The sequence below is a fragment of the Dendronephthya gigantea genome, unplaced genomic scaffold (genome assembly GCF_004324835.1).
Source record: "Dendronephthya gigantea isolate DGI-Jeju-01 unplaced genomic scaffold, DenGig_1.0 000033F, whole genome shotgun sequence".
Taxonomy (NCBI): domain Eukaryota; kingdom Metazoa; phylum Cnidaria; class Anthozoa; order Malacalcyonacea; family Nephtheidae; genus Dendronephthya; species Dendronephthya gigantea.
The window spans coordinates 2,176,202-2,300,566 of record NW_021163043.1 but is presented as its reverse complement, the minus strand read 5'-3'; the positions used below and the strand labels follow the sequence as shown (position 1 = coordinate 2,300,566).

Below are 124,365 nucleotides of genomic sequence, written 5' to 3'. Positions count from 1 at the left end.
GGATAGAGAAAAGCCGGAATCTTACGGCTGGAAGTTTGTAACTAAATTAGTTACTCAATTTCCGCGCGAAATACAAATATGGCAATTTGGCATGGCTATATTTCCGTATTTTACCAATTAAAGTTGTCAAAGATCTTTTCCGTCAGTTCACTCAATTGCTTTCAAAGAAGATGCTCGAAATTTTGTCAACGGTTATCAGTATGGTAACCGGTGCTCTAATTGGTTTTGGAAAGGCGATCGCCCTTTTTGTGCACTGAAATCCATTCATCCCGTTTCCAGTCCAACGGTCACACTCCATGTCGGATTACTTTATTGTATAATGCATTAAGCTTGCCTCCTCCGCAGGCATCTCTTATGTATTTATAATAGGCATTTATAATTGGCTTTGGTTAGCTTTGTCGGGGAGCGAGAAAAAAAATTGCTGATCTCTCCCACTTTTTCCTCGCCTTCCCCGACACAGCTAACCCAAGCGAAATATAAATGCCTAATATTAATACATAAGATATGCTTGCGGAGGAGGCTAGCATTAAGCACAGTAGAGACTTCTTCTGCTATCTTTCGTTAAGCAATAGGAGGTATAATATCGGGTCCTGTAGCCTTGTTGGGATTTAGCTCTCGTAATGAACCCAAAACGTCAGAACATGTAATCTCTCTAAAGCTGAATAAATTATCGTACCATTTATCTTGAATTTTACTACGCTACTAGTTGTGTGTAGGGTATTGAGCGTTGCATTTCAATACATGAAATCGGTGCTGTTATCAGAAAAATCCATAACTTATCTACTCGTTCACATATATCAAAGAAGAAGATGGCAGCAGCAATTGAAAATGTAAACATGTCTTAATATGTACCTCTCCAATACCGAATCTCTCTGATATGAACATATCAAGTCAAGTCCGGAATTGCAAAGTTAACTCATCCCCTGCTAATGATGTGATTTATTGCAAGTGCGTGAAGAGATAAACAATTGTGATATCAACAGCCCGTGTAACTCAGGTATATTTACTAGTCAAGGCCCTGTAAAGGAGTTTGTGTGCATTTCATGCAAAACAGGTTATCTCAATTGTTTTAGGGTAAAATGACCATGGCGGTCATAACCGCCATAGCTCTAAATCCTGAATTATCAAAGCTACAGTCTTTCTGAATTGCTTATATGGTTCAGAATGGTTGCTTTTAGGGGTGGTCACTGGAGGGTGAAATTATCATCAGTTTTATATTTTACAAGCAAATTATGTTTACCATTCCAGGTCAACTGCTAATTAGGCATAAAATTACTGATTCACCCGGAAAAGTCTAATTTTTTCTATTTTCTAAAAATGTTCGCCATTATGAAAAAAATGCTTTTAATATATTTATATAAATTTCCAAAGAAATAACGATGTTTTGTTGCGATACGACATATTTCATTTCACTTAACCCCCACTAAAACACAATTTCAGCCATATTTTGCAAATTTAATCGCTGTTTTTCGTCGTCCGTCGCAAGCGCCTTCTAAACATGGTACTCTAACACGACTCTAGTTGACTAAAGAATTCTTTTCGCCATTGATTTCATCAATTATGTCGCCATTGCAATGGCATAATCCTCAACAACTCCACCAAGTAAACCTTCGTCACTCAAGCCATTTTCAATATTGTAGTAAATCACATCTGTAAGTCAAAAGCAATTGCTTGTCAATACAAAACAACTTTATACTGAAATATGTAAAGTAGAATGGATATTAGAATAAAAACAAATTAAAAAAAAATGTTCGTGATATTTGTAGCAATACAATCGACTTGCAAACTTCAACAAATGTTTTAATTCCCATCGACAACTCTGGTGACGGGTTGCAAATTTTAAGGTTGGGAAGGTTTGACTTGGCTTTCTTTGATAATTTTCCACTTGGTGAGTTTTTCTCTCCAAATGTTGCACTTTCTCTTCATGTCATAGATGTTTCAAAATATAAAGTGATTTTTTTATAGAGATGAATGAAAGAGTGCAATGGAATAATGGTTTTCAGTCGAGGCCTAAAGAGAAGTCTTTCAGCACTTTTTGTAAATAGTATAGCTAGTAATTTTCAATAAGTGACCGTAAGTAAGAACGGGTTCAAACGGCTCACTCCTTTCACTTACTTGCGAATGCCACTACAGAGAGAAAGATACATAAATATATGCGAGTGAATAATACTGATTATTACTGAAAATGAAAAAAATGAGGAATGATCTAGCAACGGCTTCAGCCAGTGCTTCTTCTCTCAGCAGTAAAAAACTCCATAATTCGAAACTCGCTAAAGTGCAAAATTAATGTTTCGAAGTTTTCTGAGCGTCATTTAGTAATACCAGCAAAGTGTGTTGAAGGTTTTGAGGTATACGATACTTCATCAAATTTAAATTAAAATTTAAATTACAATTAATTTATCCTACCTTTCATTTTTGCTATCGGAAACTGCAGTAGAACGAGATTGAAGCTATAAACACAAATTGAAAATACCAGTTACGGATTTTTGTTAAGCGTTGCAAAGTATTCTACAAACATCGTGCTTATAAAATGTCTCAATATTTTGAACCATGTTTCATGGTATTTGTTTTCAAGAAATAATAGAGGACAGAAGAAACAAAAATGAGGCTGACATCAAATCTCATAGTTGGAGAAAGAATAAAATTAGACCTCTAGATGTCACCCACCAGGTTGATCTTTTTTGTTATTTTCGGAATAATTTTATTCATAAAAATTTTATCATGTTCGCTCTCTGTTGTCATTTCCTACCATCTGTTGAGACCTCTGTGCCGCTAGGCAAGCTACAGCGAAAGAGCACTGGCTTCCACTGTGATATCTTATCTGTGAAGTCTTATCAGTGCCCGTTTCGTTGAAGAAACGATGAACCAAGATTCAACTTCGCGTCATAAAATCTTTGAAACATCAGCCCGACTTTCTTCATATTTCAACTGAAGGCATTTCCGTGAAGTACTTTAGATAAAAAAGTCATTTATATCCGGATTGGGTTCCTCCTCCAGGGCAAGAGTCGTGCATTGACCACGTGATAACGAAACATTCTGAGCTCATCAGTGAAGGATGAACAATTGTAAAGGTTTTATTGCAACTCATAAGAATTACCAAAGGATATATTTTGTAAAATCTATTATATTACGAGCGTCTTTCCTTAAGTCTAGCGACCTACATTGTTCCGGTACCGCATGAGAAACTCTAGCTCGAATCCTCTTGATCTGACGTATTCTTTGTAACCAATTACAGCCTAGGTATCTGTAGTTTTCTTCTGATTTTGGTGAATAACTGACGCAATCTTAAAAAGAAAAACATTCGTATACCGTCAATATCACATCCGGACATTTAAATTACCCTAAGTTACTGACCAAATTTATTTAACATGCATTGCAATATGACGAACCAACTTCGACAGGTTTTTATCGGAAATAACTCTAGGGCCATAATTTGTATTGTTTAGAATATCCCTGAGTTCATCTTTAACGTTCAAACACACGATATTACTGTCGTTATCAATGGAAATGTCAAATACGTTCCTAAGAGCTTTCACTAGAAGAATATTAAAACTTGGTCGCTCTTGCAAATATATTTTGTTGTTTAAGCATGAATACGCTGGGCAGACAGTGTATGCCAATTTAAACAATGATACTGAAAGAATTTTCCTTACCTGACTAATTGAGGCCTCGTTTTTGTTTCTCTTAAGCTCAACTTTTAAAACCTCAGGCTCCGTGCCCTTCTGCAGTGAATCATCTCACACAAACACTTTTCCTGCCGAAAATATGCGCATGACATGTTCGAAGTTGCCGCTTGTTGACTGTAACCGTGATCAACACATTGCCAAGCAACCAACTTCTTGACGCTCCATTGCGCAGGAGTCGTTCAACAACTGCAGTTCTATAAAAACAACAAAATAGTCATCTTCCCTGAAACACAGTGCAGAAAAATACGAAACCAACATACAGACCTTTTTGGTTGGGTCAAATAAGAAGAAAATGTATATTTGACCATCATATCACCCACGATTTCCATCATCTCTGAACTAAGTGTGTTGCTTGAGTCTTCCTTTGATTTCTCAAGGGAGTTTGGGAGTGAATGGAATTTGGTGGGGGATTAGTGACTAAGGGTATGGGTTTGCAGCATCTGAAGATATATCTGCGTTGTTAAGACTCTAAAGGAATACAAGGACAAATGATTGAAAACGAGCTTGCATATAAGCAAATTATGTAACATGAAATGGACAAGTTTATGTAACAACACTGCCTAAGCTGTATAAAGTTTAAACACCACTTCTTAATATCTATTGAAAATTTAGCAAGCAATCTCCGTGGCCATAGAATGACATGTGGACTTACTTTTGTAATCAATGGCACGAATTGTTTTCTTAACAACAGTGGACAGTTGACAAACCAGGATGAAATGACATTATCAGCAAGAGTTACCGTGTATTGAGAGTATCTAATGGTGAAACATATCAGTTCGTTTATATTTTATTCAATTTCACAAAGCCAATAATAAAAAGTTTGAGATGTTATCGCGTTAAACAAACCTCGATGATGCTGTGTGAGGCAAACATATTCCAATGACTTGTTTCAAATGGATCGCTGTGAAGTTTTTGTACTAATCACGAAGCTTTGACAATGCTATTTAAACGTTTTAAAAGAATGTTAGCAACTTTTCGTCGAATACGATTGAGTGTTTATACAACCTAGCTCTCCTTAGGGGGTACATTGATATTTCATAAAAGATTTCTTAATTTACGTAACTTCAAGAAACATACCAGAGAGAAATTCTAACAGTGGTATGACAACTTGAGGCGTTGGCGAAAGTTTAGTAAACTTTTCCAGATATGTTGGGAGCAGCCTAAGGACAGAAAATTTAGAAATTATTACCCAAATAATCTTGTGAAGGAGTATCTCGCATAACAAGAGACGTTACATTTAGGCTGGAGTTTATTGAAAAACATTTCTGTAAATTCACTGAGCACATTATCAAGGCACGATTTCAAATATCTCCAAAGTAATAAACTTCTAAAACGCTGCAATTACTTAAATCAACTTCATTCTTTACAAAGTGCTAATGGACATAAAAAACGTCTCAAATTCCAGACAATCTTAAGTAGCCATACCTTGCCATAACTGAAGACATTTCTAACATACATATGGTGAGACAAGATACGCTTAACGTCGTGGAATGAGCAACCAAACCAATCTCCAAAGTACGCATCAGACAAAACTAGACGAAATATACAACAACGTTTAAGCGAGAACAGACAACCGCTGAAAATAAAGTGAAGCAGGTTCTTACCTGTTCATCTTGCCCAATAAAAATGTGGTACGTACACAGCTCTGTTAATACCTGCACATGTTACAATAAAATATCCAATTAAATCATTAGTATAGTATGATATAATTATGGTATAAATTGGTTATGCTATGGTATGGTGTGATATAATTATGGTATGATATGGTTATCGTATGGTATGATTTGGTCATGGTATGGTATGGTGTGATATAATTTTGGGATTATATGGTTATCGTATGGTATGATATGGTTATCGTATGGTATGATTTGGTTATGGTTAGTTATGGTATGATATGATTATATGATATGATTATATGATATGATTATATGATATGATGTGGTATGGTTATGGTTATGGTATGGTATGGTTTTGGTATAGTTATGGTAAGATATTATGATAGATGCAAAAAACTGAATGATAAGAACCGTACTGGAAAAATTCTAGCGTACAAATGAGGTCGGCGCATATCATGAGGAACACGAAATAATCCAGGAAGAAAATCATAATTTCAAACCTGAATGCAAAGTAAAATTTTTAGTTCATGATTTTAGTGTGAAAAGTGCACAACTTTACATCCCTTACCATTTTAGATAACACTGTACATATTGAACGTAAGTAGTGCTTTCGAGAATGTATCAAGTTTTTATCTTGCAGTGCCTCCGGAAAGTTTCTCAGAACAACATCCAACACCTCCCATTCCAATTTCTAGAAAATGAAGAAAGTTGAACTTCAATCGAAACTTAATGCCAGATGATATATTATGATAGAAAAGTTTACCTGTTGTAAGCACACAGGAATAACATTCATCGCCTCGCTGTAAGGCAGTGAAACAATCCCGGTTGTCTTATCTTCTGCAGAACTAAAACAAAAATGAGAATGTATTACACTAACAAGAAAAGGAATTTTGGAAGCAGAATAGCTGACATGCCTTGCACTATCATCATTAACCAACGTTTTCCTTTCAGAACAATTAACATACGAAGTGAATTTGACTTTTCCACTTTTGTCTTGCACAAGGCCTTGACGTTGTCAGCTCGCAGACTGAGAAAACATTGAAGAATCTTTACAAAAAAACAATGTAAGACATCATAGAAAAATCGCAAGAAATAACATTGAATTTGGCTTACCACAAGTCGTATCTCCGATGCAATAGACGTCCGATAGCCATTGTCATAATGAGTTTTTATTGGTACACTAATATATTGAATATTCGTTCTGCAATTACATAATAGGAAAGGGAGAATAAAAAAAAATATTTATATAACATCAGTGTAAAATGAATGATGGAACTGTACAAAAATATGGTGTAGGCATAACACGTGGCCCTGCGAAGTAGTTGGCACTAAGAACCATGCTGTCATGCCTGCCATCACCAGATATCATCAGATAATCTTGGTTTTTTAATGTTGAAAATAATCCGTTTTGATACTTTTTCCTATGAAGATATATCACAGGGAATATTTTTTCCTACAATTATTATATACAAGTACTATAATATCTAATTCCCGTCTGGTCCCTATTAGGCTATTACTCCTGACAATATTGTCGCACAGAAAAACATTAAATATCTCAGCAAGTATTTGGGCTAAAGACCCCGGAATACCAGTAAACGATAGCGGTTAAAACGATTCTTTGAATAGTATATTCCAACCAGCATATAGTTATAACCTGCATTTGTATTATACGTGAAAACAAGAATTAAAATAATAGCTTGCTTTGTTATCTGAAATTACTCACCCATTGCAAGATATATTTTGGAAATTCCATATTTTTTCGCTTTTTTGGTCTCTGTTGTCTTCAAAATGTCTAGAATTTGACATGTTATCATTCTGTTTTAATTCTGAGTAATTCTTGGTGTAGTATGTGCAAAATAATCAAAGAAAGAGCATTTTATAAGTTCTAAGCGATAATCATTGCTAATCACGTGCTTAAGGCAAGCTCGAATCGGACCTAGGTCAGATTTTCGGCTTTTGGCCCGAAATTTTTATTATTGTGAAATATTATTGCCGGTGATGCGATAATTCATATCATCAGGTATGTTTATATAAAAAATGGGCAAAAATCTTCTAAAGGCTTGATTTTGACGCTAAAGATATCAAAATAATCCTGAATATGTGAGCTAAACCACTGCAACCGGTTTTCGTTTGCATTTGGGCAATATCCAAAGAATTAGGCCGCTTTGATGTGTAATATTGAATATATACAACACGTGAATATCGTAGCTGTGAATAGCTATGTATGCATGGCGGTAAAACGCCGTATTTCCACTGGAATTTGCAATATTTAGCCTTGAAATTTACTACATTTGCGAATTTGTCAGTTTGCTATATTTACTATTATTCCATGCCATGCCCAATTCTACAATATTCTGAAAGGTTCAGTAGTTAAATGTACCACAGAATTCAAGTGCTACAACAGTTTGAAAGATTTACTTGCCTTTTAAATTCCGACTTTCCTGTTCGATGGGGTTCTAAAGCTGGTAGGGGAATAAAGCCTTTTAATAATGATTGAACTGTAATTTCTTGTGAACTTCATGAGAGAAATAATCGAACAAATACACTCATACTCTGATACATTGGCTTGGAATATGCTCCAAAACGTGTGAAATCGAACATTTGTTGTGCAATCACCTTGCAAATATCAAAGAAACGGTATCAAATTTTGAATATAGATTAACCAATCTGATTGGTTTTTATTGAACCAATCGTGGAGTACAAAAATTGACCAATGACAAATTGACCTGTGTACAGAAATAACCAATCAAGTTGTCTTAATTTTGCTGAATTATGCAAGAGCCTACAGGCTATAAAACAGAGCCGTCTGCGACCGTTTTTCTCAGGTAAGTGAGTTCTTTCTTTAGGTAGGATCAAGGTATGTATAATTAATTTTTTAAATAGAAGTAGACCCCGTGGCCCCGCTGTTAGCTAAGAATCTCTGTCCCCGTATCTGGAAACACGGCTCACTGCTTGTCTAACTGTGTTTTGCTTTTCGTTTTCTAGGGAGCTACTAATAATTTTTTTTTGTGTTTTTCAGACAAAGACGATCGTAGTTTAGTTTCAGTATCCAACCCTAAGAAGCCACCCCATATCCATGCCGTCAGTTAAACCCCAGCCAGCAATTGCCTTCATGCTAATTGTGATGCTTCATTTTCTAGGAACAACTCACCATATTTTTTGTCGTTTCAGCTACAGAGTTAGTGGGTTGTGGGTTGTTGGATGTTGTGTCGTCGGTTGTGTGTTTTGTGTTGTGTTGTGTTGTACTGTCTTGTCCTCTACGTTTCGTATTGTCTGCCAGTCGGTTTGGGAGAAGCCCTGTAGCTCTCTCTTTTTCCTGGCCACACAAAGAACACATTTTGCGGATACTCCTTTTTAGGAGTTCATGGGTTCGAATCCCATGAATGTGTCAATTTCGCGCTGATATCTAATGTGGTCCGTCTCAAATACAAAAGCACAACATCCAACGGACAATCTGCATCCTTTCATCACACCAACTACAAGTGTTGTCCTCATACAACAGAATGGAACTTCCAACGGAGCAAAGAGTAACCAATACCCAAGATGAAGTTCTTGTACCTTCTCAAACAGGACAGAATGCGGCACTTGTTAATGAAGTATTCTCGATGTTTAAGGGATCCTCTCAGTTAGACGTCCGATCAGAGGATATTTTGGTAAGCTCATTTAAACTTGTGATTACTCTGCGAATACTTCACCCATTTTAATAAATATGAGACCACTAAACTCATTGCTGTCCGGTCGTAAACGGCGCACACAGATAATTTCGGTTTTATCTGGAAGTGTTTTATCAATTCAACTAGAAATTGTATTATCTTAAAGAAAAAACATTTACCTATTTGTATAACTTTAGTTCATTTCAAAAGCTTTCCTATAAGCCAAGATATTTATTGCAGAACTTGTACTTTTTAAATTGAATGTTAGAGAAGCAAAAATACGCAAAGCCTTCCAAAAATCTCGCCTAAAAACCTCCAAATATTTGTAGCTTACATTGGGATCAATATTTTCATATATTTTACTCGAAATACAGTTGCTTTGGCGATTTGTAGTGATATTTCCAACAAATGTGTTTACAAACGGAAACCCGAAAATGTGCATATAATTATCACCATATTAGCGAAAATTTGACAATTATGACCTCTAGGGACAATTTTACCCAGAAATCGATTTCTGAGCTTATTTTACCCCCACGGGGTAGGCAACATTACGTTTTTGACACCTCTAACCTCACGCGACAACCACTTGTGCATGCGGCTGAGCAACGCCTCGCTATACACAATAACAAATAAAAAAATCTATATTTTTCGAGTTTTTCTGCCCATCCTGACTTAAATCCTATCAGAAAAGATAACTAATGCCTTTACAGTTTATATGTAACGGTTAAAAGACGACAGGATAAAAAATAACGAAGAAAATAACGAAATTCCAAAGGCGAGTTATATTTCCATTTTGTAATCCTGTGTAATTTGATATGATTTTTAGAGCTGCACTGCAGTGTCAGGTTAACAGCAATATTGATTAATTTCTTGATTAGAAATTTTCGAGCTATATTTTGGTGGTATTTTTGTGCTTTTTAAATTAAACGGATTAATTTCAACATTAAAAAACCAAGATGATTTCATGATATCTGGTGATGGAAGCATGACAGCATGGGTCATAGCGCTAAGTATTATGCGTACACAATATTTCACTGGTGTTATAAAAAAAGATTTTTTTTCTCCTTTCCTATTATGTAATTGCATTTACCAATATATATGTAACTGTCAGGGGTTGGGTATTATGTGAATATGAAAGAAAACAACCTGCATTTTGTTCTGTATATTCTTGTGTTATAGAAGTCAAAAATACATGCTGTTACTATACTGTATAGGCCCTTGTGATTCATATACAATTATAGTTTCAATTGTGTGATAGTTATGTTCTTGTAATCTCAATTGTAGATTCTATGGCATATAGAGTCGAATTGGTACGGCAAAATATCTTTGAGAATTGAAGTTTATGGCGGTTCTTCAGGTATGTTCTGGCAATTCACTGAAATACTATTTGTTCGCTAAGGAATGTTGTCCCATGGTAGCGGTACGCATGAACCTGGGATATCACAATGCTGATAGCCTCACAACCCTGGACAATAATATAATAATTTACTTGTTCCTTGTGTTTCAATTTTAGATCAAATAAAGTATGGCAACCCAGGAGTTGCTAACAATTATTACCTTTCTCTTATCACTGACTACACCTCCATCCATCGCTGTGCCATACATGGATTTGATGGACTGACATACCAAGCAAGGTAAATATTGCAGGCTACATGGTATATGTTCAGTTTATTATTATGTCATATTAGGACTGTTGGACATTATTTTTTTATTCAGTAATTCCCCTATATGGGAATGTGATAAAATTCGATGTTAACCCCCAAGTAAAGATTTCACAAAATCAATGGAAATAACGCTGTACCTCGACTGGTTTCAATTCTGGAGGAGCCGTGTATGGCAAAATTATATGCATTATCATTTCATTTTTGTTGATGATTGTTCGATGGTGTTTTGGTGCCAGAAGATAATTGATACTAATTATTGGCCCACGTACTGAAGACACATAACATCCCAGATAATAGCAACAAGTGTTGGGAATGCGGATAAGTCGACAGGACATGGTCGCTTAAATGAGGCAGCTTCCTGGTCTGCACGGAAAAATAACCAGGACCAAATGCATTCGGCAAGAAAGATGTTTGTCGGAGCGATTTCACTCAAAGTCGTCGTGATTATAATTAGTGGGTGAAGACCTATTCTGTGTCCTGTAGTTCCGACGGGCAAAAATTCGATCATTACAAAATAAATGGACTAGTCAGGGTTAGCTGGATTAATAAGCAAGGCTTCTACAGATTACCCTGTCACGTTATATGCATCACATCATTTCCATGCGGTCATATATAACTTTTAATGTGTGATTAAGATTAATTGTTTAACAAATTATTCATTTCATTAGAGACTCGCTGGTGGAAAATGTCCTATCACCAACTGTAACCGCGCTTTACATCCGCATTCATCCAAAGACATGGTACGCAACATATCTTTGAGAATTGAAGTTTATAGCTGTTTTTCAGGTATGTTCTAGCAATTCACTGAAATACTATTTGTTCACTAAGGAATGAGAAATGACTGAGAGATCCATCTGACTGAAATATATAGCGAAAATTTTTCAATAAGTGGCTTATGTAAGAGCGAGTTTTTGATTTAGAAATAAATTCTTTACACCCTACCAGCGGGTTTGTCAGGTTTTTTACTAACTTAGGTGCATTGGAATACAAGTAAAAATAAGGCGTGTTTTAGAAGTTATACCTGGACGAGGAATCCAGCATATCATTATGAGGAACAAAGCTATTATAGCGGTATATACTCAGGGCTATCACAATCAAGTTTAGTGTTATCGCTTTATTTCAATGTTTGCTGCACGGTCGGATTCTCACAATTAAAAGAAAATCAAGCGAAAAGTTTCACACGTACAAAAGTATAGGTATGGAACTGGGGCCGGTTGTTCGAAAGATGGATAACTTATCCAACGGATAAGTCCTATCCAACGGATAAATCTGGATAGTTATCCATTGGATAAAAACGCGTTGCAGGAAGCGTGGATAGTGAAGTGGATAGCTACCCAATAGATAAGTTAAAATTTACCAGAAGAAAACAGTATTATTCTGAAATTTCGTACCACAACGTCAGCTGTTGCTAAGCATTTACAACATTGAATTCATAATCATTACGAATTCTCGAGTATAGTTACTGAATGGAAAAGGCTTGAACAAGTGATTTGCTCGAACTTTGCACTTCACATCATAGTGATTTTATTAATTAAACACATTGCAATTTTATTCCTTGACCTTGCAACGCTTTGCCTTTCGGTCCAATAGCAAATTTAGAAACACTATTTTAATGTTCGTGAATGAAATTACTTAGATATTAGCAAGTTTCCTTGGAATAGGTTGAATCTTTCTTTGCATATTCGCGTTTATAAACTGATTAGAAGCGTATAGTAAATTTACCACCTGTTATAAATGCGAGGATGTCCAAAAAATCGCCGGTCGAACGGAATGTGTAGGCAACGTGAAACGCTGCTGCGACAAATTGCACTTCGAAAACATTTTTAATATATAGTGAATACAATCATGATGCGTATTAGTTTGTTGAAACACAGTAAGAGGAATATTGCATTTTTGTCCTATTTTATATAAATGTTTACAGTGTTACCTTGTATCTTTGAATTTATCCACTGGATAGTGGATTTAAACCACCTCCGGACCTTGGATAAATTTATCCGGTAGATAGCGATTTTTATCCTCTGGATAAAGTTATACAAGCTTCGTGCAACCCAAATCACACGCTGGATAAAACTTATCCGTTGGATAGTGAGTTATCCGTTGGATAGCGACTTATCCACCTTTCGAACAACCGGCCCCTGTTCTTTTATTTATCGGAATAACTAGTGATGTGATCTTACATGAAGCATTTTCAGTCATGCTGCTAAATTGTCGTGCTGGCTACGCCACTGAGTATTTTATTTGCTCGCAGAGCCTCGTCTGCTGAACGTGACCGTCGGCCAGTCTTCACCATGTACGGTGACAGTTATTTTCTGCCTTTTAACTTGCCGACATGCAATGTTTCATTCCACGGTGAGTTTTCAACTTTACTGAAGGCGCTACAATACAATATGCAATTTTCCTTACAACTTGCAATGCAATTATAACTCCGAAGGATGTTAATTTGTAAAGAGTGTTCGAAATACTAAGGAAACGTTAGCAGATCGTAATAGATGTTCGTATTTGACAACTTTAGATGCCTCAGGAGTAGAATGGTTTTGCAATTTGCAAGGAAAGTTGCGTAGTGTAACAGCGCCTTGAGATTGTTTCGGAAAGCTAGTTAAATTTCGATGTAACTTGCAAACATGTAATGTTTCATTGCAATTGCGAGTTGAAAATAAGGGTCATTGGACGGAAGAACGGGACAAGTATCGTAGTTTTCAACATACCTTTTATAAGGGCGGAGACATTGATCTTCCATCCACGGTCGGTTTATCATTTTTTCTGCTTTTTCTATCATTTCTTTATCCTACAAAAGACAAAAAACTTGTTAAATCGTGGATCAATCTAACACTTTTAAAAGCTTTCTCTCCTAACTGAACTAATTTTATTTATACCGTATAGTTCTATCAGTTCTAAATTGTCCTTCATGGAGGTCCAGTAGGGGTCATCCCGTATTGATGCAGTGTTACTACAGGAGGAAACCTGAACTAAACTGACTTTATTTATGCTGGATAGCTGTATCAGTTCTAAACTTCAACCAAACTAATTCTAACAATTCGAAAAAGCTGGGACTTCAGACGAAAAAGGTCAGCCGATTTTGAAAAATCTTAGATGCGGGGTGTTATAAGGCGGTTAGTAATTTCATCATCACCTTCATCCAAGGATGTTCCAGAGCTTCTGAAACCGTGATGCATTTTCTGTGACCAACAGTAAGCAGTTTTGTTATAAGATCCTTAGCTTCACTGCTAACATTCTTCCAGAGGTTGTTCGGAAATTTATACGACCCTTCTTTGACTTGTTTCTCCAATGGGTTATTTGCCTGCTTTGAAAATAAAGAAGATCCGGAAAGTCTAAAAGACGTTAACTTTTCATTGACGTACTCCAATTTTGAAATGAGGTTAAGCTACCTCCAGCTTCATTACAAATCGTGTTCACTACGTGAATTTGAGTAAACTGAAGTATATGGCATACCAAACATATAGTATAACTCCCAGGCTCCAGCAGTCACACGATTTCTTGTAGGATCGTTCTTCAGGCTACGGGATTAACATTTTGGTAGCGAGGTAACTTGGTGTACCACAGAGTGTTTCCATATAGGAATTCTGATCTAAAAAATTAATTGTTATCATTGAGATCTGTAACAATGAGAAATAACTGAACCTAAAACGTTTGCAGAATGCGCTCTGCTTTCGTAAAACGAAATCACGGACAAAACTCGGAATTGAGATTATAGTGACTTCCAGGATTTGCTGGCAATGGTCACATCGAATGGTTTCTTCAAAGACAATTTAAAGGGCAATTTAAACACAAGTTCAATACACAACCGACACACACCTTTATAAGCGTTTCATCATACGAGGAACACAATAAAACATTTTCTGGCTAAAGAAGAAAAAGTTAAATTATGGTCGTTAAAGTTTAGGATATAAAGACAGTAGTGATAAATAAATTAGGGCGTGCTTACCTTCCAATCCCTGTTAGTGATGCCATTTTCATGTAAATGCTAAAAATACGAAACAGTATGAATAAAGTTAGTTTAGTTCAGGCTTCTGCAGTAACACTGGATCAATAACAGATGATCCTTAGCTTGGTGTCATTAAAAGCTCCAATCTCTTCGTGATATTTTCCATAAACTTTAGTCATCGCCTGTGAATGAAATATTCCAATTTGTTTAATTCATTCTTCGAAGGCTACACATGGCTACATTCGCGCTAAACGACATCCTCACCTGAAGGCACATTGCTTTCATAGTTGGTTTAGTTGTCAATAGGAATCAGTGATACAGATCGTTAGACAACTCGAGCCTGAAAACAAAATAGAAAAGTCGATCGAATCTTGAATGGTTTCATCCATGATTCTATACTTCTCTACTACATTCTGCAGGACAAATAACATTGCGTGAACTGTGCAGCAATATAGAGAATAGGGGGAAGCCAGACAGAAAAGCACATGGAAAGTAGTTTGAATATTTGCAAACCCTGATAGATAAATGTCGTGGACTCACACATTTGTTATCGGCGTCTCCTCGTCGTTTTGTTCCAACAAGACTCTCAAATAATAGTCACCTGATAGCAGAGATACGTTACTGAGTTTGATTCCTATCGAGGAATAAGGGGGGGACGCTTTATGAAGAACTGTTAAAAAGCTAGAGCAGTTAGGCTTATCACTAACCTATTTCAGTTCATCAGCTAAACATTCATACAGGACTTCAAACTAAAGGTGATTCCAAAAGACACGTAGTTTCCACTCAGATCTTTTTCCATTGCAAATGCGTGCAAATCAGATTCGAGTGCCCCAGAAGTTCCTCTCGCGTCTGTCACATTGAAAACATAGAAATTGTTTCATACTCTTTTACGAGAACAGTTTAGAGAAAGAGGTCAGGACTATTGAATTTGTCTTGTTATACTCATAGCGACAAGAAATCCTCCATTACATTTCCATTTCCTATATTTTCAACGGAAACTAACCTTAACTTCGAGACTCACCTTGTAATTCCAAATCAGGTTGTACGCTGTCAGATCTTGACTGAATCTGTAAAAAAGATCCGCTTAAATATCATTGCTTTTTCATCTTTCAAACGACTAGAACATTTTCCCATTTTCTTAATATGAACACTTACTTTTAATAAAAAAACTGGATTTAAATTCTCACATTTTTCCTGGATTTGAATCCTATTTTTGTCCTCCAATGCGAGAGATATCCTTCAAGTTGATTCCTCAACGTTCCCCTCGTTTTTCCAGAGCTCTAAGACACAAGTATAGCACGTGAAATAACAGGCTTATACGTACATGCAAGCATGCATTATGAAATTTTGGAACACGATTGTTGATTTAAAACGTACTTCTGCAAGCTTTACATTGTCACGAATTGATAAACGATCTTCTTCAGTCTCTGGTGGCTGAAGGAAAGATAAAAACTTTCCAACAAAATTGTTTCTTTACAAAAAGGTTTTACACTTCTGAATGAATTACCATTTAATTATTTCCTCAGTGGGGCAGTTGGCACAGTTTAAGGATGAATGATGGAGTTTAGTTACCAAAGCAGTTGATACCACTTAGTCATGAATACGATTGGTTAGTCAGAATCACCTCAATGGGTTTATGTAAATAATGGCCCTCGCAAAAAAGTTTTCAAAGATTTCTTACTTCGTCAGGGCTTTCAAGGTAATAGAGCAAACCAGCAGGCTGTGAAAATCGTATTCAAATTTATTACATAATTGTTTATGAACCAAAAATTATGAACAGGAAATCTCGCATTTAAACTTTCTTGTATATTTTAGACATTAAAAACTATAACTACTTTAATACGAACATTATTCTCGCAAGTAATGCCATTGCTGTTGGATGATGCTATGCCAACAATAATGATTATAAATTACTTATGGAGTATGCTTGTTAGTCTCAATTGAACTATTTACAGATGGCTAGTATATAGAGGATTATAAAATCACAAGTTTTAAGATGAATCTGAGAATGTTGCTAAAATACAACTCAGGTCCTGCGGATGGAATAGAGGCTATACCTCTGCAACAATTTGTTAATTTATCACACTAATTCGCACCTGTTCAATAGCGAACGTCTATCAGTGCTTTGCGTAAACATGGCCATGCGTAAGCGTTTTGGTAGAGCGCCCTCGGCAAGCGCCAGAACTTGTATTTTTGCCGCGGTTTCTTCATCAGCTTCCTAAAGTGAAGTTCTAACTAAATATTAACAGATGATTTTAGGCACTTCACACGATGCAGGAATATTCTTGAGGTTTTAAAGGGTCTTAATTTCGAGTGGTATTATACGCACTTCAAATTCAAGCAGGGAACAGTTGATGGAAAAATGAGTCAACTGTACGTCCTCAGTGACAAGAGCATTGCACCGGCATCGCAAAAGCGTAGGTTCGATTCCTGCCGGAGGATCTATAGTTCACTCATTTTTCCGTCATCTGTTCCTGGCTTGATTTGAAGTGTGTATAATACCTCTCAAAATTAAGACCCTTTAAAACCTCTTAAATATCAACTGAACTAATATGTACATTCATCACGGCTAAAAAAATGCAGAGCGTTATAAATGACGTTCGTCAAAGGCAGAAAATTCTCAATGGATGAATGAATGAATAAAACGTACCTCGATTATCGCCTTCAGAACCATGCCAGCACCTTTCACAATTGTTGTCGACGGATGCTGAAATTGTTGAGGAACGAATTCAAAACCACGATTGGTAAGAACCATTAGCGGGGCAATAGTAAAACATACATAAGCGAAGAAATGGTAAAATTGGTACTATTATTTAGTTTTGTCGTAAACCTACCTGGAACAATCGATAAATGCAATGACCCATTTCTAGACAAACAAATAACAGACTTCATGAGTTGCTCCTATGCATGGGTCAAGCTAGTGGACGTGGTAAACTTCACCAAAAAGGTAAAGAGAGAAAGGCTATTTAATCAACTCTCAACCTCAGTCAAAGAGCCATAAACTACCAAGAAGACAAGTTGAATGAAAAGTTCCTCAAATTTCTTTGTAGCATACCTGCAACTTTCTCCAGTAATTTCCCAAACTGTTCATCATCTGTTGTCTCACTAAGAGGAATATGCAATAGTCGATTTATTGTAACAGACTACATGAGTTGATTCAAAATATTGGAAGCAATCACACCTTACTATTAGTTTAACATGAATGTTCAACTTCACCCCCGTATTATTTTAATATATTGCAAAGCAACTAGAACAAACCTGTAAGGAGGACACAGAGCAAACGTCAGAAAATCAAGCAATCCACTTATAACTAAAACCCCAGTAGAACGAATATAGAAGAAAAGTTTTCATGGTTAATCTATTTCTTGTGTTTAGTTAGAAAGGTAGTTCAAATTAGAAAGGCAGTTGCTACGAATCACTTGCTGGGTTTTGCAAGGGAATTTCTCTTCCAAAACAAAGCTATATACATACAAGAGGGATGGAAAAATAAAATGCAAGGGTTCAGCATAGATTATAGGCAACCAACACCGCACATCTTACAACATTTATCGTGAGAATTTCCAACAAACTGCTTAGAAATTTTTCAGAGGATAACAAAGAGCTTTTGTTTATCTGTTCTTGTCGAATGTCATAGTTATCGTGCGTTGGCTATATAAAAAAACAGAATTGGTTTCGATAAAATTGGATCCTGTTAACATTCAGATTTCAAAGTTGGCTGAGTTTATGTGGATTGCAAGTTAAAGGGGTAACACTAATGACAGTGACAGATTTGGCAACATATTACCAGGAAATTCATCGTTAAAGTGTTGGCGCTTTCCTTTATACGGAAAAAACGGCCAGACCGGTCCTATTGTTGATCTCGGTACAGACAGATTACTGGTATTTTAGAGTGTTTCAAGAACTCTGCGTTCAAGTATATCGTTACTTGCATCTGTCTAGCTCGGAAATTTCGCAACTATATTCTTAACGAAATACTCTATTTTAAATTTAAATATGACCGGTCTGACCATTTTGGCCGCTTAAAGGAAAGCCCTCTCTTTACCTGCATCAGAGCACACAGTATGTCGACAGCGGCGTGAGTCACGGCTTCATTATTCCTCTTCAAAGCTTTCACAGTTTTCACACCAACCTTCTCATAGAAGCTGTAAAAACAAAACAGAAACACGGTCTAGAGAAAGTGAGCTGGTTGAGTAAACAGCGTGTGTTGTGGTTAAAGATAAACGTTTCTCACCTAGTGAGCGTTGTGAAACCTGCTTTGGATCCAACCTAATGTCTCAAAGCGTGAAACAGTGCTTCGAGATCTTTATCTGATATTTTGTTTTGGTCTCCTGCAAATAGACGAAACATTTTAACTATTTTATGTATATATTGAATACCTGTGAAGGTAATAGCAGTCAGAATATGTATATTTTAGGGGTGAACACTAAATATATTTATTGGCAAAGATATACAGTACCTTCGTGAGCAATGAGCATTGTGATGGCATTAATGATAAGTCTTTCTTTATTCTCCGGGAAAAGTCCTTACAAAATATTTAAAATCGTTTGAAATATATATTGGAGTTTAAAAGACTTAATATTCCAGCCGTACTTCTGGCGAGAAAAATTCAAATCTACCATTTCATGGATTCGGACCCAGTCAACTCAGCAACCAGAGTTACCGCAGCGTAGTCCCTAGGCCTCTTAACGTTCCTTATACGCGGCGAGGCGGGAACTGAGAGGCCTAGAACAAAATGTTTTGTATTTTGGCTATTTTGTCCCCACTTTCTGTATTGAGGTCAGTTTACGATCCACGACGCGGTTAACTGGCCTTGTTCGACGTCGCTAGTCAAATATTTGCTTGAAATAACCTACGGGATATTAATTATACTGTCAGGACTTCGAAATATCCATACAAACGTTTCAATGTCATTTGCTGTCGACGCTATCGACTATCAAGTAAACTCGAGTCCGTGCGTACATGGTTATGATTATAATAAGCTTCAATCTGCCAATTTAAATTATTCTCGCTTCCTTTATAACGATTATTGTTGTAAATCTAGGTCAACTAATGCATACTAAAATAAGCAGAAAACTAACGTGCGTATGAAAAACACGTGAGTGGAAAACAGCCTTAATCCAGATTTTGACAGAACATTAAAACTCAGTAAAAATGCAATAATATTCTCTAAACAGGATTTTGTCTGCAGAAAAGTACAAAATAAGAAATTGTCAACTTACGTCTTGGGTGACTGCATGAAGTAGACCGCTGTAGGAAATATTGCAGTTAAATCTCTACACATCTTCGGTTAAATTTCCTGCAAGGAACCAGTAATAAGACAATATAAGCTTTTGGAGATATTTCAAAAATTTAAAGTGAAATAAAAAGAGAAATATTTCACCTGGAGACGCAGCGAGGAATTTTAAATGACTGCTTTCTACTTCTTCGTCAACAACGTTATACAATGGACCCCAACGATAACCTTGAAAAATATATCATCTTAAGAAAACAATTCTTCTTTTGCTGTATGTGATGTATTGGACTGACTAATAGGAATACCTGACGAGAAGTGTAATTGTTTGTGTGTTATATGAGATCCCATACGTCAGGAGGAGAATGAAATGAGGGTTCGTATTTACGGCAATCATAGCAGTGCGAGATTTTAATCAGGAAAATTTTGACCATAATTTTCGCTCAATCATCTATGAAAAAGCGTACAGTACCGTCTCTTCGTTGGGGTCGTTTTTACACAAACATCTCCATTTCCACTGCCTCTAACCCCGTGTAGCTAACCAGCCAATGATATATCCCTAGATTGAGTGAAATACAAACATTCAGAACAAGAAATATTTTATATAGCTTCATACAAAATCTGCTTTTTTAAACTACCTGTCGGAAGACGAGTAATTTCTCAGCTGACCGCTTGTGTATTCCAGCCCGAACAACTGAGGATGGTCTCGATAGCTAATTATTGAAAATATCTGACAGAAAAAGAAGTTTTAAAACTATGATATACTATAATACACAAGTCTTAACCAAACGGTATATTCTGGAAAGTAACTGCAAAAATAAAACTATTTTAAGTCGGCTGGATACTTTTTTGCAATTGGACATGTTCAAAATGGAAACGTGAAATAAAAAAGATGATAAAAGCAGTAAACTTGAATCCAGGTCAGAAGACATGGAGTGTTTGGAGTGTTTGGAGTGTTTGGAATGTTTGTTTTTTTTCTTTCAAGGTCTGAGATGAATTACTGGAACTGACATGGAATGTCGCATGACTTACTGAGCTAAGGGGATGAAGGCTGACGATGTTGAACATATATTATAGTAATAATAGTTTATAGTTTATTATATATTATAGTAATAGAGTTGATGTTCGCGGGCATAAATGTGTTTTTGGCCCTCCTCGCGGAACACATTTTAACCCTCGCTACGCTCGGGCTAAAATGAGTTCGAAGTCGGGCCAAAAACACATTTATGACCGCGAACATCAACTCTATTGTTATATTATTATCACTATAACATACACATGAGTATATACAAAATTAGTAAAATACAATAATTAGTAAATAGATTTGAATAAATATAGTTCACCTGGTGCAAGGCACTTTTTAATGATAACTCCAAGCTTATACTTTCTGGATAATTTAATACATTCTATAGGGTTTAATGATCAATATAGGGATAAGTATCATAAAATTGTTTGGCTGTTGGGGTGTATAAACTATCAAAACTACAAAATTATATCCTGTCAAAATTTCGAATTCTAAAATAATGCCGGGTTTATGGTCATTTGAATTTGCTTGCTACTTTTATAATATGCAAAAAAGTAGACGGTAGACACTGATTTTAAGTTCAAATTTATAATATTTCGAAAATATATTATGCATTATTAATTATATAACATACCTTGAATAAATTTGAAGTTTTACATGATTCAAGAACATTTTCATTTGTATACCGAACTGTTTCGCCTTTGGATTTGATTCCGTTCATTAGTCAAAGTACACTTCAAGATGTCGGGCTTCCCTTCAAAATTGTCGAGGCCTGGGATATGACGGTGCTAGTGCTGTGTCCAGCCAGGTAAAAGGTATTTCTGGGAGAATATTAGAGAAAAACCCGAAGGCGTTGCATGTTCATTACTCCAGTCATCGTTTAAACCTTATTGTTGCCAAAGCGTGTTCAATTCTTCCAGTGAAAAATATGTTGAGTCAGGCACAAAATATCGCCAGCTTTTTTATCAGTTTCCCTATCCGCTCACAGTATCTAAGTAAAAAGATGAAAGAGTTTGGTTTAACCCGTAACAAGCTCGCAAAGCCTTCCACGACACGATGGGTAGAACGAATAAGATCCCGCGATGGTTGTTTGGATGCATTCAAAGTTATCTACGAAACACTCAATTTTATGCAGTTTGGAGGATCGCAGGAAGGGCCATTTCCTAGATTAGCTAGTGACGCACAGTCTCATTTTCGCAACGTGGAGAAATTTGAATTTATGGCTGCTCTCATTATCACCCAACATGTTCTGGATCATACTTTGTCATTGACGGTCCAATTAAAGAAGAAAAAAAAATCGATATTGCGGAATCAATAAAACAGATTAATCTTTTAAAGGATGAAATGGCAAAACTACGTGCCTCTGTAGATTTATTCCACAATGAATACTACGACAAGCTGTAGGAATTAGCTAATAACCTCGACGTGGCTGAGTGTTTTCCCCGGGTATGTAAAGCTCAAACAAAATGTGATAATAATCGTACCAGTACAGCAGGTGGTTACAACAGATTATTAAGAGTCGTGCATAGGCCACGTGATAACGAAACATTCTGAGCTCATCAATGAACAATTGTAAAGGTTTTATTGTAACTCATAGGAAAACCTAAGGATATATTTTGTAAAATCTATTATATTACGAGTGTCTTTTCCTAAGTCTACCGACCCCTGAATTCCCCACGCTATCGTCACCCTGTAATAAATAAGTAACGTTGCAAGTCCTCACCTTCAACCACAAGGATTAAATTACGTAATTCGAAGTGCAAAATTGAGATTACCGGTTTCTAAGTTTACCGGTTTATAATGCTCAGTATTTAATAATCCGTATAAGACCAATTTATCATTATTATTACTTGACTTACGGATTCATTAAGTTTATCCTCGTCTTAACTCAAAAAAGTTTTCAAAGGACTTGCATCCAGAAGGGATTTACCAGGAACAGGCTAAAATTAAACAGATGTTGAGATTAATGCACGATGATGATTCGTGATCTTAAAATTGCTACCTTTTGAAACTCTTCACGAGTTAATAAGCCTTGACTGTTCCCTGTGAAAGAAAAATAGGTAAATATAGTCATATTATAATATATATTTCCTCCATATTGCAAAGGTAATTTCGCTTGCCTTCAGTTTCTTCCTTGTGTAAAACAGTGTCTTTGGAATCTGGTACGACATCAATCTGAAACGATTGTAAAATGAAAAAGCTAGTCTAAATCAAAGATCTCTTTCTTTTCTGCTTCCCCTGCCAGTCATGTTAGTAGCAATATAAGGGATGGATAGTGAATGTTCTTGCACGAAATAAATTTCATGCAAAGCGAGTTTGAAGAGAAATTCTTACCATAAAAGCGCTTGGTCCATATCTCGGACTACGACTCAAATATCGAGTTCGTTGAACAAATGCCGAACCAAGATTCAACTTTTGACCGGAATCTTGTAATAAAATCGACGAGGGTGAAGATCTGCCGTGTTCTGTAAGCAGCATCTTTTGTTCTGCGCTGTCTAAAATGTTGGCAGATAATTTGTTCATTTCGTAAATGCGCGAACAATGGCCGATCTGTTTTAACATTACAAACCTGACTCCTTGAATTCGGTTTTCTTCATTTCAACATCATCCCGGGTATCTTCAATATTAGTTTCCTCATCTTCTCTACACGATGCGAGGCGATCTTTGACAAGATCTACAATCAATGTACGCTGTCTGTGCTCTTGCTAAGAAGTTCTGTTGTAGTTTCAAGGCGTTTTCTGGCTCCTTCTTTAATGAGTTCGGCCGATAAATCATCTGAAATACAACAATATCAATTTGACATTCCGCCAACGGAATGCCCAACCGAAACATTGAACAGGTTTGACCCATCGTTGACCTTACCAAAGAGTTGTTTTGGAATTAAACTTTCATAAATCTCAGTCTTTCACACCGCTGGTCGTCACAAGATGTTTGAGTCACAAGATTTCTGTACTGAGCCTACGGTACCAGTGGGCTTTAAATCGCGGGTAAGAAGGTCAGATGCTTTGGTATCGAATTTTGTGTTTGGCACCTGGCTAGAATCATCTGCACGAGTTTTTCTATCAGTTGAAGAAGCCTGGAAATGACAAATACGTTCCTAAGAGCTTTCACTAGAAGAATATTAAAACTTGGTCGCTCTTGCAAATATATCTATTGAAAATTCAGCAAGCAATCCCCCTGGCAATAGAATGACATGTGGACTTACTTTCGTGATAATGGCACGAATTGTTTTCTTAACAATAGCGGACAGTTGACAAACCAGGATGAAATGACATTATCAGCAAGAGCTACAGTGTATTGAGAGTATCTAAGGTGAAACATATCAGTTCGTTTATATTTTAATCATTTTGACAAAACCAATAATAAAAAGTTTCAGATGTTATCGCGTTGAGCCAACTTCGATGATTCTGTGTAAGGCAAACATATTCCAAAGACTTGTTTCAACTGGATCGCTGTGAAGTATTTGTAATAAGCACAAAGCTGTTACAATGCGATTTAAACGATTTAAAAGAATGTTACCAACTTTTCGCCGAATACGATTGTGTGTTTACACAACCTAGCTCTCTTTAGGGGGTACATTGATATTTTGTAACAGATTTCATAATTTACGTAACTTCAAGAAACATACCAGAGGGAAATTCTAGCAGTGGTATGGCAACTTGAGACGTTGGCGAAAGTTTAGTAAACTTTTCCAGATATTGTGGGAGCAGTCTAAGGACAGAAAATTTAGTAATTATTACTTAAAAAATCATATATTTGTGAAGGAGTATCTCGCATCACAAGAGACGTTACGTTTAGGCTGGAGTTTATTGAAAAACGTTTCTGTAAATTCACTGAGCACATTATCAAGGCACGATTTCAAATATCTCCAAAGAAATAAACTTCTAAAACGCTGCAACTACTTAAATCAACTTCATTCTTACAAAGTGCTAATGGAAATAAAAAAACGTCTCAAATTCCAGACTATTTTAGGTAGCTATACCTTGCCATAACTGAAGGCATTTCTAACATACATACGGTGAGACAAGATACGCTTAACGTCGCGAAATGAACAACCAAGTACGCATCAGACAACACTAGACGAAATATATAACAACGTTTAAGCAAGAACAGACAACCGCTGAAAATAAAGTCACGCAGATTCTTACCTGTTCATCTTGACCAATAAAAATGTGGTACGTACACAGCTCCGTTAATACCTGCACGTGTTACAATAAAATATCCAATTAAATCATTAGTATGGTATGATATAATTATGGTATGATATGCATGGTTATGGTATGGTATGATTTCGTTATGGTATGGTATGGTGTGATATTATTATGGTAAGATATGGTTATCGTATGGTATGATTTAGTTATGGTTAGTTATGGTATGATATGATTATATGATATGATTATATGATATGATTATATGATATGATTATATGATATGATTATATGATATGGTATGGTTATGGTATGGTATGGTTTTGGTATAATTATGGTAAGATATTATGATATATGCAAAAAACTGATTGATAAGAACCGTACTGGAAAAATTCTAGCGTACAAATGAGGTCGGCGCATATCGTTAGGAACACGAAATAATCCAGGAAGAAAATCGTAATTTGAAACCTGAATGCAAAGTAAAATTTTTAGTTCATGATTTTGGTGTGAAAAGTACACAACTTCACTTCCCTTCCCATTTTAGAGAAGACTGTAGATATTGAACGTAAATATTGCTTTCCAGAAAGTATCAAGTTTTTATCTTGCACTGCCTCTGGAAAGTTCCTCAGAAGAACATCCAACACCTCCCATTCCAATTCCTAGAAAATGAAGAAAGTTGAACTTCAATCGAAACTTAATGCCAGATGATATATTATGATAGAAAAGTTTACCTGTTGTAAGCACACAAGAATAACATTCATCGCCTCGCTGTAAGGCAGTGAAACAATCCCGTTTGTCTTATCTTCTGCAGAACTAAAACAAAAATGAGAATGTATTACGCAAACAAGAAAAGGAATTTTGGAAGCAGAATACCTGACATACGTGGCACTATCGTCATTAACCAACATTTTCTTTCAGAACAAACAAAATACGAAGTGAATTAAACCTTTCTACTTTTGTCTTGCACAAGGCCTAGACGTTGTCAGCTCGCAAACTGAGGAAACATTGAAGAATCTTTAAGAAAACACAATGTGAGACATCATAGAAAAATCGCGAGAAATAGAATTGAATTTGCCTTACCGAAAGCCGTATTTCCGATGCACTATACGTCCGATAGCCATTGTCATAATGAGTTTTTATGTGGTACACTAATATATTGAATATTCGTTCGGCTCGTTCTTGAGGTTTACGAAACAATTTCATCTGCAAAAATAGAATGAAATTACTGAAAGAGAAGCAAGTGTGGCATTAAATTACACTTATTTTTGTTCACGAAATAACTTCATCACAATGAACGAATATGTGTGGACAATCTCTGCATGTCCTTCATTACCTTGAACAAGCGTACTAATCCTAATACAGCCTCCTTGATGTCTTTCTATGCTGTTTCATCCTGAGGCTGCAGCAACAAAGACAAATTACAGTGATTAGATGTAATTTTATGTCTCTAGATGTTCCTACATATACCTTGCAGTCTCTATAATTACCTTACATGTTCTTTACATGACGGCTTAACGTATCGTTTGAGAGGATCAACTGGACAGTGGCAATCTGGAATTGATAAATGAAATATATATCCTTTTACTTCATTGATGCGTTTGCATTCAGGACCCCCGTGTAAAACGATCCAATTTGCGGATATATAGTTAGGTTCAGGTCAGGAAGCTTTCACTGATAAGAAAGAGTTTTTATTGAAGTACAGTATCAGCTCATCACGAATGAAGAGGGAAATTGGAGTGGAGAAATGAAACCGTCTGAAAACGATTGTATTGAGTACCTTCTCGATTATATGCAAAACATCGCAAACTTTCGGTGAATCAGAGGATTCAATAACATCGACCAGAAGCTGGACAGCTCGGATCCGCACAGAAATATCCCGATCTTTGACAATGTGGTCTAAATGTGGCAACACTGAATTCTCAAGTATTTCTTCCTGTAAAAAACAAGGAGTTATAAAACTAGAAAAAGATTCATAATATCGCTAATGTCTAGAAAAATGGACTAAAATTTATTCAAAGTACTAAAATTTTATACCTCATATAGTGGAGATAACGTTCCTAATATGTTACAAAGCACATTTAGAGCTTTAATTCGGTTGGCCGTCCTCTCTTCACATCTAAAAAAAAATTCCCATTAGGATAAGACTGAGGCTACATAGAAATACATCACGAACTTAAACAAAAATCAACATACCAAAATATTACATTTTTACATAACAAAATATAAAGAAAAAAGAAGACCACACACTTGAAGTATTTCTCCACCAAATCTTTAATATTTTCAAACCAGTTTTCGCAGTAAGGATGAAGAGACTGGGAACGATGAGAAACCAGGAGAATAACTGAGGATTACTGCAAACAACGACATTTCATTTAGCTGCAAACAACGACATTTTATTTAGCTAAGTGGATTCCGTTAGATCTTCATATATTTTATTAATTTTGTCCTCAAAGAAAGTCATAAAATTGTTAGCTAGATTCTCATCAGATTGGCACACAGGATATTGAGAATCAGGGGTATAATGTAGTAACTTTCCAACGGTTTTAAATAATTTCTTTTGGTCACTCCCATTATCTCTAACAATTTCAGAATAATAACGAGTACGACTTTTCTATAATAGCTCACTGACACGGCGACATTGCTGACTGTATTTTAGACGATCACAGGATTGTCTTGACTTACGCCATACCCGCTCGAGTTTCCTTCTGATACGTTTTTCGTTTTTAATTTGTTCAGTGTACCAAGGTGCAGCTGGACGAATAATTATCTCTCTGGAAATAAGTGGTGATGATCCAGAATTTTGGCAGCTCCGAGTTGTATTGGTTGACTTTCGCACTTATATCAGCCGTGTTCCCAGTGTTAATCGGAGATAGCCTAATTTCATTAAGGAACGAGTCCATATTGATTGCTTTAATTTTACGTGACTCCACGACCCTTCTCTGAAACAATGGTTTTTTAAAATTGAGTTCATATGTAACCGTGTAATGGTCAGATAAAGATGGATCATGAACGTCAATAGATTGAACAATATTTTCCTCATGGCGAGACAAGATAAGGTCTAACGTGTGACCAGCAAAGTGTGTTGGTTGTTGTACACGTTGTTCGAGATTAAAAGAATCAACAAGATTGAGAATTTTTTTTGTTGTTAATTCCAACTTATCGTCTACCTGGAGGTCGATATAATACGATTATATTTAGAATTTGAGATGACACATTGATTTGCATACCCATCACTTCGAAAGACTTAATATGTGAGAACATTTTCGCCGAGTCCAGCTTGACTTTTAAAGTGTTGTTGTATAGTATACCAATGCCTCCCCCTCTACCTTGTTGTCTCGAGATATTGTTAAAGGAGTAGCCCTTCGGGGTGAAATTCCCAAAAGATATATGATCAAATTTGTCAGGGTGAAGCCAGGTTTCTGTAATCGCAAATATATCAAATTCATTCTCAACCACATAGTCTTTGACTAAATTCGCTTTGTTCCGAATAGACCGTCAGTTGAGAAGACCAAAAGAACAAAGCTGAGTAACAGCTGTATCAGGAGTGTTGGCAATGCCTGATAAAGGAATATTGATGAGATTGATTCTCTCTTAATATAATTTCTGCCATATATATTTACAGGCTTTGGGACACGGTCCGTGATTCTAACAGGGATAGCTTCCTGATGATTTGCAGGATGATAGTGATTGTATAGTGTGGCGGTGGTGTTTGCAAAGTAGGTATTATAGCAAATATTCCTATAGGTCATATGGAACAACCAACCTTTCTGTAGATTCAACTGCCCAAGCATTGAACTAAGCTCCTCAGGATTATTAGCGGGTCGAAACGTGTTCATCAAACGTAACTGCTTTCGATGTTGAGACATCTCATCCGACTAATTATTATCAAAAGATTGAGGACCAGGATTAGGCGAAACATCCACACACATTGTTAGATCCTGCTTGAAGGCTTCGTACACAGGACTAGACTAACAAATCCATGTTTCGTTTCTTTAGCAATCGCAAATGAGACTTTGTATTTAGATTCAAAACCAACTCGTTGTATGTTGACCCGACATCGAAAAGCAATATCTCCACAAATACTCAAGGTTATGCCATCCGCAGCCAATCCATCCAAATCCGTGCAATTAGTACTCTTAAATGCCATATTAATTGGTCGAGATGTACGAAACTCGTTAGATGAAATAAATATCATAAAAAATATATAGAGCTGCCGACCAACCGACATATTGGTCGTGAATTAAGCAGTACGAAAACACAATATTCATTTCCATACACCAAAAGATGGTGATTCAATGATAACATCACGTTATCAGCTTTAGAGAATTTCTTTAAAAACTTGTTTAACGAATCGGATAGAAGCAAACGGGAACGAGAAGAAAAGAAGTTGTGAAATCATTGTAAGTGTGTTTAGTTCTATTTAAACCCGACAACTTTACTTGTTCAGGGAAAGACATATTAGAGTTGTTTACTAGTAAAAGCTATGTACACACACCTTGGGTGGTGGTGGAAAAATATTGAATCATTGGTTATTTTTATTCTAGATCACTAGCTGCCTGTGAAGGAACATACAAAATTTTACTAGAATGCTACAAAAACAGCTGGATTGAAGGTTGTCAAACTGAAATGGTCTCCCAAGTGGCAAATCGATTGCTCGAATCCTACCATAACCGTGTTTCATTATAAATCTGTGAAAAGGATAAAGTAAATTAAATGAACATGGCCGTTCAGCACAAGTACTTGTAGTCGATTGGAGAAGACAATTGTCTCCCATGCGGTAAATCGATGGTTCGAATCCTACCATAACCGATTTTCATTATAAACTTCGTCAAAAGAAATACAGTAATTAAATAACCATGGCCATTCCCATAAGATCTTGTAGTCTAGTGGCTAATGCAATTGTCTCCCAAGTGTTAAATCGATGGTTCGAATCCTGCCATCACCTTTTTTCATTATGAACTTCGTGAAAAGAATAAAGTAAACTAAATAACCATGGCCGTTCAGCACAAGACCTTGCAGACTAGTGGCTAAGACAACTGTCTCCTAAGTAGTAAATCGATGTTTCGAATCCTGCCAAAACCATTTTTCATTATGAACTTCATGAAAAGAATGAAGTAAACTAAATAACCATGGGCATCCAGCACAAGACCTTTTGGTCTAGTGGCGAAGACGATGGTCTCCCATGTGTTAAATCGATGGTTCGAATCCTACCATAACCGTTTTTTCATTATGATCTTCGTGAAAACGATAAAGTAGATCAAATAAACATAGCCGTTCCCCGAAGTACTTGTGGTCTAGTGGCCAAGACAATTTTCTCCAAAGTTTTAAATCGATATTTGGAATCCTGCCAAAACTATTTTTTATTGTGAACTTCGTAAAAGGATAAAGTAAACTAAATAACCATGGCCATCCAGCACAAGATCTTGCAGTCTAGTGGCGAGGACAATGGTCTCAGAAGTGGTAAATATGGTTCGAATCCTACCACAACCGTTTTTCATTATGAACTTCGTACAAAGGTAAAGTAAACTAAATAACCATAGCCATCCAGCACAAGACCTTTTGGTCTAGTGGCGAAGGCGATGGTCTCCCAACTGTTAAATCGATGGTTCGAATCCTACCATAACCTTTTTTCATTATGAATTTCGTGAAAGCGATAAAGTAGATCAAATAAACATAGCCGTTCACGCAAAGAACTTGTGGTCTGGTGGCTAAGACAATTTTCTCCCAAGTGCATGTTAAATCGATGTTTCGAATCCTGCCAAAACTATTTTTTATTATGAACTTCGTGAAAGGATAAAGCAGACTAAATAACCCGGGTCATCCAGCACAAGACCTTACGGTCTAGTGGCGAAGACGATGGTCTCCCAAGTGTTAAATCGATGGACGAATCCTACCATAACCGTTTTTCATTATGAACTTCGTGAAAAGGATAAAGTAAATTAAAAAACCATAACCGTGCAGCACAAGACCTTGTGGCTTAGTGGCGAAGACGATTTTCTCACAAGTTTAAATCGATTGTTCGAATCCTACCATAACCGTTTTTCATTATGAACTTTGTAAGAACGGTAAAATAGATCAAATAAACATAGCCGTTCACCCGAAGAACTTGTGGTCTAGTGGCGAAGACGATGGTCTCCCAAGTGTTAAATCGATGGTTCGAATCCTACCATAACCGTTTTTCATTATGAACTTCGTAAGAACGGTAAAATAGATCAAATAAACATAGCCGTTCACCCGAAGAACTTTGGTCTGTGGCAAAGACAATTTCTCCCAAGTGTTAAATCGATGTTTCGAATCCCGCCAAAACTATTTTTTATTATGAACTTCGTGAAAGGATAAAGTAGACTAAATAACCAGGGTCATCCAGCACAAGACCTTGTGGTCTAGTGGCGAAGACGATGGTCTCCAAGTGTTAAATCGATGGTTCGAATCCTACCATAACCGTTTTTCATTATGAACTTCGTAAAAGGATAAAGTAAACTAAATAACCATGGCCATCCAGCACAAGATCTTGCGTCTAGTGGCGAGGACAATGGTCTCATAAGTGGTAAATCGATGGTTCGAATCCTACCATAACCGTTTTTCATTATGAACTTCGTGAAACGGAAAATAGATCAAATAACATAGCCGTTCACCGAAGAAATTGTGGTCTGTGGCAAAGACAATTCTCCCAAGTGTTAAATCGATGTTCGAATCCGCCAAAATATTTTTTCATTATGAACTTCGTGAAAGAATAAATTAGACTAAATAACCAGGGTCAACCAGCACAAGACCTTGTGGTCTAGTGGCGAAGACGATGGTCTCCCAAGTGTTAAATCGATGGTTCGAATCCTACCATAACCTTTTTGATTATGAACTTCGTGAAAAGAATAAAGTAAGTTAAATAACCATGGCCGTTCAGCACAAGATCTTGCATTCTAGTGGGTAAGACAATTGTCTCCCAAGTGTAAATCGATGGTTCGAATCTGCCATGACCTTTTTCATTATGAACTTCGTAAAAGAATAAAGTAGATTAAATAACCATGGCCATTCAGCACAAGATCTTGTAGTCTAGTGGCTAAGACAATTGTCTCCCAAGTGTAAATCGATGGTTCGAATCCTGACATGACCTTTTCATTATGAACTTCGTGAAAAGATAAAGTAAACTATATAACCATGGCCATTCAGCAGAAGACCTTGCAGTCTAGTTAATACAACTGTCTTTTAAGTGGTAAATCGATGTTTCGAATCCTGCCAAAACATTTTTTATTATGAACTTCGTAAAAGGTAAAGTAAACTAAATACCATGGCCATCAGTACAAGACCTTGTGGTCTAGTGGCGAAGACGATGGTCTCCCAAGTGTTAAATCGATGGTTCGAATCCTACCATAACCGTTTTTCATTATGAACTTCGTGAAAAGGATAAATAAATTAAATAACCATAACTGTTCAGCACAAGAACTTGCAGTCTAGTGCGAAGACAATCGTCTCCCAATAGTAAATCGATGGTTCGAATCCTGCCATGACCTTTTTCATTATGAACTTCGTGAAAAGAATAAAGTAAGTTAAATAACCATGACCGTTCAGCACAAGACCTTGCAGTCTATGGTAAGACAACTGTCTCAAGTGGTAAATCGATGTTTCGAATCCTGCTAAAACTATTTTTATTATGAACTTCGTGAAAGGATAAAGTAGACTAAATAACCTAGGGTCATCCAGCACAAGACCTTGTGGTCTAGTGGCGAAGACGATTTTCTCCCAAGTGTTAAATCGATGGTTCGAATCGTGCCATAACCTTTTTCATTATGAACTTCGTGAAAAGATAAAGTAGATTAAATAACCATGGCCATTCAGCACAAGATCTTTCGTCTAGTGGCGAGGACAATGGTCTCAAGTGGTAAATCGATGGTTCGAATCCTACCATAACCTTTTTCATTATGAACTTCGTGGAAAGGTAAAGTAAACTAAATAACCATAGCAATCCAGCACAAGACCTTGTGGTCTAGTGGCGAAGACGATGGTCTCCCAAGTGTTAAATCGATGGTTCAAATCCTACCATAACCGTTTTCATTATGAACTTCGTTCAAAGGATAAAGTAAATTAAATAACCATAACCGTTCAGCACAAGATCTTGCTGTCTAGTGGCGAGGGCGATGGTCTCCCAAGTGTTAAATCGATGACGAATCCTACCATAACCGTTTTTCATTATGAACTTCGTGAAAAGGATAAAGTAAATTAAAAAACCATAACCGTGCAGCACAAGACCTTGTGGCCTAGTGGCGAAGACGATTTTCTCACAAGTTTTAAATCGATTGTTCGAATCCTACCATAACCGTTTTTCATTATGAACTTTGTAAGAACGGTAAAATAGATCAAATAACATAGCCGTTCACCCGAAGAACTTGTGGTCTTGTGGCAAAGACAATTTTCTCCCAAGTGTTAAATCGATGTTCGAATCCCGCCAAAATATTTTTATTATGAACTTCGTGAAAGGATAAAGTAGACTAAATAACCAGGGTCATCCAGCACAAGACCTTGCGGTCTAGTGGCGAAGACGATGGTCTCCTAAGTGTTAAATCGATGGTTCAAATCCTACCATAACCGTTTTCATTATGAACTTCGTAAAAGGATAAAGTAAACTAAATAACCATGGCCATCCAGCACAAGATCTTGGTCTAGTGGCGAGGACAATGTCTCATAAGTGTAAATCGATGGTTCGAATCCTACCATAACCGTTTTTCATTATGAACTTCGTAAGAAGGTAAAATAGATCAAATAACATAGCCGTTCACCCGAAGACTTGTGTCTTGTGGCAAAGACAATTTTCTCCCAAGTGTTAAATCGATGGTTTGAATCCCGCCAAAACTATTTTTCATTATGAACTTCGTTAAAAGGATAAAGTAAATTGAATAACCATAACCGTTCAGCACAAGATCTTGCTGTCTAGTGGCGAGCGATGGTCTCCCAAGTGTTAAATCGATGGTTCGAATCCTACCAACGTTTTTCATTATGAACTTCGTGAAAGGTAAAGTAACTAAATAACCAGGGTCATCCAGCACAAGACCTTGCGGTCTAGTGGCGAGACGATGGTCTCCCAAGTGTTAAATCGATGGTTCGAATCGTACCATAACCGTTTTCATTATGAACTTCGTAAAAGGATAAAGTAAAATAAATAACCATGGCCATCCAGCACAAGATCTTGCAGTCTAGTGGCGAGGACAGTGGTCTCAGAAGTGGTAAATCGATGGTTCGAATCCTACCATAACCATTTTTATTATGAACTTCGTGAAAGGATAAAGTAAACTAAATAACCATGGTCATCCAGCACAAGACCTTGCGGTCTAGAGGCGAAGACGATGGTCTCATAAGTGGTAAATCGATGGTTCGAATCCCACCATAACCGTTTTCATTATGAACTTGGTTAAAAGGATAAAATAAATTAAATAACCATTACCGTTCAGCACAAGATCTTGCTGTCTAGTGGCGAGGGAGATGGTCTCCCAAGTGGTAAATCGATGGTTCGAATCCTACCATAACCCTTTTTCATTATGAACTTCGTTAAAACAGTAAAGTAGATCAAATAAACATAGCCGTTCACCCAAAGAACTTGTGGTCAAGTGACTAAGACAATTTTCTCCCAAGTGTTAAATCGATGTTTCGAATCCTGCCAAAACTTTTTTTATATGAACTTCGTGAAAGGTAAAGTAGACTAAATAACCAGGGTCATCCAGCACAAGACCTTGCGGTCTAGTGGCGAAGACGATGGTCTCCCAAGTGTTAAATCGATGGTTCGAATCCTGCCAAAACTATTTTTATTATGAACTTCGTGAAAGGATAAAGAAAACTAAATAACCATGGCCATCCAGCACAAGACCTTGTGTCGAGTGGCGGGAGGATGGTCTCCCAAGTGGTAAATCGATGGTTCGAATCCTACCATAACCGTTTTTCATTATGAACTTCGTAAAAGGATAAAGTAACTAAATAACCATGGTCATCCAGCACAAGATCTTGGTCTAGTGGCGAGACAATGGTCTCATAAGTGTTAAATCGATGGTTCGAATCCTACCTTAACCTTTTCATTATGAACTTCGTAAAACGGAAAAGTAGATCAAATAAACATAGCCGTTCACCCGAAGAACTTGTGGTCTAGTGGCAAGAAATTTTCTCCCAAGTGTTAAATCGATGTTTCGAATCCTGCCAAAACATTTTTTATTATGAACTTCGTGAAAGGATAAAGTAAACTAAATAACCATGGTCATCCAGCACAAGACCTTGCGGTCTAGTGGCGAAGACGATGGTCTCCCAAGTGTTAAATCGATGGTTCGAATCCTACCATAACCGTTTTCATTATGAACTTCGTAAAAGGATAAAGTAGACTAAATAACCAGGGTCATCCAGCACAAGATCTTGGTGGTCTAGTGGCGAAACAATGGTCTCCCAAGTGTTAAATCGATGGTTCGAACCCTACCTTAACCTTTTTCATTATGAACTTCGTGAAAACGATAAAGTAGATCAAATAACATAGCCGTTCCCCCGAAGAACTTGTGGTCTAGTGGCTAAAAAATTTCTCCCAAGTGTTAAATCGATGTTCGGAATCCTGCCAAAACCATTTTTTATTATGAACTTCGTGAAAAGATAAAGTAAACTAAATAACCATGGTCATCCAGCACAAGACCTTGCAGTCTAGAGGCGAAGATGATGGTCTTCCAAGTCTTAAATCGATGGTTCGAATCCTACCATAACCGTTTTCATTATGAACTTCGTTAAAAGGATAAAGTAAATTAAATAACCATAACCGTTCAGCACAAGATCTTGCAGTCTAGTGGCGAGGACAGTGGTCTCAGAAGTGGTAAATCGATGGTTCGAATCCTACCATAACCATTTTTTATTATGAGCTTCGTGGGAAGGGTAAAGTAAACTAAATAACCATGGTCATCCAGCACAAGACCTTGCGGTCTAGAGGCGAAGACGATGGTCTCCCAAGTGTTAAATCGATGGTTCGAATCCTACCTTAACCGTTTTCATTATGAACTTCGTTAAAAGGATAAAATAAATTAAATGACCATTACCGTTCAGCACAAGATCTTGCTGTCTAGTGGCGAGGGAGATGGTCTCCCAAGTGGTAAATCGATGGTTCGAATCCTACCATAACCCTTTTTCATTATGAACTTCGTTAAAACAGTAAAGTAGATCAAATAAACATAGCCGTTCACCCAAAGAACTTGTGGTCAAGTGGCTAAGACAATTTTCTCCCAAGTGTTAAATCGATGTTTCGAATCCTGCCAAAACTATTTTTTATTATGAACTTCGTGAAAGGATAAAGTAGACTAAATAACCAGGGTCATTCAGCACAAGACCTTGCGGTCTAGTGGCGAAGACGATGGTCTCCTAAGTGTTAAATCGATGGTTCGAATCCTGCCAAAAGCTTTTTTTATTATGAACTTCGTAAAAGGATAAAGTAAACTAAATAACCATGGCCATCCAGCACAAGATCTTGCGTCTAGTGGCGAGGACAATGGTCTCATAAGTGGTAAATCGATGGTTCGAATCCTACCATAACCGTTTTTCATTATGAACTTCGTAAGAACGGTAAAATAGATCAAATAAACATAGCCGTTCACCCGAAGAACTTGTGGTCTTGTGGCAAAGACAATTTTCTCCCAAGTGTTAAATCGATGTTTCGAATCCCGCCAAAACTATTTTTTATTATGAACTTCGTGAAAGGATAAAGTAGACTAAATAACCAGGGTCATCCAGCACAAGACCTTGCGGTCTAGTGGCGAAGACGATGGTCTCCCAAGTGTTAAATCGATGGTTCGAATCCCGCCAAAACTATTTTTTATTATGAACTTCGTGAAAGGATAAAGTAGACTAAATAACCAGGGTCATCCAGCACAAGACCTTGCGGTCTAGTGGCGAAGACGATGGTCTCCCAAGTGTTAAATCGATGGTTCGAATCCTACCATAACCGTTTTCATTATGAACTTCGTAAAAGGATAAAGTAGACTAAATAACCAGGGTCATCCAGCACAAGATCTGGTGGTCTAGTGGCGAAACAATGGTCTCCCAAGTGTTAAATCGATGGTTCGAACCCTACTTTAACCTTTTTCATTATGAACTTCGTGAAAACGATAAAGTAGATCAAATAAACATAGCCGTTCCCCCGAAGAACTTGTGGTCTAGTGGCTAAGAAAATTTTCCCCTAAGTGTTAAATCGATGTTTCGGATCCTGCCAAAACCATTTTTTATTATGAACTTCGTGAATGGATAAAGTAAACTAAATAACCATGGTCATCCAGCACAAGACCTTGCAGTCTAGAGGCGAAGATGATGGTCTCCCAAGTCTTAAATCGATGGTTCGAATCCTACCATAACCGTTTTTCATTATGAACTTCGTTAAAAGGATAAAGTAAATTGAATAACCATAACCGTTCAGCACAAGATCTTGCTGTCTAGTGGCGAGGGCGATGGTCTCCCAAGTGGTAAATCGATGGTTCGAATCCTACCATAACCGTTTTTCATTATGAACTTCGTGGGAAGGGTAAAGTAAACTAAATAACCATTGTCATCCAGCACAAGAACTTGCGGTCTAGAGGCGGAGACGATGGTCTCCCAAGTGTTAAATCGATGGTTCGAATCGTACCATAACCGTTTTCATTATGAACTTCGTAAAAGGATAAAGTAAAATAAATAACCATGGCCATCCAGCACAAGATCTTGCAGTCTAGTGGCGGACAGTGGTCTCAGAAGTGTAAATCGATGGTTCGAATCCTACCATAACCATTTTTTATTATGCTTCGTGAAAGGATAAAGTAAACTAAATAACCATGGTCATCCAGCACAAGACCTTGCGGTCTAGAGGCGAAGACGATGGTCTCCCAAGTGTTAAATCGATGGTTCGAATCCTACCTTAACCGTTTTCATTATGAACTTCGTTAAAAGGATAAAATAAATTAAATGACCATTACCGTTCAGCACAAGATCTTGCTGTCTAGTGGCGAGGGAGATGGTCTCCCAAGTGGTAAATCGATGGTTCGAATCCTACCATAACCCTTTTTCATTATGAACTTCGTTAAAACAGTAAAGTAGATCAAATAAACATAGCCGTTCACCCAAAGAACTTGTGGTCAAGTGCTAAGACAATTTTCTCCCAAGTGTTAAATCGATGTTCGAATCCTGCCAAACTATTTTTTATTATGAACTTCGTGAAAGGATAAAGTAGACTAAATAACCAGGGTCATTCAGCACAAGACCTTGCGGTCTAGTGGCGAAGACGATGGTCTCCCAAGTGTTAAATCGATGGGTCGAATCCTGCCAAAAGCTTTTTTTATTATGAACTTCGTAAAAGGATAAAGAAAACTAAATAACCATGGCCATCCAGCACAAGACCTTGTAGTCGAGTGGCGAGGAGGATGGTCTCCCAAGTGGTAAATCGATGGTGCGAATCCTACCATAACCGTTTTTCATTATGAACTTCGTAAAAGGATAAAGTAAACTAAATAACCATGGCCATCCAGCACAAGATCTTGCGTCTAGTGGCGAGGACAATGGTCTCCTAAGTGGTAAATCGATGGTTCGAATCCTACCATAACCGTTTTTCATTATGAACTTCGTAAGAACGGTAAAATAGATCAAATAAACATAGCCGTTCACCCGAAGAACTTGTGGTCTTGTGGCAAAGACAATTTTCTCCCAAGTGTTAAATCGATGTTTCGAATCCCGCCAAAACTATTTTTTATTATGAACTTCGTGAAAGGATAAAGTAGACTAAATAACCAGGGTCATCCAGCACAAGACCTTGCGGTCTAGTGGCGAAGACGATGGTCTCCCAAGTGTTAAATCGATGGTTCGAATTCCGCCAAAACTACTTTTTATTATGAACTTCGTGAAAGGATAAAGTAGACTAAATAACCAGGGTCATCCAGCACAAGACCTTGCGGTCTAGTGGCGAAGACGATGGTCTCCCAAGTGTTAAATCGATGGTTCGAATCCTACCATAACCGTTTTCATTATGAACTTCGTAAAAGGATAAAGTAGACTAAATAACCAGGGTCATCCAGCACAAGATCTGGTGGTCTAGTGGCGAAAACAATGGTCTCCCAAGTGTTAAATCGATGGTTCGAACCCTACCTTAACCTTTTCTCATTATGAACTTCGTGAAAACGATAAAGTAGATCAAATAAACATAGCCGTTCCCCCGAAGAACTTGTGGTCAGTGGCTAAGAAAATTTTTCCCCCAAGTGTTAAATCGATGTTTCGGATCCTGCCAAAACCATTTTTTATTATGAACTTCGTGAAAGGATAAAGTAAACTAAATAACCATGGTCATCCAGCACAAGACCTTGCAGTCTAGAGGCGAAGATGATGGTCTCCCAAGTCTTAAATCGATGGTTCGAATCCTACCATAACCGCTTTTCATTATGAACTTTGTGAAAAGGATAAAGTAAATTAAATGACCATGGGCGTTCAGCTCCAGATCTTGTAGTCTATGTGATATATATATTGAATATTTAATTAGGCTGTAAGGTATAATAGCATGCGTAATTAGCAGCGTTGTTGGCTTGCTGGATGATGCTGTAACATAGAATAAAACAGAGAATAAAACATTTTATGAAGACTAGATCAATCTGTATCAATCCGTATCAGAGACAAGGCATATACACTACAATTGGGCTCACTGAGGAGAAAGTCAGGGCTGTGGTGAATGCTACGGAGCCGAAAACAGCCTCTGAAGTTCGGAGTTTTCTTGGTCTGGTAAATTTCTGTAGTCTGTTCATTCCAGATTTAGCTATAACGGCTGAACCCCTGCGGAAGTTAACCAGGACAACTACACCTTTTGTTTGTGGAAATGAACAGAATAAGGTGTTTCAAGAGCTTAAGAATACGATGTCTACCGCTGATTCATTGGCTTTTTTTTGATAAAGATGCAGAAACGTCGTTAATCTCAGATGCTAGTCCTGTTGGTCTTGGTGCAGTGCTTGTGCAAAAAGCAACAAAATGTAATGAAGGTTGTGGCATATGCTAGTAGATTTCTTTCTGACATGGAAAGGCGGTATTCTCAGACGCAGAAAGAAGCATTAAGTATAGTATGGGCTTGTGAGCGTTTTCATGTGTATTTGTTCGGGATTCACTTTGAGGTTTTGACAGACCATAAACCATTAGAAGTGATTTATTCCAAAACCCATAGGCCCTCTGCACGAGTCGAAACGTGGGTTCTGAAGATTGCAGAATTATGATTTTACTGTTAAGTATCTTCCGGGTCCAGAAAACATCGCGACACGTTGTCTCGGAACAGTTGTTGAAGAAATCGAGTCCAGCGGTCGTGACTGTGAAGTTTCGCGTCAAAACGGATAGCTATCGCCTAAACCAAGAAGGCAGTGTTGGCCTCCTAAAACGTTTTGGTGATTATTTACTATATAAGTAATTCGTAGTACTTTATGATACCTTATAGTACTATATATATATATTGAAGTTTTAGAAAACAGTAGAATTAAGCGAACATATCATGTATACAAAGTGCGAAACCTATGGAAAAATCATTTAAAATCTGTTTCTAAAAAGTGTTTGCAACATTTCTTCCATAGCATGTTACTAGCCCTATTGGTGCCACTGGGTTATATGTAAATGTTAAATATGATACTGATTTAATGAATATTTAAACAGTAAACATATACTCTATAGATATGTAAATATATAATCTAGTACAATGTAATTAAAAAAAAACAACTTATCTCCAATATTAAACATCACAACGAGTAAATCCTCTTGGCATAAATTTTAAGTTCCAAAAACAACAATGGTATGTGCAGTTGCAAGCAAACTGCGTGTTTGCACCGACTATAACCATCATGTGAATGATTGTACAGTATAATATAAAACAAAATATTTACGAAGGAAATAAGAAATTTATGTAATGTGATTTTATAAATAGACTATTAAGGCAAGGTGTTCCCCAAGGGGATACGCCTTGCCGACGATAATTAAAAATCTTATATTAGAAGACCGACAGGTAATGGATGGCACGCAATATGGGAAAGGTGGTCAATGGCCAGCAGCAAATCGAAAACTAACAAAGACCGAATACCCAAACCATAAACGGTCAGTTTAAGCGTGACATCGCGAAAGACAGATCTCCTTTAAAGTTGAAAGGTATTTACAGAAGTGTTCTACTTGTTTTTCTATATATTTATATATTGATATACATATAGATAGTAGCTACGAATACACAATGGTACCCCCAAAAGTTTTGGTCCTGGGACACTCATTTGTTCGTCGCCTACAGTGCGACCTGAAACATAAACGGGATATTCGCATGTGCCCAACCTTTAAACTCAAGGGCACAGCGAGAGTTTCTCTACACGGTATAGGGGGTAGAACAGTGAAGAAGATTCCAAATTTGATTTAGGCGTAGTTTCTCGGTGTGCCCCAGATATTGTTTATTCTGGAGATAGGCACGAACGATTTGTCCTCCTTAAGGCCCGAAACAGGCGGGTCACGCATTGACGACTTGGTTGCTTTATTGCTGGATCAATATCACGTAAAATTGGTATGCGCATGCATGATTCCCCGCGAAAGAACAACCCTCTTTTTGAAAAGCAGCGTTTAATGCTGACAATTATCTACAGGTAGTTTTAGAGAATGTCCCGAGAGTGTTTTTATGGACACACCATGGCTTTATACGACCTTCCGTGACGCCATTTCTACCTGACGGGGTCCATTTTAATCGAATCGGGCAATATAAATTATACCGAAGTTATCGGGGGCCATTCTTCAAGCAATTAAAATGTTATAAAATTCTCTATCTATATATATATATATATATATATATATATATATATATTATATATATATATAATATAATATATAATATATATATATATATAACAAGCTGTCGTACATTACATTTATTTTTATAATATAACCTTGACATTTGACAAACTTTAATCGTGATTACTTCTTAAATACCGCTTTAGCGCCTTTATCTATTATATCTTTATCTTTTATCTATATGAGAGTTCTCACACTGTTTGTGAGTTTTGTTGGCCATATGATGAACGGTGCGGCGATCTTCTGATCTGCCATGTTCATCCTGCTGACGTTTAATTTTGTCTTTATCTCTCATCTATATGAGAGGTCTCACACTTTTTGTGAGTTTTTTGTTGGCCATAGGGTGAATGGTGCGGCGATCTTCGGATCTGCCATGTTCATCCTGCTGACGTTTGATTTTGTCTTTATCTCTCATCTGTATGAGAGTTCTCACACTTTTTGTGAGTTTTGTTGGCCACAGGGTGAACGGTGCGGCGATCTTCGGATCTGCCATGTTCATCCTGCTGACGTTTGATTTTCTAATCATTCTTTCACAAGTTCCAATTTTCAATTACGACAAATAACGGACGAATCCTCACTATTGAATGTTCGCCATTACGGGGGATAGTTTTATTTCTCGCACAACGACAAAATTTGGTGCGGTTGCTTTACTATCTAAAAACTCATTACGCCATAAGTATCTATTTCTGCTTTTAAAGTTTTATTTCTTAGAATGCCACCCGTACGTCGTTCTAAGCGTGTCGCCGCTCCATCAGCCGTTTTTGCGAGAGTTCGTCCAATGCTGTATCTGTTGGTGCCGCCCCGTCAACGTCAACTGTGCCCGTGAGTCAAGTGACTTTGCCCTCTCTTTCGAGTGAGCTTGTCTCAACGCTGGTGTCTTCGGTTACCGAGGCAGTCACGCAAAAGCTAGCTGGTTTCTTACCAACCTCTGCGTCTTCCACATCCACAATGGCGTCTGCCCCAACGGATTCTACCTCCGGTATCGAAATCTCAAACCAGGGTCCCAATGCAGATTCTCTGTTCAACGACGCGCTCACGTCCAAACAAGAAAACCTTACAGGTCAGACCACTTCTTTTTCTCTTCAATGTTCAAGTGCCCCGGGTCCACGGGAATCGTTCCACTCTGCCGCTTTGCCTCTTGATTCGCGGATTCCGGATAAAATAAAGCTTAAAATATGGAATGAGGAGTTTGTCGATATAAGTACTTTTCAGGTGGCCCAGACGCGGCCGCTAAATACGAGATTAGTGTACGTACCTCTGACAACGGTCAACCTGCTTCTCTTCTCCTTGAGCCGACTGCGAAATCCAAAAGGGTCAAAACTATTAGCGATTGGCTTCGTTCGTTTTTTTTGTTTCCATTTATACACAACGGTACCCCCATGAGTCCCCGCGCTCATGAAATATTGTCAAATCATCCAGGATTTGGCCAATAGGGGTCATAATTGGTTTTACTACGATGAGAATTTTCGATTTTTGCGCCAAACACAGGCCACGCGCGTTCCCTGGGCGACTGTTCACTGGGAGTTATGGTTGAAATGTCAATATCCCACTACTTCTAAGCCGAACACGCAAGGCAGGAATCATACGCGCCACCCTTCAAAAGTGTCTGTTCCTCGGGGATATTGTTTTAAGTTTCATCGCGGAACGTTTTGTGCCGGTTGTGATTTCAAGCACATTTGTTTTAAATGCAACGGATCGCACCGTGCCGTGAATTGTAATTTTCATCTCCCACTGATCGATCGCCTAGGCCTATTTCAACAACGTCCGTTGCCAACACCCGTAAAACTTCATAATTTACAAATATTGTTAGAAGGTTATAATCCAAGTATTGTTGATACACTAATTTCCGGATTTACTTCGGGTTTTCGCATTCATTTCTCTGCCACAGAACAGTCGTTTGAAGCAATAAATTTACGGTCTGCTCTTGACAAACCAGAAGCGGTTGACCAAAAATTAACGAAAGAGTTAGAGGCATCTCGCCTTGCTGGGCCATTTAATTATCCGCCCTTTCCAAATTTTCGTGTTTCGCCTTTGGGCCTGGTTCCTAAAAAACAACCGGGTGATTTTCGCATGATTCATCATTTATCGTTTCTAAAGGGAGCATCGGTTAATGATGGTATATCCGATTTCGAAACATCTGTGCGGTACGCTATCGTTGACGACGCTATTCAACTTATTAAAAAAGCGGGCCGGGGTTGTTTCCTGGCGAAAACAGATATAAAAAATGCTTTTCGAATCATTCCTATCAGCCCAGCGGATTATCACCTCTTTGGCATAAAATGGCGGAGTTTGTATTATTACGACCGGGCAATGCCAATGGGTTGCTCCAGTTCGTGTCGCACTTTTGAGATTTTTAGTACGGCTATCGAATGGATCACTAGGGAAAGGCTTAACATCGGCAAACTCCTTCATTTGCTCGACGACTTCCTGTTTGTTGCACCGGATTATTCTGCTTGTAAAACAAACTTACAAGTATTCATTGCTCTTTGTGATTTCATTGGCGTGCCTATAGCACCGGGAAAAACCATGGGTCCCTCAACAACCTTAACGTTCGCTGGGATTGAATTAGATACAATACAATTCCAGGCCCGATTGCCGATGGATAAAATCGAGAAATGTGTTCAATCTATCGCACGCTTTTTAATTCGTAAAAAGGTTACACTCAAAGAACTTCAGTCCTTAATTGGATTACTTAATTTCGCATGTTCCGTCATTATGCCAGGTCGCGCATTCCTGCGACGCTTAATTGATCTAACGCATGGCATTTCACACCCTCATTTCTTTATTCGCTTAACGCAAAGTGTGAAACATGATCTTCGTGTCTGGCAAACGGTTCTGTCGAATTTCAACGGCAAATCATTCTTTTTGCACAACCATTGGCGTAATAACTCCCATTTGAATTTATATACTGACGCTTCGGGTAGTATTGGTTTTGGGGCCCTGTTTGGTTGCGACTGGTGCTATGGCGCATGGCCAACTGACTGGCGGAGTTACAATATTGCCGTTCTAGAGCTATATCCGATTGGCCTCAGCCTGTGTTTATGGGGATCAAAAATGCGCAATCATTGTATTTTGTTTCTCACGGATAATGAAGCTTTGGTGTCTGTTATTAATAAGCAAACATCAAAGGATTCTTATATCATGACACTCGTTCGCCGGATGGTTTTAGTTTGTTTAGAATACAATATTTTATCCAAAGCAAAGCATATACCGGGTAAACAAAATGTCCTAGCTGATTGTTTGTCTCGTTTACAGCTCCAAAAATTTTCACAATTGGCGCCGGCCGACATGCATCGAGCTCCAACGCCTATTCCCTTTCACCTGCTGCCGGAAAATTGGCGACTATAGTTTCTCAATTAGCTCAAAGTAGCTTGCAACCTTCTTCAGTGCCGACTTATAAACGGGCATGGGCACTTTTTACGCAATTTCATGTGGCAATTTTTAATGAGGGATCGTTCACTTTGCCTTTGTCGCCCTCAGTCGTTGCGTTATTCATAGCGTACTTATTTGACCTCAAGTACGCCTCTTCAACAGTTAACACTTATGTATCTGCACTTGGTTATACTCATCGCATGTCCGATCTACCGGATCCAACGAGAGTTTTCTACGTAACGCAAATCTTAAAGGGGTATGGTAAGAAAGGCTTCCGCTTAGATAGTAGGTTGCCTATAACTTTACCAATTCTCAATCGTCTTATTGAGGCTGCGCCTCATATTGCTGGGTCACCGTACCAAATATGTCAATTCCGGGCAATGTGCTCTTTAGCATTTTTCGCGTTCCTGAGAATTGGAGAAATAACTAAGAAGTCAAATAACCAACCCCTTCAATTGCGACAACTCTCCAAAATATCTCCCGATGATGGCCGGGTTGCAGGCATAAGGTTGACTTTCGAGGACTTCAAGCACAATTATAACAGTAGACCTTTTAGTTTGGAAATTTACAGGCAAACGGCATGCTGTCCTGTTCGCTTATTAGAGGAGTACATGATTTGTGAGGTACCCAGCCCGGAGCTATTTTTCTATCACAACTGGGCATTCCAGTCTCGTGTGACGAGTTTGCCAATCTTCTTAAAAAGGCTTTCCGCTTCTGTGGACTCGATACTTCCAAATATAAGTCTCATTCATTTCGAATAGGCGCCGCTTCCCACGCAGCTGAACACGGGCACTCTGATGCCCAAATTCGAACTATGGGGCGTTGGAAATCGAACGCATTCCTCAAATATATACGTTTTTCTTCCCTATCAACATAGTTTGGATGAATTTTCGAGCGTAAAACGTGCGGGCAGTTTTCTGCTCGAATTGTGCGGTTATTTTATTTCTTCCTCAGCTTGCACATGGTCAGCAAGGGCGATCGTTTGCATTCCGGGGGGGAAATAAAGTGCTTATAACAGGGTGATGGAGAAGCTTCTTCTGGGCGCGGTAATATTGTGACTCTGCTAAACTAATATCAGTTAAGTGTAGATTATCAGCAAGGGCGATAATCTATGCCTTTTAACGGGCTTTGTAAGTGCCTTTTTGCCCATGTTCGTTTATACGGTCGCGCAGACCGCTGATCCTGTATTAATTATTACGAAACTTTCTGAAACTTTCTGCATGCATCCCTTTCCTTGGGGTGGGGTCAACTTGCTTTGCTTCGTTGTTTTGGCGGTAATTTGCCTCCACCCTTTTCTGAGCGTAACTATTTGGAATTTTAATGCAATGTATTAATAAATATCGTTTTGTTTAACAGAAATAAAGCGGCTAGGAGAACCATTACTCCTAGCCAAAATTATCCCAAAACGGCGTAAAATTTAATGTGTCATTATTGATGCTCAGAAAACTGAGCTGCGGAAAGAGTATGCAAAATCATGCCTGGCAATATATCTATGCGTAAATAAATCACATTACATAAAACAAAATATTTACGAAGGAAATAAGAAATTTATGTAATGTGATTTTATAAATAGACTATTAAGGCAAGGTGTACCCCCAAGGGGACACGCCTTGCCGACGATAATTAAAAATCTTATATTATGGGCTTTGCGTCCTATCTAAAAGACCGACAGGTAATGGATGGCACGCAATATGGGAAAGGTGGTCAATGGCCGCAGCAAATCGAAAACTAACAAAGACCGAATACCCTAATCATAAACGGTCAGTTTAAGCGTGACATCGCGAAAGACAGATCTCCTTTAAAGTTGAACCCACCTCCTCCCCAAAGCCTCCGCTAACAATTATTACATTGGACGATTTACCGTAGCTGATATATATAGAGAGAGGAACGTTATATCTCAATTAGTGATGGTCGTAGGCCGTATCTACAGGTGCTGGCGGTAATTTGCCTCCACCCTTTTCTGAGCGTAACTATTTGGAATTTTAATGCAATGTATTAATAAATATCGTTTTGTTTAACAGAAATAAAGCGGCTACGAGAACCATTACTCCTAGCCAAAATTATCCCAAAACGGCGTAAAATTTAATGTGTCATTATTGATGCTCAGAAAACTGAGCTGCGGAAAGGGTATGCAAAATTCATGCCTGGCAATATATCTATGCGTAAATAAATCACATTACATAAAGGCCTAGAGTTGGAAGTGGAAGCACTGCATGTTTACGCTTTTCAGTCCCTGTATAATTTATAACCTAATTTCATGTAAATCAAGCCAAATCCATAATACATGCACACAGCAAAATCGTGAGTCTTATTTTAAGAAAAAAAATACAAACAAGTAAAATTGTTCTTGTCAGTATAGTAAGAAATATTCTTGGCAAGAATCCAGGCAAGAATATTATTCTTACCTGGAATCTCATTTTAAGAAAAACAATTCTTGCAACAAGAATTTTCTAAAGAAAAAATACTCGTTTTAAGTAACACATTGCTTGAAATAAGCAAAATTATTATTGTATATTAAGGAACCTACTCACACAATTCTTACCTAGAATGTTACAAATAAGAAAAAAACTACTTAAAACAAGAATAATTTTACTTATAATAAGTACAAAATTTTTAGACAAAAGAAAACATTTCTAGTAATTAAGTTTATTAGCTGGCTTTGAAACATCACAGATACATTATTCTTATACATTATTTTAGTTCAAAATATTAAAACTACTTATTTAGTGGCCATACTAAATATATAAATGCCATACATTTACATCTGACAGAAATAGTTTTTTCAAAGTACTGCTAGGTTTGTGCAATACCTTGCTCAAATAAACAAGTCTTTCAAGGACTTAATTAAAAATTGCCAATTGGCAAGTTTAGGAAAGTATCCGATAGAGCTCAGATAATGAAATTAAGCCCTTGTATGAACCCAGAATTAGTTGAATAAAAATATTCATGGAAGAAGACAAACACATCTATGCAAACTCACTGCATGTCTTCAATTATTACACATAAGCTAAAGTCATTCATTCCTGAGCAATGTTTCCCTTTGATTATTGACCAGCTGTTCTTAAATTTTGTATATCATGCCAAACATGAAAATATTTATAAGATCACCTGGAGTATTTTTTTCCTTGAAAATTAAGTGCTGAAACACTGTGGGTCCAATTAACCATTCGTATAGCAAATTTTCCACTGAATTTCTTGCTCACTACCTCAATCCATGTTCCTAATAAAACAAAAAAGCAAGCATACTTGAGAAATCAGAGTTAAGATAACAAATGTTAAAGAAACTAAGCAGTGCATAATATGTGTGAAATATATGATTGGGGATGCTATGCACAGTTTTGCATGCTCTGACAGATATAAAATTAGGCATAAAGGGTAGTCATCTGGTAAGCTGTCAATGATTTTTCCTTTTATCTATTACATGATAAATAAGTATATAATCAATTGGTCAATAAGTATATAATACCGGTATATTATATTACATTAAAAACAAAGCCATATGCTTAGGTGAATAATCTAACAGCATTGCACAATTCCTTATAATGCATTACTACACCACAAATATTACTTTCCAATGAGACCTCTTTCATTACAGGTTTAGACATAAACATCACCACTTGTTAATCCACCATCTAAGAATGCATATAAAAAAATTTAAAAGGCAATAAAACAGTTATTTCATCCTAATTCTTAATCAAAACTTATGTATCTCCAGTAACCAAGATTCAGTATATCATGATCTTAAGATTGAGTACAAATGTTTCAGCTAAAATTTGACCATGGTTTTATAGCTAACGTGAATATCACGTACACTTTTTATGGCATAGTGCCTATAGTATAACCACGTTATAATATATTTATATAAACGTCGTTCATTTATCGGGAATGATGAGTATTTAAACTGTGAATATATCTGTTTATTGTTTATAAATACGTTTACTGTTTACGCGGCAAATTCAAAAATAGCTTTCGTCTGTTTGCGCGTATAATTTTAAATCCTTACCTCTTAGAAGACTGAGATTCCCAGCCACTTTTAAAACAATCTGCGCAATCTTCTGCAGGAAATTTTGCGACATAATGTCCAGTAAATCCTATCCACAGTAATCCACAATAATCCACAGTTCTTTCCGCCAGTTGGCAGTTAGCGAAGTTTAAAATATATATTTTCATAAGAAACGAACTACGTCCATTCAGAATGCTTAAATAGGCATTAAAACCTTCATTTCGTCTGCATATGAAACGAAACTTGCGAATCTTTGCTCGGTTATTAAATGTTACTTAGTAAGAATGTAAAAATATTCTTGGTTGTTTGAAATAAATTGGTTGTTTGAAATTAGTATTCTTGGCAAGTGAATTGGCAACAAGCGTTTTTGATTGCCGGTTTTAAGTTAACAATGTTTCTTGCCAAGAATCCACAAAGACGCCTTCCTTGTTTTAAGAATACCAAAATTCTTAGTTAGAATACAAGCTAGAACATTTACTTGTTTTAAGAAACGGTTATTCTTGCTTAAAAAAAGTTTACTTATTCAAGTAAAATTCATTCTTGATAAGAATAATTTATCCCCTTTCACTTATTTTGAGCAAAATTTTGCTTAAAATAAGAATTTCTCAAGAACATTATTCTAGGTAAGAATTCTCGATTTCGCTGTGCATGTGCATGATTATATAAATACTGTATAACTGTTTGCCTCAGTGAAATTGAAAATTATTGCCGTGTGTGATCACTGATCAGTGTGATTGGGCGCAACCAGTATATCAACAAAACAACGTTTGCATAATTATAAATTAGACGAAACGGTAATTTTCGTAGTTCGGTTACTCTTTGCAATTAGAGTCAAATTGACTCCTTCGAAGAGTAACATTACCTTTTGGTAGAGTAACAAGACTCTATTGTAGAGTCGTTTTGACCCCAGTCGAAACTACCCTTAGAGTTGAAACAACTATATATATATATATATATATATATATATATATATATATATATATATATATATATATATATATATATACAGACTGTACTGAACAACTTTTGGTAAACAAACTTATGCGTATTTTGGTAAACAAACCCGCATTCGATAAACATTGCTAGAGACCAGACTGAAGTGCATCGACGCTGTTCTCGACAATCTGGGTGGTATGTTGCACCATCGAATTGACAATCGTTTGGGGTACCTTGCCTTCCTCTTTGACCTTGATTAACCCAATACATTTGATCGTTGATTACTCTCGACCTCGCAAACAAAGAGGAAAAAATCATCGTCATCGTTTTTACCATTATAAACGTCAAGTTCATCTCCCTCGTTGTTGGCACGTGGATCTCGTTCAACAACTTCCTCTGCTTGAAGTACTTGACTATGCTTGTTGACAAAATGGTTTCGCAGAGAGAAATAGTTCGTGTACGTACGTGGACATTCATTAATGCCACATAGCGCATGGAAATCCCGATCACTCTTGTGAACCCGACCGAGATGATTGATCAACGAGCGAAGAGTTTGACATGTAAAGTTAATGCATAGGTTACAGTGATAGTGCATTCCGGACATCGTCGAAGCTATAGGAGTAATATTGGAGACGTATTTCAGTTCATGTACTGCTCTACTTCAACTAACTGTGGGACTTGTTGACCTTAGATGTTCCCACATATATCTGCAGTAAGAACTTTGGGTGCAAAACACTGAGCTATATTATAATTCCTGGAGGACTGGTTCGTCATTTTTCGGTAACTTCGCCGCCATCTTTTCGAAGCAAAAAACATGGCGGACTTCACCTTTTGCGCAGTGCGCAGTGTTCCTCTGTGCTCATACCGTGTACTTGGTCGAGATGATTTGCTAACCTTGCTAAATTTATACTACCACAGCCAAATACAGGACAGTTCCTACGCGTGCGACGCATATTAAGATGATTGCTCAACAAATTCCTAATAAAATTGGCTCATTTTTTCGTGCGTCAGGTATTTTATTAGCCCCGTATTAGCCCCGGAAAAGTCCGGGCTTGTCAACGCAAACTCTTGCTTAAGGAAGACAAAGTCAAACGACTAAACAAGAAAACAGTGTAGTGCCCGGACAATATGTTTAAAATATTTGTAAAATTGTTCTACTTTATTATATTGTTACAAGCGTTAATCCGTGTCTTAATTTATGCTCCAAGCATCGCGTTGTCCATAACACCAATATATATTTCCCTCTAAAAATGCATACATTTTTGCATTCGCCATACCCCCTTTTTCCTCCCTTTGAGGAGCTTGGGCCTGAAATATCTCATTGAGCAGATGAGCATCTTTTCATGAACATTTATGAGCATATGCTCATAGGCCCGTTTGGGCCCTATGTGGCCTTATATGGCACTATTAGGCCCGATGGCCCGATTGCTGACTGCGCGTCCTAACCCGCGATTATGGAAAAATATTCCATTAAATATCTATGAGAGCAAGTAAAACAGGAAATCCAGGGAGAACAAGCCAACAGTGTACTAGCCAGTGTACTAGCTCGTTTTTACTCAAACAAGCCACCTATGCGAAACAAAAAATACGGTTACCATATGAACGTCAAAGAATCGCGCGAGTATAGGCGAACATTTGTGTTAAATAACTGTTGACATCACATATGTAAAGACTACATTAACATATGTGACCTTCCACGGGAAAACATACGTTTACGCTATTTCGTTCGTTCAAAAATATCGTTCGTTATCCGTTCGTTTGCCGTTCAAACGCTTCAAGCGTTCGTTGAAACGATTTTCGAGATCGTTCATCGTTCGAAATTGCCCGTTCGAACGCTTAGGAAAAATCGTTCGAAAATTGGTCCAAAAGCGTTCAACGGTTTGATTTACCGTTCGTTGAAACGTTTGCCGGAATTTCGTTCAATCGCATTGGATTTGGTTCAACATTCGATTAAACATTTGCAATGTTACAACTTTAGAGAAGAAGCGCAGAATGTGTTACACAGAAATACTCCCAGAAATGTATTCAGTTCCTTAGTAGAAGGCTTGTAAAGGAATAGTAGGGTTATATCATTTTAGCCTAATCGAATGCTTTTTTGCGCTTCATGTTCTGGTTTATGCTTAGCGTGCTCTTATTTCATTAGCGACAAATTTCACGTTATAAGCTTTCTTTTAAAAATTTATCGTTTTTGTGCTTCGGTAATGCACTGAATGGTTAGAATTTGTGTTTTAATATACTTTCCGATGTTCTAAAACTTAGAATTCATTCTATGTGATTTAGAACACGCGGAACGGGTGTACAGCATTACGAGCCATAATGCCTTGGCAAGGTGCTAATTAAGTTGCATAATTGTCGGAAGTCTGTAATGTATGTAAACAGACAAAACCAGATTTTAAAATCATAAATTGAGGTATTTTGCGTGTTACATATTATCGCACTTGTAATCTATTTACAAAGTGCGATAAATTTAAGCTAATTTATTTACATCTGATAATCTGATAGCAGGGCCTCCGTCCGAAGCAGCTACTGATTAAATGTATTCAAAATAAAGGACCGCATCCTAGGACGAGAATGCGGTTCAGCATTTCAGCTCGTTGTCTTTAATGCAGTCTGACATGCAAATTATATACAACAATTGAAATACCCTAGCTAATATTTGAAGACATAAATACAGTGACCTAACGCGCGTTCGGTAGGGTTAGGACGAGAACTAAAATAAGGTTCCCCAGTTATTGGGGGCCAGAATAGATAACGAAACATCATAGTATATGAGCAAAACGTGATCAATGACAAACAGCGAATTAAGGGACCCGGCAGTACCAAGTATATCTCAAGACCCCATCCTCTGTTCGTTATGCCACTGCATGAATATCCAAGCAATTTAAATATGACGCGTGCATCTAGTCTAAAACTGGAGCAGTGCCCCGCTTGCAAAATTGTCTTATTTCCTTAAAAGGGTATATTTGTCTCACCAGATCTAAGCCATCTGGCTCGATTGTTGCTGGCATGTTGAAAGGTATCAATTGGCATAAAATAACTTATGGCATAAATATAACTCATGCATTGTAAATGTTTATTTAGACTCTTAATTCACAAAAAAATTACTTCATATATGTTGATATATATATGCACATTTCAGCACAATTCACTCCCCATGCATGTAGCTATATTTTGGTTGTGATTTGATTTCTCTCGACTAGCTCCTCGAATCGGAAACGTGGAACGCGGAAAAGTCTCAAATCGTACAAATCATAGAGACTGTATGAAAGTAATGAAGCTATATCAATGATGTTCATTGTGTGACATTGTTTATTACAATAAAAAAACAAGAGTGTCGTACAATGAACATCATAATATTGCTCAGGGAAATTTAGCCTATAGGCTTTGATAATGCACAAAATATCATCTGGTCAACATAATTAGAGCTGTGGCCCGTGTAAAAATATAACAAAACAGAAATTATGATCTATATTATACCATTTAAGTTTTGTTGATATTAAACTACATAAACCATCAAGACGCCGTCTACAAATTCCGTGTTTTGTGAGATTGAGTTTAGCGCTATGTTTTAACCAAGTGCGTGCAGCCTTGCGCACAACTGGCCCAAGCCCAAGGGCAAGTTGCCAAGCTAACGTGTACAAACATTTAAGTTTGACCTTTCGGATATTTCGCTTATATATATTTCGCCATACTTCATCAGAAAACGAACATTAGAATTTATCTTGCTTGGACAACATATCAGCTGCTTGGGCAACAGGAAAATATTCACTAATTTTGATTTGGGCTCCTTTATTAGGAAATTACATTCCGGATATTAAATTGCAATTATGCATGGTCATTGCACCTTGAAGCCTGCCAGCTAGAGCGGCAAAATGAACAAATTTGAAATGGCGCCTATCAACTGTTTATGCGTATATGAGCGCGCGGGTAAAGATCTTTACCAGTAATTTCGCGAAGACTAAACCAAATATTTGCTGGATATTAACATCTATATGGAGAAGTCAAGGCGTTTTACCCCTGCATATAAAGGTATGAGACTATACGAAACATTAGCTATTATATAAGGCAAGTCATGACTGGGCATACTTTATTAGGCGCGCTTGCATTATTTCCCTCCCAGCATTGAAATCAGGCTTATCGATGAAATCATCAACAGAATTCGTATTACGGTTGGCTCGATTTAAAGTTTTTTTTCCTTGAGTGTGTTGCCTGGCTAAACTGTAGCTCTCTATTGATCCATGCATATATCGAAATATGACACGCATTCGAAGTAAGATTTCATATAGATGATCATGCAATTGTATATAACAAGACGTTCTCAATTGCATTTTATGTATATATGCTAACGCGAGTAAAATGGAGTCGGATATAAATGCGCACTGCAATATAATCCTTTAGATTACTTGCCATGGCCGGTGGAATCGAGTTGGGCCACGATCATCCAATCATTCCGAATAAACATGACATGAAAGGTTGCCAGACCTTTAAAATGGCTTGGCTGAGGTTAGAGTAGTTGTTAGCTTGGTGGTTACAATTTAATAGGATGCATTTACTCACATTGAAACAACAATTGTTTGCAAACTTTTCTGACATTTGTCAAAAATATGTGGGTAGATGCTACCTTGAAATATATATATATATGATATAAAAAGTTTTCGCAAGACAAAATGGATTGATGCTTTGATGCATGCCTTAATCATCTGTCTGGGGAAATCTTGATTAGTTAATTTTATTGTAAGCAGGCGGCACACAATTGTGTCACAAGTAGATGTCTCGAAGATGTTAAGGATCGGGTGTTTCTTAAAATGGTGAGTATAAACTCCCCTGTGCATGCATTTGGCATTGTCGTTTCTATATGGGCGGCAGCATTGCTATAAGCTTTGCAGAAAAAATTATTTGCACTCTTTGTGATTTAAAAACTCGGTTTCTATATGGGCCGTGTGCTATTGCTATATGCTTTAGTAAAAATAATGTGCACTTTTGTCTTGCTGCCGGGGTTGAGTATTAAGTTGCTTTGCAGGGCGGATTTTCGGACCTTTAGGATTGCGGATTGCCGCGGTCGTTTGAAATGAAGATTTCGAAAATTATCCCACTAATTTATGCGTTCTATTTCTTTAGGTCACTATTGTTAGGCTCATGCAGTTAGCTTAGGCATTTTTACACAGTTAACTATGTAGATGGTCGAATATATGGGGGAATGAATATAGTGACCACCAATTTAGTTAGATCACAAGTATTAATTAGCGACTTGTTATACTGGTTAAAATCATAACACATGCATATGTGATCGTATGGTCACAAAATATGTAACTAATATGAAAAAATATGGCGGCAGAAATAGCGACATTGCAGCTTTAGCTTTGCGAAGAAAATATAGCGATGGTGCATGCAATCGACAAAATAGATTATTGTCAAATTTTAAAATATTCTTAAGGTAATGATGCCCTTAGTTGCTAGTGACTTGCTACTGACAGTACTGTGTATAGGCGACATTCCGCGACAAGCTTGACCGCGGCTAAAGCTAGGCTACTGGTGTTGCTGCACGGAACATATTGTGTGCACTAGGTAAATATCCAAGCCTATATTTTAAATATTTTATTACCGCAATGCATTGCTGAAATTGAAATGTGGATTTCATGTGTATAAATGGTGTGGATATTTAATGTAGTATTTATACCAAATAAGTTTTGACAGCATGCAAGCACACGTTACTACGCTGGTTCGCATACAAACGAACTTTGCGTATGCGATATTCTGTATTAATGTTTGGTTATCATCGGTAAACAACTTGATCCTTGCGCTAATTAATTTAATCGTTTGCGCGTCAAAGAGTATAAACAAAAGTGTACAATGGAATCTCTTGTGTTTAGTTTAACATAAAGTATGTATCCAGTAGCTGAAACTCAACCAAACTGAGACGGCAATTTTTGTTTACTGTCGGTTTACAGCCGTGTTAATAAAACGGATGCATGCTGTATCGCCTGTATGTCTTTGTTTATATGTCTTTAACCACTCATACATAGAGTTTGTTCGTGGAAAAATTTACAAAACCTGTAACGATGTTGCAAATGAACACGCGCTGAATATTTTGATGGGTATAGTTGCAGATGATGCATTAATTTGACATAACGATGATATATACTAATAACTGAAGGCTTTCTAACGATTAACCCGAATTTTGATGCAAAACGCCAATGTATATATGTATATAAAGTATAAAATAATGGGATTTAGGTAGTATAGCTAATAATTTTAGTTAAACATTCAAATGAAGGTATAGCTATTTATGTACACACATACTTGGAACAACACATGTTACTTGTTTGAAAATATTTCCTATTCTTTAATTAGATAAATTAGTCAATAATATCTTGCGTCAATTATACGCGCAACAGGCGTTCAGACAAATTCGTTAAAACCGTTCATAAACATAAATCGTTCAAACGGCTTCAGATTGAACGTTTATTTATCCGTTCGTATTCTCGACTTTAAACGTTCACATTTTTAGCTGAATTCGTCAAAACGTTTTCTGGGTTCGTTGAAACGTTATTACAGATCGTTCACTACCCGTTCGTTATCCTTTCGTTTTGCCGTTTCAACGAAATATCGTTAACGTACGTTTCCCGTGGAAGGTCACATATCGTATGGGCGTTATATTCGTATACATATAATAAAAGATGTGTACGTATACGACGTATAGATTTGCAGTGTTGCAGAGGAATGTTCTAAGGGAACATTTATTCCCCAATGTTTAATCGAATTTGTCCATATTCGGGTGTTAAGATGCCCATGCAGTCAGCAATCGGGCCATCGTGCCTAATAGGGTCATATAAGGCCATATAAGTCCCAAACGGGCCTATGAGCACATGCTCATAAATGCTCATGAGCAGATGCTCATCCGCTCAATGAGATATTTCAGGCCCAAACTCCTCAAAGGGAGGAAAAAGGGGGTATTGCGAATGCGAAAATGTGTGCATTTTTAGAGCGAATCGAAATATATATTGGTGTTATGGACAACGCGATGCTTGAAGCATAAATTAAGACACGTATTAACGCTTGTAACAATGTAATTAAGTAGAACAATTTTACAAATATTTTAAACATATTGTCCGGGCACTACACTGTTTTCTTGTTTAGATCGTTTGACTTTTTCTTCCGTAAGCAAGAGTTTGCATTGAAAAGCCCGGACTTGTCCGGGTTAGGACGCCTAGTCATGCAGCAATGGGCCATCGGGCCTAATAGTGCCATATAAGGCCATATAGGGCCCAAACGGGCCTAATAAAATACCTGACTTACGAAAAAAATGAGCCAATTATTATTAGGAATTTGTTGAGCAATCATCTAAATATGCGTCGCACTCGTAGGAGCTGTCCTGTGTTTAGCTGTGGTAGTACAATTTAGCAAGGTTAGCAAATCATCTCGACCAAGTACACGATATGGGCACAGAGGAACGCAAGAGATGGTTAAAGTGGAGTAAGAAAGAATATGTGTACCTCGACAGAGTAAAACCAAAGGAATTCGATATGGAGGAGTGTCTGGAAAATTTATTAGAGCGCGATGGAGAGAAATTTATTATCAAGAAGAGATGGAGAGAACTTTAATGTTTACCTAAGCACTGCAAACGAACAACCTCTATCTAGGGGGAACGAAGAAAGTACATAAGGGATTGCTAACATTTTAGTTTGTGTGAATGTACTGGACTAGGAAAAAGTACCGTTGAGCGATTAGCACATCCTCATAACTACACATGAGCAGACATCTGCTCACAAACTGCGTTGCTGCTCGATAACAAGGCATTTACACACTTCTAGTGCTAAGGGGATGAGCTGCCAATTTTGCAGAAGATATTTCAGCCGCAGTTACAATCAGCGCAACCCGAACGGAGTATTGCCTACTACGAGAACAAGAAAGAAACATGTCTCAAACAGACTCGGACAGTCAAAAAGTGATTTCCAAGATGATGTCTCGACCACTTCCACTCAGCAATCTGGAAGTTCGACGACAACGGACTCAGAATGTGAAGAAGAATTGGATCCCTGGATGCCGTTAATAGAAGAAGCATAACATAGAAGTAACACAGTATTCGAGGAAATGAAAGAAAGCCTTATAAACAGTGGTTTTGATGAGCACTATGCTAAAAAGCTTACTTCAATGCCATGCTAGACTCCAGGAAGAATTAGAAAATATCTATTTAAGCGCCATTGTGGATGAGACAACTGAAAGATCCGGTACATAAGAAATATGTTTATTACAAATGATGATTTTGACCAAGAAGAAGCAATAGAAGGTGCCGTTGATAAGCGAAATTTTTAAGAAGTTTTTAAACGATGTGAACATGTGAAGGAAAACAAAGCGAGATGATGATGACGACGACGATGATATGTTCTAAGTATCCTGAACCAGCTTTGGTCATACCAAATGACCCACTCGTGTCAGGTTTTATTGTCTCCTTACCAAGCCGTCTACCCTTAAGTACACGGTTAAAACGGAGCTGTTGGAAGAACGCGATTGTATTATCAAGAATCAAATAGGTTAAAGGTCTTAATTTCGAGTGGTATTATACACACTTCAAATTCAAGCCAGGAACAGTGGATGGAAAAATGAGTCAAATATACGTTCTCAATGGCAAGGGCATTTCACCGGCATCGCAAAAGCGTAGGTTCGATTCTTGCCATGATCTGTTCAAAAACAACACACGTCAGAACGAGTGAACACAATGAACACCAGTGACACGAGTCAGAATACGATCAAGAAATATGAACGCTTGTGAACACCAGTTAAAAAATCATCACACGAATGAACACGAGTGAACACGGGTCAAAAAATCATGAACACGAACCAAGATCACGAACACGAGTGAACACGAATAAAAAAATTATGAACACGAATGAACACGAGTCAAAAATCATGAACACGAACCAAAGATCACGAACACGAGTGAACAGGAATCAAAAATTATGAACACGAACGAAAGCTCACGAACAGAAGTGAAATCGCATGAAAACGTGGAAATCGCAAGAAACATGCCAGCCCCATCAACTCTAGGCTGGTTTCCACGAGGGGCGTGTTAATTATTAAGACAGTTAAGAATACAGTATAGGTTTCACACACAGGTAACTAGGACGCATTTCAGTGTGCAACAACAATTGATTTAAACTAACGAGCGACTCAGCTGATTTTGCTTCGTTTGTGAGCCGATTCCAAAGCATAGCGCGGCTATATTTGAAACTTTTTAAGGTATTCTCGATTCGGCCTTGGATCCTATTTCTCTTCTCACGAAAGACTCCCGAAGAGCGGGCGCAGTATGTTATTAAGTATCTTGTACATTAATACTGACTTAGCACCAGACCGTCTAGTTTCAAGAGGTTCATAATTTGCACTGTTAAAACCCTCGCTGCACGAAACTGAACTCTTTGCAACTAAATTGAAATCTCTGAGCAGATTGCCACAAGTATCCCACAGGGCGAGCGTAATCGAAGTAGGGCTGCACAAGACTTTTTCCGGGAACAGGGAACAGTGGAATGGGAGAACCGGGAGACAGGGAATTCCCCTCAGGATCTCACCAAATCCTTTTTTAGCAAATGTTTTATTTTAAATTGAGTGAAATATTCGCGAACATTACCTTAATATATGACACGTTGTTTATGTAAATTGTAATGGAGAATTCTAGATTCACATGCACACGCCTTTAATTTTGGACAGTTATTCCAATAGGTTATTTCAAGGTTTAATTTTTCCTTAATACTTTATACAATTACTCGATGAGGCTAGCATAATACGTAACAATTATTGAATGGAGTTGAACACAATATAAATATTATCAGCCGGTGAGCTAGTTACTTCAAGTGACAAGGTATTATTATCTACTAAACTAATTTGGTCATGGTAAGGGTCATGCAAGAATGTCAATCATCAGTATCAAGATGACAATCCAAAACTAATATTTAACTGCATGCGTAACTGTTTTAAGCATCTGACTAGAAAAAGCAGAAACAGGAGCACTTACATAACAAAAATGACCCGCTTTTCTAGATGTCCAAAAGAAAAACTAATTTATCGGGAAACGACGAAAAGAAGAAAAAGCGCGAGAGAACTAAACTGTGGATCTCACGGAGGACGATGAAATCTTTTTTCCAACAATAAAAAGAGGAAACAGCGAAGAAAATTATCACATTTTCCAGTGATCCCGAATCAGTCAACTCATGAGAACAGTGAAATGATAATACGTCTTACTCATTTGACATTGATTTGCCTAATCTTGTCCATTACAGGGGTGATAAAAGGCTTCCAATTTACAGTCATTCCAGCCCTGACATTAAAAAATATTCCAGATCTGTTTAAAAAAGGTATTCCTGCAGACCGAAAGGCAGAAATCAAGCCAACAAGCATTTCTACAACCTCAACCTTCGTTGTCGGCCAAAAACTTGCAAAAGTAAAGCATCCGTTTGATATCGAAACTTATGAACACTTGGGTACTATGAGAAAAATAGCAAACTAGGTTTTATGAAGTTAAGGTTACGGACAGAGGTCTCGGTGAACAAAGACGACAATGGCATTATCGTTGGTGGTACCTGCGACGTCCGCGATGCTCGAAATTGGGTTCGGCAGATCGTAGGCAAGGAGCTCTTGTACGCTGTAGTTAGAAAAGAGCAACGCATAAGAATACGATGAAAATGTATCAGACGGAATTTACAAGATATGTCATATTTATTATGCTAATAGCAGAATATAATGAATCTTATAGTCGTCTAAAGAATTTGAAGTCATATACTTTGAAATGTTCCACGATTATCATGCATTACTATTTTAACACCGGGAATGCCGTCCTCGTAGTCGCAACAGCGCATGGAAATACAACACGTCCGCACGCCAAATCCTTTATTTCAAGAGAGCACTCTCTCAACAAAGAAGTGAAAGAAACGGTTCATACAGATGTTCGTGCCCCAAGGGTTATTGAAGACGAAAAATCGAAGTATCTGAATTAACTTGATTCTCCATTACAGTCAACCACTATTCGGGATACCAAGCAGCTGTATAATTACCGTTATTTGTATGGGGAAACAAAACCAGATCTAGTATCGATCAAATTCAGGAAGTTATCCTTAAACTCCTTGAGCAAAGACCCACTGCTGACGAAATGGACCCAGATTTGCTTGACAGAATCAAGCATTCATCAGCAAATCCCAGGTTTACTACGCCTTTGGCTTGTGACACTACATTAAACATTGCAAATCATCTCGTGACACAAACGACCTACAAGCAGATGTCAGTAATTGGAAGAGAGAGTTTAAGGAATCCCTGGTTTCCAGGACCATTTCTGATCCATCGAAATCAATCAGCGCAGGATTTCGCATATTTTTGGCAAGCAGTGAAAAGAGGGAATCCGGCTCTTGCCAACATCCTTCTTTTGGTACAGATGAAGACGAAGCACTTTCTAGCGGGATTCTTAAGGAAACGAGTGGAAAGACCATTTACCTTTTGGGCAAAGAGCATGCCCAAGCAAATGTAGATAAAAAATTGCAGTCGTTAAATTTTCCTTCAATCCAAAAAAAAATTATCCTGAGTGATATTTTCGGTGGTGCCACGTGCAAAGAAGAAGATACGGAAGCGAAAGTACTCATATTTACAACCGTAAGCATTGCACTGAATGAAATGGCTTCAAATAGAAAGGAACACACCAGCAATCGTCCGCGAGTCAGTTCGTGGATTATTTTGAAACTCATAAAAGAAGCAAATGAGGGACAAATGATTAAAAACGTTCGAAAGCAAGCTTCCATTGACGGAGTGTGCGGCCAAAATCCAATTGAGTGGCAAAACGTCTTGTCAAAATGAAATATCCGCCCACGTGCATTCAGAGGGTCGTAGTCATCGAGACGCGACACTTTCAGAGTGCCTAGATGCCTTGAAAGCATGCAGTATCCGTTTATTTAGCAATGTTGTCAAAGCCATATATGATGACGGTCCTTACGTCCTAGCACCAGCTTACCACATGTTTCGTAAAACATATGCGATTGGGAAAGGCATGTCATCAGACGAACGAAAGATGCACATCGCAGCATTCATGGCTTACATTCCTACCGACGATGTACTCTTGCGCTCCGGAGTTCGAAGTGCAGAAAACAAGGAATCCATTCCAACTATTTCCCTGTTAGATGACGAATCACCTGGTTTATCTACGTCAGCACCTAAACAAGATTATCTTTAAGTGTCATAACTAATCTCGAATTCTCCTCCACCAAATTTCTACCATCGGCCCAAGCCAGAGGTTAAAGGCCACGACGTTCTAGACAAACCACGACGCACGCTTTCGTATCGCTTCAAAAAGCTTCGGTTCTAAATGATGTTTTGCCTCCTCACCTTTTAGCAGATGCTTTTAATAAAGCCTTAATTTTTGGGTACAGTTAATAAGAAACGCGATACGACTTTAATTGTGACAAGTATACTCAGTTCAACACTTGGTTTATTATGGAATAAGGTCATAGCCTCGACGGCAGACAAACTGAAAGACGGCGAAATTCGTAAGATTGTCGTACGCGAGTTATAATGATATTCAAGTCTAAAATCGATGGCCTTTCTAGATCAACTTCACTCGCCAGTTATAATTTTCTAGAAGAAGGAATAGAGTTACTCAGTGTTTCTCTCGATAAATCAAATCTTGAGCAGAAAGAGAGCGAAACTCAGGACGAACCAGGTGAGCTTTCGAGCGTTATTCTGTCTGGTATCTTAAACCAAGCAATAGAGCTTCCTCCAGCCAGGAAAAAGCTTAAAATCAACTCGGACAGAGAGTTAGAAACTGCGAGAAAAAGATTCGAGGAAGCGCGCAAGGCAGCAACCACTGCTTTCTGGAATGAGGCATTTAGTATCGAAGATCGAATTTTTTGCAGCGAAGCTACGAATAGTTTCAAAAATAGTGGAACATCTCGATTATCCTGAGACCGCAATCACCGAATGTTTATCGTTTTGGAAGAAGCTGCATAGCTTACAAGCCATTCAACTGATTCAAGAGATATTCTCAGTGTCTTTGAACGATGGAGTCAAATCGTTGTTGAATAAAACTCAACGGGTGGAGAACGTCTGTCGGTTATGTTAATCAACTATGTGTTGTTTCAATATGTTTGCAAATTCAGTAATAAATGTTCATTTGAAGTGTCCGCCTGCATGCCAACGATTGAACTTCCCACTCGCAGTTTTCATCCAATAATAAGCTGGCACGAAATTTCAGCAAGAAATTCTATAAAAGAGGAATTGCCTCATCCTCCAAACGAACAGACCCTTCATGAAAAAAAAGAGCTTCTCCAAATGCTGTGAACAGTCAGGGGGTGTTCTTACTTTCCCTCGTACTCCGCCTTATGAGAAAATTATGATTATCCAGGAGGAAGGAAAAATTAAACGGCTGGATTGAATTACCTGAATTTACAGGCAATATTTTAATGGCCCTTTCTGTTGATATCAATAACAATGTTTACTTGCTAAAAACATACTGGTGAAGGATTCCTGTTGACGATATTGAACGAGAATTACAATGTAAAAGCAGAAGACAAATTAGATTTGCTCGAGGACAAAATATCTTCTGTAGTTAGAATCGCAATATGCAAAGACGATGATATCATCATCATCCAACACAGAGGCCTGATGTGTATGTTTGTAACAAGATGTGTCAATTGAAATACAAATTTGATTTGACAACGACTCAAGTGAGGCATTTTCATTGAGTATTTCCCAGCAGAATGAAATCATGATACCAACAAACGATCATACGGCAGTTCAAATATAAACCAAGGAAGGAAATCTGAAGACAACAATAAAAGTCCCAGACCATCATAAAGTTGTCAGAGTGGCATTTCACTAGGTTATTTGTAAAATATTGGTTCTAACCGTGGTAGGGGAAAAAATTCCTATTTCTTTCTGCGCTACCCTGAAGCAGGCGGGAAGCTGGAAACTCTTACCTTCTTTTGTAAAGTTGTCGATGTGGAGTATCCATATCTGGTATCCCATAATGGCCCTATTGTTGTTGTAAGAGAAGGAAACTTCACTTACCTATGATGAGATTCAAACAACCATTTTCTGCCTAAAACACAGTAAATATACTACCGCTACTTTCCTGAAACAGTAACAGGAACCTTTCAATAAACTAAAGTAAAGCAAACAATAGATGTTGCTAGATTTATAAAATTTGTGAGCTGTTTCATTCACGTGGTCTTGTTTCCGTTGTAAGGAACACAAGCGTAACTTATATTTAAATATTGATCCAAAAAACGTTCTTTGATCTTGAAATTAAATTAAAGATAATCATGTTTTTGTCTATCGTTTTGCCAAATTTTTCCAGGCTTATTTTTTCGGTGAAGCCAAAAAACGAATTAATAATTATGACGAAGTTTCTATCCCATGTGCATGATGATACGATTTTAATTCAACGCCAATGTTTCTTCATATGAATTGATTTTTGTATCAAATAGCCGAAGACATGCGGATCTCGTTCAAGTAAACTTTCCTATTCATAATGGAATATTGAGGGTACGTGACATTTTACTAAACCTTTGTGACGATTTGCTGACAAGTGCAATTTTCGTAATTCGGGTGTGTGTGTACATTGACATATTCCAAGGGAGTTCATATGCAAGGGAGAGGCGGAAAAGGGCTATCTTTAAAGGCTAGTTTCCACTCAGGAAAATTCTCCTTTGGTTCGGAGGGGGCGGAAAAGTTTCTTTTGTATAAACGCCGCCTGAGAACTCAGCGACAAAAGAAATTTTACTGTCCATTCCGATCCAAAGGAGATTTTTCCTGAGTGGAAACTAGCCTTAAAACCAGTTACGGGGAATCGAGGAAGGGAACGGGGGACGATAAAACAAGGAATAGGAAAAGCCAGAATCTTTAAAACAAGGAAAGGGAAAAGCCGGAATCTTTAAATCAAGGAATGAGTAAAGCCGGAATTTTAAAAACAAAGAATGGGAAGAGCCGATTTTAAAACGGAATGAGACAAGCCGGGATCTTAAAACAAGGATAGAGAAAAGCCGGAATCTTACGGCTGAAGTTTTAACTAAATTAGTTACTCAATTTCCGCGCGAAATACAAAATATGGCAATTTGGCATGGCTATATTTCCGTATTTTACCAATTAAAGTTGTCAAAAATCTTTTCCGTCAGTTCACTCAATTGCTTTCAAAGAAGATGCTCGAAAATTTTGTCAACGGTTATCAGTATGGTAACCGGTGCTCTAATTGGTTTTGGAAAGGCGATCGCCCTTTTTGTGCACTGAAATCCATTCATCCCGTTTCCAGTCCAACGGTCACACTCCATGTCGGATTACTTTATTGTATAATGCATTAAGCTTGCCTCCTCCGCAGGCATCTCTTATGTATTTATATTAGGCATTTATAATTGGCTTTGGTTAGCTTTGTCGGGGCGAGAAAAAAAATTGCTGATCTCTCCCACTTTTTCCTCGCCTTCCCCGACACAGCTAACCCAAGCGAAATATAAATGCCTAATATTAATACATAAGATATGCTTGCGGAGGAGGCTAGCATTAAGCATAGTAGAGACTTCTTCTGCTATCTTTCGTTAAGCAATAGGAGGTATAATATCGGGTCCTGTAGCCTTGTTGGGATTTAGCTCTTGGTTGAATAGCCAACAACATTCCATCATAATCAAATTAATTTTAATGTAATAATATATCTAGTTATGTTAGTTATTAAGTTTAATAAAAGGATACTGTACGAGTGACTGCTAATCAGTAAGCGTCAGGAAAACGAGATAGAACGAACGTTGATTTACAAATAGTTGTGTTAGACAAAGTCCTACGGGGATCCACCCTTCAGGTACTGAACTTTATCTGTTTGCATGTATGTTTGTATGTGATTAGTGTTTATGTTAATGTTTAAGTTTAGTTTGATTCATCGTATGAACTAAGAAAATGATTGGAATGCATGTATCTTTATACCTTTTACTTATATATAGTTAAACTTAATCTTTTCTATAGAATATATTTTCAATAAATATTAAAGAAATTCCCGTTCGACTTGCGTTTAAAGTAGCAGTGCCAAACAGCTCGTAATGAACCCAAAACGTCAGAACATGTAATCTCTCTAAAGCTGAATAAATTATCGTACCATTTATCTTGAATTTTACTACGCTACTAGTTGTGTGTAGGGTATTGAGCGTTGCATTTCAATACATGAAATCGGTGCTGTTATCAGAAAAATCCATAACTTATCTACTCGTTCACATATATCAAAAGAAGATGGCAGCAGTAATTGAAAATGTAAACATGTCTTAATATGTACCTCTCCAATAGCGACATCTCTCTGATATGAACATATCAAGTCAAGTCCGGAATTGCAAAGTTAACCCATCCCCTGCTAATGATGTGATTTATTGCAAGTGCGTGAAGAGATAAACAATTGTGATATCAACAGCCCGTGTAACTCAGGTATATTTACTAGTCAAGGCCCTGTAAAGGAGTTTGTGTGCATTTCATGCAAAACAGGTTATCTCAATTGTTTTCGGGTAAAATGACCATGGCGGTCATAACCGCCATAGCTCTAAATCCTGAATTATCAAAGCTACAGTCTTTCTGAATTGCTTATATGGTTCAGAATGGTTGCTTTTAGGGGTGGTCACTGGAGGGTGAAATTATCATCAGTTTTATATTTTACAAGCAAATTATGTTTACCATTCCAGGTCAACTGCTAATTAGGCATAAAATTACTGATTCACCCGGAAAAGTCTAATTTTTTCTATTTTCTAAAAATGTTCGCCATATGATGAAAAAAATGCTTTTAATATATTTATTATAAATTTCCAAAGAAATAACGATGTTTTGTTGCGATACGACATATTTCATTTCACTTAACCCCACTAAAACACAATTTCAGCCATATTTTGCAAATTTAATCGCTGTTTTTCGTCGTCCGTCGCAAGCGCCTTCTAAACATGGTACTCTAACACGACTCTAGTTGACTAAAGAATTCTTTTCGCCATTGATTTCATCAATTATGTCGCCATTGCAATGGCATAATCCTCAACAACTCCACCAAGTCCACCTTCGTCAATCAAGCCATTTTCAATATTGTAGTAAATCACATCTGTAAGTCAAAAGCAATTGCTTGTCAATACAAAACAACTTTATACTGAAATATGTAAAGTAGAATGGATATTAGAATAAAAACAAATTAAAAAAAAATGTTCGTGATATTTGTAGCAATACAATCGACTTGCAAACTTCAACAAATGTTTTAATTCCCATCGACAACTCTGGTGACGGGTTGCAAATTTTAAGGTTGGGAAGGTTTGACTTGGCTTTCTTTGATAATTTTCCACTTGGTGAGTTTTTCTCTCCAAATGTTGCACTTTCTCTTCATGTCATAGATGTTTCAAAATATAAAGTGATTTTTTTATAGAGATGAATGAAAGAGTGCAATGGAATAATGGTTTTCAGTCGAGGCCTAAAGAGAAGTCTTTCAGCACTTTTTGTAAATAGTATAGCTAGTAATTTTCAATAAGTGACCGTAAGTAAGAACGGGTTCAAACGGCTCACTCCTTTCACTTACTTGCGAATGCCACTACAGAGAGAAAGATACATAAATATATGCGAGTGAATAATACTGATTATTACTGAAAATGAAAAAAATGAGGAATGATCTAGCAACGGCTTCAGCCAGTGCTTCTTCTCTCAGCAATAAAAAACTCCATAATTCGAAACTCGCTAAAGTGCAAAATTAATGTTTCGAAGTTTTCTGAGCGTCATTTAGTAATACCAGCAAAGTGGTGTTCAAGGTTTTGAAGTATACGATACTTCATCAAATTTAGATTAAAATTTAAATTACAATTAATGTATCCTACCTTTCATTTGCTATCGGAAACTGCAGTAGAACGAGATTGAAGCTATAAACACAAATTGAAAATACCAGTTACGGATTTTTGTTAAGCGTTGCAAAGTATTCTACAAACATCGTGCTTATAAAATGTCTCAATATTTTGAACCATGTTTCATGGTATTTGTTTTCAAGAAATAATAGATGGACAGAAGAAACAAAAATGAGGCTCACATCAAATCTCATAGTTGGAGAAAGAATAAAATTAGACCTCTAGATGTCACCCAACCAGGTTGATCTTTTTTGTTATTTTCGGAATAATTTTATTCATAAAAATTTTATCATGTTCGCTCTCTGTTGTCATTTCCTACCATCTGTTGAGACCTCTGTGCCGCTAGGCAAGCTACAGCGAAAGAGCACTGGCTTCCACTGTGATATCTTATCTGTGAAGTCTTATCAGTGCCCGTTTCGTTGAAGAAACGATGAACCAAGATTCAACTTCGCGTCATAAAATCTTTGAAACATCAGCCCGACTTTCTTCATATTTCAACTGAAGGCATTTCCGTGAAGTACTTTAGATAAAAAAGTCATTTATATCCGGATTGGGTTCCTCCTCCAGGGCAAGAGTCGTGCATTGACCACGTGATAACGAAACATTCTGAGCTCATCAGTGAAGGATGAACAATTGTAAAGGTTTTATTGCAACTCATAAGAATTACCAAAGGATATATTTTGTAAAATCTATTATATTACGAGCGTCTTTCCTTAAGTCTAGCGACCTACATTGTTCCGGTACCGCATGAGAAACTCTAGCTCGAATCCTCTTGATCTGACGTATTCTTTGTAACCAATTACAGCCTAGGTATCTGTAGTTTTTCTTCTGATTTTGGTGAATAACTGACGCAATCTTAAAAAGAAAAACATTCGTATACCGTCAATATCACATCCGGACATTTAAATTACCCTAAGTTACTGACCAAATTTATTTAACATGCATTGCAATATGACGAACCAACTTCGACAGGTTTTTATCGGAAATAACTCTAGGGCCATAATTTGTATTGTTTAGAATATCCCTGAGTTCATCTTTAACGTTCAAACACACGATATTACTGTCGTTATCAATGGAAATGTCAAATACGTTCCTAAGAGCTTTCACTAGAAGAATATTAAAACTTGGTCGCTCTTGCAAATATATTTTGTTGTTTAAGCATGAATACGCTGGGCAGACAGTGTATGCCAATTTAAACAATGATACTGAAAGAATTTTCCTTACCTGACTAATTGAGGCCTCGTTTTTGTTTCTCTTAAGCTCAACTTTTAAAACCTCAGGCTCCGTGCCCTTCTGCAGTGAATCATCTCACACAAACACTTTTCCTGCCGAACAATATGCGCATGACATGTTCGAAGTTGCCTGCTTGTTGACTGTAACCGTGATCAACACATTGCCAAGCAACCAACTTCTTGACGCTCCATTGCGCAGGAGTCGTTCAACAACTGCAGTTCTATAAAAACAACAAAATAGTCATCTTCCCTGAAACACAGTGCAGAAAAATACGAAACCAACATACAGACCTTTTTGGTTGGGTCAAATAAGAAGAAATGTATATTTGACCATCATATCACCCACGATTTCCATCATCTCTGAACTAAGTGTGTTGCTTGAGTCTTCCTTTGAATTCTCAAAGGGAGTTTGGGAGTGAATGGAATTTGGTGGGGGATTAGTGACTAAGGGTATGGGTTTGCAGCATCTGAAGATATATCTGCGTTGTTAAGACTCTAAAGGAATACAAGGACAAATGATTGAAAACGAGCTTGCATATAAGCAAAATTATGTAACATGAAATGGACAAGTTTATGTAACAACACTGCCTAAGCTGTATAAAGTTTAAACACCACTTCTTAATATCTATTGAAAATTTAGCAAGCAATCTCCGTGGCCATAGAATGACATGTGGACTTACTTTTGTAATCAATAGCACGAATTGTTTTCTTAACAACAGTGGACAGTTGACAAACCAGGATGAAATGACATTATCAGCAAGAGTTACCGTGTATTGAGAGTATCTAAGGTGAAACATATCAGTTCGTTTATTTTATTCAATTTCACAAAGCCAATAATAAAAAGTTTGAGATGTTATCGCGTTAAACAAACCTCGATGATGCTGTGTGAGGCAAACATATTCCAATGACTTGTTTCAAATGGATCGCTGTGAAGTTTTTGTACTAATCACGAAGCTTTGACAATGCTATTTAAACGTTTTAAAAGAATGTTAGCAACTTTTCGTCGAATACGATTGAGTGTTTATACAACCTAGCTCTCCTTAGGGGGTACATTGATATTTCATAAAAGATTTCTTAATTTACGTAACTTCAAGAAACATACCAGAGAGAAATTCTAACAGTGGTATGACAACTTGAGGCATTGGCGAAAGTTTAGTAAACTTTTCCAGATATGTTGGGAGCAGCCTAAGGACAGAAAATTTAAATTATTACCCAAATAATCTTGTGAAGGAGTATCTCGCATAACAAGAGACGTTACATTTAGGCTGGAGTTTATTGAAAAAAATTTCTGTAAATTCACTGAGCACATTATCAAGGCACGATTTCAAATATCTCCAAAGTAATAAACTTCTAAAACGCTGCAATTACTTAAATCAACTTCATTCTTTACAAAGTGCTAATGGACATAAAAAACGTCTCAAATTCCAGACAATCTTAAGTAGCTATACCTTGCCATAACTGAAGATATTTCTAACATACATATGGTGAGACAAGATACGCTTAACGTCGTGGAATGAGCAACCAAACCAATCTCCAAAGTACGCATCAGACAAAACTAGACGAAATATACAACAACGTTTAAGCGAGAACAGACAACCGCTGAAAATAAAGTGAAGCAGGTTCTTACCTGTTCATCTTGCCCAATAAAAATGTGGTACGTACACAGCTCTGTTAATACCTGCACATGTTACAATAAAATATCCAATTAAATCATTAGTATAGTATGATATAATTATGGTATAAATTGGTTATGCTATGGTATGGTGTGATATAATTATGGTATGATATGGTTATCGTATGGTATGATTTGGTCATGGTATGGTATGGTGTGATATAATTTTGGGATTATATGGTTATGTATGGTATGATATGGTTATCGTATGGTATGATTTGGTTATGGTTAGTTATGGTATGATATGATTATATATGATTATATGATATGATTATATGATATGATGTGGTATGGTTATGGTTATGGTATGGTATGGTTTTGGTATAGTTATGATAAGATATTATGATAGATGCAAAAAACTGAATGATAAGAACCGTACTGGAAAAATTCTAGCGTACAAATGAGGTCGGCGCATATCATGAGGAACACGAAATAATCCAGGAAGAAAATCATAATTTCAAACCTGAATGCAAAGTAAAATTTTTAGTTCATGATTTTAGTGTGAAAAGTGCACAACTTTACATCCCTTACCATTTTAGATAACACTGTACATATTGAACGTAAGTAGTGCTTTCGAGAATGTATCAAGTTTTTATCTTGCAGTGCCTCCGGAAAGTTTCTCAGAACAACATCCAACACCTCCCATTCCAATTTCTAGAAAATGAAGAAAGTTGAACTTCAATCGAAACTTAATGCCAGATGATATATTATGATAGAAAAGTTTACCTGTTGTAAGCACACAGGAATAACATCGCCTCGCTGTAAGGCAGTGAAACAATCCCGGTTGTCTTATCTTCTGCAGAACTAAAACAAAAATGAGAATGTATTACACTAACAAGAAAAGGAATTTTGGAAGCAGAATAGCTGACATGCCTTGCACTATCATGATTAACCAACGTTTTCCTTTCAGAACAATTAACATGCGAAGTGAATTTGACTTTTCCACTTTTGTCTTGCACAAGGCCTTGACGTTGTCAGCTCGCAGACTGAGAAAACATTGAAGAATCTTTACAAAAAAACAATGTAAGACATCATAGAAAAATCGCAAGAAATAACATTGAATTTGGCTTACCACAAGTCGTATCTCCGATGCAATAGACGTCCGATAGCCATTGTCATAATGAGTTTTTATGTGGTACACTAATATATTGAATATTCGTTCTGCAATTACATAATAGGAAAGGGAGAATAAAAAAAAATTTTATATAACATCAGTGTAAAATGAATGATGGAACTGTACAGCAAAATATGGTGTAGGCATAACACGTGGCCCTGCGAAGTAGTTGGCACTAAGAACCATGCTGTCATGCCTGCCATCACCAGATATCATCAGATAATCTTGGTTTTTTAATGTTGAAAATAATCCGTTTTGATACTTTTTCCTATGAAGATATATCACAGGGAATATTTTTTTCCTACAATTATTATATACAAGTACTATAATATCTAATTCCCGTCTGGTCCCTATTAGGCTATTACTCCTGACAATATTGTCGCAGAGAAGAAAAACATTAAATATCTCAGCAAGTATTTGGGCTAAAGACCCCGGAATACCAGTAAACGATAGCGGTTAAAACGATTCTTTGAATAGTATATTCCAACCAGCATATAGTTATAACCTGCATTTGTATTATACGTGAAAATAAGAATTAAAATAATAGCTTGCTTTGTTATCGGAAATTACTCACCCATTGCAAGATATATTTTGGAAATTCCATATTTTTCCGCTTTTTTGGTCTCTGTTGTCTTCAAAATGTCTAGAATTTGACACGTTATCATTCTGTTTTAATTCTGAGTAATTCTTGGTGTAGTATGTGCAAAATAATCAAAGAAAGAGCATTTTATAAGTTCTAAGCTATAATCATTGCTAATCACGTGCTTAAGGCAAGCTCGAATCGGACCTAGGTCAGATTTTCGGCTTTTGGCCCGAAATTTTTATTATTGTGAAATATTATTGCCGGTGATGCGATAATTCATATCATCAGGTATGTTTATACAAAAAATTGGCAAAAATCTTCTAAAGGCTTGATTTTGACGCTAAAGATATCAAAATAATCCTGAATATGTGAGCTAAACCACTGCAACCGGTTTTCGTTTGCATTTGGGCAATATCCAAAGAATTAGGCCGCTTTGATGTGTAATATTGAATATATACAACACGTGAATATCGTAGCTGTGAATAGCTATGTATGCATGGCGGTAAAACGCCGTATTTCCACTGGAATTTTCAATATTTAGCCTTGAAATTTACTACATTTGCGAATTTGTCAGTTTGCTATATTTACTATTATTCCATGCCATGCCCAATTCTACAATATTCTGAAAGGTTCAGTAGTTAAATGTACCACAGAATTCAAGTGCTACAACAGTTTGAAAGATTTACTTGCCTTTTAAATTCCGACTTTCCTGTTCAATGGGGTTCTAAAGTGGGTAGGGGAATAAAGCCTTTTAATAATGATTGAACTGTAATTTCTTGTGAACTTCATGAGAGAAATATACGAACAAATACACTCATACTGTGATACATTGGCTTGGAATATGCTCCAAAACGTGTGAAATCGAACATTTGTATTGCAATCACCTTGCAAAAATCAAAGAAACGGTATCAAATTTTGAATATAGATTAACCAATCTGATTGGTTTTTATTGAACCAATCGTGGAGTACAAAAATTGACCAATGACAAATTGACCTGTGTACAGAAATAACATATCAAGTTGTCTTAATTTTGCTGAATTATGCAAGAGCCTACAGGCTATAAAACAGAGCCGTCTGCGACCGTTTTTCTCAGGTAAGTGAGTTCTTTCTTTAGGTAGGATCAAGGTATGTATAATTAATTTTTTAAATAGAAGTAGACCCCGTGGCCCCGCTGTTAGCTAAGAATGTCTGTCCGCGTATCTGGAAACACGGCTCACTGCTTATCTAACTGTGTTTTGCTTTTCGTTTTCTAGGGAGCTACTAATAATTTTTTTTTGTGTTTTTCAGACAAAGACGATCGTAGTTTAGTTTCAGTATCCAACCCTAAGAAGCCACCCCATATCCATGCCGTCAGTTAAACCCCAGCCAGCAATTGCCTTCATGCTAATTGTGATGCTTCATTTTCTAGGAACAACTCACCATTTTTTTGTCGTTTCAGCTACAGAGTTAGTGGGTTGTGGGTTGTTGGATGTTGTGTCGTCGGTTGTGTGTTTTGTGTTGTGTTGTGTTGTACTGTCTTGTCCTCTACGTTTCGTATTGTCTGCCAGTCGGTTTGGGAGAAGCCTGTAGCTCTCTCTTTTTCCTGGCCACACAAAGAACACATTTTGCGGATACTCCTTTTTAGGAGTTCATGGGTTCGAATCCCATGAATGTGTCAATTTTGCGCTGATATCTAATGTGGTCCGTCTCAAATACAAAAGCACAACATCCAACGGACAATCTGCATCCTTTCATCACACCAACTACAAGTGTTGTCCTCATACAACAGAATGGAACTTCAAACGGAGCAAAAAGTAACCAATACCCAAGATGAAGTTCTTGTACCTTCTCAAACAGGACAGAATGCGGCACTTGTTAATGAAGTATTCTCGATGTTTAAGGGATCCTCTCAGTTAGACGTCCGATCAGAGGATATTTCAAAGTGGTAAGCTCATTTAAACTTGTGATTACTCTGCGAATACTTCACCCATTTTAATAAATATGAGACCACTAAACTCATTGCTGTCCGGTCGTAAACGGCGCACACAGATAATTTCGGTTTTATCTGTAAGTGTTTTATCAATTCAACTAGAAATTGTATTATCTTAAAGGAAAAACATTTACCTATTTGTATAACTTTAGTTCATTTCAAAAGCTTTCCTATAAGCCAAGATATTTATTGCAGAACTTGTACTTCTTAAATTGAATGTTAGAGAAAAAATACGCAAAGCCTTCCAAAAATCTCGCCTAAAAACCTCCAAATATTTGTAGCTTACAATCATATATTTTGCTCGAAATACAGTTGCTTTGGCGATTTGTAGTGATATTTCCAACAAATGTGTTTACAAACGGAAACCCGAAAATCTGCATATAATTATCACCATATTAGCAAAAATTTGACAATTATGACCTCTAGGGACAATTTTACCCAGAAATCGATTTCTGGGCTTATTTTACCCCCACGTGGTAGGCAACATTACGTTTTTAACACCTCTAACCTCACGCGACAACCACTTGTGCATGCGGCTGAGCAACGCCTCGCTATACACAATAACAAATAAAAAAATCTATATTTTTCGAGTTTTTCTGCCCATCCTGACTTAAATCCTATCAGAAAAGATAACTAATGCCTTTATAGTTTATATGTAACGGTTAAAAGACGACAGGATAAAAAATAACGAAGAAAATAACGAAATTCTAAAGGCGAGTTATATTTCCATTTTGTAATCCTGTGTAATTTGATATGATTTTTAGAGCTGCACTGCAGTGTCAGGTTAACAGCAATATTGATTAATTTCTTGATTAGAAATTTTCGAGCTATATTTTGGTGGTATTTTTGTGCTTTTTAAAATAAACGGATTAATTTCAACATTAAAAAACAAAGATGATTTCATGATATCTGGTGATGGAAGCATGACAGCATGGGTCATAGCGCTAAGTATTATGCCTACATTATGCCCATTGAGATTTGGAACAGTTTGAACAAGAGGATTAAGGATATTGGTTCTATAAAAAAATTTAAGTCCTCTCTCCTTGAGCAGATTAGTTGGTTCATTTAATTTTATATTATAATAATTTAGTAGAATGTTAAAATTGTTTTTATATAGATAATATAATTTATTATTGTAATTTTTATTATATTACTATAGATAAGACCTTGTGTAAACTAGCACTAGCTAACTAAGGATCTTTTTAATTACAATTACAATTACAATTACACAATATTTCACTGGTGTTATAAAAAATATATTTTTTTTCTCCCTTTCCTATTATGTAATTGCATTTGCCAATATATATGTAACTGTCAGGGGTTGGGGCTATTATGTGAATATGAAAGAAAACAACCTGCATTTTGTTCTGTATATTCTTGTGTTATAGAAGTCAAAAATACATGCTGTTACTATACTGTATAGGCCCTTGTGATTCATATACAATTATAGTTTCAATTGTGTGATAGTTATGTTCTTGTAATCTCAATTGTAGATTCTATGGCATATAGAGTCGAATTGGTACGGCAAAATATCTTTGAGAATTGAAGTTTATTGCGGTTCTTCAGGTATGTTCTGGCAATTCACTGAAATACTATTTGTTCGCTAAGGAATGTTGTCCCATGGTAGCGGTACGCATGAACCTGGGATATCACAATGCTGATAGCCTCACAACCCTGGACAATAATATAATAATTTACTTGTTCCTTGTGTTTCAATTTTAGATCAAATAAAATATGGCAACCCAGAAGTTGCTAACAATTATTACCTTTCTCTTATCACTGACTACACCTCCATCCATCGCTGTGCCATACATGGATTTGATGGACTGACATACCAAGCAAGGTAAATATTGCAGGCTACATGGTATATGTTCAGTTTATTATTATGTCATATTAGGACTGTTGGACATTATTTTTTATTCAGTAATTCCCCTATATGGGAATGTGATAAAATTCGATGTTAACCCCCAAGTAAAGATTTCACAAAATCAATGGAAATAACGCTGTACCTCGACTGGTTTCAATTCTGGAGGAGCCGTGTATGGCAAAATTATATGCATTATCATTTCATTTTTGTTGATGATTGTTCGATGGTGTTTTGGTGCCAGAAGATAATTGATACTAATTATTGGCCCACGTACTGAAGACACATAACATCCCAGATAATAGCAACAAGTGTTGGGAATGCGGATAAGTCGACAGGACATGGTCGCTTAAATGAGGCAGCTTCCTGGTCTGCACGGAAAAATAACCAGGACCAAATGCATTCGGCAAGAAAGATGTTTGTCGGAGCGATTTCACTCAAAGTCGTCGTGATTATAATTAGTGGGTGAAGACCTATTCTGTGTCCTGTAGTTCCGACGGGCAAAAATTCGATCATTACAAAATAAATGGACTAGTCAGGGTTAGCTGGATTAATAAGCAAGGCTTCTACAGATTACCCTGTCACGTTATATGCATCACATCATTTCCATGCGGTCATATATAACTTTTAATGTGTGATTAAGATTAATTGTTAATAAATAATTGTTTAACATTATATTCATTAGAGACTCGCTGGTGGAAAATGTCCTATCACCAACTGTAACCGCGCTTTACATCCGCATTCATCCAAAGACATGGTACGCAACATATCTTTGAGAATTGAAGTTTATAGCTGTTTTTCAGGTATGTTCTAGCAATTCACTGAAATACTATTTGTTCACTAAGGAATGAGAAATGACTGAGAGATCCATCTGACTGAAATATATAGCGAAAATTTTTCAATAAGTGGCTTATGTAAGAGCGAGTTTTTGATTTAGAAATAAATTCTTTACACCCTACCAGCGGGTTTGTCAGGTTTTTTACTAACTTAGGTGCATTGGAATACAAGTAAAAATAAGGCGTGTTTTAGAAGTTATACCTGGACGAGGAATCCAGCATATCATTATGAGGAACCAAGCTATTATAGCGGTATATACTCAGGGCTATCACAATCAAGTTTAGTGTTATCGCTTTATTTCAATGTTTGCTGCACGGTCGGATTCTCACAATTAAAAGAAAATCAAGCGAAAAGTTTCACACGTACAAAAGTATAGGTATGGAACTGGGGCCGGTTGTTCGAAAGATGGATAACTTATCCAACGGATAAGTCCTATCCAACGGAAAAATCTGGATAGTTATCCATTGGATAAAAACGCGTTGCAGGAAGCGTTGATAGTGAAGTGGATAGCTATCCAATAGATAAGTTAAAATTTACCAGAAGAAAACAGGATTATTCTGAAATTTCGTACCACAACGTCAGCTGTTGCTAAGCATTTACAACATTGAATTCATAATCATTACGAATTCTCGAGTATAGTTACTGAATGGAAAAGACTTGAACAAGTGATTTGCTCGAACTTTGCACTTCACATCATAGTGATTTTATTAATTAAACACATTGCAATTTTATTCCTTGACCTTGCAACGCTTTGCCTTTTGGTCCCATAGCAAATTTAGAAACACTATTTTAATGTTCGTAAATGAAATTACTTAGATATTAGCAAGTTTCCTTGGAATAGGTTGAATCTTTCTTTGCATATTCGCGTTTATAAACTGATTAGAAGCGTATAGTAAATTTACCACCTGTTATAAATGCGAGGATGTCCAAAAAATCGCCGGTCGAACGGAATGTGTAGGCAACGTGAAACGCTGCTGCGACAAATTGCACTTCGAAAACATTTTTAATATATAGTGAATACAATCATGATGTGTATTAGTTTGTTGAAACACAGTAAGAGGAATATTGCATTTTTGTCCTATTTTATATAAATGTTTACAGTGTTACCTTGTATCTTTGAATTTATCCACTGGATAGTGGATTTAAACCACCTCCGGACCTTGGATAAATTTATCCGGTAGATAGCGATTTTTATCCTCTGGTTAAAGTTATACAAGCTTCGTGCAACCCAAATCACATGCTGGATAAGACTTATCCGTTGGATAGTGAGTTATCCGTTGGATAGCGACTTATCCACCTTTCGAACAACCGGCCCCTGTTCTTTTATTTATCGGAATAACTAGTGATGTGATCTTAAATGAAGCATTTTCAGTCATGCTGCTAAACTGTCGTGCTGGCTTCGCCACTGAGTATTTTATTTGCTCGCAGAGCCTCGTCTGCCGAACGTGACCGTCGGCCAGTCTTCACCATGTACGGTGACAGTTATTTTCTGCCTTTTAACTTGCCGACATGCAATGTTTCATTGCACGGTGAGTTTTCAACTTTACTGAAGGCGCTAATATACAATATGCAATTTTCCTTACAACTTGCAATGCAATTATAATTCCGAAGGATGTTAATTTGTAAAGAGTGTTCGAAATACTAAGGAAACGTTAGCAGATCGTAATAGATGTTCGTATTTGACAACTTTAGATGCCTCAGGAGTAGAATGGTTTTGCAATTTGCAAGGAAAGTTGCGTAGTGTAACAGCGCCTTGAGATTGTTTCGGAAAGCTGGTTAAATTTCGATGTAACTTGCAAACATGTAATGTTTCATTGCAATTGCGAGTTGAAAATAAGGGTCATTGGACGGAAGAACGGGACAAGTATCGTAGTTTTCAACATACCTTTTATAAGGGCGGAGACATTGATCTTCCATCCACGGTCGGTTTTATCATTTTTTCTGCTTTTTCTATCATTTCTTTATCCTACAAAAGACAAAAAAAACTTGTTAAATCGTGGATCAATCTAACACTTTTAAAAGCTTTCTCTCCTAACTGAACTAATTTTATTTATACCGTATAGTTCTATCAGTTCTAAATTGTCCTTCATGGAGGTCCAGTAGGGGTCATCCCGTATTGATGCAGTTTTACTACAGGAGGAAACCTGAACTAAACTGACTTTATTTATGCTGGATTGCTGTATCAGTTCTAAACTTCAACCAAACTAATTCCAACAATTCGAAAAAGCTGGGACTTCAGACGAAAAAGGTCAGCCGATTTTGAAAAATCTTAGATGCGGGGTGTTATAAGGCGGTTAGTAATTTCATCATCACCTTCATCCAAGGATGTTCCAGAGCTTCTGAAACCGTGATGCATTTTCTGTGACCAACAGTAAGCAGTTTTGTTATAAGATCCTTAGCTTCACTGCTAACATTCTTCCAGAGGTTGTTCGGAAATTTATACGACCCTTCTTTGACTTGTTTCTCCAATGGGTTATTTGCCTGCTTTGAAAATAAAGAAGATCCGGAAAGTCTAAAAGACGTTAACTTTTCATTGACGTACTCCAATTTTGAAATGAGGTTAAGCTACCTCCAGCTTCATTACAAATCGTGTTCACTACGTGAATTTGAGTAAACTGAAGTATATGGCATACCAAACATATAGTATAACTCCCAGGCTCCAGCAGTCACACGATTTCTTGTACGATCGTTCTTCAGGCTACGGGATTAACATTTTGGTAGCGAGGTAACTTGGTGTACCACAGAGTGTTTCCATATAGGAATTCTGATCTAAAAAATTAATTGTTATCATTGAGATCTGTAACAATGAGAAATAACTGAACCTAAAACGTTTGCAGAATGCGCTCTGCTTTCGTAAAACGAAATCACGGACAAAACTCGGAATTGAGATTATAGTGACTTCCAGGATTTGCTGGCAATGGTCACATCGAATGGTTTCTTCAAAGACAATTTAAAGGGCAATTTAAACACAAGTTCAATACACAACCGACACACACCTTTATAAGCGTTTCATCATACGAGGAACACAATAAAACATTTTCTGGCTAAAGAAGAAAAAGTTAAATTATGGTCGTTAAAGTTTAGGATATAAAGACAGTAGTGATAAATAAATTAGGGCGTGCTTACCTTCCAATCCCTGTTAGTGATGCCATTTTCATGTAAATGCTAAAAATACGAAACAGTATGAATAAAGTTAGTTTAGTTCAGGCTCCTGCAGTAACACTGGATCAATAACAGATGATCCTTAGCTTGGTGTCATTAAAAGCTCCAATCTCTTCGTGATATTTTCCATAAACTTTAGTCATCGCATGTGAATGAAATATTCCAATTTGTTTAATTCATTCTTCGAAGGCTACACATGGCTACATTCGCGCTAAACGACATCCTCACCTGAAGGCACATTGCTTTCATAGTTGGTTTAGTTGTCAATAGGAATCAGTGATACAGATCGTTAGACAACTCGAGCCTGAAAACAAAATAGAAAAGTCGATCGAATCTTGAATGGTTTCATCCATGATTCTATACTTCTCTACTACATTCTGCAGGACAAATAACATTGCGTGAACTGTGCAGCAATATAGAGAATAGGGGGAAGCCAGACAGAAAAGCACATGGAAAGTAGTTTGAATATTTGCAAACCCTGATAGATAAATGTCGTGGACTCACACATTTGTTATCGGCGTCTCCTCGTCGTTTTGTTCCAACAAGACTCTCAAATAATAGTCACCTGATAGCAAAGATACGTTACTGAGTTTGATTCCTATCGAGGAATAAGGGGGGGACGCTTTATGAAGAACTGTTAAAAAGCTAGAGCAGTTAGGCTTATCACTAACCTGTTTCAGTTCATCAGCTAAACATTCATACAGGACTTCAAACTAAAGGTGATTCCAAAAGACAACGTAGTTTCCACTCAGATCTTTTTCCATTGCAAATGCGTGCAAATCAGATTCGAGTGCCCCAGAAGTTCCTCTCGCGTCTGTCACATTGAAAACATAAGAAATTGTTTCATACTCTTTTACGAGAACAGTTTAGAGAAAGAGGTCAGGACTATTGAATTTGTCTTGTTATACTCATAGCGACAGGAAATCCTCCATTACATTTCCATATCCTATATTTTCAACGGAAACTAACCTTAACTTCGAGACTCACCTTGCAATTCCAAATCAGGTTGTACGCTGTCAGATCTTGACTGAATCTGTAAAAAAGATCCGCTTAAATATCATTGCTTTTTCATCTTTCAAACGACTAGAACATTTTCCCATTTTCTTAATATGAACACTTACTTTTAATATAAAAACTGGATTTAAATTCTCACATTTTTCCTGGATTTGAATCCTATTTTTGTCTTCCAATGCGAGAGATATCCTTCAAGTTGATTCCTCAACGTTCCCCTCGTTTTTCCAGAGCTCTAAGACACAAGTATAGCACGTGAAATAACAGGCTTATACGTACATGCAAGCATGCATTATGAAATTTTGGAACACGATTGTTGATTTAAAACGTACTTCTGCAAGCTTTACATTGTCACGAATTGATAAACGATCTTCTTCAGTCTCTGTGGCTGAAGGAAAGATAAAAACTTTCCAACAAAATTGTTTCTTTACAAAAAGGTTTTACACTTCTGAATGAATTACCATTTAATTATTTCCTCAGTGGGGCGGTTGGCACAGTTTAAGGATGAATGATGGAGTTTAGTTACCAAAGCAGTTGATACCACTTAGTCATGAATACGATTGGTTAGTCAGAATCACCTCAATGGGTTTATGTAAATAATGGCCCTCGCAAAAAAGTTTTCAAAGATTTCTTACTTAGTCAGGGCTTTCAAGGTAATAGAGCAAACCAGCAGGCTGTGAAAATCGTATTCAAATTTATTACATAATTGTTTATGAACCAAAAATTATGAACAGGAAATCTCGCATTTAAACTTTCTTGTATATTTTAGACATTAAAAACTATAACTACTTTAATACGAACATTATTCTCGCAAGTAATGCCATTGCTGTTGGATGATGCTATGCCAACAATAATGATTATAAATTACTTATGGAGTATGCTTGTTAGTCTCAATTGAACTATTTACAGATGGCTAGTATATAGAGGATTATAAAATCACAAGTTTTAAGATGAATCTGAGAATGTTGCTAAAATAAACTCAGGTCCTGCGGATGGAATAGAGGCTATACCTCTGCAACAATTTGTTAATTTATCACACTAATTCGCACCTGTTCAATAGCGAACGTCTATCAGTGCTTTGCGTAAACATGGCCATGCGTAAGCGTTTTGGTAGAGCGCCCTCGGCAAGCGCCAGAACTTGTATTTTTGCCGCGGTTTCTTCATCAGCTTCCTAAAGTGAAGTTCTAACTAAATATTAACAGATGATTTAGGCACTTCACACGATGCAGGAATATTCTTGAGGTTTTAAAGGGTCTTAATTTCGAGTGGTATTATACGCACTTCAAATTCAAGCAGGGAACAGTTGATGGAAAAATGAGTCAACTGTACGTCCTCAGTGACAAGAGCATTGCACCGGCATCGCAAAAGCGTAGGTTCGATTCCTGCCAGAGGATCTATAGTTCACTCATTTTTCCGTCATCTGTTCCTGGCTTGATTTGAAGTGTGTATAATACCTCTCAAAATTAAGACCCTTTAAAACCTCTTAAATATCAACTGAACTAATATGTACATTCATCACGGCTAAAAAAATGCAGAGCGTTATAAATGACGTTCGTCAAAGGCAGAAAATTCTCAATGGATGAATGAATGAATAAAACGTACCTCGATTATCGCCTTCAGAACCATGCCAGCACCTTTCACAATTGTTGTCGACGGATGCTGAAATTGTTGAGGAACGAATTCAAAACCACGATTGGTAAGAACCATTAGCGGGGCAATAGTAAAACATACATAAGCGAAGAAATGGTAAAATTGGTACTATTATTTAGTTTTGTCGTAAACCTACCTGGAACAATCGATAAATGCAATGACCCATTTCTAGACAAACAAATAACAGACTTAATGAGTTGCTCCTATGCATGGGTCAAGCTAGTGGACGTGGTAAACTTCACCAAAAAGGTAAAGAGAGAAAGGCTATTTAATCAACTCTCAACCTCAGTCAAAGAGCCATAAACTACCAAGAAGACAAGTTGAATGAAAAGCTCCTCAAATTTCTTTGTAGCATACCTGCAACTTTCTCCAGTAATTTTCCCAAACTGTTCATCATCTGTTGTCTCACTAAGAGGAATATGCAATAGTCGATTTATTGTAACAGACTACATGAGTTGATTCAAAATATTGGAAGCAATCACACCTTACTATTAGTTTAACATGAATGTCCAACTTCACCCCCGTATTATTTTAATATATTGCAAAGCAACTAGAACAAACCTGTAAGGAGGACACAGAGCAAACGTCAGAAAATCAAGCAATCCACTTATAACTAAAACCCCAGTAGAACGAATATAGACGAAAAGTTTTCATGGTTAATCTATTTCTTGTGTTTAGTTAGAAAGGTAGTTCAAATTAGAAAGGCAGTTGCTACGAATCACTTGCTGGGTTTTGTAAGGGAATTTCTCTTCCAAAACAAAGCTATATACATACAAGAGGGATGGAAAAAAAAATGCAAGGGTTCAGCATAGATTATAGGCAACCAACACCGCACATCTTACCACATTTATCGTGTGAATTTCCAACAAACTGCTTAGAAATTTTTCAGAGGATAACAAAGAGCTTTTGTTTATCTGTTCTTGTCGAATGTCATAGTTATCGTGCGTTGGCTATATAAAAAAACAGAATTCGTTTCGATAAAATTGGATCCTGTTAACATTCAGATTTCAAAGTTGGCTGAGTTTATGTGGATTGCAAGTTAAAGGGGTAACACTAATGACAGTGACAGATTTGGCAACATATTACCAGGAAATTCATCGTTAAAGTGTTGGCGCTTTCCTTTATACGGAAAAAACGGCCAGACCGGTCCTATTGTCGATCTCGGTACAGACAGATTACTGGTATTTTAGAGTGTTTCAAGAACTCTGCGTTCAAGTATATCGTTACTTGCATCTGTCTAGCTCGGAAATTTCGCAACTATATTCTTAACGAAATACTCTATTTTAAATTTAAATATGACCGGTCTGACCATTTTTGCCGCTTAAAGGAAAGCCCTCCCTTTACCTGCATCAGAGCACACAGTATGTCGACAGCGGCGTGAGTCACGGCTTCATTATTCCTCTTCAAAGCTTTCACAGTTTTCACACCAACCTTCTCATAGAAGCTGTAAAAACAAAACAGAAACACGGTCTAGAGAAAGTGAGCTGGTTGAGTAAACAGCGTGTGTTATGGTTAAAGATAAACTTTTCTCACCTAGTGAGCGTTGTGAAACCTGCTTTGGATCCAACCTAATGTCTCAAAGCGTGAAACAGTGCTTCGAGATCTTTATCTGATATTTTGTTTTGGTCTCCTGCAAATAGACGAGACATTTTAACTATTTTATGTATATAATGAACACCTGTGAAGGTAATAGCAGTCAGAATATGTATATTTTAGGGTTGAACACTAAATATATTTATTGGCAAAGATATACAGTAGGAGGCAAAAGTTTGAGTCCAGTGACTGTATTTCATTGTTTTAGCAGCATATATTAATATCCTACAGAAAACCTTACCGATAAGTGAACTAGAAAAAAGTAAATAAGTAAACAGAAAAATACATGCTGTACAACAACTATGCGATGTTATGATATTCATTTTTACGTATTTTAATGTGCAAACATGCATTTACAAGTCATTGCTTAGTTCCCTCTTTTTTGCTCTTGAAATGACCTTTATTCTTGCTCGCATAGATTCCATAGGTTTTTTAATGTCACACGTTCAATACCTTGCCAGCATTCGTTGACCACTTGCCTCAAGTCAGCCTGGCTGGCGGGTCTGTGCCTCACCCTCTTCCGGTTAAAACGGTTCTACAAGTGCTCCATAGGTTTTAGATCTGGAATATGAGGTGGAAAGCCATGACAACGAGATCACCAGAATGAGTTTGCTTCTAAAAGATTTCTGGCACATAGAAGATGTGCATGTGCTTAGGGTGATTATCATGTATAGTTTGACGTGCGATCATCTTTGTACCAGATAAAATTCCATGTCCTTGAAGAATTGGATGATACTTTTCTTTAATTAGGATCCTATTATATCTTTCAATATTGCCAAACCGAGCATGACCAAAGCAGCTAAAAGTTTGCTTGAGTAGGATTTAGTTTCTTCGAACCTCTCCAAGGTTAGTTGCATACCACCTTTTTAAATTCTCACTTTTTCTGCGACCTTACGAGGAAAGAATCCTTCAATACTTAATGCAACTATTTGTCCTTGTGCACCATCACTTTGCCCTTTTTCCCACCCATCTTGGGCAGTGTAAAGGAATGAGAACTTTATTTTGTTATAATTTAGATCATTAGGACCAAAACAGTGTGCAATTAATATAGTTTACAGTACTGAAACACTAGCACGCATGTCTTAACTCGAATACGCTGCCAGGATTTAATACTGGAATTCTACAACGACTGGACTCAAACTTTTGTCTCCTACTGTACCTTCGTGAGCAATGAGCATTGTGATGGCATTAATGATAAGTCTTTCTTTATTCTCCGGGAAAAGTCCTTACAAAATATTTAAAATCGTTTGAAATATATATTGGAGTTTAAAAGACTTAATATTCCAGCCGTACTTCTGGCGAGAAAATTTCAAATCTACCATTTCATGGATTCGGACCCAGTCAACTCAGCAACCAGAGTTACCGCAGCGTAGTCCATAGGCCTCTTAACGTTCCTTATACGCGGCGAGGCGGGAACTGAGAGGCCTAGAACAAAATGTTTTGTATTTTGGCTAAAGTGGGGACTTTTTGTCCCCACTTTCTGTATTGAGGTCAGTTTACGATCCACGACGCGGTTAACTGGCCTTGTTCGACGTCGCTAGTCAAATATTTGCTTGAAATAACCTACGGGATATTAATTATACTGTCAGGACTTCGAAATATTCATACAAACGTTTCAATGTCATTTGCTGTCGACGCTATCGACTATCAAGTAAACTCGAGTCCGTACGTACATGGTTATGATTATAATAAGCTTCAATCTGCCAATTTAAATTATTCTCGCTTCCTTTATAACGATTATTGTTGTAAATCTAGGTCAACTAATGCATACTAAAATATGCAGAAAACTAACGTGCGTATGAAAAACACGTGAGTGGAAAACAGCCTTAATCCAGATTTTGACGGAACATTAAAACTCAGTAAAAATGCAATAATATTCTCTACACAGGATTTTGTCTGCAGAAAAGTACAAAATAAGAAATTGTCAACTTACGTCTTGGGTGACTGCATGAAGTAGACCGCTGTAGGAAATATTGCAGTTAAATCTCTACACATCTTCGGTTAAATTTCCTGCAAGGAACCAGTAATAAGACAATATAAGCTTTTGGAGATATTTCAAAAATTTAAAGTGAAATAAAAAGAGAAATATTTCACCTGGAGACGCAGCGAGGAATTTTAAATGACTGCTTTCTACTTCTTCGTCAACAACGTTATACAATGGACCCCAACGATAACCTTGAAAAATATATCATCTTAAAAAAACAATTCTTCTTTTGCTGTATGTGATGTATTGGACTGAATAATAGGAATACCTGACGAGAAGTGTAATTGTTTGTGTGTTATATAAGATCCCATACGTCAGGAGGAGAATGAAATGAGGGTTCGTATTTACGGCAATCATAGCAGTGCGAGATTTTTATCAGGACCATAATTTTCGCTCAATCATCTATGAAAAAGCGTACAGTACCGTCTCTTCGTTGGGGTCGTTTTTACACAAACATCTCCATTTCCACTGCCTCTAACCCCGTGTAGCTAACCTGCCAATAATATGTCCCTAGATTGAGTGAAATACAAACATTCAGAACAAGAAATATTTTATATAGCTTCATACAAAATCTGCTTTTTTAAACTACCTGTCGGGAGACGAGTAATTTCTTAGCTGACCGCTTGTGTATTCCAGCCCGAACAACTGAGGATGGTCTCGATAGCTAATTATTGAAAATATCTGACAGAAAAAGAAGTTTTATAACTATGATATACTATAATACACAAGTCTTAACCAAACGGTATATTCTGGAAAGTAACTGCAAAAATAAAACTATTTTAAGTCGGCTGGATACTTTTTTGCAATTGGACATGTTCAAAATGGAAACGTGAAATAAAAAAGATGATAAAAGCAGTAAACTTGAATCCAGGTCAGAAGACATGGAGTGTTTGGAGTGTTTGGAGTGTTTGGAGTGTTTGGAGTGTTTGGAGTGTTTGGAGTGTTTGGAGTGTTTGGAGTGTTTGGAGTGTTGGAGTGTTTGGAGTGTTTGGAGTGTTTGGAGTGTGGAGTGTTGGAGTGTTTGGAGTGTTTGGAGTGTTTGGAGTTTTGGAGTGTTTGGAGTGTTGTTTTTTTTTTTCAAGGTCTGAGATGAACAATTACTGGAACTGACATGGAATGTCGCATGACTTACTGAGCTAAGTGGATGAAGGCTGACGATGTTGAACATATATTATAGTTATAATAGTTTATAGTTTATATATATAGTAATAGAGTTGATGTTCGCGGGCATAAATGTGTTTTTGGCCCTCCTCGCGGAACACATTTTAACCCTCGCTACGCTCGGGCTAAAATGAGTTCGAAGTCGGGCCAAAAACACATTTATGACCGCGAACATCAACTCTATTGTTATATTATTATCATTATAACATACACATGAGTATATACAAAATTAGTAAAATACAATAATTAGTAAATACAATAATTTAGTAAATACAAAATTAGTAAAATACAATAATTAGTAAATAGATTTGAATAAATATAGTTCACCTGGTGCAAGGCACTTTTTAATGATAACTCCAAGCTTATACTTTCTGGATAATTTAATACATTCTATAGGTTTAATGATCAATATAGGGATAAGTATCATAAAATTGTTTGGCTGTTGGGGTTTATAAACTATCAAAACTACAAAATTATATCCTGTCAAATTTCGAATTTCTAAAATAATGCCGGGTTTATGGTCATTTGAATTTGCCTGCTACTTTTATAATACGCAAAAAAGTAGACGGTAGACACTGATTTTAATTTCAAATTTATAATATTTCGAAAATATATTATGCATTATTAATTATATAACATACCTTGAATAAATTTGAAGTTTTACATGATTCAAGAACATTTTCATTTGTATACCGAACTGTTTCGCCTTTGGATTTGATTCCGTTCATAGTCAAAGTACACTCAAGATGTCGGGCTTCCTTCAAATTGTCGAGGCCAGGGATATGACGGTGCTAGTGCTGTGTCCAGCCAGGTAAAAGGTATTTCTGGGAGAATATTAGAGAAAAACCCGAAGGCGTTGCATGTTCATTACCCCAGTCATCGTTTAAACCTTATTGTTGCCAAAGCGTGTTCAATTCTTCCAGTGAAAAATATGTTGAGTCAGGCACAAAATATCTCCAGCTTTTTTATCAGTTCCCTATCCGCTCACAGTATCTAAGTAAAAAGATGAAAGAGTTTGGTTTAACCCGTAACAAGCTCGCAAAGCCTTCCACGACACGATGGGTAGAACGAATAAGATCCCGCGATGGTTGTTTGGATGCATTCAAAGTTATCTACGAAACACTCAATTTTATGCAGTTTGGAGGATCGCAGGAAGGGCCATTTCCTAGATTAGCTAGTGACGCACAGTCTCATTTTCGCAACGTGGAGAAATTTGAATTTATGGCTGCTCTCATTATCACCCAACATGTTCTGGATCATACTTTGTCATTGACGGTCCAATTAAAGAAGAAAAAAAAATTGATATTGCGGAATCAATAAAACAGATTAATCTTTTAAAGGATGAAATGGCAAAACTACGTGCCTCTGTAGATTTATTCCACAATGAATACTACGACAAGCTGTTGGAATTAGCTAATAACCTCGACGTGGCTGAGTGTTTTCCCCGGGTATGTAAAGCTCAAACAAAATGTGATAATCATCGTACCAGTACAGCAGGTGGTTACAACAGATTAACAGTAACCATTAAGAGTCGTGCATAGGCCACGTGATAACGAAACATTCTGAGCTCATCAATGAACAATTGTAAAGGTTTTATTGTAACTCATAGGAAAACCTAAGGATATATTTTGTAAAATCTATTATATTACGAGTGTCTTTCCCTAAGTCTACCGACCCCTGAATTCCCCACGCTATCGTCACCCTGTAATAAATAAGTAACGTTGCAAGTCCTCACCTTCAACCACAAGGATTAAATTACGTAATTCGAAGTGCAAAATTGAGATTACCGGTTTCTGAGTTTACCGGTTTATAATGCTCAGTATTTAATAATCCGTAAGACCAATTTATCATTATTATTACTTGACTTACGGATTCATTAAGTTTATCCTCGTCTTAACTCAAAAAAGTTTTCAAAGGACTTGCATCCAGAAGGGATTTACCAGGAACAGGCTAAAATTAAACAGATGTTGAGATTAATGCACGATGATGATTCGTGATCTTAAAATTGCTACCTTTTGAAACTCTTCACGAGTTAATAAGCCTTGACTGTTCCCTGTGAAAGAAAAATTGGTAAATATAGTCATATATAATATATATTTCCTCCATATTGCAAAGGTAATTTCGCTTGCCTTCAGTTTCTTCCTTGTGTAAAACAGTGTCTTTGGAACCTGGTACGACATCAATCTGAAACGATTGTAAAATGAAAAAGCTAGTCTAAATCAAAGATCTCTTTCTTTTCTGCTTCCCCTGCCAGTCATGTTAGTAGCAATGTAAGGGATGGATAGTGAATGTTCTTGCACGAAATAAATTTCATGCAAAGCGAGTTTGAAGAGAAATTCTTACCATAAAAGCGCTTGGTCCATATCTCGGCTACGACTCAAATATCGAGTTCGTTGAACAAATGCCGAACCAAGATTCAACTTTTGACCGGAATCTTGTAATAAAATCGACGAGGGTGAAGATCTGCCGTGTTCTGTAAGCAGCATCTTTTGTTCTGCGCTGTCTAAAATGCAGGCAGATAATTTGTTCATTTCGTAAATGCGCGAACAATGGCCGATCTGTTTTAACATTACAAACCTGACTCCTTGAGTTCGGTTTTCTTCATTTCAACATCATCCCGGGTATCTTCAATATTAGTTTCCTCATCTTCTCTACACGATGCGAGGCGATCTTTGACAAGATCTACAATCAATGTACGCTGTCTGTGCTCTTGCTAAGAAGTTCTGTTGTAGTTTCAAGGCGTTGTCTGGCTCCTTCTTTAATGAGTTCGGCCGATAAATCATCTGAAATACAACAATATCAATTTGACATTCCGCCAACGGAATGCCCAACCGAAACATTGAACAGGTTTGACCCATCGTTGACAAGTTGTGGGCGAAAACATTCAGAGCACAATTTGACTGAGAAAATAAATGGGCTTACCAAAGAGTTGTTTTGGAATTAAACTTTCATAAATCTCAGTCTTTCCCACCGCTGGTCGTCACAAGATGTTTGAGTCACAAGATTTCTGTACTGAGCATACGGTACCAGTGGCCTTTAAATCGCGGGTAAGAAGGTCAGATGCTTTGGTATCGAATTTTGTGTTTGGCACCTGGCTAGAATCATCTGCACGAGTTTTGCTATCAGTTGAAGAAGCCTGGAAATGACAAATACGTTCCTAAGAGCTTTCACTAGAAGAATATTAAAACTTGGTCGCTCTTGCAAATATATCTATTGAAAATTCAGCAAGCAATCCCCGTGGCAATAGAATGACATGTGGACTTACTTTCGTAATAAATGGCACGAATTGTTTTCTTAACAATAGCGGACAGTTGACAAACCAGGATGGAATGACATTATCAGCAAGAGCTACAGTGTATTGAGAGTATCTAAGGTGAAACATATCAGTTCGTTTATATTTTAATCATTTTGACAAAACCAATAATAAAAAGTTTCAGATGTTATCGCGTTGAGCCAACTTCGATGATTCTGTGTAAGGCAAACATATTCCAAAGACTTGTTTCAACTGGATCGCTGTGAAGTTTTTGTACAAAGCACAAAGCTGTTACAATGCGATTTAAACGATTTAAAAGAATGCTACCAACTTTTCGCCGAATACGATTGTGTGTTTACACAACCTAGCTCTCTTTAGGGGGTACATTGATATTTTGTAACAGATTTCATAATTTACGTAACTTCAAGAAACATACCAGAGGGAAATTCTAGCAGTGGTATGGCAACTTGAGTCGTTGGCGAAAGTTTAGTAAACTTTTCCAGATATTGTGGGAGCAGTCTAAGGACAGAAAATTTAGTAATTATTACTTAAAAAATCATATATTTGTGAAGGAGTATCTCGCATCACAAGAGACGTTACGTTTAGGCTGGAGTTTATTGAAAAACGTTTCTGTAAATTCACTGAGCACATTATCAAGGCACGATTTCAAATATCTCCAAAGAAATAAACTTCTAAAACGCTGCAACTACTTAAATCAACTTCATTCTTACAAAGTGCTAATGGACATAAAAAACGTCTCAAATTCCAGACTATTTTAAGTAGCCATACCTTGCCATAACTGAAGGCATTTCTAACATACATATGGTGAGACAAGATACGCTTAACGTCGCGAAATGAGCAACCAAGTACGCATTAGACAACACTAGACGAAATATACAACAACGTTTAAGCAAGAACAGACAACCGCTGAAAATAAAGTCCCGCAGATTCTTACCTGTTCATCTTGACCAATAAAAATGTGGTACGTACACAGCTCCGTTATTACCTGCACGTGTTACAATAAAATATCCAATTAAATCATTAGTATGGTATGATATAATTATGGTATAAATTGGTTATGGTATGGTGTGATATAATTATGGTATGATATGCATGGTTATGGTATGGTATGATTTCGTTATGGTATGGTATGGTGTGATATTATTATGGTAAGATATGGTTATCGTATGGTATGTTATGGTTAGTTATGGTATGATATGATTATATGAATATATGATATGATTATATGATTATATGATATGATTATATGATATGATATGGTATGGTTATGGTATGGTATGGTTTTGGTATATTATGGTAAGATATTATGATATATGCAAAAAACTGATTGATAAGAACCGTACTGGAAAAATTCTAGCGTACAAATGAGGTCGGCGCATATCAGGAACACGAAATAATCCAGGAAGAAAATCGTAATTTGAAACCTGAATGCAAAGTAAAATTTTTAGTTCATGATTTTGGTGTGAAAGTACACAACTTCACTTCCCTTCCCATTTTAGAGAAGACTGTAGATATTGAACGTAAATATTGCTTTCCAGAAAGTATCAAGTTTTTATCTTGCAGTGCCTCTGGAAAGTTCCTCAGAACAACATCCAACACCTCCCATTCCAATTCCTAGAAAATGAAGAAAGTTGAACTTCAATCGAAACTTAATGCCAGATGATATATTATGATAGAAAAGTTTACCTGTTGTAAGCACACAAGAATAACATTCATCGCCTCGCTGTAAGGCAGTGAAACAATCCCGTTTGTCTTATCTTCTGCAGAACTAAAACAAAAATGAGAATGTATTACGCAAACAAGAAAAGGATTTTGGAAGCAGAATACCTGACATACGTGGCACTATCGTCATTAACCAACATTTTCTTTCAGAACAAACAAAATACGAAGTGAATTAAACTTTTCTACTTTTGTCTTGCACAAGGCCTAGACGTTGTCAGCTCGCAGACTGAGGAAACATTGAAGAATCTTTAAGAAAACACAATGTGAGACATCATAGAAAAATCGCGAGAAATAAATTGAATTTGCCTTACCGAAAGCCGTATTTCCGATGCACTATACGTCCGATAGCCATTGTCATAATGAGTTTTTATGTGGTACACTAATATATTGAATATTCGTTCGGCTCGTTCTTGAGGTTTACGAAACAATTTCATCTGCAAAAATAGAATGAAATTACTGAAAGAGAAGCAAGTGTGGCATTAAATTACACTTATTTTTGTTCACGAAAATAACTTCATCACAATGAACGAATATGTGTGGACAATCTCTGCATGTCCTTCATTACCTTGAACAAGCGTACTAATCCTAATACAGCCTCCTTGATGTCTTTCTATGCTGTTTCATCCTGAGGCTGCAGCAACAAAGACAAATTACAGTGATTAGATGTAATTTTATGTCTCTAGATGTTCCTACATATACCTTGCAGTCTCTATAATTACCTTACATGTTCTTTACATGACGGCTTAACGTATCGTTGAGAGGATCAACTGGACAGTGGCAATCTGGAATTGATAAATGAAATATATATCCTTTTACTTCACTGATGCGTTTGCATTCACGACCCCCGTGTAAAACGATCCAATTTGCGGATATATAGTTAGGTTCAGGTCAGGAAGCTTTCACTGATAAGAAAGAGTTTTCTATTGAAGTACAGTATCAGCTCATCACGAATGAAGAGGGAAATTGGAGTGGAGAAATGAAACCGTCTGAAAATGATTGTATTGAGTACCTTCTCGATTATATGCAAAACATCGCAAACTTTCGGTGAATCAGAGGATTCAATAACATCGACCAGAAGCTGGACAGCTCGGATCCGCACAGAAATATCCCGATCTTTGACAATGTGGTCTAAATGTGGCAACACTGAATTCTCAAGTATTTCTTCCTGTAAAAAACAAGGAGTTATAAAACTAGAAAAAGATTCATAATATCGCTAATGTCTAGAAAAATGGACTAAAATTTATTCAAAGTACTAAAATTTTATACCTCATATAGTGGGAGATAACGTTCCTAATATGTTACAAAGCACATTTAGAGCTTTAATTCGGTTGGCCGTCCTCTCTTCACATCTAAAAAAAAATTCCCATTAGGATAAGACTGAGGCTACATAGAAATACATCACGAACTTAAACAAAAATCAACATACCAAAATATTACATTTTTACATAACAAAATATAAAGAAAAAAGAAGACCACACACTTGAAGTATTTCTCCACCAAATCTTTAATATTTTCGAACCAGTTTTTCGCAGTAAGGATGAAGAGACTGGGAACGATGAGAAACCAGGAGAATAACTGAGGATTACTGCAAACAACGACATTTCATTTAGCTGCAAACAACGACATTTTATTTAGCTAAGTGGATTCCGTTAGATCTTCATATATTTTATTAATTTTGTCCTCAAAGAAAGTCATAAAATTGTTAGCTAGATTCTCATCAGATTGGCACACAGGATATTGAGAATCAGGGTATAATGTAGTAACTTTCCAACGGTTTTAAATAATTTCTTTTGGTCACTCCCATTATCTCTAACAATTTCAGAATAATAACGAGTACGACTTTCCTATAATAGCTCACTGACACGGCGACATTGCTGACTGTATTTTAGACGATCACAGGATTGTCTTGACTTACGCCATACCCGCTCGAGTTTCCTTCTGATACGTTTTTCGTTTTTAATTTGTTCAGTGTACCAAGGTGCAGCTGGACGAATAATTATCTCTCTGGAAATAAGTGGTGCATGATGATCCAGAATTTTGGGCAGCTCCGAGTTGTATTGGTTGACTTTCGCACTTATATCAGCCGTGTTCCCAGTGTTAATCGGAGATAGCCTAATTTCATTAAGGAGCGAGTCCATATTGATTGCTTTAATTTTACGTGACTCCACGACCCTTCTCTGAAACAATGCTTTTTTAAAATTGAGTTCATATGTAACCGTGTAATGGTCAGATATAGATGGATCATGAACGTCAATAGATTGAACAATATTTTCCTCATGGCGAGACAAGATAAGGTCTAACGTGTGACCAGCAAAGTGTGTTGGTTGTTGTACACGTTGTTCCAGATTAAAAGAATCAACAAGATTGAGAATTTTTTTGTTGTTAATTCCGACTTATCGTCTACATGGAGGTCGATATAATACGATTATATTTAGAATTTGAGATGACACATTGATTTGCATACCCATCACTTCGAAAGACTTAATATGTGAGAACATTTTCGCCGAGTCCAGCTTGACTTTTAAAGTGTTGTTGTATAGTATACCAATGCCTCCCCCTCTACCTTGTTGTCTCGAGATATTGTTAAAGGAGTAGCCCTTCGGGGTGAAATTCTTAAAAGATATATGATCAAATTTGTCAGGGTGAAGCCAGGTTTCTGTAATCGCAAATATATCAAATTCATTCTCAACCACATAGTCTTTGACTAAATTCGCTTTGTTCCGAATAGACCGTCAGTTGAGAAGACCAAAAGAACAAAGCTGAGTAACAGCTGTATCAGGAGTGTTGGCAATGCCTGATAAAGGAATATTGATGAGATTGATTCTCTTAATATAATTTCTGCCATATATATTTACAGGCTTTGGGACACGGTCCGTGATTCTAACAGGGATAGCTTCCTGATGATTTGCAGGATGATAGTGATTGTATAGTGTGGCGGTGGTGTTTGCGAAGTAGGTATTATAGCAAATATTCCTATAGGTCATATGGAACAACCAACCTTTCTGTAGATTCAACTGCCCAAGCATTGAACTAAGCTCCTCAGGATTATTAGCGGGTCGAAACGTGTTCATCAAACGTAACTGCTTTCGATGTTGAGACATCTCATCCGACTGATTATTATCAAAAGATTGAGGACCAGGATTAGGCGAAACATCCACACACATTGTTAGATCCTGCTTGAAGGCTTCGTACACAGGACTAGACTAACAAATCCATGTTTCGTTTCTTTAGCAATCGCAAATGAGACTTTGTATTTAGATTCAAAACCAACTCGTTGTATGTTGACCCGACATCGAAAAGCAATATCTCCACAAATACTCAAGGTTATGCCATCCGCAGCCAATCCATCCAAATCCGTGCAATTAGTACTCTTAAATGCCATATTAATTGGTCGAGATGTACGAAACTCGTTAGATGAAATAAATATCATAAAAAATATATAGAGCTGCCGACCAACCGACATATTGGTCGTGAATTAAGCAGTACGAAAACACAATATTCATTTCCATACACCAAAAGATGGTGATTCAATGATAACATCACGTTATCAGCTTTAGAGAATTTCTTTAAAAACTTGTTTAACGAATCGGATAGAAGCAAACGGGAACGAGAAGAAGAAGAAGTTGTGAAATCATTGTAAGTGTGTTTATTTCTATTTAAACCCGACAACTTTACTTGTTCAGGGAAAGACATATTAGAGTTGTTTACTAGTAAAAGCTATGTACACACACCTTGGGTGGTGGTGGACAAAATATTGAATCATTGGTTATTTTTATTCTAGATCACTAGCTGCCTGTGAAGGAACATACAAAATTTTACTAGAATGCTACAAAAACAGCTGGATTGAAGGTTGTCAAACTGAAATGGTCTCCCAAGTGAAAATCGATTGCTCGAATCCTACCATAACCGTGTTTCATTATAAATCTGTGAAAAGGATAAAGTAAATTAAATGAACATGGCCGTTCAGCACAAGTACTTGTAGTCGATTGGAGAAGACAATTGTCTCCCATGCGGTAAATCGATGGTTCGAATCTTACCATAACCGATTTTCATTATAAACTTCGTCAAAAGAAATACAGTAATTAAATAACCATGGCCATTCCCCATAAGATCTTGTAGTCTAGTGGCTAACGCAATTGTCTCCCAAGTGTTAAATCGATGGTTCGAATCCTGCCATGACCTTTTTTCATTATGAACTTCGTGAAAAGAATAAAGTAAACTAAATAACCATGGCCGTTCAGCACAAGACCTTGCAGACTAGTGGCTAAGACAACTGTCTCCTAAGTAGTAAATCGATGTTTCGAATCCTGCCAAAACCATTTTTCATTATGAACTTCATGAAAACAATGAAGTAAACTAAATAACCATGGGCATCCAGCACAAGACCTTTTGGTCTAGTGGCGAAGACGATGGTCTCCCATGTGTTAAATCGATGGTTCTAATCCTACCATAACCGTTTTTTCATTATGATCTTCGTGAAAACGATAAAGTAGATCAAATAAACATAGCCGTTCCCCGAAGAACTTGTGGTCTAGTGGCCAAGACAATTTTCTCCAAAGTTTTAAATCGATGTTTGGAATCCTGCCAAAACTATTTTTTATTGTGAACTTCGTAAAAGGATAAAGTAAACTAAATAACCATGGCCATCCAGCACAAGATCTTGCAGTCTAGTGGCGAGGACAATGGTCTCAGAAGTGGTAAATCAATGGTTCGAATCCTACCATAACCGTTTTTCATTATGAACTTCGTACAAAGGGTAAAGTAAACTAAATAACCATAGCCATCCAGCACAAGACCTTTTGGTCTAGTGGCGAAGGCGATGGTCTCCCAACTGTTAAATTGATGGTTCGAATCCTACCATAACCTTTTTTCATTATGAATTTCGTGAAAGCGATAAAGTAGATCAAATAAACATAGCCGTTCACGCAAAGTTTGTGTCTGGTGGCTAAGACAATTTTCTCCCAAGGTTAAATCGATGTTCGAATCCTGCCAAAACTATTTTTTATTATGAACTTCGTGAAAGGATAAAGCAGACTAAATAACCAGGGTCATCCAGCACAAGACCTTACGGTCTAGTGGCGAAGACGATGGTCTCCCAAGTGTTAAATCGATGGGACGAATCCTACCATAACCGTTTTCATTATGAACTTCGTGAAAAGGATAAAGTAAATTAAATAACCATAACCGTGCAGCACAAGACCTTGTGGCCTTGTGGCGAAGACGATTTTCTCCCAAGTGTTAAATCGATTGTTCGAATCCTACCATAACCGTTTTTCATTATGAACTTCGTAAGAACGGTAAAATAGATCAAATAAACATAGCCGTTCACCCGAAGAACTTGTGGTCTTGTGGCAAAGACAATTTTCTCCCAAGTGTTAAATCGATGTTTCGAATCCCGCCAAAACTATTTTTTATTATGAACTTCGTGAAAGGATAAAGTAGACTAAATAACCAGGGTCATCCAGCACAAGACCTTGCGGTCTAGTGGCGAAGACGATGGTCTCCCAAGTGTTAAATCGATGGTTCGAATCCTACCATAACCGTTTTCATTATGAACTTCGTAAAAGGATAAAGTAAACTAAATAACCATGGCCATCCAGCACAAGATTTTGCGTCTAGTGGCGAGGACAATGGTCTCATAAGTGGTAAATCGATGGTTCGAATCCTACCATAACCGTTTTTCATTATGAACTTCGTGAGAACGGTAAAATAGATCAAATAAACATAGCCGTTCACCCGAAGAACTTGTGGTCTTGTGGCAAAGACAATTTTCTCCCAAGTGTTAAATCGATGTTTCGAATCCCGCCAAAACTATTTTTTATTATCAACTTCGTGAAAGGATAAAGTAGACTAAATAACCAGGGTCATCCAGCACAAGACCTTGTGGTCTAGTGGCGAAGACGATGGTCTCCCAAGTGTTAAATCGATGGTTCGAATCCTACCATAACCGTTTTTCATTATGAACTTCGTGAAAAGAATAAAGTAAGTTAAATAACCATGGCCGTTCAGCACAAGATCTTGCATTCTAGTGGGTAAGACAATTGTCTCCCAAGTGGTAAATCGATGGTTCGAATCGTGCCATGACCTTTTTCATTATGAACTTCGTGAAAAGAATAAAGTAGATTAAATAAGCATGGCCATTCAGCACAAGATCTTGTAGTCTAGTGGCTAAGACAATTGTCTCCCAAGTGCTAAATCGATGGTTCGAATCCTGACATGACCTTCTTTTTTTCGTGAAAAGAATAAACCATGGCCATTCAGCAGAAGACCTTGCAGTCTAATGGCTAATACAACTGTCTTTTAAGTGGTAAATCGATGTTTCGAATCCTGCCAAAACCATTTTTTATTATGAACTTCGTAAAAGGGTAAAGTAAACTAAATTACCATGGCCATCAAGTACAAGACCTTGTGGTCTAGTGGCGAAGACGATGGTCTCCCAAGTGTTAAATCAATGGCTCGAATCCTACCATAACCGTTTTCATTATGAACTTCGTGAAAAGGATAAATAAATTAAATAACCGTAACCGTTCAGCACAAGAACTTGCAGTCTAGTGCCGAAGACAATCGTCTCCCAAATAGTAAATCGATGGTTAGAATCCTGCCATGACCTTTTTCATTATGAACTTCGTGAAAAGAATAAAGTAAGTTAAATAACCATGACCGTTCAGAACAAGACCTTGCAGTCTAATGGTTAAGACAACTGTCTCTTAAGTGGTAAATCGATGTTTCGAATCCTGCTAAAACTATTTTTATTGTGAACTTCGTGAAAGGATAAAGTAGACTGAATAACTAGGGTCATCCAGCACAAGACCTTGTGGTCTAGTGGCGAAGACGATTTTCTCCCAAGTATTAAATCGATGGTTCGAATCGTGCCATGACCTTTTTCATTATGAACTTCGTGAAAAGAATAAAGTAGATTAAATAACCATGGCCATTCAGCACAAGATCTTGTAGTCTAGTGGCTAAGACAACTTTCTCCCAAGTGTTAAATCGATGATTCGAATCCTACCATAACCTTTTATCATTATGAACTTCGTGAAAAGAATAAAGTAAATTAAATAACCATCGCCGTTCAGCACAAGATCTTGCAGTCTAATGGCTAATACAACTGTCTCTTAAGTGGTAAATCGATGTTTCGAATCCTGCTAAAACTATTTTTATTATGAACTTCGTGAAAGGATAAAGTAGACTGAATAACTAGGGTCATCCAGCACAAGACCATGTGGTCTAGTGGCGAAGACGATTTTCTCCCAAGTGTTAAATCGATTGTTCGAAACCTACCATAACCGTTGTTCATTATGAACTTCGTGAGAACGGTAAAATAGATCAAATAAACATAGCCGTTCACCCGAAGAACTTGTGGTCTTGTGGCAAAGGCAATTTTCTCCCAAGTGTTAAATCGATATTTCGAATCCCGCCAAAACTATTTTTTATTATGAACTTCGTGAAAGGATAAAGTAGACTAAATAACCAGGGTCATCCAACACAAGACCTTGCGGTCTAGTGGCGAAGACGATGGTCTCCCAAGTGTTAAATCGATGGTTCGAATCGTACCATAACCGTTTTCATTATGAACTTCGTAAAAGGTAAAGTAAACTAAATAACCATGGCCATCCAGCACAAGATCTTGCGTCTAGTGGCGAGGACAATGGTCTCATAAGTGGTAAATCGATGGTTCGAATCCTACCATAACCGTTTTTCAGTATGCTTAATGTATAAAAGGAGATAATTGAAGAATTTGAAAATCAGGTACATAATTCGGTTCTTTCGGCAAAAGTTCTTTGCTGGCATAAAAATTAAAGTAATTCAAAGAATTAATCCCAAAAAGGAATTCTTCGAAGAAACAGGCGTGGATCATCATCATAGAGTATGCCACAAACGCGAATATTTGCTTAGCCTTATGGAATGAATGTGCGCGCATAATTTACTAGAGAAATGCAGGAGAAATAAACACTTCAGTGCCTTGCTAACGGCACAAAGAATGTCTGCTCACTTTTATTATTATTTTATTATTTTTTGTAAGGAAACCAGTATAGTACATGTGTTTTCAGCAAGCATGCAACATTGCATAATCTTTAGCTCCAATCATAACATTCCTTTTGCTTATTTTTGTAAATAATTACTTAATGCTTCTGGTAAGAATGCTTTTTGATCCTCTATCAGCATAAATTGTTCTGCATTTTCATTTGGACTCTCCCAGTACTCCAAAATTTATCACGTTTGGATGCCATTTCATTTCTTCTCTGACTGCAAATTTCTTAAATATTCGTTGAAGCTCAACTCCCTATATAAAATAAACTAGACTAAATATTCTTTACATGAAAGTAATACCCAAATATTCTGAGTTCATCAACACAAACTAACCTCTGGTGTCAATTGATGATTTTCAAAACCAAGCTTCTTCGAATTACTGACTGATCTACTTGATGTCTCCTAATAAACCTCACACTCAGCTGTATCATGAGTGCTTATAAAATATATGTTAGCATTGCTTAAGCTTAATCATAAAGAGTCATATAAAATATAAACATATACTTAAATGCTGTTGACTCTTACTCTTAAAAAGTTGTTTAAAGGATGCATCATCAGAACTAAATTCGCCTATGGCAGAACATATTCATACATTTAACAGAAAAGATGTGGACATCATTCAGGATTAAAAACTGCTGCCTTTGGCTGGTATTTTATAAATATGCAAAATAGTACACAAAAATATACAATAGACGAATGTCCGTTTTTGTCGTTTTAGAATCCCTTATTACATTTTAGCGTACGTTTTCCCAACCAGGAAAACATTATTTGATTTAATTGAAATTACAGAACAGAGGATATCTGTGACATTGCGCAAAGCCAATACACGATAATTGGCTTATGGGATATTCAAAAGTAGCCGTATTAATATAAAGAAAAACAAAACGGAAGCATTAAATACCTTCATATGGTGACTTTTTTCCGGCGCGTTCATAGTTGTTAAAGATTTTCATCAAAGTACAGAAAAAAGTACTTTAAAACCACATTCGGCAGAAATCGACGCAATTTGCCAGAAACACCCCCGCGCGCTCACGCTTTCTTCGCCACCGATCTCTGTAGTACTGCTGCTGCCGCCTGGGTACGAATTAATTTTGTTTATACTTACCATTTTTTTCATCAAATTCTCTTCGTGAATCACTGGAACATTCTGACTTTTCAAAATTCAAGTCACTTGCATTGTCTTATTGTCCATGACTTCCATCATCCTTTCCAATGTTACTGTTAATAAGAATTTACACAGGCTATTATTTACACCCAGTGACTCAGAGCAGACTGGTAGAAAAAATTTAAACCACGGTGTAGCTATCTTATGCCTATAGATCAATGTCTTTCAAATGAATTGGGAAGCCTTTATTATATGTATTGATTATTTCATGGCTAAAAATTATCCTGCCCAGTCCAATTTCTTTTCTTTATATATATAATCAACTATTAGGTGCCATGCATCGAGAAAAATTGTTTTAATTTTACCTCTTTTTTATATCCGCTGCTCTTTTTTCTACTTCTTCGATATTCTCAATTTCAACCGTCAATCCCTCGGTTTCAATTCCAACATTAAAAAATTCCCTCCTCAAGCGTTCTTTCATTCCTCCGGATTTAAAATCTTCTAAAACCTCCAGAAATCTTTTGTCCGTAAAACAATGCAGGATGACGAGTAGACACTTCGGTTTGATGTCCCGAACATCTTGGTCATCTCTTTCACCGCCAAGACCTTTATCAACAGCCCCGTCCATTTTTCGTGCAATTAATTTATAACCTGCATATATTGCTCCTAGTGAGACTGTTGCGAGTAATATGTCTTTAACAACAGCTTTATCGGCGTCAATTTTTATCTTATATAATCTGCCAGGCCCAGAAATTGTAGCACAGAGTCCTTCACGGGCATTGCCATGAACAGCTTTACCAATTTCATCGACAGGATCCGCCATTGGAAAACTTTCTCTAAAAAGGAAAACAAAACAACGGTTACAGACTAAACCTGCGAGCGCAGTACCACGTTTAACGTGACAAATTTACCCTATATGCGCAGAATACAGAAGGATTTGTTAAATACCCTATTGCTAAAGACGTATCTCCGCCTGTCCAGTTCCTAATTATGTTAGTATTTTGCCTTAATGCATGAGAAATACTTTAATGCTAGATCATCATCTCCGCTAGAAATTGGAGGCCTTTAAAGAACTGCTTAAAATGATGTTAAATTTAGCTGTGAATTCAAGGAGAAATATTACGTCATGTAACGCGTCATAACACATAATGCATAAGCCTAGGGTAATAAAGAAGCAGTAGCAAGAAATTACTTAATTATATCACCCATGTAAAAGCGTAATCCTTAACGATAACCCTACCCCTTACTCCAAAATAATCACGTAATTCCAATCTAAGCTAGTAATTACTCCGGAGTTGAAAATTCGCCTAGGTTTTGTTTTGTTTTTGTTGTTTTTTATTATTTTTCGTCGTCGTTAGTGTGTTTTAGCGCGAAATATACTAGAATTTGAAAAGTGTATGAGACCGTATTTATCTACGTCACAGTTTTGTCTCCCAAGAGTTCTGGTGCACAACTCGAAATCTCTGACTAATTTTGCGATGCGCGATTTGATTTCGCCCGCATGATACAGCAATTCCTCCAAAAAAAACAAATAAACCGTTTTTTGATGCTGTTCGATTAAGTTTAGATTTAATTGGGGTAAGAATATATTCAATACATGTAGATTCTGGTCCTATTTTAATAATATCGCTGCTATTTTGCCGTTTAACAAAAGATGTGGTCGTGTATGGGCGCTTTGACACGTCGCGGTTTGCACAGGATTGAATATTTTTAAAAATATAAGCGCGAATTCCAAAGGCAAAGTGTAAGACAAAGTGAACGTATCATGCGGTTTATTTACATTTTTGAACAATTGAACTTCTGTACTTTTTAGAGCACTGTGCTTCTGAATGTCGCGATCGAACAACATTTAGTTTGGCAAGGCATCTAAATGAGTATCAACTGTATTGTTTATGTTCAGAAGCTTTATATTGGACTGGCACGTGCACGACGCGCCGGAGTTAACGCCAGAACAGGCGTCTTGTTTTAATAAGACTGGGGAAGGTATGTTTTTCAATGAGCTAATCTGCCTTAGCGAAATATGAGCTGCACTATAGATACTATTTGCCATGCATAAGCAAAATATAATTTGCGATAGAGATGTCAATTTGCCGGGTAGCTTCAGCGAATTATAATCGCGCTATAGCTATAATACCTATGGCTATAGTTGTCACTTGGTATGACAATGACTTTAGAAAAGTCGAAACATAAGCTGAATTACACCTGCGTGTTGTGTGTTTAATTAATAACCCAAATCTTCAGTTTATAAGATGAATTTATTTGGAATTTGCTTTGTTTTAACATGAAATTTAACCTGGAAAAACGGGAGAAGGGTTTGTAAAAACCTCATTTTGAACGGCTTGTGCGAGCATGAATGACTTGTTAAAAATGAATTTTGATTTTATGAAATGAAGGTATTCATGAAATTTAGCTATTTGTTTACAAAGTATGAGAATTTCAGGCAATTTGATTAAAAATAAGTTCGCCGCACAGTTGCGTAAACTTGGGTCAGTAGATTTTGGCCAATGCACAAAGATTGTATATTAAAAGCCAACTTCGCCTGGTAGTTTCATTTCAGTCATTTTACAGTTTCAAAACTGATGTCAAACTAATCCACCTTACTAAGTTTCTTCGCCTTTTTAAAGCTTTTAGACAGCTTTGCTCTTGTGATATAAACAGACTATAAATTCTTGGTTGAAAGCCTCTGAGGAAGGCAAGGAGTCAATTTGACAGAGGAATAAACAATTTGAAACTAGTGACATATAAATAGGACGATGGTTGAGAAACTAGCGAACAAGAATACACTACTAGCGAACAAGAATACACCAAACACTCTGATGGTATATCCTGCTGGTTGAATTATTCAACTCAATGTTGTAAAATATCCCTAGTGTTAAATGCATCGGCCTAATGCGCGTAATTACTTCGTATTACTGATTTCATCTTGTGTCGAGATCTCTGATATATATTTTGAAACCTGGTAAAACCACAACTAACGTTGACTTCAAACATTGAGTTCAACACCAAGTACTTTAAATATAAACTATCGATATTTTGCTGAAAAACCCAATTCAAAACTAATGAAACATTGTCAATAATATCAATGCACCCACACAAACATATTAACACATGCATTTTTAAGAGGAACGTTGACACTCGAAAATCTCTCATGAGTAAATGACACTTGCTGATAATCCCAACACTTTCTAGTGCTCGATGATCAAATAATTTCATGTGAAATACTTTTCATTCAATATTTATCAGTAGTTTTTTTAAATATTTCAGTTTCAACTTAAATTATATGTTAATAATATAGTTATTGCTGCTCCAATATAAATATCAGCTGAAATGAACTTCTGAAGACAACAATGAGATGGTGATAAATTTATGCAAGGAATTAAACATAAAAACGATTCGAAGGCGCTGTCTTCTGCTTATAATTGATGTCGCAATCGTCGAAGAATTAGCGAAAGCTAATGGAGTCAATTTGACAGTGGAATAAACAATTTTAAACTAGTGACATATAAACAGGACGATGGTTGAAATGGTCCTCAGATAAAACAAATTTGCCATTACTACCAACTACCATAAATGACGCGCTATGACCTAATATCTGAGCCCTAGCAACAATTCACTTTTGCTACAATTATAAAAGACAAATTTGCTCAAGCCAATCGCTTAATTATTGACAACCAACATGATATGCTATAGTAAGATGAATAAAGGATATTTCGGAGCAAGATTCTGGATTTTATTCAAGGTTTTAGTAAACGTTTTAACATGACGCCACAGCGCTGTGTCGTGTCTGGCATATCTCGCTGTTGACGAAGTAAAATTATTTATAATCTTCAAGAAAAAGACAAGAACGTACCTTTATCAACTATTGGAACCGACAATCCAACTACGTCGCCATAATTCAGCGAGTTTAAGTCAGAACCAAACCAAATAGACGGTAAGAAATGTACACAAACCTAGCGAACAAGAATACACCAAACACTCTGATGGTATCCTGCTGGTCAGTATTTAATGAACTCAAGTCATGCATACAGCGTGTGTCAAAAACAATATAATTTCCATAAGTTGATATTGCTGAGAGCATTTCAATATCCGTGCGACTAATTATGCTTCTGATATTTGACGTATTTGACATTAGAATAAACCACACAAAGTTCAATTACGGGATACCCAAGCATGGATTGTGTTCACGGACCCTTTGGATCAATTAGTGATAAACTACGCCAGTTGCAGTTTTCTAAAACACTTTGCAGAAGCAGTCTAATTGTGTTATTGTCTAATTTTCTTTGTTAAAATTCCTTATTACTGATTTTGTCTTGTGTCGGCGAGATCTTCCTTATTGAAAGCTAGGATCCTCCTCGTATGGAAGTGACCAGAGATTTTCTACCGTGCAGATCTACACAAAATGTACTGTTCCAAAGCTATTTGTGTAGTCCCAGAAACATAAATGTGCAGTTACCAATGACTGGTCAAAAAAGCCTTTATGTGTGATTTTAATTAATATTAGAATATCAGTAGCGGACCAAGGCAAGAACACATGCAGAGAAACTCCATTTACTTAGCCCCGTTTATAGAACAAACATTTTTGGTACGATACGCTTAATTTTTTCAAGGCAGGCCAAAAGAAATTGGCGCCGTAACTAAGCCAGATTACGCGTTATTTTTCTTTTTAGGCCTGAATACCACAAAATTTTAGAAAGCACCCAATAGAATAATTTTGGCACCCATAACCACACCGCAGTTGCTATATAAGTCAGCAGATTAACAAAGCACAGATGAATCAATTGAAGCAAATGAACATGTTTTAGTTGACAAAATAAAGGAAATAAAGACAACTTGTTAGATCATCTGGTAATCATGCCATAAAGGCCTTCTAAAAAAATTATTCTTCGAACAAAAAACGAATCTTTTTATTCGTGTTATAGTGTCGGTATTTTTGCATTTTATAACTTGTTGAATGACTTCAGCACCATAGGCTTCTATTAAAACATTTGTTTTCGTATCCAACCAGAGCTTTTCCTGCTGTTCTTTCCCGCCATTTTGCAGTAATTATTTAATCTGCTCATGATCAACAAATTTTATGGGGCCCCCCACAACTTCCCCATCTATAAATTATCAATTTCTATAGTTGGAACTATTTGGTTCCGCTCCCACCCAAAACCTCACCAAACAATTTCCTAGAAAGACCTCGCGGTCACGAATATCCCTTCATTGGTTTCTGTTGTTTCCTCTGTTTTCTTGAGGGTAATAATGATTCAGGTAATTTTTTTAGCCAATCTGGGAACCCTGGTTCTTGGTGTAACTACCTCCAAGGTGATATTTCGCCAAGGTGATATCACACCAGAAAACTTTTACACTCATTGATTGCTCGTAATACACTGGCGGTCAAAAAGAACTGCTCAAATGTTGCTATTATCGTATGTAACAGGAATCGTGACAATCAATCTTTCATTGTACACTAGCGGTCAAAAAGAACTGTTTAGATGCAAATTCATAAAAAAGAAGCGAATATAGGAGAGAGCTTCATAGGCATTTTATATAATTCTTTTATTCCAAACAATATTTCAATAATGTAATGCAACCTGCCACACTTCCAAGATATTGACAAACAATGGTTTCAGAAAGAGGGAGTGACAGAAATGGATTGGCCTGCACAGTCAAAAGACCTTAACCCTATTGAAAATCTGTGGGACAATGTCAAGGGGATAGTGCAAAAAGGAATTCATTCATAAAGCGTTGCTGTAGCATTTATGCGTTGCTGTAAAGACTGTCCATATAGGATGAATTTCTTTTGACCGTGAAGTTTACCACCTTAACAGAAAGTATGCCACGCCGGTGTAAGGCCGTCATCAATTATAAGGCCAAAGGAGGGTCAACAAAATATTAGTATTTCATATAGCTTAGCAAGTAATCTAGTCTATATTTGCTCGTATATATTGTTAGAGGAACAGTTACGTTCATTTGAGAGCATTTTAACTTGTTTTGAGCAGCTCTTTTTGACCGCCAGTGTATAAGAACGTTAACAACAACAGATATAGAAAATTAGAAAATTCAAAAACTGAGTGAAATATGTAATAAAATGGTTAATTAACGGTTTACAAACGATTACAAATCTATACAAATTACAATCAATGCTGGCAACAGCCTAATAATAATAATAATAATAATAATAATAAACTTTATTTAAAGAAGGTATATAGTACATACATATAGTACATGCACACCAGTTTAGCCTATGCTAATCTTCCACTGGGCCTTCTATATAGAGGACGATTACAAACATATGACATATTATGTATACAACTTGCTTTTACACCACAAAAATACAAACAGGAAAATTACGAATTACTATTGACAAACATTTCGAAGAAAAAGTTAAATGTTTCATGCTTGAAATTTGGAATCCAGAGGTTCATGTTGGTTGAATTTCTCGTAGTTCGTTGTGATACAGCTGCCAATGGTGTAAACATGTTACTGAGATATTCTGGACTATGTTTATTCAAACCTTTATGAACAAATACTGCTGTTTTAAACAACACTCTATACTTGATTGGTAATATTTTAGACTGGATAAAAAGAGGTTTCGATGGAGATATTTTAGACTGGTTATAAATTAATCTAAGGATAAGTTTTTGCCTATGATTAAATATCAAGCAGATATGTACTTGTGTGCACCAGACACTTTCTAAGTCATAATATCCTATTTCAACACTTGATATTAGTTTGTTTACCGATCAATATAGTTGCGTGTTCGTTTATTAAAGACACCACGTTTTATTAGTTAACAAAACAAAGCTCTCCCATTCGTATGCCTTATATAGATATTTTATTCTCATAGAAAATATTCACATCAGCTCGGTCTCCACTCGGGGAATTTATTCGCGCGACGCGTACCGGAATCTAAAAACCGGTGATGTGATTGGTCCGCGAAGAAATTCCCCGCGAAAATGTAGGATCGCTTCCTAATTCTTTATCAGTTCGCGAGAATAAATTCTGCAAGTAGAGAACGGGATTTAATGGAACTTAGCGCTTAGGAATTAAAAAGTTTGCGTACTATTTTCTACAAAAAAATATTACAAAAACGTTTCAAGGAAATTCTTCTTGAGGGTCAGTTAGGGCCTGTTTCAAACGTCGTTCTTCTTTCAAGTGTCGAACGCATTAAAAACCAAAAAACGACGTTTGAAACACGCCTAAGATATTAATTGTTGTGTTGTTTCGTGACCTTCTTTTTCATAAACATCAGATGTTTTGAACATAATATTATTCACATTTTAGTCAAGTTTTTACAATTTTCCATCTCCGCTTCAGACTATAAATATCTTCCTTTCCAGCTAATAAACGAATGTTCTCTGTAATGTACATAGTATTTGCAGTTCCATTAGGGTAGATAATTGAGGTGATGTTTACTCATATATTCCGTTCTGCCTGACAGATTTCAATTCTAAGATTGCAGATGTATTGAAGATACCATCTTTGTTTTGTTAACTGTAACCCCAGTTAGGGAGGCAAGGGGGTGCTATCACTTGCCCAAGGTGAACTCCCAGACAAACGGAGGGAAGGAGGTGTCTTACTTCTCCATTCTAGACCAGCTCCAAGCAAAGTCTAGCCGTTGCCCGAAAACAATGCTCTTGATGATAGTTTTTCATGTTATTGTTCACTAAATCTATTATGAAATATCCTAACTGAAAAAACAAATTCCAAAACATCTGTCGTTCATAACAAAGTCTTTATCAACTAAGTCTTCTCCTATTGGTTTTTTACCTCGTGTGAACGCGTTAACTTCAGTTATTTTTAAGAACAAAGACATTCGCATTTAATTGGTATAAACAACCTGCGGGAAAACCCAACATGTAACAAAATTTATTCCGGTTAAAAGCGGTTAAAGAAAGGATTGACTAATGCACCTGGCTCAATATCGTCCCACAAAGCAACTGCCCGTTGCTTGATATCGTCCAACAAAGGATTTTGTGGAATTGACAGTCGAAGAAAAACCATATCGCCTTTGCGGTCAGGAAAAGCCAGCACGTCTTCTTTTGGGGAAAGTTGAATTGTTTGGCTTGACCAAAAAGTCTTCAAGTATGGTTGATAGGAAGTGTTGAGAATCGCGCCAGAGTCCATGTCATGAAATGTTATCAGGTGATCAGATAAAGTTAATACAATTCTACTTTTGTGAATACAAAATGACCTCAAATAAATAATGGGGTGGAATGCAGGAGTTATATTTTGAGAATCACCAGTGTCCAGATCAATTATCTGAGCAGAACTCCTGTGCATGACTATTGCGACTTTGGAATCATTACTGAAAATTACGACAGAAGGCAAACTTCCAGTGTCACGCTGATAAAAGACTTCATATGAAGTTGGGTTTTCGGTATTTCTTTTCCAAATATAACATTTATTCCTATTACAACTAGAGATAAAGGTACCACCGGGCGAAATTTTCACTTCCATCTCAGGCTCGATTCCAGGCAAATTGATCATTACAGGACCATCAACATCTCTGACATCGAGAACTTTCACAGGTTTGTTTCTTTCGAGACCCAAGCTGAAAAATCCTTCAGAAAAACGAATCGGCTGTGAATGACTGAAATCAGACAAGTCGTCCAGCGCCACGTCCTGACTGTGAGTAAGTAAGATCTCTAGATTGTCATCTACTGGGTATCGCGTTAATTTGGGAATCCTGTTAAATTCACTAATCACAAACAAGAAATCTTCCGACCACCAGCATAAAAACATTGACCCACATTGACTGATGTTGAAACGTTGATCAACTTGGTTGGTATAGACATTCCATACGTTGATATATCCATCTGAATTGCAGGATGCAAGTCGAGAACCGTCAGGAGAAAACGAACTCGAATAAACTTCCGTTGGGTGTGACAGACAGGATTGCTCTTGTGTGGGAGCTAATGTCTTAAAGACAATTAGTTTTTCATAATCTGAATAGAGCCACAGATTATCTCCTAAAAGTATCATTTTGAGTTGATAAAAAAAATTCTGTGGAGGAGCTGTAGCAAGATAGTTCCAAGCAACAATCGCAGTCAAAGGAATACTTTCTGTGTCACTCGAATAACAATATTCATTCGAAGAAATAATACACTCCACACATTTGCAGATCCACGGACACGACTTCATGTTATTTTTTGTCCTTATTTCTAAGTGTTTAAAATTTGGTTGCTCAAATCCCCGCTGAAAACATCGTTCACATTTCCTACTCTTTAACACATCTGGTTTCTCCCTTTCCACGTGAGATAATTTTTGCTTATCACTTCTTTGCAATGTGATGGCGTTCCAAACACACAACGAATAACCCGGATAAGATCGAGATTCTGAATTTCCAATAATAAATAACCCTGTGACGCTAAAAGAACACCAACCAACAGGAAATCCAGCACAAAACAACGACAGCAATTTTTGTTTAGCAACGTCCCATAGTTTGATGGTGTTTGAATGGTTGCTAGTCACCAGTCTTTTGCCGTTAGGGGAAAATGCACAGGACACGAACGTTTCTTCATTTCCAGGGAAAAATGGAACTTCCTTTCTTCCAGCAATGTTAAACGCCGTTTCCAGTTTACCAAATAATATGAGCGAATCGTCTGGAGAAAATGTACAGCATGGATTTGTTTCCAATTTTGTTGAATAACTCATAATTTCAACTAAAGTTGGTAGGGATAACACACAGATAAAGTTATCTGTTATAACTCCTACTCTTTTTTCATCGTTAGATAAAGCAACAGCTGTAATTAAACGATAGTTATCGGGTTCCCAGAATGCTCGCGGCAAAACCGAAACTTCGTAAGACTTCGACTCAACAAAAGGTGAAACGTTTGACAGTAGCGTCTCCGCGATTTTTTTCTCATCATCGCTGAAATAACCTTCTGGAGAATGTGTAAGAACCGCTTGTAAATACGATTGTGATAATGTGGAATAAACTTTTCTTGAATAGTTGTAATATACACTCAGGGTAGGTTGCAAAGAGTCAAATTCAGTGACATGGAACGAAATACGGGCACGTAAATCTTCGTTTTTAATCCAAGAACTTTGGAGTAATTTGAGCCAGAAACGTTGCAATACATTTGGATAAAATACAGTTAACATATAACATACGATAATAACATCAGTTGACCAAAAGACACCTTCCTCCATTTCACACTTTTCTTGATGTTTTAAACCATGTTTCAGGGCGTATTTTAAGTTATTGGTAAACTTCACCTCAAGTCCTTAGCGAACACTTTCCACCATACCTTTAAAAACCTTTTCGCATAAAAGCCAAAGCGATCTATGTCCATCATCGACCTTGACAGTATACTGGTGATCTTTGTAGCCCTTTGCTAGAAGCCAATCAATAAAGGATTTGTGAAAAGCGGTTAACATGTCATCTGAAACGTACAACAAGCACGATATGGTTTCATTAATTTTGTTGATGATGTCTTTCGTTTCGCGACAATCTGGAGTTAAACCAAAAACCTGAGCGACGAAAGTGAGGGGAACATCTTCTTCGGAAGCAGCCAGCATTTCTAAAATTTTCAAAACATCGAATTTTTCGTGTTTTATGGCGTTAAGCTCGTCTTCAAGGCGTTTACAATATCGTTCGTAAACAGAATGCAGACCTTCTGGGAGAAACTCCATGACGTCATTATCTGTTATCTTCTTAAGATCATAGCGTTTCTTTAGCCCAGATTCAAAGTGATATGCATAGAGAAATGAGCCCTGGCATTTGGCAACAAAAATGGAAAGTAAAATAATAATTCCATTTCGCCGAACGCGGTAAAAATATAGATTATCCTTATAGAAATCATCGCTCAACTCCCTTTTATCCACTTCCCTGCCGACTAAACTTGGAAAACATTGTTTAAAATAAAGTTCAAGATCTAAATTATTGTCGTCATGAACATTGGAAATGTCTGTCTTTTGATCGTCTCTTAGTCTTAGATCAGCAACGGAAATCTCTGGCCTGCTCGTCACCAAGATTTTGATGCACTCGGGAAGCTCAGGAAAATATTCAGCAATCAAATGCGCGATTTCATTCTTATTATCAGCAGCACTTTCATCCAAGCCATCGATCACGACTAAACGTGGCTCTTTTATTTCCAATTCATCTAAAGGATTTTGCAAATATATTAGAAATGCATCTCTCAGGTTTTGGACTTGATGACGTCGTCCTAACTGATCAAGGAGCTGCTCTTTAAAACTAGGGAGGCTCTTGCACATCTGACTTGCGAGAGACTCCAACATCACCATAGGATCTCTTAGGTTTGAATTGCTGAAATCACAAAAGTGACAAGCAGCCAGCTTTCCATTCTTCTCAAAATCTTCGCAGATTTTAGCGGCAAAAACGCTTTTACCAAATCCTGGTCCAGCTGTTATTAACTTTATTCTCGAATCACTATCAATGCTACAAAACCATTCGTCAACTTCCCTTAACAACCACTCTCTCGTTCCAGGTAGGAAAAGTTTCACTTTTTTTTGAATTTTATTCTTGAAATTATGTTTGGCAAGTTTGCGTAACACATCTTCACCACTCTCCTTGCAGGAATTTTTTTCAGGATTGGCATCCTCGGGTATTGATAGCGTGCGCTTGAGGGAAGTTTGCGGGGTTTCATTCTCACTTTTCTTCAACAAAGACTGGCATAGTAAATTTACTCCATCGCGGGTTTCTTCAACGATTTGTGTCATTGTTGCAAGCATTTTAATACATTCATCTTCGTGCAGTTTCCAATCTTTAAGCTTTTGCACATACACTTCTTCTTCAGGCCCAAGAGGACATTTTTTTAAATCGTCGACATCACTCTGTGAAACGCCCAATTCTACTATCGCCTGCGCAATTTTCTTCCATAAAGACTCAAATGTTGAATTGTCAACTCGAGTTGTTGTTACATGTGCGATAACTTCATTTCTGTAACACTTGATTCTTGTGATATTCGCTTGCTCTGATCTATCTGTATCCGGAGGCATTACATCCCATCCTGTTGATGGAAAACTACAAATGTTCCGGAATAGAACTGTAATTAATGTGACATCAAAGGTTTTGGAATCTGGTGGGTTGCCAGACGGAGGAAACAGTAAATCCCACTGGGAATTATTAATAACTCGAGGTTTTAACTTTTGAAGAGATCTTTTGTTTGCAGTCAGTACTCCGGGTAGATTAGCAGATACATGGATGTTATCAAAGTTATTTCTCAAAGCCTCAGTTCCTTTGTCAACTAAAAGTCTACTGAGTCTCGTAAAGTTTGCTTTTTCTTGCAGTTCGCCAGAAGCCATGGCATTAGACAGGGTTTATTACTGTAACAAAATGGTTGTACTAATTATATAGGCTACACGAAGAAAAAGAATGGGATGGAGTAGATTTTCACATATTTTATGACATTCTGTCATAAAGGAAAGTCGCAAGGATCTTGTTAAACGAAGGGATTTCTGGTGAAAAAAATGTTTTCATGAGATATTTGTTTCAGGAGTAATCTTTCTGACTTGCTACTACCCATATGACAAACTCACATTTTAGAATATCCATAAACATTCCGTTTGTCTTATTTGTGTCTGAAAATGGGATTTTTCTTGACATCATAAATTTTGAAAGCATGTTCTCATTTATAGACATGGTATGAGCTAAATGTATTTTGATGTCAAATAATTTATGAGAATATCTCTTAAGATCTTAAGAATATCTCTTAAGTACTTAAGATCTATTGGCACTCGACTTTTTCATTTCCGATTGTAAACTGTCGTTCAAGTCTTTTATAAATTCCATTTAGTTGAAATAAATAATATACAGTGGAAAACCCACTCATCTCGTTAATTCTCGTACTCCCAAACTCCCACGCGTGTTTCTATAACTGTATACATCACAGAAATATCACAGAACTTTACTCTCGTATATATAACCAACATCATCTGTTTCAGCCTCGAATCGTGGCCACTTAAGGAGACAAAACTAAATAAATACCGACATTTCATAATAAGAATAATAACTTCTTATTAACCGAGCGCGAAGTCTTTACCGAGAAATATCGGACCGAGGTCTTTTTAAACTGACCGAGCTCGAATTAAGAGGGAAGTTTGTACAAAAAGATTGAGGTCCGATAATTCTCGGTAAAGACCGAGCAAGCAAGGTTAATAAAAAGGTTATTATATGGCATAAGGCATGTATTTGCACTTGAAACAAACAAGAAATACATGAATTCGTATTAGTAGACTGGTACGCATTTGATAAAAAAACAAAACAAAATATTTCTATTATTGAATTATTTAGTTTACCTAAACTGTCTGGAAACGTCTTATTCATTTCAAAAGCAATTATATACGTCATCAGTCTACGTCACTACGGAGTACCATGAGAAGCCCGCGCTCGCTTTCCTAGCCATTGTACACACGCTTTCTTAGCCGCAACATCAAATTTCTCCATCGCTGAGGATTTGTTAATTAAACAGCAACTTCGCATCCTTCAAGCTTACTCTTCTAGCAAGACTTATATCGCTTGGTTACGTGAGTAACGTAGAGTAATTTGGTAATGGTTTATTAGTTAGTCCTTTTCGGGCTTTATTTCACCATTTAGCTTTTCGCGGGATAAGTCGGATAACACAAAATATCGTCATGAATCCGACCAACAGTGATACTCAATCTTCTGAAAACCCCGTGACTTTAGGTCAACCTGATGATGTTAACTGCCTAACAGACCAGGCCACCGGCATTACTCTTTGGTGATGACTTGGCTAAACAAGTGAGAGATGCCAAAGAAACGAGTAATATAAGCCAAACCCTTGGCGCTAGCCGAAATAGACAAGCCCGGACCAACCGTCCAAAATATCGACCCGATAATCGTTTCACTAATTCTCGTCCACCGAGAAACAACAATTCTGACTATCGGGCTGACAACAGATTAAATTATCGGTAAGTCAATTTCCGCTTATTTTTGACCGTTTAAACAAACTACTTACGACTTCGAGGCGACACTTTCTAGGCTGGCAATGTTAAAAACTTTATTTCAGCCTGGAAAAAGTTAACTTCTGAGCTAGAAATCTTGAACACTGTGACAGGCACCATCATCAATTTGATACTCCGACAATAACACGCGCATGTCCTATATAAAATCCCATTTTCGATCAAGGAATCGGATGTTATAGAACAGAAAATTGCAAAAATGCTCGCCAAAGGTATTATTGAGGTCACCGCCCACATTCCAGGCGAGGTCGTGTCCAATATTTTTATAACACCGAAAAAAGATGGCAGCCAAAGGCTAATATTAAACCTTAAAGGCCTAAATCAATTTGTTTCTTATCATCATTTAAAAAATGATGGATACCCTACACTCTATGCTGAAACTGATAGAACAAGGTTGCTTCATGGCTTCGCTCGACCTTAAAGACGCATATTATTCGGTCTCCATCAATCATCCTGATCGCAAATACCTTCGCTTTGTTTGGCAAGGAGTTCTATATCAATTCACTTGTTTGCCAAACGGGTTGTCAAGTTGCCCACGGACATTAACAAAATTACTAAAACCCCCTTTGACTGCCCTCTACAAATTGGGCCATATCATTGCTAGTTATATCGACGATCTTTTCCTTCAAGGTAACACCTTTGAACAATGTGTATCTAATTTTATCCATACCTTTTTACAATTCGACGACCTGGGTTTCTCAGGAACTGATTTTATTGGGTTTCAAAATTAATTCTGTCGACATGACAATAACCCTAACATCAGAGAAAAAATTAGCCTTACGACAACTATGCGTGTCTTTACTATCAAAACATAAGCCTACTATTCGAGAGGTTGCGCAAGTTATTGGTAAGATCATTTCATCATTCACGGGGGTAGCGCATGGGCCTTTATATTATAGAGCTCTAGAACGTAACAAAACTGAAGCCCTCAAATCATGTAGGGGACACTTTGACGCACACATGTCCTTCTCTGAAGACTCAAAACTTGAACTTCAGTGGTGGGCCGACAATATAGCTGAGTAAAAAAATGTTATTTCGCGAGGTAAACCGTCCCATGTGCAAAAGATGCCTCCCTCACTGGCTGGGGAGCGGTCTACGAGGGCAATCGCACCGGGGGATTTTGGTCGGATGACGAAAAATTATGCCACATTAACTATTTGGAGTTACTAGCGTTGTTCTTAGGACTAAAGACTTATTGTAAATCCTTAACCAATACCCATATTCGTGTTTCCTTGATAACACGACCACAATCGCAGTAATTAACCATATGGGTACTATAGTCACTCCCCAAATTGAAACACTCTGGGTAAACGTATCTGGGAATGGTGTATCGGCCGAACTATTTGGCTAACTGCTGCTCATATACCAGGAGTTGACAATACTATAGCCGACTCTGAATCACGCAGCACTTGTACTCACACTGAATGGATGATTGACAGCTCAAACCTCAAGGGTGTTTTCACCCACTTTGGATTCCAACCAAACATTGATATTTTTGCATCACGCCTTAATACTCAATTTCCTACCTATGTGTTATACCAACCTGACCCAGGTGCAATCGCGGTAGATGCATTCACACTTCACCAGGCTAAATTCCAGTTCTATGCCTTCCCTCCATTTAGTGTCATAGCCGCATTACTGCAAAAAATCCAGGAAGAAAGAGCGACGGGGGTAGTGATAGTGCCAGACTGGCCAACACAATCCTGGTATGCCAAAGCCATGCAAATGTGCCGACAACCTCCAGCGCGCGTGGGAGAAACCTGCTGAAATTGCCCGCCAACCTCGGGAGTTACACCCCCTTCACTGGTGCAGCTAGTCTGCCACTTATCCGGCAACAGCTAATTGCCCAAGGGTTATCGGATGCAACAGTTAATATTATAATGGCGTCATGGCGCCGGGCGGACAATACCGGTGTTATCTTTTGGGATGGATTGGGTTTTGCAGGGACGATGATATGAGTATTGGGCAGACCAAAATGCAGGATGGGTCGAATTTCTTACATTCTTATACAAACAAGGAGTAGGCTACAGTGTCATTAACACAGCGGGGTCTGCACTGTCTGCGGTGGTGGCTCCGGGTGGCGAGCGGACGTTTGGCGGACGTTGCGCCCTTTGGTGAGCCGATTTCTCAAAGGTATTTTCGAGCTTAAACCATCCCTTCCCCGATACTCGATCGTGTGGGACGTAGGCACAGTTCTTAAATACATGCAGTCCTTGCCTGCCATGCAGGAGCTACCTCTATCAATATTGACGAAAAAATTAACAACTTTATTGCCTCTTTTAAGTGCACAACGATGCCAAACCTTATCTAGCTTAGACCTCGATTTCATGCAGGAAACTGATGATGGAATTATATTTATAATACGCGAGAAACTAAAAATCACGAAGACGGGAAAACACCTCCCGCCTATCAAGGTTAAAAGCTATTCCGAGGACACCCGCCTCTGCCCTGTAGCCCATATTAAACACTATATTATTAAAACTAAACCTATGAGAGCTGATTCCAAATTGCTACTAAGTTACGTCAAACCATTTAAACCGGTTACAAATTCCACAATTGGTTGTTGGGTTAAACGTGTCCTCCAAGGCTCAGGCATCGACATAAACAATTACTCAGCTCACAGTAGCCGGAGGGCGTCCTCGTCTTACGAATTCCTATCTGGGTTGTCCCATAAGGACATACTCAAAGCTGGCGGTTGGACAAATGCAGAAATATTTGCCAAACATTATAATAAACCAATCGTCTCCAATTTTGGAAACAGCATACTTAATCACTTTAATAGCGAGGACAACAATGATCGCGAATGACTTATATATCTTGTATAGCTTTGATAATAAACTATTAAGACGGTGTATGAAGCACTGAGATGGTTGGGATTCACTTTCATCTTGCAACTCGCTGACCCTCAAATCTTTCAAGTCTCATGGTACTCCGTAGTGACGTAGACTGATGACGTATATAACTTGAAAATTAAACGAGACTTAGCTACCTGTAAGTTGAAGTTTGATTTGAATTTATAACGTCATCAGTCCTGAACGAAGCAGTAAAATGCCCTCCCTTCATTGCGGAGAGTTGTCCCTCCCGATACTTCTTCGTTCCGTGTGAGAATCAGCGAGTTGGCTGTCGTTAAAATATGGCTAGAAAAGCGAGCGCGTGCTTCTCATATTACTCTTTCGTTCAGGGCTGATGACGTTATATAATTCAAATCAAACTTCAACTTACAGGTAAGTCTCGTTTAATTTTCAAATTAAATCTTCTCTTGAGCATTTCGATTCCTACCCGAGAGCCGATAGTTGACTAATTTTTCCATCAACTGTTCCTGGCTTAAATTTGAAGTGTGCATAATTCCACTCGAAATTAAAACGCTTTAAAAGCTCTAGAATTTACCTGTATCGAGTGAAGTGCCAAAAATCATAATTAATTTAAAACTGCCATGCACCTTAGAATATCGTGCGAGTGTCATGTGGTTATGGAATTTGTATATTTAGGAGGTCATTTTCATTACCAGAAAGTTCATATTATTCATTTCATTGTAAAAAATGGTCGATTATAGTATCTAAAAGAAATATTTCGTTTCTGGGAATGTTGAATTAGTTAATCCCGAAGTATTGTGTATATACAGAAGATATATTCAGGGTCTTTGGTATAAATAAATAAAATGAATATTACGGCGATAACCTGAAATATCTTAGAATAGTAGGTTTAAATAAGTGAGAAATGTTTTTTCAGTATCAGTATCACACAAGACCACAACGCGACGAAGCACTGTGCAGTGCCAGGCATTTAATAATGCAAGTTTACTCAATACGACGCCACAGCGCTGTTCTGCACCTACATGCACATACAACCAAACATGTCTACTTTACCGTGTTGTTGATAAATTATTTATAATAACAAACGTAATAGTTCAAAATTTAGAATGTGGTAATCTACATGATCAAAACCATATGTAGACGAATATGTCGAACATAAACAAAATCACGCCTTACTTAAGTGCATCGAAAATGGGAAAATATCCTGGGAAATATTTATGTGGCAAAAAGCGCGTGTACAAGAGCTGTTTTCTGGTTAATACCCTGTATTTATAATAACAGACGGATGATGCGTCTCTATAGTGAAAATTTGTTGCATCATATAACATCATATTACCGATAACATCATATTATTCTGGCGATGAGTTAACAATTTTGGGTTTACGTGCGTATGAAAAAGGCTTAAAGCTGTTCACACTGTATTGAATTGCCATCAGGTGAAATTTTGAAGCTAATGAAAGACAGCGGTGTTTTCTAATGTCTGATATATATAGTATAATGTATTAATTATGTATGTCAATGGTTGTAATATGTTTTCGTTGCTGATCAGGCTTCCCTCATTGCAGGCTATTCTTAGCCCAGAGTCAGGCGTTGTTTTGATTTTTTGTTTTTTATTGGCCCATTTTTATCACGTGTTTTGCCCCATACAAAACATGTGTTTTCCCGTATTTACTCTCATTCTAACTCTCCAGACAAAGGTCCTCAGGTCGAAACGTTGAGAAGTGTTTTGTCTATTTCAGGCAGTTGTTATATCACATTTGATGCCATTATGTGAAATGCCCAACTCTCTTTCATGGGGTAAAAATGAATTGAAAAGTTGAATACATCCCAATCAACCTGACCTGATAAACCTTCCAGTCATCCCGTGAACATATACAGATCATTTACAGTAACTTTTTTAAAATTAATGTTCAAAAAAGGGTTTTCCCTGACAAGCTTGAAGTTGCATGCAAGTGCAGCACTTTTTCACACGAATGATTTTGCAAATACAGTAGTATGTTAGTTCTCATGCACATGCAAGAAACATTTGAAAGTTTTATGAATACTGTCTGAATAACACTGTTAGGAAATCAGAGTGTTATGAGACTTTTAATTTTATCACCTCTGGATCACACAGTTTACATATGGTTTGATTTTATATATAGTTTAAATAAATCTCCAGCATGATCCTATTTGATTTGCATGAGATGTGATTGAATTAGTGATTAGGTGTTAGTGTAAACAGAGAACAAGATATCGGGTCCATTGTTAAACAAGTGTGCAAGAGAGAGAACGATAGTTTGACAATCAGTGGAGATCGACTCTACAGGTACTGTGAGTTGTGATTAATCAACTTAATCAATTTAGAATTTACAATATACGGTATTATGAAAAATCTCCATTGGATTGTGTTCGATTTCACCCAATTGATGTAACATATATTGTTTGACCTGTGTGATCAAGTGAGTTTTAACCTATAAATCTTAATGAAGTTATGAATAATGTATAACACAGTATGAATAATGTGTCATGAAAAATATTATAAAATTTTATCTTAATTCTGTGATTTGAAGGTTGCTTCTGAGGGGAAACCCATTTGGGAAAACGTTTTCCTCTTTGCACCAACTGGGGAGTTTCCCTGCCATAAACATGCATATTTGACATGAATTACATTTTTAGGACAAAAAAGGACAAAAAATAATGTCTTGACTATGGAGGAATTTAACCCTCTTGGATGGGCAAACAGATTCTAATAAAATTCTCATCTAATGATTTACTGGTTATGTGATAATTATCCAGTTCCAAACTGGTTTCAACCAAATCTGTTTCCTAACAATTTTTCTAACAATTGGTGATTTCATTTGAAGTTGAACTTACTGAACTAATTAATTTGTGATAACTCTAATAATTTTATCTCAGCAGGTGGAATAAAATGTTTAAAATGGACATGTAAGAAGTGAATGAAATGATGATATTCCCCCTGAAAGATATTTCTGCTCTCTGGGTCTAATTAAATTAGTGAATGTTTTAAAATTGACTTCCTGTATTAAAACTAGGGCAGCAGAGCACTGTATAAATTGAGAATTAGATGTGTTTTAATATAATGTCAATGACCACTGGTACAACTATAGAATACCCCGCATGCGAGAGTACTATGTAAGCTGGCTACGTGGCTACGTGTATATTTTTTGGTTACATTTAGGGTTGTAGGGTATTTAAAGTTTGAGGGTGCTTGTTTAGGAGGCTTTTTAGTGAGTAACACTGTGTTTAAGTTAAAGTAATTCAACTGGTTGTTTTATAGGGGGTTGAATAATAGAGGTTAGCAAATTATTGGAATTAAGGTTCTATTTTAAGAAGTGTGTATTTTAATATTTCGGTATTTTAATGGTTTTGTGCAGAATTAGTAAGTATCGGAATTTTAATTACGTAAGGGGTTGTAGGTTAGGGTTAGGGTTACCAAGTGGTCAAGTAGCCATATAGCCATGCATGTTTGGCAAGTAGCCATAAGGCACGTAGCCACGTAGCCACGTAGCCATGTAGCCACATAACCACGTAGCCACGTAGCCATGTAGCCACGTAGCCATGTAGCACGTAGCCATGTAGCCATGTAGCCACGTAGCTACGTAGCCATGTAGCCACGTAGCCACGCAGCTATGTGGCCATGTGTTGCCAGGTAGCCACAGGAAAACAACACTTACATGTGGCGGGGTATTCTATAGTTACTCCAAATAAATTCTTCCCGTACCCAGCAAAATCAGATGTGAATATTTCTGTTGACTATTATTATACAAAAGCAAATATGTATATATAAAGCAACAATGTGCAATATATTACGTGAAACACAAATATAAACCAAACCATCCCATCAAAACATTGTAATGTATAGCAAAATAGACAAAGACGCATTCGTATATCGCAATATGAGAGAAAACATACCTTGATTTAATACCTTCGGCAATCTTGTCTTGTCTATGTAGTGTATATTTATACCACGACTGGTCCGAAGCCGTATGCCTTTGTCTTTGCCTCTTTGGGCTTGTCTGCCTTGATAAAGCTTGTTAAAACAACTTTAGTTTTGTTCAAACACTAAATCAACACTTCCCAGGATTACTTTTGGAGCTTCTAGTCCAAGAATACGATCATTTTGACAAATAAGGAACACAGACTTTGAAGAAATACAGAGACTCAAAGAGAAACAGGAACTGGGTGAGGTTTTGGGTGTGGCCTCTGAGCTATATGGCGCTGCAAACTAAAGTTAGAAAACTGGAACGATATATCTAAACTAGAAATACATGCATGCAGCAACCCTTCGCCTCGGTTGAACGAAATCAGTTAAGCATAGGGATGGTAACATGATTAGAAAATTTATGTAGTTGGGGGTTTTGGAGGGTACATCGTATAGAGAGAAAAAGAAATTGAGAAAAGTATGGAAATATTTTTCTGCACGTGGAAACACTGTAGTCATAACAACTCGCGACGGCCGTATATTTTTAAAGAACTAGGTTATCTGCAAGGTAGGGATTGCTGCGGGCATTAAAAACAAATTGATCTAAATATCATATAAGAACAGGATTGTCAAAACTGTACAATTGTTAAAAAAATATTACAAAACGTCAAAAGCGTTAAAATTTGTGAAATATGTGTCACACGATCACGTCGCAACTAATTTAATGAAGGATGTGTTAAGGTGAAATTTTTCTTGCAACTTGGAATTCTGCTTGTAATCAGTAAAGTCAATGAAGATATGCCATATGGATTGGAAAAATATCAACGCAAAACACGTACTTTGGCATTTTACATTTCTCAAGAGTTGTATTGCAAGTTGCAAAAAAATTGCATCGTGTAACAGGGCCTGAACTAAACTCTAAAGTTAACAAAATAAGAATATAAGTGACTCCTTCTGCAGGTCAATCCACCTTTGATGTATTCGGCGACCCTTCGGCATCGTCGTCTTGCCTTAAATAGTTCAAGGAATTGCTACACTCGTTTGCTGTATTTTAGTATATGGCAGATTGCCCAGACCCACTATGACGATGAAACACGAGGCTCAATGACAAAGATGTAAAAATAAACTTGGATTATCAAACTAAACTGTGGTCTAACAATAAGATAAAATAGGAAATACTATCAAGCGCAAAGGTGCAAATGAAATCGAAGATATAATCAGTTCCTTCAAAGAATTGCTACTCATTTACTGTATTTACATGCGGCAAGCGACAACGAAACACGAGCCGCAATGACAAATATGTAAAACATAACACGTGGATTTTTAATTTTAAACACTAAATTGCCGCTTTTACTGAGCTTTTTACCCCTAGTAAACGTCACACTGAATTAAGCGTAGTACCGTAGTGCAAATGAAACCGAGAATAGCTACAAACAGTTTAATCAGTTCGAAAAAATGAAATTCGAATACGGCAGACTGCCCAGGCACACTATGACAATGAAACACGAGGCGCAATGACAAAGATGAGGAAATAAACTTGGATTATCAACACTGAGTCAAAATAAGTCCAAACAGGCAAAACAATCAACAATATACTTAAAATACGATTTGATCGTCAATACTGTATATCGCGCGTCGTACGATATGCTAAACGAAAAATCTAGACATCAATGCGCGAATATTCATATTGTGAATCAAAACAAATTACAGTAGAAATCAGGCAAAACGACAAGCAACTGTCAACCTTATAAATAAATGAAAACAAAGGCGAATGAAGAACAGAATTTAT

The 124,365-nt window shown here is 37.1% G+C and overlaps 3 protein-coding genes and 7 long non-coding RNA genes across 17 annotated transcripts; all 10 read right to left on the bottom strand.

Moving 5' to 3' along the window:
* Positions 1 to 13,193: 13,193 nt before the first annotated feature.
* LOC114525208 (calcium/calmodulin-dependent protein kinase type II delta chain-like) lies at positions 13,194 to 14,594 on the bottom strand. 4 transcript variants are annotated; one of them, XR_003687169.1, is made up of 5 exons: positions 14,563 to 14,594; positions 14,433 to 14,480; positions 14,070 to 14,205; positions 13,750 to 13,920; positions 13,349 to 13,404 (listed from the first exon to the last, which is right to left on the bottom strand). XR_003687169.1 is itself a non-coding variant. In XM_028546428.1 (3 exons), the coding sequence occupies exons 1-3, from the start codon at positions 14,015 to 14,017 to the stop codon at positions 13,216 to 13,218; spliced, it is 372 nt and encodes a 123-aa protein (XP_028402229.1). In that variant the 5' UTR covers positions 14,018 to 14,079; the 3' UTR covers positions 13,194 to 13,215. The 4 variants fall into 4 exon arrangements, 2 of the variants coding, with proteins under 2 accessions (XP_028402229.1, XP_028402230.1); XR_003687170.1 differs by having other exon boundaries at positions 13,750 to 13,917; XM_028546428.1 differs by lacking the exons at positions 14,433 to 14,480; positions 14,563 to 14,594 and having other exon boundaries at positions 13,194 to 13,404; positions 14,006 to 14,079.
* Positions 14,595 to 14,703: 109 nt separating this feature from the next.
* Positions 14,704 to 15,142, bottom strand: LOC114525055. Its single transcript, XR_003687144.1, has 3 exons — positions 15,103 to 15,142; positions 14,827 to 14,902; positions 14,704 to 14,744 (listed from the first exon to the last, which is right to left on the bottom strand). It is a non-coding gene; the product is annotated as an uncharacterized LOC114525055 (long non-coding RNA).
* Positions 15,143 to 15,613: 471 nt separating this feature from the next.
* On the bottom strand, positions 15,614 to 15,979 carry LOC114525063. Its single transcript, XR_003687146.1, has 3 exons — positions 15,940 to 15,979; positions 15,750 to 15,842; positions 15,614 to 15,629 (listed from the first exon to the last, which is right to left on the bottom strand). It is a non-coding gene; the product is annotated as an uncharacterized LOC114525063 (long non-coding RNA).
* A 4,002-nt stretch (positions 15,980 to 19,981) lies between these two features.
* On the bottom strand, positions 19,982 to 88,502 carry LOC114525166. Its single transcript, XR_003687159.1, has 5 exons — positions 88,416 to 88,502; positions 88,102 to 88,164; positions 87,203 to 87,294; positions 20,265 to 20,351; positions 19,982 to 20,023 (listed from the first exon to the last, which is right to left on the bottom strand). It is a non-coding gene; the product is annotated as an uncharacterized LOC114525166 (long non-coding RNA).
* Positions 20,483 to 22,715, bottom strand: LOC114525167. The gene is made up of 4 exons (XR_003687160.1): positions 22,676 to 22,715; positions 21,451 to 21,807; positions 21,136 to 21,198; positions 20,483 to 20,522 (listed from the first exon to the last, which is right to left on the bottom strand). It is a non-coding gene; the product is annotated as an uncharacterized LOC114525167 (long non-coding RNA).
* On the bottom strand, positions 48,307 to 49,289 carry LOC114525169. Its single transcript, XR_003687162.1, has 3 exons — positions 49,146 to 49,289; positions 48,699 to 48,774; positions 48,307 to 48,362 (listed from the first exon to the last, which is right to left on the bottom strand). It is a non-coding gene; the product is annotated as an uncharacterized LOC114525169 (long non-coding RNA).
* LOC114525165 (calcium/calmodulin-dependent protein kinase type II delta chain-like) lies at positions 76,330 to 79,896 on the bottom strand. Of its 5 annotated transcripts, XR_003687157.1 has the most exons (4): positions 79,783 to 79,856; positions 79,527 to 79,697; positions 79,099 to 79,179; positions 76,330 to 76,369 (listed from the first exon to the last, which is right to left on the bottom strand). XR_003687157.1 is itself a non-coding variant. In XM_028546389.1 (3 exons), the coding sequence occupies exons 1-3, from the start codon at positions 79,792 to 79,794 to the stop codon at positions 79,102 to 79,104; spliced, it is 261 nt and encodes an 86-aa protein (XP_028402190.1). In that variant the 5' UTR covers positions 79,795 to 79,856; the 3' UTR covers positions 78,962 to 79,101. The 5 variants fall into 5 exon arrangements, 2 of the variants coding, with proteins under 2 accessions (XP_028402190.1, XP_028402191.1); XR_003687156.1 differs by lacking the exon at positions 76,330 to 76,369 and having other exon boundaries at positions 78,962 to 79,179; positions 79,847 to 79,896; XR_003687158.1 differs by lacking the exon at positions 76,330 to 76,369 and having other exon boundaries at positions 78,962 to 79,179; positions 79,527 to 79,694; positions 79,847 to 79,896.
* LOC114525168 lies at positions 79,899 to 80,371 on the bottom strand. Its single transcript, XR_003687161.1, has 3 exons — positions 80,340 to 80,371; positions 80,210 to 80,257; positions 79,899 to 79,982 (listed from the first exon to the last, which is right to left on the bottom strand). It is a non-coding gene; the product is annotated as an uncharacterized LOC114525168 (long non-coding RNA).
* Positions 88,503 to 100,482: 11,980 nt separating the features above from the next.
* On the bottom strand, positions 100,483 to 105,893 carry LOC114525152. The gene is made up of 4 exons (XR_003687155.1): positions 105,757 to 105,893; positions 102,272 to 102,742; positions 101,135 to 102,019; positions 100,483 to 101,054 (listed from the first exon to the last, which is right to left on the bottom strand). It is a non-coding gene; the product is annotated as an uncharacterized LOC114525152 (long non-coding RNA).
* A 6,228-nt stretch (positions 105,894 to 112,121) lies between these two features.
* On the bottom strand, positions 112,122 to 113,855 carry LOC114525117 (E3 ubiquitin-protein ligase DZIP3-like). The gene has a single exon (XM_028546323.1). The coding sequence runs from the start codon at positions 113,853 to 113,855 to the stop codon at positions 112,122 to 112,124; it is 1,734 nt and encodes a 577-aa protein (XP_028402124.1).
* Positions 113,856 to 124,365: the final 10,510 nt, after the last annotated feature.

Bases quoted from the DNA above. Each gene is read 5' to 3' on its own strand.
- LOC114525165 (XM_028546389.1), bottom strand. The intron at 79,180-79,526 runs GTGATGATGAAA...TGTCTTTTGTAG, and splicing joins TGGAACATCCTTGGATGAAG to GATAAAGAAATGATAGAAAA.
- LOC114525208 (XM_028546428.1), bottom strand. The intron at 13,405-13,749 runs GTGATGATGAAA...TGTCTTTTGTAG, and splicing joins TGGAACATCCTTGGATGAAG to GATAAAGAAATGATAGAAAA.
- LOC114525117 (XM_028546323.1), bottom strand. From the start codon at position 113,855: ATGCCTCCGGATACAGATAGATCAGAGCAAGCGAATATCACAAGAATC.